This window comes from Argiope bruennichi, chromosome X1, assembly GCF_947563725.1.
Source record: "Argiope bruennichi chromosome X1, qqArgBrue1.1, whole genome shotgun sequence".
In the NCBI taxonomy this organism is placed as follows: domain Eukaryota; kingdom Metazoa; phylum Arthropoda; class Arachnida; order Araneae; family Araneidae; genus Argiope; species Argiope bruennichi.
In genome coordinates, this window is record NC_079162.1 from 55027627 (window position 1) to 55158480 (window position 130854).

The window sequence follows — 130854 nt, forward strand, 5'->3', positions numbered from 1 at the left end:
ATAAAAATGTAAGTTACGAGATCAAGATTCTTAAAAGAGCTCTGTGGTTTTTCTAAGAAAAATGTACTTGTGAATAAAGTGTGATATCGTAAGCAAGTATTCCATTATCTTCTACTAGATAACAACAGAAGCAACGAATGTAGCCACTGATCTATTAGCAGCATTTTATTCCTAGTTTTTAACATTTCCCCCTTATCTGTTGCTTCAGTTATGTTGAAATAACTCTTTAATAAAAAGAATCTTTAAAAACTTAGTTTATAGAAAGATTAATAGCGCATTTGGTATATAGAATAAATCACCATTAATACGACTTTCAAGGGTTTGATGTATAACGACCTATAAATAAAAAAAGATATATAATTGAAATTAAAAAAAATTCTTCATAATAAATTTAGTGCTTGCAACAAATTTACATCACTAAATAATGCCTTAGCTTTAAATCGAATCGGAATATGAAACTGGAATCAGAAAATTATTTCAAATTTACTGTTTCCCTGCAGAACATTTCAAGCCTTAGAATGTTTTTGTTTATGTATAAACGTGGCAGATAGAAGTAATTCAATCTCCAATTCACTTGTTCAAAAATGTAGTAGTATGATTAAACAATAAACGCAAAGGATAATACAGTATATATTCTCACCTTATTTATTACGTCACGTTATCTATTTTTAATGAATAATCTTATATAGAATCATAAACACTTATTGAAAATAACTATTATATACATTCTCACACATGAAAATAATACTCTCATATGTTTTATTTAGCTTTTAATTCAAAAAAGGGGCTAGAATTTAAGATTATTTCCCATTTTATTTCATTTCTTATTTTGCACATAAAAACGTATCGAAGCATTATGAAGATAGTATCGTACCAATTCTTAAGTTTGTATTATGTATCAGCATAAAATGAGAAACTAACTTTTCCTCTTCTTATCAAATTCATTATCACATTGAAAAAAAAAACTGTTCAGCTATAAATAGTTAATTTTTCTTGAAGACAGAAAAGATCCTTCAGCTGTGCGAAAAAAAAAAAGTTTTAAGAGGAAAGCACTTTGTTGCAAGTTTGACAGACGTTACAATACAAATATTAAATCATATATCATTATTTTTATCATCTTTACTTTCATCATATAAAATTAATTTACTAAAAAATATGAGAAATTATTATTAAATTGTTTAAAAGTGGTTATTGTGTTCTTCGTGAGTTGCATTTGAGTGACAGGTTTCATAATTATCTACCGTTGAAATTTCGCGTCTTCTGAATACGAGGGTATGATCGTGGCCATCTGATGCCACTTCCCTTGTAGGAACAGATTGTGAGTAACGCAACTCATCATCGCAAGTTATTGTGGTTCACACGTAACTAAATATTATAAATAATTATTAATGTTTTGTATTTGTTTAATTGTTATAATTGTTTATGTTTGTTTTTGAAGTAATTGCATCAAAAATATTTTATATATTATTTTTGTGTTAAATGAAACTATTTTTCTGCTGTTGCATCTGGCAACGAGATTCATATTGTAAAAATAAATAGAACGAGTGAGTTGCTCGCCGTTGCTTGGATTTGACGTAGTTTGTGTTTTTATTTTAATTTCTTTTAAATACTTTAAATCGTTGGTCGTAATATCCTAAAATAAGAAATGTTTATTTTATGTATCGAGCGTTTACAATCTGCAAATTAAAACGCAGAGTCATACGCCGATAAAGTGGTGACCCGGAAACAGAACTGCAATGGCGACCAGCGAAAAAGACGAACCGAAACTAAGTGCAGCGGATACAGCATCTAATGGTGAAGTAGCCAAGGTTAGTGTAAAAATTCCTCCATTTTGGACAGAAAAGCCAGAAATTTGGTTTTACCAAGTGGAGGCGCAATTTTCCATTAGTGGTATTAAATCAGAGGAAACAAAATTTCATTATCTAATTGCGCAGATGGAACCAAAATTTGTTGAAAATTTATGGGATATAGTCACTGATGCTAATGAAAATAAATATACCGCTGCGAAGGAGAGATTGCTGAATACCTTTAAAGAAAGTGAAAATCGACGTATTCAGCGTCTCGTGTCAGAAATGGAGTTAGGCGATTTACGGCCAACTCAACTACTTCAAAAAATGCGTAGTTTGGCGACAGATGGGATTTCGGATAATGTGTTGAAAACTCTATTTCTTCAAAAAATGCCGGATTCCATCCGAAATATCCTAATCGTCAGCAATGAAGATATCCGGAAACTTGCCGAAATGGCTGACCGTATTGTAGAAATGCATCCGAATCGGGAAATATATGCTACATCTAGAGATGATATGCAGCAGGATAGTGAAATAAATAGTTTACGTTCGCAGATTGTTTCTTTAGAGCGTAAAATCAACCGCTTACAACTTGAACGCAGTCGTTCAAGGAGCAGAGCTGCTAATCAAAACAATCGGGGGTGCAGCGCGTCTCGTAAACGATTTAATCCTGCTGGTAAGTACTGTTTTTATCATTATAAATTTGGAGCAAAATGTCATCCCGATAAATGCAAGAAACCTTGCGAGTGGAAAAATGCAAATTCGGAAAACTAGCATCAGCAGCAGACTTAACGGCGAGTTCTGCTGCGGAAGTAAATCAAGATTGCCGTAAATACCGTCTATTTGTCTTTGACAAAACAACGGGTTTGCGTTTTCTTGTGGACAGTGGAGCTGATGTTAGTATTATTCCCAATACCGCAAAAAAAAATTTCAACTAGTGACTATAAATTATATGCTGCAAATGGAACTGAAATTGAAACATATGGAACGAAAGTATTAACCCTTGATTTGGGATTACGTCGTGAATTCCAATGGTCTTTTGTCATAGCAAATATCAAACAGCCAATTTTAGGAGCAGATTTCCTAAATCGTTTCCATTTGTTAGTTGACGTTAAGAATAAAACATTAATTGATGGAATAACTAACCTCTATACTCAAGGTAAAGTTGCACCTGCCTTAAACGTCAGTGTAAATACAATGTACAGTGCCTGTAAATATTCAGATTTATTGTATTTGTACCCATCTATTACAAAACCTAATTTTTTTATTTCTGATGTAAAGCATACTGTAAAACACCACATAGAAACTAGGGGACCACCAGTGTACTCTAAAGCAAGGCGATTAGATCCAAAGAAATTAGAAACTGCCAAACAGGAATTTAAGTTTATGCTGGACAATAATATTATTCGTCCATCTAAATCAGAGTGGGCCAGTCCACTGCATATGGTCTCGAAGAAAGATGGATCTTTCCGACCATGCGGAGACTACAGAAGGTTGAATGACCAAACACTCCCAGATAGATATCCAATTCCTAGACTCGAAGATTTTCAGCACATTTTGCCAAACAAAGTCATATTTTCTAAAATTGACCTTTTCAAGGCCTATTTTCATATTCCTGTTGCAGATGAGGACAAGAAAAAAACAGCTATTATTACACCATTTGGACTTTACGAATTTAACAGAATGAGTTTTGGTTTGCGGAATGCTCCGGCAACATTCCAAAGATTTATTCACGAAGTATTTTGAAATTTAGACTTTGTGTTCCCTTATTTAGATGATGTATTGATTGCCTCTTCTAGTGCAGAAGAACATCGTTCACATCTCAAAATAGTTTTTCAACGCTTAAATGATTACGGGCTTCGCATAAATGTCAGCAAATCAGTTTTCGGAGTTGATTCACTAGAATTTTTGGGCTATAAAATTTCGGCTAAAGGATCAAGGCCTCTGCCTGAAAAAGTAAAGGCCATATTAGAGTATCCATTGCCAAATACCCTCCAAAAATTGCGTACATTTTTGGGTATGCTAAACTTCTATCGTCCATACATAAAAAATGCTGCGGAAACTCAAGCCCCTCTTCATGAATTTTTAAAAGGTGCCAAAAAGAAAGATCAGAGAAAAGTGCCTTTTAGTGAGGCAACCATAAAATTATTTGAAAAATGCAAAATGGATATATCAGAAGTTGCAATGTTGACATATCCAAATTCCGATTATCCTCTGTCTCTTCACACAGACGCATCGGATTTGGCTATAGGAGCAGTTTTGCAACAACACGAACCTGATGGGTTGAAACCTATCGCATTTTTTTCAAAAAAGTTAAATGAGGCACAAACCAATTATTCGACGTACGATCGTGAACCTTTGGCTATTTATTTGTCCGTAAAACATTTTAAGCATTATTTGGAAGGTAGAGATTTCCAAATCTTCACTGATCATAAACCTTTAGTTTTTGCTTTTAAGCAAAAGAACGACAAAGCGTCGCCAAGACAGTTGAGACATTTACAGTATATTTCTCAATTTACCACAAATATATGTCATGTAAATGGTCAGGAAAATATTGTCGCAGATACATTATCGAGAATTGCTAATGTTAACCTGCCATCTATAGACTATGATCAAATTGCTGATGCCCAAATTGATGATGACGAACTGAAACAACTGCGACTTTACAGTAAATCCTTGAAATTTAAGCAGTGTCAACTTCCATCCGGAAAATCTTTATGGTGCGCCACATCTACATCAAAGGTTAGACCTTTTATTCCAAAGCCTTTTCGCATGCGTATGTTTCAACAAATCCATTGTTTAGCTCACCCCGGAATTCGTACAACAGTTAAAGAAATGTCATCACGATTCATTTGGTCTTCACTGAAACAGGAAGTTCGTAACTGGACACGGGCATGTCTACATTGCCAAAAAAATAAAATTTCGCGGCATACAAAATCCGAATTTGGAACTTTTAAACCGCCAGATGATCGTTTTAGTGTAATTCATATTGATTTGATTGGGCCGTATTCTCCATCGGATGGATACATCTATTGTTTGACATGCATCGATAGACACACATCTTGGATGGAAGTGGTTCCTTTACGACAGATCACTGCTGAAGTTTTTGCACAAGCCTTTTACGAATGCTGGATAACACGATTTGGAGTACCTTCCCTCGTGGTTACGGATCGAGGAACTCAGTTTACTTCAGAATTATTCAGAAAATTAGCAATCATTTGTGGTGTAAAATTACGGCATACGACGTCTTATCATCCCCAAAGTAATGGAAAGATAGAACGCCTACATCGCACGCTAAAAGCAGCCATTAGATGCCACAACTGTATTCGATGGACTGAGTCGTTGCCTACGGTTCTCATGGGTTTACGAGCTTCTCTTCGAGACGATTGTAGTTTTACAATAGCCGAAATGGTATTTGGTAAATCTATCAAATTACCTGGTGAGTTTTTTGAAGATTCGAAAACTGTGTCCATTACAGATTCTTTTGTTGATAATCTGCGAAAACAGATGCAGTTAGTAAAACCAAGAATACCCAAGCAAAAATGTAAACAACACATTTTTGTTCCACAAGATTTAAATACAACTACTCACGTATTTCTTAGAATTGATCGCGTAAAAAAACCCTTAGAACCGCCATATGAGGGACCATTTTTAGTATTACAACGAACGCAAAAATTTTTCACGTTGTTAATCAAAGGTGAACATGTAAATATTTCTATTGATCGAATTAAACCAGCCTATAAGTTAACACATTTTGACACTTCTGATGCTCCATTGCCATCAACTGTTAACAGTCCTGCATCTTGTGAACCCAAAAGAAGTGACTCAACTGAAAGGATGCAACATAAGAGTGCATTAAGTGATTCAATAAAGGACGAGAAACTGCCTGCTTTAACCACACAAACACGTTGTGGAAGGAAAATAAAACGACCTGTGCGTTTTACAGACGATGCATAAAATGTTGTTCTAGTGCATTATATTCATATTAAATTTAAATGTCATTTTCATTTTTTTTTTCTAATTAGCGTAACTTCGTTACTGGTAAGGGAGTGATGTAGGAACAGATTGTGAGTAACGCAACTCATCATCGCAAGTTATTGTGGTTCACACGTAACTAAATATTATAAATAATTATTAATGTTTTGTATTTGTTTAATTGTTATAATTGTTCATGTTTGTTTTTGAAGTAATTGCATCAAAAATATTTTATATATTATTTTTGTGTTAAATGAAACTATTTTTCTGCTGTTGCATCTGGCAACGAGATTCATATTGTAAAAATAAATAGAACGAGTGAGTTGCTCGCCGTTGCTTGGATTTGACGTAGTTTTTGTTTTTATTTTAATTTCTTTTAAATACTTTAAATCGTTGGTCGTAATATCCTAAAATAAGAAATGTTTATTTTATGTATCGAGCGTTTACAATCTGCACATTAAAACGCAGAGTCATACGCCGATACCCTCCTTACAACGGAACTCCCACGGATGTACACATCTAAATAGATTATTCATATTATCCTTAACTTACGATTTCCTTATTTAACAGATTTCCTACCAAGACGAAACCAAGATGGCCTTCCGAAAGCATGTTTTTTTTTTCTTTTTCTTTTGCTGTTTCTTTTATTTCTGTCTGTCTGAAGGCGAAAGTGAAAGTAATGAAAACAGGATGAATGTTACGTTCGTTCGAAACTGATCTCATTGAGTGGCACGCTTTCTGCGCATATGGTTACGCTGCGCATTAGGCAGAGATATTCTAAAATTGCGTTAATACAGTGGTAGAAGTGGTAAGCATATTTTTTCAGGGTCGAGCACTATCAGAGAATTGAAGAGAAGATCAAAGCTCAGCTTTCGGTTTGATCTCATTTATTTGTTATAACCTGTTGGTGATGCTCAGGCGTTGAGTTCGATTTTAAAACCCATCAACAAAATACATAATTGAACATAAGGAGAAATAAAGAAATATTGATTTTTGAAAATTCGTTTTGATAGTAGATATGGGAGATTATAAATTACGAAAAATTATTGAAAAAAAGAAAATCGGAGAAGAGTTGACTAGCGAAGACATTGATTACTTCGTATTGGCAGTGACGAAGACTATTAAAAAAACATCAGACAACAATGAAGAAGAAATTGCTGATCGATGTCAAATAGGTAAGTTTAATTTTTTTTTTTTTTTTGCTTTAATAAGTGTAGTAAACGAGCAATTCAAAGGTCAGAAGAAAAGTCCTAATAATTTCTCACGTTTAAAGGGATAAATCAATACAGAAAACACGAGAGGAAAACTTTCTTAAGAATTATCTCTTGTTCTAAAAAACGAACAAAAAACACTGATAAAGAAGCACATATCAGTTAAAAGAAATAGGAATGATCTAGTCTGGCCAACATGCCGAGTTATCATACCAATAAAAAAAAAATACAATAACGTTCCGTGCTCACGTTTATTTACTGAACAGCTGTCTTTATCACCTGTCAAAGGTTTTCATTTAATTTCCGTATTTGAGTACCATCTTACGTGGAAATAAAATGAACGATGCAGACTGATGGAGAAAAGTATACTGCTTTATGAAAATAGAATGACTTGCATATAGCACAGAAAAATATCACTCCGGAATTTAAAAAACTATTATTAGTTTAAAAATAAAAATATGTGCATAATTTTTTTTTCTGTTTGGCTTACAGGAAAGGAAATTCGTGGGCGATGAATGAGTAAAAAAATTTCAAAATATTGCATCGAAATTCTGCTTTAGCATTTCGTCTTCCCTTTTTAAAGCAACAGAAAAATAAATTAAGAATCTATGAATGTCTTTTCTAATACTTAGGAATTTTAACATGTATATCTTATTCTTCAAGTACGAACAAACAACGATTCTTCATTTTTTCTTTTTTTATCTCAAAAAGAAAGAAACATCTTTACATGTTGTTTTTCTGATAGAAATACAAATAAATAAGTTGAAAGTCTACAAATTTAATGAAATATGATTAACATTTCTAATTGATTTAATTTCATTAAATTATTCTGATTATTTACATATTTAAATAATGATCGCATTTCTCATAACTTTGATCGGAAACTTATGTGCATTCAAAGCGTTAGATTTCGATAATTAATCCTTATAGAAAAAATTACACAAGCTTGCTAATGCAGAAGAATATATAATTTTCTTTAAAAGCCTTTCATTTCAGACCGATGTATTAAAAGTGAGAAGTTTGTATAAACAATTATATTAATAATAACTTTCAAACTTACGTGCAAGTTCATATCTCAGGTTATTAAAATACGTCACCTTAACGTTGGCCTTAATAAATTACCTCTCAATTTAATTTATTTTGCTTCATTTTTTCCCCATTTTTTTTAATAATCATGTTAGATGCCAATTGTTTTTGCTGCCTAGTTTTATGGGGTATTAAAATAAAAAATATATAATATTAAAAAAATAATTTATATTAAAATATTTAAAGTAACTGATTTTTATGTTTTGTGCTTTTTGTTCAGTTTTGTAAATATTATCCACTCTGTCATAAATTTTTCCACTATCAAATCAGATATTTAAATTTTATGCCAAAGTTTATTTCTTGAAATAAAAATATTTTTGTTGTAAGATATAGGTTTGATTTATTTGAATGTCTTTATTTGTAATTCGTAACATTTGGTTTAAATGAAAATATTACTGAAGCGTTTATGTTACCTAAAGAGTTAAAATTTTCACCACTGTAAGAAAAAAAAAAGCAGTATATTCATAAAATATAGCGTTTCAATCTTATAACAAAAAGTAGAAGATTTAAATTAATATTTTCATTTATTTAATCTATCTATATTAACTATATCAAAGTTAAAATTAATTTAATAAAAAATAAAGACATCTTTCCAATATTCCATTGTTCATTTTTGAACTCAATGTGGTATCATTTTTTCCATTTTATTTTTCTAGAAACAGATAGACAGACAACTTTATTTTTATAGAAATAGTTTGGGAGTGAACTATATACTATCAGTATTCACATCTTAAAGTTATTGCCAAATAGCAATATATAAATATATAATTGAATAAACGGTTGTTGTGTTGTAGAATAATAGTAACAGTCGTTGATAAAAAGCTATATTATTTATTTGAGGATTAAAAGTGAAACCTAAATCTAGTTCCAATATTATCGTCCGAGGCAGATATATAGGAGTAAACTGAGACACAGTTTCGCCGCTAAGATTATGTTGCAAAAAAAGACGGCGGGAGAACAAGTTTAGCAGTTCAGAAAGGTGATTCCCCGTTTTTGAGAAAGGGGATTCCCCGTTTTTGGGAGTGAAATTCTAGCCAAAACTAAAGAATTTTTGGACATCACTATAAGACAATTCATATATTCATTTTAAGACGGCTAATATATGCTGCTGTTATATTCCTACAAGTGTAGGAAACTCATGCGATTAAGAAATGTTTTTTAAATTGAATTTAAATAAGTAGGAGATAATTTTATTATCGTTGAAATTTTTAAAATATATATACATATAGTGGCTCAAACAATTGAGAATACACCTTACTTTTACCTGATCAATCCAGCTTTCACTATAAACAATACGTTACCGAGAAGCGCAATCATGTTTTTATTTTTACTCATAACAAATGGTTTAATTTAAAGTAAAAATAAAGAACAATAGACGAAAAACTTCTAAATTGAAAATTTTCAGAAGCATTTTAAATAAACATATTCATATTTTTGCTTCAAAAAATTGAGAATACACCAATGAAATTTTTATAATATCTCGCATGCAAAGAAAGTGTTAATATTTAGTTGCATGCCTTTTGGCTTTTATAATGAATGGCCTTTAAACGTCGTGTTACCAATTCGACCAACTTTTTGTTGTATCTGAAGACATTTTACCCCATTCTTCTTGCAAATCTTGTTTTAAATGGATTTTATTTCTAACTTTGTGTTTTTGGACCACTTTTACAATTGTTGCCTACAGATTTTCAATGACATTGATGTCGGAGGACAGTGGTGGTGTGTGTAACTGCTGTTACAATGAAAAAGGCACTACACTTTGACGTTACGTGCAGCGTGTTGGGGTCGTTGCTGAAGAATGAAATTTCCATCTAAACCCAAATTTTTAGCAATTTCCTTGATATTGCTGCGGAGTATAGCCAAGTAAACAATATGGTTCTTGCTTCCGAAACTTCTCAAATCATAGGCAGAATTGTAAGTGCTGAAACTGTGCGAAATGTAATTAGACAAGCTGGATATAAAAATCGAGTTATTAGAAAGAACCCGTTCATCAGCTTGCAAAATCAGATAAAGCGTTTGGAGTTTGCAAAAAATCATGAGTTGAAGATCAATAACTTTTGGAAGAAAGATATATTTAAGGAAGAAAATAAATTCAACATTTTTGGCAGTGACAACCGTCGCACCGTATGTAGAAAGCCCAATACTATTATGGATCCAAAAAATTTACGCCCTACAGTCAAACTTGGTGGTGACTCCGTCATGCTTTGGGGTTGTATGGCTTCATCAAGGGTAGGGAATTTAGTTTTGAAAGATGGCATAATGAACTATATGGTTTACTTGAATATATTCCGCAGCAATCTAAAGGAAAGTGCTAAAAATTTGGGTTTAGATGGACATTTCATTTTCCAACATGACAACAACCTCAAACACATGCACGTAACGCCAAAATGTGATGTCGTTTTCATTGCAAACAACAGTTACACACCACCACCACAGTGCCCCGATATCATTGTCATCGAAAATTTGTGGGTAACACTCGAAACAGCGGTCCAAAAACACAAAATTAGAAACGAAACCTATTTAAAACAAGTTTTTACAAGAAGAATGGGGTAAAATATCTTCAGATATCACAAAAAGGTGGTCGAATCGGCCAAAAGATATGCAACTAAATCTTGACACTTTTTTTATTTGCGAAATATTACAAAAATTTCATTGGTGTATTCTCAATTTTTTGAAACAAAAATCTATATATGTTTATTTAAAATGCTTCTGAAACTTTTCGCTTCAAAAGTTTTTCGTTAATTGTTCTTTATTTTTACTTTAAATTAAACCATGTGTTATGTGTAAAAATAAAAACATGTTTACACTTCTCGATAATGAGCTATTTATATTGAAAGTTGGATTTATCAAATAAAAGTAATGTGTACTCTCAATTGTTTGAGCCACTGTATATACATTTTCTTATTTGAAAATAAGAGTATTTGCATGAATACATGCAATGATTAGAAATTGAAAGTGGAGATAAATAATAATTACATATTTCCTTCATTTTGGTAGTATTTTTATTCTTGGTAACGATTATTTCCTTAGATAAATTGCGTTTAAAATGACCATACATAGCATACTATTCGACATTTTTGCATTAGGCCCGGTTGAAAATATAGATTAGAATTTATCTTGGTTTTCAATAAAATATTTCAAGTCATTCGTTTTTAATATATAAGTGAATTACTCGCATAAAAATATTAATAAAGAACCTTTTATATGAACCACTGCTATAAATAATAATCATATTTTGGTATTTTAGTGGCCGCTCATTTAATTTCATATTATTAATTTTTGTTACATGGAGGCTCATAGTATTATTAGTACGAATGCAAAGTGATCAAGTACTCCGAAAGAGCTCTATGCGTCCCTGGGATCCTTCGACCCATTTTATCCCGATCCCCTCCCCCTCAATAACTAGAACTTTTCAAATTCTGAAGTTCAGAGAATTAATACATTTCAGTATCAATTCTTAGATTTGAATTTCATCAAAAAGTTTTGGTAAATCCTAACCCAGGATCCAGATCAACACCTGGATGAACGTGGATCTACAGGATGGAGTAAACCAATTTGTTCTCTAAATTTTTTCCCCCAAAATGTGTTGTTTGTGGATCTCACTGAAAAAATGATTTGTCATATTTATTCAAAATCTGCTAAGAAATTACGAGTAGAACTATTTTGTTTCTTTGAGATTGAATTTATTTGCAAACTAATTAAGAAATATTTCCCCACAATCTTTTTTCTTTTCTGGAAAAATAGGAAGCATCATTTTAAACAATTTGAACTAGAAATAACTAAGAAAAAGTGTAATAATTCAGGATATTAAAAGGTACGTAAGTATATTTAGCACCTAAAATTTTCATTTATTAACTCATAAAATAGTTTTTATATATCTCTTCATTTGCCATTTTCTGTTGCAACAGAAAAAAAAACATTAAGTAAAAAGTGGAAGATTGAAAAATTTCCAAAACAACGGTAATAGCGAAATAAGATAAAAATTAGCCCATTGAATGATTGTTTTCTCTCAGCGAGACAGCATGAATATTTTGAACTTTCTGTTTCAGAATTTTTTTTGTTTTGTTTAAGGAGAGAAAAGAATCAACTTTATGTAATATAAACATCATTCAAACTGGTTCAATATAAACATCATTAAAAGTCAATATCTCGATCAGCATAACTAATCCTTTGTTAACAATCAAAAGGGCTTAAATAATAACTGCAGTTTGTTGACAACATTTTATATCAGCTAGCTACAGGGGGAGATAATCTCAAATTATTTTTATTATGTTGCGAAAGACGCAGATTCTTAACTAACCTGTAATTTCCAGAACTAACTAATTTATTAAAAGGTGTGATAAATATATCTAAACATTCTTTTCAGGTGCTATGCTTATGGCCATTTATCTCAAAGGCTTCAGTGACTTCGAAACAAATCAACTCACTCTAAAAATGCGTGACTCCGGGCATATGTTTCAGTGGCCAGATGAACTGAAAAATCGAATTGTTGACAAGCATAGTACCGGAGGAGTAGGTGACAAGATAAGTTTGATTTTAGTTCCTGCTCTTGCTGCGTGCGGATTACTGGTAAGCCATATCGCATTTTGACGATTGTGATAGGTATTAAGTGAATTTAAAGTTTGATAAATTTTATGGATAGTCTTGAATACAGGTATTGCTTTTCGGTAACTAAGTTATTACATGAATATTTAAGTGACATATACAGGACGTTTAAAAAAATGGAATAAGTTTTTATTTACATTAAATATTGCAAACAAATGTATATTTCCAATTATAAGTTTTAGAAAATAAAGTAGGCAATTGCATTAACACATTTAGGCTTCTGATGATTGTAAATAAAAAGTTTTAAAAAATTAAATTCATATATAGCTCTATAATGCAAAAGTGACAATTAATATATATATATATATATATATAATATAGATTCAGCAATTTTAGAACTCGTGTTGAATTAATTAATTAGAAAAAGAGCAATGGAATCAGGAAATAAGAAAATATTTTAGAATGAAGTTGATATAGGCTGAATTACAATAAAACTTTGGAAATTAATTAGGGTTTACTTTAGAATTTAAAATATCATTACACACGCACACATATACAGGGTAGCAAGAAATAAGTTACCACCCACTTCAGAGGACTCTAAAATGCGTTCTATTGGTCCAAATAAGATAAAATTTGAACTACAGATTATTCAGATAATGTGCTTTACATTTATTAATTTAAAAAAAATGTACAAAAATTCATCAATAGATGGCGTTGTAACACAAATGACATTTATTTGCATATATTAAAAATGTGAAACATAATTTTCGTTACAGTGCATGTCGATTACCATTTTTCTTTGGATAACAAGAAGGCAGATTCTGCACGAACATTAGTTTCTTTTCTGTTCGCCATGCCTACGTTGCAAGAAAAAGCACTACTGGTGAAACTGTTCTACCAGAACCACCAAAACACTGTTGCAGCTCTAAAAGAATTTCGTCGTATGAAGCAGATACGAAGAGGTCCAATGTCTCCAGGTGCCCTACGCAAGATGATGCAGAAATCTGGAAAAAAAACACACAAAAAACTGGGAAACTTGGCATTTTACCAGATAGAGGACGAAAAAAACTCCCGTCTTCCAGCGTCGAAAATGTTGCGACCGCACTCGTTGAATCCAGCAGTCAGTCGCCGCATAATAGTGTGAGTTTGTTGCCAGTTTTTTCCCGTGTTCTGGATATGCCGTATTCAACTGTACGAAAATTCTTAAGGCAGATTTTGCATTTTTATCCATACAAAATCAAGTCTGTGCACCTGTTGCAGGACGGGGACTTAGAGGACCGTAAAACTTTTGCACTTCAGTTCCTTGCTCGAATGGTGGTTGACACAACTTGGCCATGGAAAATTCTGTGGAGTGATGAGGCCTACTTTTGCCCAATGGTCCAGTTAACACTCACAACTGTCCATTCTGGGCAGAGAAAAACCCTCACGTTATCCTGGAACAACCCTTGCATCCTGAAAAAGTGACAATAGGTGTGGTTTCATAGTTACCTTTATCAATGGACCGTATTTCTATGAAGATATAACCTCAAATGGAATTAAAACCTATTCCGTCACCGGACAACGGTACCATGATATGCTGAGGGATTTTTTAATGCAGCGTGGATGCCTTCAAGACATCATTTTCATGCAGGATGGTGCACCATCTCATATTGATCGACGTGTAAAGCGATTGTTAATACAGCATTTCACAGAAGCACGAGTTATCAGCCGTCATTTTCCAACTGCATGGCCTTCTCGCTCGACGGACATCACCCCTTGCGACTTTTGGTTGTAGGGTTATTTGAAGGACAATATCTACCGATAAAGGTCATCATCTCTACAAGATCTGAATGTCAACATTCGACACCATATTCTTAATATTCTGACAGACTCACTTCGATCATCTATAGACAATATGGTTATCCGATTAGAGCATATTGTTGAAATTGAAGGAGGACATACTGAGCAATTTTAATTTTACTTTCTGTAACAATTATAAACCATATTAAATGGTTTTATGTGTATTATAACGCCACCTAAAGGTGAATTTTTGTACTAATTTTTTTAATTCAATAAATATAAAGTGCATGAATTCTTTGTACTAATTTTTTAATTTAATAAATGTAAAGCGCCTTATCTTAATAATCTATAGTTCAAATTTTATTCTCATTTGGATCAATAGAATGCATTTTAGAGCCCTCTGAAGTGAGTAATTTACTTCTTGCTAACCCTGCATATATATATATATATATATATATATATATATATATATATATATATATATATATATATATATATACATTCTCTTATGTCTACACAAAATTGCTTGCTTCTACTTACAAAATTTGCACTTTACTTAGATCACTTTTTCATGCCTTAGTTTGGTGTTTAAATGAGTCTTACGTTGTATATTTCAGGGATAATGCATATATTACAAGAGGAATCAGAAAAGGGAGGAATCAGAAAATAATAATGTAACTAACTATTACTAGAATAACTATTTTAAAGAATCATCGAATAATTCATTATTTGAAAGGTTTATAAAACTTGTTCAAAATAAATTTCTTCGATACCTATGCGAAGTTGCATTCTTGTAACTACATTTGAATATAGTGCAGTTACATTACGGATGCAGCATAAATCGTCAGCATTTCAAAATATTCCTTGTTATTGATATATGGCATTTTTTAAGAAAGCTTAATATCCTTTATACAATTGTGAACAAAGAATCCTATTTTCTTGTTTGGTAATTCCACCATTTTTCGCAAATACCATTTTTCAAGGTTTTTTTGCGTTCCTTCTTTATGAAGCCGAAGTTTCAACTTTCGACCAATGAAAATGAACAAAGGTATGCTGATTAGTTAATTTATTTCAAGTTGTGTTAATGGAACATACTTTTGGATAAATATTTTCATATGACACTTTTACTGTATTGAGACCGTATAAATTTTTTTCCATTTTTTATCATTAATTTCCACAGCAGATAATTATATATATATATATATATATATATATATATATATATATATATATATATATAACTGACCACCTTACTTAACAAAATTTTGCAAGTGGAAATATGCATCTGAGGGCAATATTTAGAAAGATAACCGCCTATTTCTCTCTTTTGAGACATTCTGTATATTTTTTTTACGATTAATTAGCTTCATTTTATAATCTGAGCATTCTTAAAATATTTTTTAAAAGAATGTTGCAGTTTTGCCTGAATAATATTTATGCAATTATTGCACTGAATTTTTTTCTCCATATTTTAGATTCCAATGATATCTGGGCGAAGTCTTGATCATACTGGAGGAACCTTAGACAAACTCGAAGCTATAAAAAATTTCTCATCCTCCCTTGAAGAAAAAGAAATTCAAGACTCGATTGCCTCGATTGGATGCTGCATAGCTGGTCAAACTGACAACTGTATACCTGCTGACAAAGTACTTTATGCATGCCGAGATATGACTTCAACTGTTGATTATCCTCCCCTTATTATTTGTAAGTTGATTAATGATAAACTTATGAATCCAAGCAAAGTTTTAAAGCTCATATCTATCTTTCTATATATAATATATATCTAAATCTATCTAATATCTAATATAATAAAGGGTGTCCCAAAATTAACACAAGATTTGAATTGCCACCATTCGTGCAATAAAGTGTTGACAATCCTATCAAAAACCATTTGACAGCTTATGCTTTAGGGTTAGTAAAAATGGAGCGTTATACGATAGAACAACGTGTGAATGCAAGATTTGAATTAAACAAAAAAGACATTTTTTTTTGTCTTTAAATAGTTATATTTTTAATGAATCGTAAAGTACACAGGATAGGGTTATGTATGGAATAACACAGAGGGCAAATGGTCTCCACGGCTTTGCTGTCACATACGCATTCTTTTGTCGAAATTTTCCATGGCCATTTTACATAAATTTGGCTGAATTTCGTTGATGCAGCGTTGAATTTTTTCCTTCAATGATTATGGGCTTGTTGGCATAGACATTTGACTTGAAATAACCCCATAAAAAGGAATCCAATAGTTTTAAATCACCCGATCTAAGGGTCCAATCTCAAATTTTCGAACTGTGGCCGCCAGACTTTCATTATTTCTGAAATATTGTTCACCAATGAAAACACATTGTTCTATCTTGTAACGCACCATTTTTACCAACCCTAAACTATCAGCTGTCAATTGGTTTTTTTAATAGGGTTGCAACATCTTTTTGCACGAATGGTGGCAAATTCAAACCTTGAGTTAATTTTGGGACACCCTTTACAAAGACTTTTTAAATGTTCTATAGTAAAATCCATTATGGGCAAGATATTTGTTCTATCCAAATTTCCAAAACTTGATCTCGTTTCAAACTCAAAATATTTTTGAGTAGCCGGCGAGATCCCCATTCGGATTTAACAGGCTGTCTTATTCAAAGATGTATAAGACTTATCAAACTAAAAAGTATTATAATTTTTATTTAATGGGGAAGATTTACGAAAAATCCATCATTAAAAATAATTACACTTTACTCCTGTTCCGGAATAAAGTATGTAAAGATTTGTCTCGTATCAGTCCAACCGAATACATGGCAATAAATATAAATGAATGCAAAACCTGTGCACCCAATTTAGCAAGTAATGCTATTTGTGTTAGCTGTTATGAGATGCTATGTGGAAATACGTGAGTTTATTGTTCAAATGATTTGAAATCATTTATTGGATATTTAAGTAAATTTATAATAAAAGCTGTATTTATTGAAAGTTGTAATAACCGTATGAATGAAACAATGTCAGTCACTTCTATTTTTATCATTTATAACTCCAATATATTGTAATATACTCATGTCCATAAATTAAGGATAATTCGGAGTCACACTAAAATCAAACTCTAAAATACATATATCACCCGTAAAATGACTACACACATCTTCAAAAATCATATGCAAATTGCAGGAAGCCACCAGATGACACCGATAGTACGTCTCAATGACGAGAGTGATGTATAAGGAATACAGGCAAAGAAGTAAAATTGTTCTCAAGCGCTTTATAAGCCTTTCAGTGTAATAACCGCAGTTATGACACAAAGGACGCATTTGGATTTTTTACGTGGTAGAATTATCGGCCGTCTGGAATATGGGCGTACCCAGCTGGAAGGATCCGGGGAACTTGGAATCGCCCAGAGTGTCATCTCCAGGCTTTGGCAACGATTCCAAGATGATGGTAATGTGAGTAGACGTTACAGCACAGGTCGCCCCCGAGTTACAACGCCAAATGAGGACCGGTATTTGGCAGTTACTGCCAAAAGAAACAGACGGAGCACAGCAATAGACCTGTCTCGTCAGCTCTCTTCAGCCACTGGTACGACAGTTTCAAGGCATACAGTGTACAGACGCTAAGGGCAGATTGGTCTATATGTTCATAGGCCTGTCAGATGTGTTCCACTTACTTCAACTCACTGTCGCCTGCGGATAGCCTGGAGTAGAGAGCATGCATTGTGGACACCGCAACAATGGGATTGTGTGATGTTTTCCGACAAGTCCAGATTTAGCTTGCAGTCTGATTCTCGCCGGACTTTCATATGGAGAGCGCCAGGTGCTCGTTGCCACCAAGAGAACATCATTGAACGACACCGTTACGGTGGTGCAGGCTTGCTCGTTTAGGGAGGAATTATTCTGGGTTCCAGAACTGACTTGAATGTTCAAATTGGAACCATGACAGGCCAAATCTATCGGGACGTCATTCTAAAACACCAAGTACGTTTGTTTCGGGGCGCCATGGCCGCAGAATTCGTGTTTTTGGATGACAATGCCCGTCCTCAATGTGAAAACATGGTAAACGAATGCCTTCGATAGGAGGATATCATCCTTATGGACTGTCCAGCATTCTCACCGAACTTGAATCCAGTAGAGCATGTGTGGGACATGATTGGCCGACGAGTTGCAGCCCGCCAACCACCTCCTACAAGTCTACCAGAACTTTGGAGAGCATTGCTTGATGAGTGGTGTAATATTTCCCAAGATCAGATCGATATTTTGATACTCCGCATGCCTAGGCGTTATACGGACTGTATTGCATCGTCTGGGAGACATATTATGTATTAACCATAATACCAACCTTATAATATTGGTTTCTGTAAATAGGGGTTTTTTTTTGTAATTTGCTCCAGGGAGAAAAAAACCCTTTTTTTATTAATGATATCAAACATATAGCATCTTTTTTGCTCTTTACCTTTTGTTTAATAAATAGGCTTTACAAATAAGTCATATTTGTTTTGCTTCTGACTCTTTCTTTTCCTGAACTTGCATTATCCTTAATTTATGGACATGAGTGTAATTACAATTCGCTAGATTATACATCTCGAAATACTACCTGTACTAGCTAGAAATCAACGTATCTCGTCTAAATTTAGTATTTAAAGCATACGAATAACAGATTTATTTTTCTGTGAATTTATCTCTCTTCACAAATTTATTCTGCAGAATACTCTTAAAAAAAATCTGATTTTTTAAAAAAGAATTTTAATTATTTAAAAATCTGTCCTTTACAATTTTTTTCAGTTCTAGGAAACGAGAAAAGGGATAAAATGTTTTTTTTTTGTTGTTTTAATAATATCTAAGTAAGAAACAATTAAAAGGAGCAATCGTTAAAATTATAAGGGATTCTTCATGTTACTAGAAAAGTTAACTAATAAAATTGTTTCAACTAAGACAATATAACTGATGAAATTTTCAAGAACAAATTCCGTTAATATTTAAAATAATAGCAGTCAAATCTGTGGATCGTCTCTGTTTATTTGATCTATAAGTAATAAGAACAGGAGCTAGATGTATCATTATAGTAAAAATTCATTTTATTTTGCTTGTAGGAAAACAACGGCATTCTATATTTTCTTCCACATCCTATTCAATTTATGGTTACTCAGCCATTTTATTATATAGGGCATATTCATTTGAATATTTTCGGTTATAAACTGAATAAATTCACCCACCTTGTCTTTTATATATTTTATTTGACAGTTAATAATACGCGTTAAGAATATAATTTTTACTTGTTTCGACACATAGAAATAACTAATTATTTAACATTATAGTGCTTTATTTTTTATACATTATTTGAAAGATATATGTTTTGTAAATAATTTATTTATTCAAACAAAGCCTCCATTGTATCTAAGAAGCTCAGTGAGAATCCGCAGGTCATTGTGTATGATGTGAAGTTTGGCAAAGGAGCAATCTTCAAGACAAAGGAAGATGCTTTAGAAACAGCAAAAGGATTAGTAAGAATCGTTTTTAAATTTCAATTTTAGTTATATTTACTTACTTATTCATTGAAATATTTTTCAGAAATTGCTAGAAAGAACAAATGAATGCTTTGACCTTTGAATAAATACTCGAATAAATAATATATAAAACAAATAAATACACACAGTGAGTAATATAAATACGGTAATAAATAATTAAAAAAATGGATAAATGCAAAAAGGTGAAAATATTTATATGCAAAAGTAGATTTTAAACAAAAAATCCTGCTTAATGTTTAGTAAATTGATCTTTTTTTAAAACTTTAAACTATAATATTTTTCGGAATTCAAGAAAAAGAATTAGAAAGCAATAATGGGATTTATTAAGTGCATTCACTGAATAATAATTAAAACAAAAAATACTCGTAATTATTAATAAATAACGCTAATGAATTGATTAAGAAAAGATTAAATGCAAATCGATAAAAATGTTTATATATAATGAAAATTTTAAGTGAAAAAATTCTGCTAAATACAATGATTTTTCTTAAAAAATTCACTGCTATTTCTCAGCATTTTTCATCAGTATTTTATTTTCATGACTGTGTCTAGTTTTGTTGTTGTATTAGTTCAGTCTTAACGTTTTATCCCTTTTCAGAAATTTGCAGTAAGCATTCTTTACCGAAAATAAGGTTTTTTGGAGTTTTCTTCGTATTATTTTCACTTAAATTAAAAAAAGAAGAAAACGATTCGTGAATCCTACCCTCAATCACCAGCATGCACGTGACTTTCATTAGATTTACGACTAACGATTTGACAACAGAAAAGAGACGACGTTGCTTTTGTAACTCATTACTTATATCAAACGGTATTTTTTTCTCTTGAATGAGCCTCGTACTTGTCAAAGAACAAAGTAAGTCATTTAATTGTAGTAAACTCACATATTTCTACTTTGGGAACAAATACATATGGTTACTGTATCTTTAAGAAAGAAGAAACTTTTAAAAAACGTACAAACCAATTTTAATATATATATTTATTTATTTATTGAAGCAAAAAAGGCTAGAAATAACTACTCAATTTAATCAAAATGATTCTAGTATGGTAGTCGAATAGGGAAAACCATGTACTTAAAAGTTTCAATGTAATTTTTAAATGTTATTCTGTCCTCTTTTAAGAGAAAATTAAACTCAAGCTTATCTCTTAAAACCTGTACTTTATTTGATTTGACCATCTGGTTATCAAATGAAGTAATCTTTACTATGGCTATTCTTTAGAATTGTATCGGATACACTTTTTTTTAATTTAATCAAGTTCACCGTTACTTCGCTACTTTAACAACAAATAACAGCAGTTGTATACTTCATAATAGTACAAAATACGGAAAATTAAACCAAGTATTCTGTAGCTAAGAAATGGTTTTCAAAACTTATGTTTAAAAACATCAAAATTAGTAATAAACCATTAAAAAATAGTTGCTAGTACAAAATTTCAATGTATTGTAAAATAAAACGTGATTTACAAAATAATATACAAACAATAATATACAAAATAGTATGACTGCATGAACTACAATTTGCAAAACAGTAACACTGCACGAACTACAATTTGAAAAACAGTATCACTGCATAATCTACAAATAGAAAAACAATTCTTGCATGAGAGTAATCTTTAATAGATTACTCCCATAGATTTCATAGGTTATAGATTTCATTAGGATGATTAAATAAAAAATCTGGAATTGTCAATACTTTACGAAATGACATTAAAACATACAAGAACTGCGACGTAAGTTTATTGGGAAAATTAGTGTCATGTCATGATGGTCAGATGTTTGACAGATTTTAGCAGCAATCTGAAACAACATATTTAGCATCCGGAATATTCAGATATGGGTGAGAGGGATGTAAATCGAGTGTTGATGCCAGATATTTACAAGAAAAGGTGGAACTAAAAACCTCAACAAGCCAAACTAGTTCTTGTTTTGTTACAGATACTGGAAAAAAGAAGGGTTAACCTTCCAAAAAGCCTAGTGCGAGGCAATTTGCAAATAGTTTGTAGCTCATCTTGCGTCACAATCATGCGAATTGGAAATATCAGCATGTCACCAGCTCACAGACAAATTCAGGCTTGGCTTATAAAGGGACTGCAGATGTTACTCGATTTAGAGAAACTGGAATCCATTATTATGCATTAAACATCTTCAAAACTTATACCTATTGCGATAACATCGGGTCGTATTTCATTATGTCTATGCACAGTCTCCATGCCTTCCCACGTGTAAAAGTGACCTGATATATATATGTGTTCCCGTATTCTAAAGAAATAGGTGATACCGGAAGAAAACACTTGCCCACACAAAACAAATCTCTTGAAATATAATTTTAATTGATGAGAGATTCAACACATGGACTGGCTTGTTTAATCTCTGACCTTGAACCCTAATAAGTATGCTTGATACTCTATGGTGAAGCGTGTTACTACTTTTATTCCTATTTCTGATACTTCAGTGAAGTTTACAGCGTCTTAGCAAAAGCAATGACTACAACTTTTTACAGACAACAAAATCGCAAACAGCTTTGACATATAGTGTACATGTTATATTACTATTCGAGGTGGTCACATTCCATATTGAAAATTCTTTTATTATCAAGCTGGCACACCCAAAGATATATCCCGCATACATAAAAGATATTTTCTAAAACAAGTTGTTTACCTAATAATTTGTTTTCATGTTGGTTCATGTCTTACTATATCTCAATTACCTTGAAGTCAACATATAGTTCTTTTTTAGTTATAGCAATTTCCTGTTTTTCTTAATTTTTGGAAACAAAGTAGTAGAAAATAATCTCAAAATGGTTAACTGAAATGAAAAGAGAAAATGTGTTAAAAATAGAAATTAATTAATTAATTTCATTTTTCCATTCTTTTAATGCGAAACACTTTTTTAGCTCTTCTCCTTTCACGTTTTCGTCCTCCTTTTAACAGCTCTTTTCATATTGCATATTCATATTTGTATAAAATAAGATAAAAAATTATTTAAATATTGTTAAAAGACCTGAGATGGCAGAAAAGGAACTGGAGGCATCATTTTTTCTATGAGTTATTTTTTGTATATTTTTTTTTCTAGGTAAAAGCATCAAGGCCTGTAAAAGCTGTTGCTCTATTAACATCTATGGAAGGCCCATTAGGTATGGGTATTGGAGACTCCCTGGAAGTTTTAGAAGCTGTCGATTGTTTAAAAGGAGGTGGGCCAAAAGATATAATTGAACTCGTGGAAGCCTTAGGTACGTTTATCCCATATTAAAAAATACAGTAAAACACCACTCATGCGTCTTTCAAGTGACTGACGTGAAATGATGTGCTATAAATGAAAAGACGTATAATCAAAATTTTTATAAATAGATAATCGTACATTTAATGCTACTAATGCAATTCATTTAAAAATAAATATTTTACAGTTTATAAAAAAAAACGATAGAGCTATTAGATTATTTCCTAATACTGAAAACAGTAACTAAAGTACTATACGTAAATATAAAAATAAAGTATTTATAAGGAAATATTTATCTTCAAACGGCAAATAATCTTATCTTTTGTACTAATTATATATTACTTATTTTATACAATTTAAATGCCTGTACATAAGAATTCAATAAAAAAAAAGCCATTATTCACCGTCGGAAGTGTGAGTATTAACACGTTAATAACCACAAAACAAAAAATTGTTTGAGCCTGCAGGGTTATCACTGTTGTTTTATATACAAAAACATAAAAATATTGACATAATAATTACTGACAGAGCTGTAGTTTTTTGGAAGTGAAGAAGCAAATGCGTCTCATACAGATTCTGAGATCAAAATAGTGAGGCAGACAGGGTGAGGCGTATATAATTCCAAACACGAATGTAAACAAAGTAAAATAGATTTTAAAATATGATTGAACTAAAAAGGATTAACCATGAATTTTTAAAAAAATATTCTAGGATTTATTTGATTAGGCAGCTTTTGATTTTTTTTATCTGAGTAAGAAGTACGAGGAATAAGAGGAAGATAAGAAGTTTTTATCAGAGTAATAAGTAAGAAAAACTATTACCTATCTCTTTTTAACGTTTTATTTTTATAGCACTTAAACGTTCCACATCGATGCTTGTCAGTTATGGCAGCCTTGTCTAAATTACTAACATTCAATTTCTATCTGTCATATATTATCGTGCTTTTCAAAAATTATTTGTATTATCCATGATTTTTTTTTCTTTTTGCTACTCAAAAGTTCATAGAAAGTGATGTAAATTAGTTCATTGATTTTTCATAGGTTCTTTTAATGGATATTTTAATATGTTATGTGAATATCCAATTTCACATTAAAACAGTACGTGCCCTTTTTAAAGGAAAGTTAAAACAAAACTTATTAGGTCTTAGATGTTCAAATCAGAAGAAGTATAGAATAGTTAATTCCCAACCACATGATATCAGTAAAAACACTTTTGGATTTTAAAAATCAATAGATTCCAAAAGAAAGAGGATGCAAGGCGTTAGGAAAAAGGATGCGACGTTATAGCACACTGTGATTACTAACAAGTCATTCCGGTCCTGTATTAATGTCTAAATAATTATCGTCGTGGCAGCGGGAGCGAGAAACTAAGGTTGGAGTCTTAAGGGCCATCATCGACCATGGCTGAATCCCTCTCGTAGAAAATACTTTCCATGATTGGAGTGGAGACAACTCGAATGCACAGCATTACTATGTAATGTTTGGAAGCTAGAACTACCCACTGGGCCGGCGGCTTCTCATCCATATATTGGTAGCGCTGCCCGGTCGAGGAGACATATAATAGTGATATTATGTGTAGCGTTTTCTTTTGGAATGGAGTGTTATTTTTATTCAACGTACAACTAATATTAGAAATAATATGTAGTGATTTCATCTGTTTTTATTTTGTTCTTTTTAATTGTTACTGCTTAATCTAATTATTCATGTATATTTAACGTGCCTTATTATTATGGGAAATTATAATACTGCTTTGTTCATGCACAAGTTGCTCGAATTATTTGACTTTGTATTTAATTCCTTAAATATCGATTCAGATGAGTTAGATTACAAAATTGCATTAAAAATGTAATAATTTCTAAAGAGCTGCTTTATTTAAATTTATAAAAAAGTATTTTTGTACAATTCCCATACATGTAAATTTCCATCGAATAAAAGGTTTCTTATAGATTTCTGAGATGATGTACAAAATTTCAATATTCTATCAAAATATTCCAGAAATATCAAAATACAAAAATTGTGATTTAGAACATCTTTTCGGTACCTCCGCAATAGTGAAACTCCTATTAGTAACTTAATTTTGGGGTTCATGCATCAATTATGAAAAGGAAGAATGATTATGTCTAGAAATAAAAATTCTGCTATAGTTAATAATTCAAACTGATATGCTGAAATCTATGTGCGGTTGTATTATCATTGAAGGGCAAAATGAGTCCTTCTAGATGTTTTAAGGTCGTAGAAACAATATCACGAATTAAAAAAATTCCGTCCCTTCCCATTCCTTTGAATGACGTAATGACTGAAGGCATAATTTGAAATCTGTTCAATTATATCAATGTTTTTTTTGAATAAATTAGAATCAAAATGAGGTCTACATTTATTTTATATTAACGAAATAACCATGATATAATATTTCAAAAAGTTACCCTTTTTAATTTTTTTATAACATTCACTTGACAAAATTGGCCCATTATAAACGTTTTCCTTTTCCTTTAACTATATCATTCAAAAAATACTGCATACTTGTATCTTTAAAATCGACTGATTTTACTTAATTTATGATCCTGGTCATTTTTAATTAAGTCCGAAAATTATCCGAAAAACTGGAAACAAAGGTAGTAGAGCACAAAACTGTAATTAATTTTTTTTAATAATGATCTAGTTGCAGCAAAAGAAAAAATTCTAATCCGCCAATTTTTTCTACAATACAATTCTTATACGATTAAGGGATCGTATAAAAATTTAAAATGTTTAACTTATAAAAAATTAATAGTTGGGTTGTTTCATTAAATTTCCTACCTTAATTTGGTCATTTTGTAAATTGCAGTGTATATATATATATATATATATATATATATATATATATATATATATATATAATAAGTAAAAAGATGAAACGTGCTCAATCTCTTTGAAACACCCTGTATATCCAGGGTCAATATTTAAAAAAATCAGACATGTGTTCAACCTGATTCAGATGTTTGGCACACAGATGAATGCTGTTTAATCTATGCTTTGTTATTTAAATTGGAAATATTTTTCATAAAGATCTGGAAAAGAAGATAATTTTAATACTTTTGAATGTCATTGCTGTTAACCCACAGATTGTTGTTGACCTACAGAGAACAATGAGGAATGTTTTTAAGTATATCTGCTATTGTGAATAAAATGTATATTTTAGCTAATTTTTCATCTCTATTTAAGGAACATGTGATATCTGATATAAAAGGTTCTTCATTACTTAAAATCACTTGTTAAATTTGCTTTCAGGAGGCGAACTTTTACGGCTTACCATTGGAGGTAACAGAGAAAAGATTTCTGAAAGTCTTAAAAATGGAACAGCTCTTCGGAAATTCCATGATATGGTAATTAATCAGCATGCAGATCCAGAAACAGCGAGAGAATTGTGCTATGGTGATGCAAACAAAGCTTTAAGGGGCGAAACGCCACATATAACTAATTTCATACACTCTGGCGAAAATGGTAAGCTAGGAGCAGAATTCGTATTAGTTATTGATTGGATTGTAGGTTAATGATGCTTTCAACATTTGTCATTATATGCGATATATATATATATATATATATATATATAACCAAATTAATAAAAATAAAAAGAAATAAAAATAGAATGAAAAAGTACAATCAAAAATAAAATAAGAAAATAAGAATCCGGCCTGAAGACTTTTTCAAGTGTCACCCTCAGGCAGGGATTCAAAACAAGAGATTTTTTCTGTGAGAGGTTGACTTTTTCTCCAACAATATTGACTCCTAGTAACCCGAAAATCCCCTGAAATTGAGGCCTAAGAGATGCACCATTTTTTACAGAAATAAAACACTAAATTACAAAAAATACATCTCCAATTTAAGCGAAAATAACAATAACATAATATAAATTATAAAAGAACACTCACAACTAATTATTCAAACAAAAAGGAAAGCCCATACCAGTAGCAGGTAAAACATCTACAAACAAAGTGTTCCATCGTGTTTCCCGCGGCTTATTCTGTTCCTGCTGCTTAGAAATGTCACGTCATTCAAAGTAATAAATAATTGGAGGGTCTCAACGCTATATTATAAACATAATTTTGCCGATGCATATCTGGAAAGAAGAAACTTTTGAAGTTAACTTCAATTTATTATGCAAGTAGTCATAATACGTACAGAGGAGAATCGACGATAAAAAGACGCCTATTTACATTGCGATAGACGATTAAAGTGACAGAAAATTTTCCCTTCAGTGGTTTTTTTAATTGAATCTGATAAGGACTTTTTTGCTTCGTGTCGATTTAGGTAAGGGAATCTTAGGTATCTTTGAAAAGTATGTGAGAGTTTTAGGGATTTTTATCCCTTTGTTCATAGCATGAGAACGACGGAGTCAGAAATTTTGTTAAGCGCATGTTACAAATAATTAAATAAAAAAGTGGGAATTGGATAACGAAATAAGAGAACATTTTAAAATGAAATTGACATAGGCTACTTCAAGAAAAAAATTAGAAAATTAACTAGAATCTAAATTAAATTAAGAAATACCATTGCTCGCGCGCGCACACACACACACACATATTATAACTGACATTAACTTTCTTATTTGTGTCATTGTTCTCTAGAAAAAAGTATGTTACTAGATATAAGGGTATCAGCTTCATTTCTGAGCCATTATGCCTTTAACTTCAGAATGGCAATTTGTTGTGGCCATTAAAGTAGTGCATAAATATAGGGAAGTGGCTATATGATTGGGACCGCTTATTGCTCTACCTTACGATTTAATTCGCATTTCGTTTTTATCTCGAAAACGTTGGAAGGTACAGAAAAAAATCATTGTTGTAAAAAGCCGAACACATAAAACGCACATTTGCTTGATTATGATTTCCAAAACTGTGCTGTAGATCTTAACATTTTGCAAATAGAATGTCAACTTTGAATTTCATCGTTAGATGATGGAATAAGAGGTCTCATCACGTAGTGCATAGACACTTTTTTAAATCTCAAGACCATTTTTAAGACTAAATTGGCTTTTATGGATCTCTTCAGGACTTTAATAAGTACCTTGTTTAGACGCGCATCAAGGAATTTTGCTTAATATTTTCATGCTATATTGAAAATAACGAATAACTATTAGGGTTAGTTAATCTATAATCAATGTTAGGTCCTACATATTTTTTTCTTTTTCAAAAATATTTACACTTTATCTAAATTGTAACTTTTTATAATGGGTTTTAATAAATTAAAGAAAAATTTGAGTAATTAAAATTTTCAGTATGAGCGGAGGATGCAAGAAAATCAGTCACTCTGCTCATTCACTTAAAATATTCTAGTAGTTATAACATTTCTGGAAAAAAATCTTATTTAAAATATATTTTTAAACAAAATGCACTAGTATTAATTTTGGAACTCATTTCCTTTATCGCGTCCATTTTTTTATTTATAATATGAACACAATTATACAGTTTTAATTTTCACCATTTCTTCATATTCATCTATAAAAGGGTTTTTGATATGAAAGAAAATTATATTTACTGCATAGCTATTAGGAAGGTATTAGAAAGGAATTAAAGAGAAAAAAAATTTATTTTTTTAGGTTTTATTGAAGACATTGATCCACTCGTCCTGGGAAAAGTGTGGAAAGAAGAATATAGCTATAGCAATCGCAACCCCAGGGTGGGGTTTCTTCTTAAGAAAAGTTTAGGGGATGAAATTAAACAAGGTAAGAAAATATTTTCAAGGGATAAATTAAAAGATTTTTAAAAATTTCGAAGATGTTCTTAACTAATCTGTTTATTTAAAATTTTAAAAAATAATGAAAGGTGCCTTGTTTTACCAGCTATTTCTTGATTTTGATCACATTATCTATTTTTGGTCTATTAATATTGCACATTGTGGATCCTCATTAAAAAATGTGTATCTTTCAAATTTCGATTAATGTTGCTATTAAGGGATTTATTCAAAAACGTATTCTCTTTGAGAGCTCACCTTATAATAATAATGCTTATCAAAATGAAACGTTATTGTTGCCACTTTCATTTCTATTCATACTGCAAAAGCCCACTGATGAAATAGGACGGTTAAGATGTCGGTTAATTTAGATTAGACGATCTTTATTGTTTAAAAAGATTGCAATTTTGGGGGGCTATCACAGCGAATGACCATATACAACGAGTAATCGCAGAAAATATACTTTACAACTGTATTTGCAATTTGTTCAACGGACACTTTACAATAAGTGTAATCTATTAAACTTTTTTTTTTCTTTTTATCGTATTTTACACTTCGAAAGTAAACACTCGAATGATGTATTGAAGCAGATATGCAGTGTGTCAAAAAATATCACAAAATAGTGTTGGGTAATTTTATGACATTTCTTATCTTTTAAATCATTTCATTCAATGTGCAATATATTGATGCATGTATGCATTTACGAACTGAATGGTCCACGAAATGCTCGTGAGCCGTTTGAAGAAATTATTTTTAGGACCGATCCAAAACATTCCACGAGAACGAGGCGAATAGAACGCGAGCCATTAATCGTCCCTTTTAATTTACCAAAGGTGGAGAGCCTTCGGAAGCCTTTGGTTTCCAGATTTAACTTTGCAGATTCGTATGAGGTTAACGGGAAACGGGAAACGGTAAACTACTCGCGAATACATCCACGCTTTCGCTACACGCGAAACATTTTAAGTTCGCCGAAAGACTGACAAGAACTTAGTTCACGACAAATCCTCCCCCCCCCCAGAAAAAAAACCTGTACACACTCAAGAATTGCTGCTTGTGAAGCTTGTATGCGCCTTCACAGAGAATCTTCGAGAAAAACTATTTTGCAAATAACTCCACATAATTATAAAATATTTCAAACAAGACAAAAATTAGGAAATATATGAAAATAACAATACTTTTACTGAAGCAGATGGCGTGCTGTGGAATATTTTTTTAATCTTTAACTGCATAATCGAGCAGACTAAAATGAAACTTGTTGAATAAGCTTTGTTACATAATTTTTATTGATTCCTAAAAGGAAATTTTGAGCCCACTTTATCAAATTAATTTCGTCGATTGTTAATGCAATCAATTTTTAATAATATGCATGATTCATCAGAACTTTAAAAAATTTGAATGATCTCCCTAATATATTTTCTTTTCTAATTACTATGTTTAATGTGATTCAATTTCCTGAATTCATTCTTATACTCTTTTTGAAGTCAATTTTTTCTTTCATACTCTGATGTACACGAGTTTTGAAATTTTGTACACCTACGAGTCCTCGATGCTAAGACACTATTTTATTATATAGAATTATATATATTTTGATTTCTTGTTTCTGACGCCATCAGGTAATGAATCCGAGAAAAACATTCAAATTCCATAACATTCAACATAATGACGAATCATAAATTAAAGACGAGAGAAAAAAAAAATCAACACAAAAAATTTCTTTTTAGTAGTACAGCAATAAATGACCTTCTGTTTTATTATGAAAATTATTTACAGGTGATGTCTGGATGGAATTTCACCACCAACGAGATGAAATAATGCCAGATCAGCGAACCCTATTAAGCAATGCCATAACAGTACGTTATGGCATTGCTCCTCAACGAGTACAAAGAAAACTGACTGACAAAATAATTTACATGAAAAATGACTCTCTAATGATTGAAGATTATTGAAATTCAAAATAGAATAGCGATTTTTGCTAATTTCCTAACTGAACAGTAATACGAAACGCTTTAATGTGAAATTCTGTCTTAATTTTGTTGAAAAATTGGATAATGTCTGAAGGCTTATTAACTATTAATAGTATAAATATTATGGTATAGGGATTGAAATCCTTATAAATGGATCTGTATGAGAAGTATTATGCTGACGATATACAGCAGATATTAATTTTCGCTTTTACACTGACTATGTATAAAAAACATTACATTTTTTTTTTGTTGTAATAAATTTTTCTTACTTTTTTTCAAAATGTCTTATGTATTCTCTTTTTTGCTTCATTTAATTCTAAAACATGAACAAATAATGCTATTATTCAGGGAAAAAAATCTAAATTCTACCCCTTTGTTTTTCATCAATTTTTATTGTTTCTGATAATTTTTCAAAATAATGATCTTAGAAATTTGGATTCATCAAAATATTAACTGATGAAAAATTAGAAAGACGTTAAAGGCCGGAAAATGACATATTTTAAGAAAATATATTTTTTAACTTCCTTCAGCTCATTTCAGAGAAATTCAATTAGAAAATCACTGAAATTTTGCAGTAACTTTGAAAAAAATTCTTATAAAAATTATATTAATATCATAAAATTCAAATTCAACCTCAAGAGCAGTGAATGAAGAGGTGTGTTACAATAGTTTATACAAAATTAATTTTTACATAAAAATTATACATAAAAGTACTTTAATTTTGAACAGTTCTGAGTACATCATATAGTATTATTACAAATGAATTGGATTAAAGTTTCTAAACTTAAAAATTTTATATTTTCTCTAAAAATCTCAAATAATTCTTCGGGTATTAAGAGGTGAAATTACAAGGATAGTATACACTCACACATTCAGAGAATTTTTGTGAACACGTTAAGGACGATGCATGTAATTCTCTTGATAAATTTTAATCACACAATTCTGTACCTAAATGCAAGCAGTCTCATCGGAACTTTACATAGTTTTCTGATTGTCAGCAGACGATTAAGATGATCTTTTGTTTTATATAATTTCACAGTCAGCACAGAGAATCACATAAAATTATAATTGTGCAGCTGATAAACAAAATTATTGATTGGCAGATTAGTAAGGCTCTTACTCCCCCCTCTCTCAGCACATACACACATAGCAAGACATATGCACCGGTAACGAAAAAACCGATAGCTTTCTAATTTCCCCACTTCTATTTCCATCCAGATTACCCATTTTGTAAGAACTTATCTATGATGTCAGATTTTAGCAGGCTAATAACTGATCCTGTAGTTAACACACCTTCGAGATCTAGATGTTAGCAATATACAAAATGATCAGTTGTTATCATGCCTTTGAAGTGATCCATTTATTAGCAAACTTGCAATTGGCCCAACTATTAATATACATTTGAAGTGATATAGTTATTATCAAGCTAACAACAGTTCCAGTTGTAAACACTCCTTCGAGGTGATGCAGTTATTAGCAAGGTAACAACTGATCGATCCAGTTGTTAAAACATCTTCTAGGCGATCTAGTTATTAGTAAGGTTACGACTGATCCAAATATTAGCATGGAAAGACTACTACAAAAGACAATAAATAACACTAGTAAGTACATTTTAAAAACTTTATTTGATATTTCTTCAAAACCTTAATCTTTCAAAATAGACCAGTATATATTTATCATGTGCTTTAAATAAGCTTTATTGTCACATTGCTTTCTTTAGAAACTTTTGGAAGAAAATGAAGCTACCACATTACAAAGGCAACTTATAAATGGACATGAACAATACATGTAGCTTATAATCGTTTGCTTTTTCATATCCTTATATTTTCATACAATATCGAGTTTCAGATCATATAATTTTAATCTACATTTTCTAATCAATGTAAAACTCACAATGAATAAACATGAAGATGATAAAATGCTATTCATGTACTTATAAATAATGTCAAGATTTTTTTTACAAAAACTGATAAACTGAAAGAATTTTTAAAACTAAGCAATAATTTTATTTATATATCCTTTTTCTTTGTCACACATAAATTATGAAAATAAAATTTTAAAAACTTAAATGCAGAAAGAAAAGGTTAATAATAATTATCATAGACAATAAAAATTAAATATGTTTTTTAAAAATTGGATAGAAATGAAATGTTTATTGGATAGAAATGAAATGACAAATTTATTTATAGTTCAACATTAAAGGACAGTCATGGCATAAAATAACGAATATATTAAAACATTATTAAAGATTACAGCAACAGTAAAAAAAAAAGCCTCATATATTGTGCATAAGTGAATTGTGCATTTTAGAAGTTAAAAACTAACTATATTAACACTAAAAAATAAAAAAGAAATCAACCTGACATAACTATTTTAAATTTAAATGCAAAGAAACTCGCAATCTTTTTCAGGGAGCATGTTTGGCAGAATTTTGATGGGGATGTTACATACAAAGAGTTTTCATTTATGTTTGATATACGACAGAAAACATTTATTTACAATAAATATTAAAAATCAGCAAATTAATAGATCAATAAATAACATTTCGTCTTATTTTATTGCAAGTAACAATAATTTTCATATTATCTGCCTATCATGCATACAAGTATTTGCATTAATTCAAACTGTACTGTTATTTACTACATGAATAAATATTTTATATGTTTTAAATACTGCAAATCGATCATTTTCTGATTCATAACGCTGAAAAAAATTGTAATATTTAAGATTAAATTATAATAAATATGATGCAGGACACCATTTTCTTCTAAATAAATTTATAGTGGAGAATTTTTGAAATTACTCTTATAATCCTGGAAAATCAATAAAAACCACTCAATATGAAAGCAAAGCATTGTGCACTGCGATGATACAATAATCTAAATTTCATCAAATTTTGTAATCAATCCATTTACATAACGAGAAGGAAATAAATTTATTGATTTTATGACAATCAAGAATGATAATCTTTTTATGGATCCATGGTATGGATCTTTATGGTATTTCAGACTCAAATCTCTTTATGGTTTATAACACTATAAAGAGATTTTGGGTTAAAGAAAATTAACCAGAATAATTCAAAAAGTAATTTTATGAAATACCAAACTTATTAGGATATGCTAAAAAATTTAGGAAAATTTTAGTTATGATGATATTTTCTTTTAAGAAATTCACTTTTCGCAAGCATGTATAACTGACAACAGATGGAGTATACAAAATGAATCGCAAAAATTGGATCATTTTCTGACTGAAAATCCTTCTTATATAATGAAGTGACAACAAATGTGCTTTACACACAAATATTTAACATCAGGGAAGAACTACTTAACATTAAATAACTATCAGGAATGGTATTAAAATGATCCGGAGGACCAAAATTAAATACAAACATAGTACCATTTTAGTTCTTTATATATTCATATAAATACTTTTTACATATTAATTTTCAAACAGATTTGGGTGACAACCAAATCACCTCACTTTCATAAATTTCATTTAAAGTATAAACAAGTTCTTTTGTTAAAAATACTGTATTTTAGAAATATTTAGATTACAATATTCAAAAGAAAATTAATTATCTTACTAAATTAATGAATAAAGTTCTGTATAATTTGCTTGAAATGATAAAATAAATTGATCTCAAAACTTGCTTAAGAAGATCAATGGTTTTCAATACTAGATAAAAATCTAAGTATAAATGCAAATTTTAAGAAATGCGGGTTTTAGAGTCAATCTTTGGATACACATTGGTTATAAAAGATTAAAATTTTGTTTAAATCATATTTAATTCTAGTGATATTTTTGTTCAAACTATCATAACTAAGCAGAGAAATTGAAATTTGTAAATTGGTAACATGCTATAAAGCTATTAATATTTAAATCCAGCGGAATTTTTTTCAAATTATAGAAATGAAAATTTGTGAAGTGATAATAAACTTTAAAAGAATCAAAGAAAAAGAAAGAATAACATAGAAATTGATTTTATTATCTAGAATTTTGGATATAAATTGATTTTTCAAAAATAATATTAACAAATCAATAACTAAGTGAAAATCTTAAGACATATTTTCAATTAGTAAGCAAAAAATGTTATTTATATTTTCGTGCCTTTTGAGAATCAACGTCATGAGATTTTCTTTGAAATGAAATATGGAACAAAGTTTTTATGTCTAGTAATTTAAAAAAACAACAACAACAAAGTTTTTATGTCTGGTAATTAAAAAACTCTTAAAAAATAGTATAATTCAAAAATATATTTCGTCTATCGTTTTCCTCAACAGCTGCTTTGCATTTTATGATTCACAGCAAAAAAATGCTACACTGCAACAGGTAATACAGCAATGCTAAATTTTAGACCTAAACCGTTTTTTGCAAAATGAATATTGCTTGTCAATATTGTAAACTTGATTCAAGAAAGGATTTACAAATTTAATCTATTCTTAAATCTAGTATTTCAAAAATTTTACTGAAGTATTGAAGTGTAGTAACATTAAATCTAATTTAATAATTGATACTTTAACAATAAAAATTCAAAATAAATTTGCATTTATATTTTAGTATGAAGTACCATTGAAAAAAGTGCAAGAAAATAAGGCGTGAGCACCAAGTATATAAGAAAATATTTCATGGATTCATCAATGATGCTTTTGAAATTGTTCATGAAAATAGAAAATGTATTTTTAACTTCACTTAAAAATTTTAAAGCTTTGACGAAAATAAATTAAAAACAGAATCACGTTAGCTTGCATGTTTAATTTATTCTTCTGCAAATCTCAACTTTGAATAAGAGACATTGTATCCTACCGATTTTAATTAATGTCAAACCCACCCATTCCCTGTCATAAGTAAAGATCTGTGCTTATTTGAAAAAGATGAAACACTGGTCCTGACAAAATTGCTGGTAGATTTTCGGTGACTTGATGCATGAGCCAAGGCAATACTGGAATTCGCTGCCAAAGCTTGCGTTCTGGCTTTCACTAAAGGTTGGTTACTGCAAGGACGTAAAATACCAATAGTTTTGTTCGTTTGGCCACTGTCGGAAAGATTCTTGGGAGAATCATTTTGCTTTCCAAAAAGGCGAACTACAATACTCTGAAAGTAGAAAAGAGCAATTTTTTTATGATGGTTCATATCAAACAAAAGAAGTACACACCGAAAAGGATATATTTTCAAAAATAAATACATAAAAATAAAGAAAAATCTTCTGAAATCAATCAATTCATTTTGCCAAAAATATGTATCGTATTCAATATATGAAAGAAAAAAATATTTAAAACACATAATTTGCAAAACAGTATTTCAAATCAGTTGACTGAACTCCCATTAGAAAATAAAAAGCATTTCTCTCACTAAACAGAATCCCACTTTACTACTGATAACAACAAACTGCCATTTTTTCCCTCTTTCATACATACATATATACATAATCAAATTTTTGGCAGTGAAGTCTTAGGCTGATAAAATTTATAAGAAGTTAGGACATTGCTTCATATGGATTGCATAAAATAAAGAAATTGAAGAAAAAAATTAATTAAGTCAGAATTTACACTTTTTTTTGGTAAAACTAATAAAACGAAACTTATTTTACGTATCTGACTCATTAAAACATTGACTGCCAACTACGAAATAATTCTTAGCTTCCATTTCCTAAAGTGTTTACTAATAATTTTAAATGCCATTTCTAGTCATGATAGTTTATTACATTTTTGACTATACGAAAAATATAACATTCATTGAATCAAATAGGCTTCCAGTACTGCAATTTGACTTGGCAGCAAAAATTACAATCAGTTACAAATACAATATTTTTTTATATATTTATCAGTACGGCAAAATTAAAAATAAAACTCACCATGCATATAACAATACTAAGTCCTAGAAGTACAGCAACCCACCAGTGCAGAAGAATCCATCGTTTTACAGACGCCATGCTTTCGTTAGACAAAAAAAGTTTTCGGAGTGTTGCTAAAGGACCAGATGGATCTACCTGAAAGTTCTACATTTGATTAAATGACAGAAAAAGATCCAGTAAGAGCATTTAAAAAAAAATAGTAGAACTTTTTTATTTAAAGGAAGTGATTTTTTTTATTTAAAGGAAGAATTAATGAAACTGTATTATTAAAAATAAAATAAAAACAAATATTGAATAACGTTTTACCAGTATTCACACTACTGACTAATAGTGAGCATGCCCATGATATTTAACAAAGGTTTCAACAAATAATTTTAGAGTATGTTGATAAACAGTAAAGAAATGCAACATGATGTCTTTTAAAACATTGAAACAACACATTTAAAACGTATTTGTAAAAACATGGCAATTTGAATAATAGTTTATTTTGATTTTTTTATCTTTTAATGATTGACTAAATTATAAAATATAAGAGTTAACATGTATATAAAAAGTTTATGTTTAGATAAATTATTTGATCAGTTTATTCATTAATTAAATTTAATCTTTAAAAGCTAATAGTAAAAAAAAATTATATAAAATGTTTCGATATAGACATTTTTATTCATTTTAAAACCGTTATTAATCTAATATTTTTAATATTTCTTGAAACTTTATTTTTAGTCTTGAGTACTTTAAATAAAGATTTAAAAGACTTCTCTCCTTTATACAAGAGAACAATAATTTAAATGACTCACTTCTCTGCATTTTTGGAAAACATCACAATAACCATTATAATTATCACATGGTGTTCCAGGTTTGGCATAAAGATCGGGAACATCATAAGGAGAAGAGTTCCATTCAAAAGAGGATCTAAAAATATTAATTACTGTAATAACTGCGTTTCTTAGTTTTTACATGCATGGATCTAACATTTGTCGGATGAAATCAATTTAAAATTGCCCCAAAATAAGCAGTATAACTTTTCTTATGATACATCAACATTTTTATAAGTAAAAAGTAATCAAATTTCGGGAAACTGGCTAAAGACATCGAAATAAATCATGATATTAATATACAAAGTGTTCAAGAATTCTTGGATACATAACAAAATTATGTAAAAGAATAATTAGTAATAATGTTGTTTCTTTGATGCTACGTATTACTAATACGGCCCATAAAGTCTTATTTCACAACATTGTTATTTCTCAGAATCCGACAGATGGAGCTACGAAAGGTTAGATGATGCTTTAATAAGAAAATTTCACTGGGTAGTCGTATCGTTTGATTTTCAAAATTAAATTCCTTTTAATTTTTTCATGTGGGGTTATCAAAAGAATGTGCATCAAATGCCTTGCAATAATTTGCAGGGCTTAAAGGAGCGTTCCATGGCTGCTATTCAATCTACAGCTCCTTACACACTTGCAAATACAAAGTGTGGAATTGAGACATATTACGCACAGTTAAAAAATATCACATTGAGATTTATCAGCCTTAACGTTTCTAGTGTAAGTAATGCCAGATATTCTATTTATATACATACATTCTATTATTTTATTTTAGATTATTTTGCAATATGCCCAAGATTCCTCGGACACCTTGCATAAAGTAAAAAAAGTTAATAAAAATTATCAATAGCTATACATATTTTGTGACAAAGAGGTCATTCCTCATTATGCATTTATCGTATGCTTTCACTTTAAAGTAATACACAAATACAAATAAGTAAATAAAACATTATGAATATGTTGTTTAAATACAAACAAGTAACATATCGAAATTATTTATACAATGAATATCTTTTGAAATATTGATTTTTTAAACGCTTTTCGATTTAAGAAAGAATTTTCATCTTGTGAATAATATAAAAAGCACATACATAAATATTTTAAATACTTGAAGCTTGTCTAGTACTACAAATTTGAAGCTTGCCTAATACTACAAGCATCTTGCTGAAAATATCCAAGTGAAATATCCCTCTCTGTTTATATTGTTAAATACGAGAAGCTATAGGATTTAAAAACAATATTAGCTAAATCGTGAACTCTTAAAATTTCCATTACTGTTTCCATGGTTGCACAAATCATCACAATGAAAAGACGAAATTCTGTTGTATGATGAATAAACGTACACCAGAAATTTACCTAGAAATTAAAGTGAAATGAGTTTATTTATTACATTAAAGAAATTAATATTTTTTTGTCTTATATTTTTATGCAGTTCATTTTCATTTTTTCTTCTCTTTCCTGAATATTTAGTTAAATAATTCACTTTGTCACGAAAAATTTAGCTCAAATAATCCTATAAAAGTGAAACAGAATAATTAAAAAAAATGAAGATAACTATAACTCAGCAAATACTTTTTGGGAATACATAATACGTTCATTCAAGTTTTAACTTTTGAGAATTCGTTACATTTTTTCGAAATGGAGGGATATTATTAATAGCATTTCTGTTTTTAAACAGTATTCAATCAATATTCACATCTAATGCACTATTAAAGAATATATAAATATATCAGAAACATCAATATAGAAAATATTTTGCATTGATATCATTAAAAAATTAGAATCTCATTTCATCCATTCGCTACAGAGTTGACCACACAAAAGACGAAACCTTGATTTTTTTATAAAATGAAAAAATTTGAATGAAAATGAAAATCTTTGATGAATTCAGGAAGGATATTTTAGAAAATTCATTTCTGAGATTCTACAGAAAATCAGAAAAAAAAAAAATATTTATTTCCTAGAGTTCCTACGGGCAAAAGACGTTTTTAAAATTATGGTAAATATACCAGTAGTATTTTTGTCTGGTAATAATAATCCTCGGTTTTCTTCCCTTTTTCACAAATATCCAGTGCCTATACTTAAATCTTCAAGGAAAGAAGCACCACAGATTTTAAGAGTCATTAAGGATTATTTTTGAATTATTTTTCTAAAACATGTACTCAAAAATGAAACTATCTTGCGATTTTCAGTGTTTACCGTAGAACATTGAGAACCGGGCTAGATTCATCTACAGGTCCATACAAGAAAGTTCAGTTTTTATATTATTATACATACGTAACCAGAAAGTGTGAAATCGATTATTTCATAGATTATAATCAATTTTTTTTCATGAAATAGCTAATTATTATAGGAAATAACTGAAAAAAATTTAAGGTGACTGTGTTACAAATATATGCAACTACAATGAAATATTCAGTATATATTAAAATAGAAATTACCTACACTAAAAAATAAAAAAATATTTTTACACCAGATAACACAGCATGCTGCACACTATTGAGCGATAGTAAATCTTTTTATCGAATATTCAATAATATTACACAATATTCGAATATTGTTTAAAATCAAACAATATTGTACAATACATGTGCTACTGGGCATCATAGGAAAATAATTTTTATTGCGAATGAGAATATAATTAATTCTTAATTTAATACTCATTCTTGAATTTGAATGCCAATATAACTCAATGAAGAAAAATTATAAAAGAAATAAATACTTTTGTTTGCTTATTTAGAAAGACGTTTTAATAAAATAAATATAAAGAACTTCTTACTTGCAACTGTAATCATCTCCTGGCAATTTACAACAAAGTTCACAAGCTTTAGTTGGAGGATCGTTAGGGCCGCGCCGACATTGGCAAGATTCTAAGCCATAAGCTACGCATATTGAACCTGTGCATTCCTACACAAAGAAAATTCCTTTAAAATTGCATATTTATGCAAAAGTAGAAGTCAAATATTGTAGGAAATTCAGTGATATTATAAAACAAGGGAATACATAAGTATACCAGTTTAATATATACATCAAATATAAAACTTATAGACAACACATTTATACTTACTCCCATGTAACACACAAATTCTTCATTACAAACTGTTTTATTTGGCTTGTTAGTTGAAGGAGGACATTGCGGACCTTTACCAGTACGAGATGTTAAGGATTATAAACAATTTCTATCCAGAAAAGCGATTATTTTAGGTTATAAAAATTTTAGTGATAGAGATAAAACTATGCAATCATTATTTGGGTGTCTGCAAGAGAAGATACATAAGGGAAGAAATTGTTCAAGAATAACTTTTCTTTCTTTTCTAAAAACAAAAACATCTTCAAATAGAGCACATTTGACAAAGCAAGCTTTCAGAATTAAAGTGCTAGTACAAGAGATATATAGCAATAATTTTAACTTTAATAACTGAACTAATATCCCGACTTTATAAAAGAATTTACTGATTTAATTGGAAACACACAAACAACAACAAAAAAATTGATTTGTTGAATTAGGTTATATTTTACCTTGGCAAAGTGAAAAGTACTAATTATCAATTAACAAATTACTTGAGGAAGAAAAAAAAAAAGAGTAAAAACGTTTGGTTATTTGAAATATTTTTCAAGAGACTAGGATAAATCATCTAATGAGATATTTTGAAGAATAAACCATTGTTTATCTTCGAATATTTAGAAAAAATATAACTGTTTAAAAGTATTAAAATCTTGCGAAAAATACAAAGAAAGGTTGTGAAATTTGACCAATTGCTAATTGAAATTTTTGATCAGCAATCTCACAGAATATTTAGAGTATTGAGATTGAAAAATGACATAAAACAAATTATGAAAATGAAGATATTAAAAATTAAGATCTAATATTGAATATTTTTCATGTAATATTTTATAAAATAATTCTAGATTTAATCAATAAATATGCAAAATAACTTTTATAATGTATAAAAAAGTAATATAATTAAGATTTCTTGAACATTAAAGGATATTCACAATAGCTTGGACTTCTGCAACCATTATCACCTCGGCATTCTTCTCCAACCTTGAGACTACAGTCTTGAGAGCAACACGGACCTTGACTAGGACTGAAAAAACAATGCAATCTTATCAATTTCTTAAAATGCATTGAGGAAAAAGAAATCTTAAATCTTCAGTGTAACATTCAGAGATCTCCTTTGTGTATTTTAAACCAGTGAATTGCTATAAAAACTAATGCAATACATTTTTCTTTTATTGTTTCTATTTTCGCTTCTTATAATTTTTAAAAAATTCAGTTTTCGATTAATAAAAGAAACAAAAATACACACACACACACAAATAACATGATTTCAAAATAATACACGATTATCAAAATCTTCAAGAATAACTTGAATACTCAGTTTAAAGGTTTGCATTTCAAGTTCAATTTTACCTGCAAATAACATTTGGCCTGAGCATACAAGGAGGTTCGTCTCGAGGAGGATTAGTTCTCATAGGAAAGCAACAGCTTTCTTCGCAATCTTCTTCCCATCCACAGTCACACTGCTCATTCTTTTCCACAACTCCATTACCACAAATGGAGTCCTGAATTTCTGGTAGAAAATGAAATTATATATGTTAATCTGTAAAATATATGTAAATGGATATATAAAAACATAATTTTTGAGCAGTTTTATGGAGGAAGAGAGAGAAGACACTTTCGAATTTTAAACTTCGCTTTGATCCATCCCGGGAGGTATAATTTATGTACAAGAAGTGCGGACAAAACTGGCGTCCGCTCACAAACAACACAAGAGCAGAAGAGAGCGAAAAAGGACAGAAATATTTATCCCGATGATTATATACTGTCAGATTCCGATAGTTTTTTTTTTTTTTTTTTACACATGTCGATTTAGGTATAGGGAAATACGTATCTTTTAAAAAGAATTTGTTTAGGTTTGCAGATTTTTATCCCTTCACTCGGAGTGTGGGAGCTTGTTGATTTCAGAGCTCGTGTTGATTTAATTAAACAGCTAAAGGTAGAATTGGATCAGGAAATAAGAGAACATTTTAGACTTAAGTTAACATGGGCTCAAAATAAAGCCATACTATTAAGTAAAACTTTGGAAATTAATTAGGGTTTAATTTAGATTTTAAAATATCATTACATATATATGTTTCTTTTATTTCTCAGCTTCCTAAAAGGTGTAAAGCATGACAGGAATCGGCGGGAATAGGGTGAGGTAAACTACAACCGTGGCTAATGTGCTTTATCAAGTGGGTCAAAACTGCGTTTGAAAAATTCTACTTTTTTTTTTTTCCAAGATAATCTTTAATTCTCTGCTCAGAATTATATGAATTGATCTTTGATAATCGTGGAGCTGGATTCACTTTTACTGAACTACCTTCGACATTTTAGAAATAATATGTTTTATGGAATAGCACGCGTTATTCTAATTCATAAGTTATTTTAAATTGAATTTTAAACATAATTTGTTTCACTACTTCTCAATTTTTTATACTTATTTTTTATACTGGCTCTAAATAAATGCCATAAAATTAAAATTTTTTTGATAAAAGAGTATAAGTAGTGGCGGAATGATGGTGAGGAGGTAAAGAAGATATACATAATCCTGCCGCCAGTTTTAAAGAACAAAACATTAGTGCCTTTGCATCACTTTTTAAATCAAAATGTGATGAGTGAGCGAAAAATAAAGTCATACTCAGGCGCTATTTGCACTTGCTACGCTACTGCTGATACCTGTGGCAAAAAAATAATGCTATTTCCGAGGGGTAACTTACCCTTGGTAAGTCACCGAATATATGTTCAATAGATCAGACAAAAGTAGATCTGTAAGTATTTTAAAAAATGGCTGTGACTTGCATTAAATGAGCATAATTAAAATATTTGAAACTTCATTTAAATTGAAATAAATATAACGTATCCTAAAGTAAGAGCAGTGAATTTCGGAATAAAAAAAAAAGGAATAGAGCGGGATTGCGAGGTTTGTTTGCCTTAGGGGAATATCTGATGTCTGAGCATTAGTCATCCCATTCATGTTTATCATTCATTCCCCATGAATGAAATAATCGAAATATTACCCATTTAAATGTTTGCTGAACAATGGAACAATTAAATGAATCTGGACAAGCTGAATTATTTGCCTTTCAAACTTTTATATTACTATATAACAAAACCCAAAAGCATAAAATTTTTACATAAAAAAATCATACTGAAGGAATTTTAATTGAACAGATATTTAAAAACAAGATCTGTTTCATAATCTTAAACTACTAACCTGTAAAGCAACCTTTAAGGCTCCTTGCTTTTGTATTTAAGACCGCATTAATACTACGTACACTGCACGGTGAAAATTTATTATTGTTTCTTTTGTCACCAGATGTTGCGCGAGCAAACATTATATAATTTCCATTATCACCTCCTGGTGTACAAACTACATCATCTTCAGGATCATGCTAAAAGGAAAGAAGAGGTAGAAAAAATCCTCAGTAATAATTTATTAATAATTTGCACAAATATTTTTAATTTATAAAAGAAAAGAGAAAAATTTCAGCAACAAATAAATACTCAGATTAAAAAAAAAATGAAAAAAATTTGCAATAAATGCATTGATTTAAAATAAATTAAAACTTTATAGTAGATGTACTACCAATGGAATGAAATTTTTTATTAGAATTTAAAATATTACATTCAAAAAATTAAATATATTATACTTTATATTAAATTAATATTATATTAATAACATATATTAAATATATATTATTATACCAAGCAAAAAAACATCGGTGAAAATAATAAATAAAATTTGAAGTATGAAATTTAAAAACAAGCATTTCAAGGGTTTAATTCTTAACAAAAACTTCATTATTTTTCATAAATGTTTTCAAGAAAAATAGCAATTTAGTGCTTTACTTTATGAAAATGCAAATGCACCTTCCAAAATGATATAGTTTGTAAAATGTTTAAAAATTTGATACTGAACAAAACTTACAGGGGATCCAAAATTATGTCCAATCTCATGAGCCAAAGTGACATGAGAAACAATTGGCGGAACGTACTTCCCATAATTAAGAAGAGTTACAATACCAGTATTTAGACTTTTTAAGCTACCTCTATAGTGCTGAAAAGAAAGAGAAATCGAACAAAATTACATTCTTAAATTACGAAATATCCGTTTAAATTACATAAATTATATATATATATATTCTAGAGTAAATCTTCGAACTTTAGTCCTAATAGAGTTATAGCCAAGATTCTCGAATATACTGGATCCATCATTTTTGATACGTAAAACATCTTCTTTAATAGGACATTTACTGCGTAGGGAAGTAATTTCAAAAATTCCTAACAATATATAATAAAAAAATATTAATAAACTGATTGCAAATGATCTTGTGAAACGCTACTAAGACTTAAAAGACTTTGCAAAGCGATATTAATTTGCACATGTTTATTCAATGAAATAAAAATTTATCGACCTGTATTCATAGATATTTTATATATAAATAATTCATTTGAAATATATTTATGTGTTATTACTATTCTAAAAATTATATTGCCCTACCACTTACAGTTGATGTAAAGAAAAATCATTATCAATATTAATTCAAAATATTAATTTTATAAATTATTAATTATTAATTTTTTTCTCATTCAAAATATTAATTTTATAAAAATAATTTAATTATTATCATCTTCATGCATTCCTCATATTTTAACTATACTAGCTTATGCATTGTGTTAAATAGTAAAAGTAAGTAATATCTTGCTGTACAAAATTTGTTTCAAAGCTCCGGAAATCATCTTTGCAGGAGGCCCCGCTGTTGTTTGGGCCATCCCTGTATGCACATTTAATATCCGAGGATAATTACTGCCAATTAAAGAAAAAGGAAATTTTACCACACACTAAAGATTTGTAAATATAAAAAAAATGCACAATGGGGAAACTTAAAATGACAAATTTTGCTTTGCTCGAAATTTTCTTTCTTCTCCTTATATAATATTAATATATTATTATTTGAATAAAATTTCAGATTCTTCAATTGAATACTGCAATAGGAATTTTATTTTAAGCTTAAAAAAAACTATAATATTCTATATATTGGATTGTTTTATATACGATAAACATAAATAATTCAATTTTTTATGTTAATTGTATCTAGTTTTATAATTTTTATCTTCTCCCAATAAAATAACATTAAATTAATAACTAAGAAAAATTCTGAATTATTTAGTTGAATACATTTCCGGGAATATAATTTTGAGCTAAAAATTAATAACGTTTTTTTTTTTTTTTTTTTTTTTTTTTTTTTTTGTATACTAAGCTTAAATTACATAAAATAAGCGTATGTTTTAATTTTTTTTCTTCAGCTCAATAAATTAGTTTTACATTAATATTTCAACAAAATTGCAAATCATTTATCTAAAACATAGTTCTAGGAGTTAGAATTAATAATTATAAACTTTGGCAAACTTCGACTGCAATAGAAAAGATAATTCAACGAAATATTTAAATGCATGATAAATTAGTTGAAGAATGAATAGTTGCACGCATACAAAACGAATAATTTATTGCAAAAATACTTTTGCGTGCAGTGTGTTTTATGCTATAGATTTGAACTCACGAGCTGCTAGAACGAGGCAGCATACACGAGCAAGTGCATAATCAGCCAGCCGCTACTGCGGAAATACGGTTACTAGTCAAATTAGTCTTTCCCAAATATTTGTTTTGAAAAGTTAATGGAAAGGAAAGATATGCAAAGTTCACATCATGAACAGCAGAATTCATAAGACTAAAAATTTTTATACCCTGCACAATGCTTAAAAAATTTTTTTTATCAGATAATCGGTGGCAAAAGCATAAAATCTTACAAACGAATTCAAAAAACCGAAAGTGAATGTCCTGATTTACTCCCTTCAGAAACCAACCACATATGATCGAAACTTAGAATGGCCAAGTCACGATTTTATGGATCGATAAAAGCCAGACATTATGACAAATCATTTCCCATTTGAACAAGGGTTTCAACTGAATAGTCTGTGCACGAAGCGTGCTACATTTATTGCACTTTCTCAGCTCTCGAGCTGTCAGTTTGTTAGAACCATACTTCCAGTGACATGAAATCACGTTCAAAGCTTCATTTAGGACATATAAAATTAAATAAAACCAAAATTCTAGAAATGGTACATCAAAGAGTTTATTCTGAGGTCTTTTTTTTTAAAAAAAATCATTGAACTTTTGAAAATATGTAATTCAAATGAAGAAATTATAAACGAGTTTTTCTACAAAGAAAATATTTTCAATCTGAAGTACCTCGAGTTAATTTCTTTGATCTAAAGAGCATTTAATTTGAATAAGAAAGTTGATGAATTATAATAAAACCTAATTTGTTTGATCAAAGACTTATTATTCCAGTAAGACGACGTTAATCAATAAAATAATTTCATTTTTAAAACTTAGGTTGATTGCTGTTTGAATCCAATAACATTATATTTAGGTTATTGGGTTTCAAAGAGTTTCGATTAAAACTGCATTAAAATTTCAGTAATGTCACAAATTATTGCTTAGCTTATAAATGTTATTTCTGGTAACGTACAGTACATTGTGATATCATAATTAATGAAATAAAGACGATATGAGGGATAAAATACGAGTATGCTTATTATTATTATTATTTTGTACCGAAATTCTGTAAACACTAACAGTAAAAATGCTTATAAGTAAATTTTTATTCGGAACTTTTTTCAACTTCGAGTATACATACGCGTAGTTAAAACAAGTAATGCAATTACTTTGTTATTGAATTTAAAGCTTACTACTTTTTATTGAAGCAACTGCAAATCTAGAAAGAAACAGAAGACATGGATTAGTCTCTGTTTGAGTAATGTATTCTGTGTTGAGTTCTGTTTGAGTAATGTACTGTCTATAATTAAAGTGCTCTTATTCAGAACTGACTACAGATGTTACCATTCAACAGAATAGTGGTACATCGTGGGTGACTGGGACTGGAAAAATATTCAACGAATAATAACAAATTCAAATATAGCCACCAGAGGGCGTATTATTGTTTAAGTCTTAGTGCACATGCAGTTTTTTTGAGACGTGGCTTTTGACAGTTGCTCTTCCAGTAGAAGAGGAATGATTTCTCCGCAAGTGCTCCAATGTTTTTCAGTTATTGCATGACATCGAAAATAACTTGTATTCATATTACCGATTTGCAAGGTAATACACTCTTTGGTGGCCATATCTAGAACTTTTTTTTAATTCGCAAAATGTTTTTCCCATTCCTGTATTAAGATATCTATAAAATTTCACACTTTTCTGATGAAAGATTTTACGCTGAGATGAATATAGTGAGACTAATTATATACAGGCTGTATTATAACATACAATATAGAATTTTTCCGATTCAAATGGCAACTGAATTTAGTGTGAAAATTCCAGATAAAATATGGCGAGACAAAACAACGAAAATTGAAACATAAGTATTACGGCTCAGTTTATTAATGACCTGTTAGTTATTCTGATAAATGAATTCATATTCATAAGACATATGTCAAATACGCTTTGACAATTTAATTTGGGATCTAATTCAAATTCTACTGGAAAGAAAATAACATGCTATTACATGACAGTATAAGACAACGAAAAGCCAAATATCTGATATGAGCAGCTATATTTGTCACGTGACATTATATATTATCAGCGTAGAACAGGAAAACATATGCAACTTTTGCCAGTATATGTGATAATTTTAAGTTGTTAGTTCAGCCTTTAAAAAAAGTTGACTATTTACTGATTTTAATATATTTGAGACGAAAAGTGATAGCGATTCTTCTAAAATTCAACACAGGATTTGTTTTTCTGAAAGAATTACAAGCTGCTATTTGTAAATTTATTTTGCTTTAGTTCTGCCACATCACACGATGGATTGACCGAGGTTTAATCATTGATAAAAAAGCGTATAACACCTTCAAACTTTGGATTTTTATAACAGCATTATAAAATTTTTGTCCTTTTTAAAATTGATTACGAAATCTAGTTCGTTTAGCAAAAAATAAGTATTTTTGATTAAGTTATGGAATTTAGAGAATAACTGGGTTTCCAAGTTATCCAATTTTTTTTGTGAACATGATTTTAAGCAAAAATATTTTACGTTATCTACTAAAAGATAATAAGGCGAACTATTCACCGATTCTTTTTCTCCATTCTCTGTTGTAAAGGGATTATAACTTTACATATGACAAAAATGTTTACTTTATAGTTTAGAATGCCTTTAAGCTCATAGAAACTATAATGGAATTTGGAAGGAAGATTATATGAATTCGGATTCTATCTTACTTGTAGTTAAACATTTGTTACTTTGCGATTTCCTGTATCGTTATTTACTTAGGTAAACAGGTTGTATTCTTTAAATAAATAAATCCTAAAATACCGGCTTAGAGAGAATTGACACTGTTTTATATCAGAATATAGCTTTGTAAAGATATGTACTTTGATTTTGAAAAAAATATTTAAAAATGAAAAATTATTATAAAAATGAAATCGCTTCTGGGTATACATATAATAGAAAATAATTATTTCTGATCCCTCCTTAATTCTTAGAATATTGAGGTTTAAGTTGTGCTCCAACGGCTAATGGATAAATCAAATTTCAATAATTCGGCATGCTTGACTAAAAAAATGTTCTCGCCCATGCTATTGAAACCATGAAGACAATAATATATACTACTGGATTCTGCTCTCATTGCAAAATTGATTTTACCATGACTACCGTTTAATGTTAAGAACCGTCATCGGAGATATCATTTAACTATGTTCCTCTTATCAGATTGCATATTGCCAAAGTACTAGGCATCCTGATTTTCTATTCGTATTTTTGTGTGTCATTTTTATTTTGTAAAGCTTTATTGGTTAAGAGTAAGAACAAATACAAAAGCCGAAAATTCAACAAAAATAAACATATCTTTAGCATGAGTTTCCTGTGTGCCTTAGCAAAGCTTTATAAATTACGTTAATTAAAATTTATTTAAATTCTTACTCCATTTTTCTCACAAACTCCTCCAGCATTCTTTAAATCTCCAGTCCATGCTAATCCTAGAGTACCGCCTTCAAAGTCCCGATAAGTAAACATGTAGGCTAAGCAGAATGCATCGTAATCTTCTTCTGAAAATAATTCCAAGAATTTCTCTACACCGTAATTTGCTGGAAATCTATACACAGGATCTTTCAGAGCATCTAATGTATGGACTTTGATTCGCTTGATGAGGAATGAAACATTGTCTGGACGTCCATCCTGGTCGAAATCTAGAAAGGACAGCAAAAAAAAAAAAAAAAAAAAAAAGTTTAATAGTAATTAATGAGAATGCTTGGCTATCTGATAATTTTTTTCCTTTTTAAAATAGAATTTTGGGCACTTGTTTATTCTACGAGACCCCATGATAAACGATAAAAAAATCACGCCAATCACCTTGACATTTAAGTATAATGGAACTTGACGATTTTCGAATGAAATGAAGATCGTCAAGTAAACAGGGAATACAACCATCTTAGGGAAATATTGACATTTCATGCATAATAGAAATTGGCTATTTTGGCGTAATCTAAAGACGCTAAGTAAATCCGGAAATGTACCCATCTTGGCATGGAGCTGGCGATTTTAGCATAATTTGAAAATCCTTAAGTAAACCAACCATCTTGGCGTAATCTAAAAATCGTTAAGTAAACCTGGAAATGCAACCACCTAGACGAATATTAGCAACCTAAGTATAATGGAACTTGGCGGAATCTGAAAATAGACAAGTTAACCGCGAGGCCATAAAAATAAGCAATTACCGAGGTTCGAGAATAAATATTATTCAGAAGATTGCACCGATTACAAGCGGCTTTCTTGTAAACAAATGAAAGGAAAAAACATTTTTTTTGAACGCAATGTAGAAAGAAACAGCAAGTATTGTTTCGGTAACATAATAATTACCTTAAGTGGATTTTCTTGGTTACATGGTCATCATCCGTCTATTTCATGTCAAATATAGTGATGCATTTATTGATGCACGTTCGATAGTCACACGCAGAAGAGGCATCAGAATTGAAAGTACGCATAGAGAAGACTTCACACGGTAGTAAAGTGGGCTGCTGCCCTTGTGACCAAAGGAAGTTATATAAGGAACTGATTGCTCACGCGCACAAACTTTCTTCTGAATTTTGTTCCAATTTTTTTTTTCTAAGTATCGTAATTTACAAGGAGGTTATATATACTTGTAAACAGTACAATTGTCTTGAATAAACCTGCACGTAGGGTTATCAGAAAGTATTTAGCATCTGTTATAATACAAGCCGAGCAAAGCTGCATCTTCTTAGCTGGAAAAGAATGTTCGATTGAATGTGACATAATTAGAATAGTTTTGCTAGCAACAAAAAGTTAATTCAGAAGAAAAAAAATTATAAATTAGAGGGAAAATGTATTGAGAAAATAAAAATGTTCGATTTGTGAAAAAGCATTTAGGATGAATCTCAAAAGTTGATGCATTTTATTTATAGAGAAAGCAAAATAAAAGGGGAAAAGCGGGGGGAGGGGTTGATGGGAGATAAATCTGAAGGAAGTATTAGGAATGCAATTTTTGAATTAAAGTTAAATTGTTTTCCATTGAGTCCTGATTTTATAAGAGTTGAACAGAAGATTCCCAACTCAAAAGTAGATGTGGAAAAAACACAAAAGGCAAAACATGCAAAGATTGACAAATTATGTAATGTATCTAGCATCAAGTTACACCTTATAACTATAACTATTAAAAGGATTTAATAAGTTTCTCTTTCCTTTATTTTTATATACCTCATAACTTTTCTAATTTGCCTTCCTATTTCTATGATACTGCCTGTTTGGTTACGATATCAAAACAATCATTACTAAGGTTTAATTATAAATAATACAATATTAAAATTTTATATAATCCTTGTCGGACCTATGATGACATTTGATATCAATGGGATAAATATTCTTTTTTCATGCATTCCCGCTTTTAATTTCTGGAAGGAATTTGATAGAGATTTAGCAAGCAACATGAAATCAATACAGATGAATAACTATAGAATATAATTAATAAGAAAATAATTAATCTGAAAGTAATTAAATTTCTAAGTTATCTTTTCAATTTTTAATTTTTTCAATAACAAATAATAATTTGATCTTTAAAGGATTAAATACTCTATTTTAGGTGTAAGCAAAAAATTAGTCAAGGAATATTGAAATATTATGGAATTATTTTACCATGAAATTTTTAATGTCAGAAAAGCATTGGCGAATTTAAAAAAAATCGGTATTTTATTTTCGGAACACTAGGTACAGTGAAAATAATCATGTTTAAATAGAATGTTTAATGGTTTTCATAAGAAACACAATTTCTCTTTACTGAGATTTTTTTTCAAATGATTTCCATACAATTATTACATACGTTACTGTTTTATGACGCTGTGAGATTACATGTGTAAATATTTGAAACTTTCATCGAATAAATATAAAAACTAATTTTGCGAAGCAACGTAGCACAGAAAATAAACAACTTAGTTCAAAATTGCGTTTTCTATCAGGTTGAAAAATTTTAAATTACATTCATTGCTTAAAAATAATATAATATGGCGCCCACAAAGATTTTATGATTAAAAAATGTTTAAATTGAGTTACGAAAAATTTCAATGAATAAATCAATGGCAAACATTGAATTAAAAAAAAACTGAAGCAAATGCTCAATAACAATTTTTTGAGGAGAGAAACAGGCAAAGTGTCTTTACCATTAAAAAGAATTTTAAATATCTGAATAACATTTAGAAATGTGCAAATATTATTCGCAATTAATAATCCTTTTAAATGGAAAGCAGAAAAAAAATATTCGTTTTAAAAACTTTTAAAACAAAAGAAGTTTTACAATGCAAATATTGATTTTATGCATATGAAAGTGATTGAAGCAATTATATTCAGACAAGTAGGGATAAAAATTGGAGGCTTCGCTATCTCCAATTAATGAGAGCAGATTATTTTCAAATAATAATATTTTTTTAACGTGAAACTTTATATAGAAACTCACAGTGAATAATAGCAATTATTTTCCAAATTCTTCGTTTTTTAAAAACTTGTTTAAGAGACTAATTGCATTTCTTTCCATTTGGGGGCTTTAATTTGTCAATGCCAGGGTGATTATATTAATTAATGTAGTTTCAAAAAAAATTCTACTGATTTTAATGTATAAACTATTTTTTTATCCATCAAACAAAAGCATTAATAAAGCCACAGGTATATAATTTTTATTATTTTGCATTTTTAATTATAATAGGGACAATATCGATTTGAAATTCTGAGTCATCAGTGATACACGACAGCTTCAAAAGTTCTCCAGGGCGAAAAGTCCTTCAGTATCATTCAGACGTAGAAAATATGCATATTGGTAGCATCCATAAAATTAAATAGATCAAAATAATTCAAAAATAAAGGCCATTTATAGTTTCTTGTAAAATTAAATTTCAAATTTGTCATTTTTTATAAAAATTTCTTTCTTACACCTAAATTATACTTGATTGATTCATATTTAATTATTTCTTTAAGTTCTTTAAAATTGTAAATTCTTTACAAAGGGAACATTCTTAGGGTCCAGGAATATTATTAGACACTTCTTGAGAATTCTAATAATTTTTTTTTCAAACGGTTTCTCAGTTTATTATTTAAAATCATGTAATTGGAGACATTTTCTTCAATATTTAATTCAGATAGTAAATTACTAGACAAAATACAACACACAAAAATTATTAAATTTCAAAGAGAAGAGAGCTTATCACAATTTTACCATAACAGAACAGCCTGATGTTTTCGTTCGTTAAAATTACCTCGAGAAAGTAAACAAAAATATTTAAAATTTTATGTGCCTTTAAAATCATGAATATTGTACGAAAATATGAAAATCGATGACTTCAAGAAACATCATTTTTGATATTATTTAATGCCAAATAAAAATACAAGTAAAACGGCAACATGTAATCGATAAAAATTCCCTTACAACATGGATGACATTTCTATGGAACTTATCTAACATCCATGATAATTTCACATTTGAAATTTCGAAAGTATAGCAGGACATATGAAGTATAAGCTAACAAGCTGATATCGAAAGAACCTCAGAAGCAATCAAAGTTTCTTCATCCAAAAAGGCAACTAAATTTTCTCTATAGCATTTCGGTACGATATTTATAACCAGCAACGACGCGCCGTCTGGCAAGAAGTAATAACAACTGTCTCCAAGTGTATTCTGAAAAGTATATCAAACATACAATCATCTACATTTTTTAAATTTGTATTTCTATACGCACCAAAGGGAGTTTTCCCTTTTAGGATCAAAACTATTGAGGTCATTATTGGTAAAGTATTTTGAAAGCGGCCTCAGAGGTTTGATTTTGAGGTGGCTATTCGCCAAAAAGGATATCGTTGGTAAAAAAAAAAAAAAAAAAAAAAAAAAAACCCGTAAATGATTGTGCAAAAGAAAAAAAAAAACCTTTTGTCTAAGAAAACAACGTCCTAGTATCCCAAGGAAGGTGGATATCGCCTAGCTGCTTGTTTTTTCAAATAAACTTCTGCGTACGTTTTATAAGGTTTCCACTCAAATTCTTTTGAATACTCTGTATAGATCAAATAAAAAAAAAATTCAGAATTAAAATGGTTTGCTTTTGATTGCTGCTCGTTTCAAAGAATAAATTCGCTTACAGTTTTTGTGATGAGTCCATACACTATGGTACATAGATGAAGATTTATTGAGTTAAGATAAGATTTATTGTAACACATCAGATTCAAGATGTATTTTTAGGTTTTCTCAACGCTCTAAAGAAGCTTACAGTTTCCCTCTACCTAAAAAGCAAACTGAAGTTTTCTCTTCATGATTTTTCTACATATTTCAACACCATGTGTTGAGCTTCATCATGTAAATAAAAGAAACGAGTAAGAATTTTGGATTTTTTTTTTTCCGTACATAGAATGTGTCCACAATTTCATACAGATTTACTATTATGGTGCTAACTACACAGATCTAGTATTAAAATCATATAATGATTGTCAGCTTACCGATTAATTTAATTAAATTTTGATTCTAGATGTGTAGCGCACCTGTTAGCGAACATGTTATATAGCATGCAGAGTTTTGAGTTATCGGTTTCATACATAGATAGATCGACAGAAAGATAATTAGTGGACGGATTACCATAATTTCCTGAGTATTATCCGCGGCGGCATATAATTCGCAGGTACAACATTTAGCCTGATAAAAAAATTTTCAGCAGATTATCCACGGATTATATGGCAGATTATTCGCGGCGGCAGATTATTAGCGACGATTTTCAAGCTTTTTTTTTTACAGATAATCCGCGGATTATACGCAGGAAATTACGGTATTTACAAACTTTAATATAGATCTAAAACTGTAGCGAGAATATCTTATGACGAATTTCACTTACTTAGCTAGATGCGTTTTTTGAACTATTGTGCTCAATATTCAGACTTCAATAAATATATTTCGACCAAAAATTTATTCATATCTACAATTTTGATGAAAAGACTACAAAACAACTTTCATTCATTTATATTTTTTTCTTGACCTGACAAAAGTAATTCCAAAAAAATTAATAAAATAACAAAAGAACCAAACTTTATTAAATTATTAAAAAGAGAATTTTTTTTTAATTTCTCCTTTAATCTGTAATTTATATTATAACAACTATAAAATTTTGATAGCAATTTTTTCTCATATTCAATAATAGGTTGTGCTACGAGTCTGGAGTCAAAATTAAATTTAATTAGTCGATAAACTGAAAATCAGGTTTTATAAATATCAAAACAGTGTGCTGTCATAAAGAATGGGTTTCACCTACAAATTTCACAAGTTTTCACCTACAGAATACACGAAGAATTTTGAAACTAGTTCCAGAAAATGAGTGAAAAATCGATTACAAAATACCATTTTTATAAACATGATTTTAAAAACAGTTAGATAAATGCATATAAAAACTATTTTTTCAATATCAGAAAGTCTAAAATATACAAATTCATCAGAATGCCAAGCTCCAGTTTTTTGAGATTACAGTATTTTTTTTTCATTTACTTATTTATTTCTTCATAAACTTCAATACAAAAAAGTAGCTCGAATTTGTATACAAACAAGTAAGAATCAGTTGGTCATTTGAAACGATTTTCTTTTACATAAAAGATTTTTAAATCCCTAAGATTTCATTACTTAATGAACTTGCAAACAAACAACTTTGCGGTATGTCTTTTTCCTTTTTTTATTGGAAAACTAATAACCAATGTGGGTAAAAGTAATAATTCAACTGAACGTGAATCATTCATAAATAAACAAAACTGTGTTTACCTTTTAAACTGCAAATGCACAGGCAGAAGTTCCTCGTTTAATGAAGGATAATGAACTAAACGAAATTCCTTGTTTACAATGAGAAACCTTCATGATTTAAAGAATATCATGCAACTTGTTTCTATAAAAATAAAAAAGCTTAACAAAAACAAAAGTGAAAGTAAAACAAAAGAAAAATAACAGTAAATAAAAATTAATCGGAAGTGCAATAATATTCATCGAATAATTCATTTTATTTTTATTGAATAAATATTACTGCATTCAAAATAATCAACAAGCAAACAAAAACTGAAAAAAAAATTTAAAACATAAATATATCATGCAGTTTAAATGTTAATAAATGAAACAACAGAAAAGGATAAATTTTATGATGTTTGCATAAAACAAATGATAGCGATAATTAAGAAAATATTTGTTTACAGTTTAAATAATTCCTTAAAATGGAACACAAAGAACTCTTTTGACGCAATTTTCATGAAGTTAAAAAAAAGTTTTTTTTTTTTTAATGAAAGAAGAATATGACAAGATTTATAGAAAAGGAATAATAAACAAAATTATCGTTTTATTTAACAAGCTAAACTTTTGAAATAATAAATAAATGAATTTTAAACATACATATACTCCTGAAGTCAACTGAAAATGATTAAAATTTTTATATTAACATTTGTTTTATAAATTAAAATTGCATGAACTGTATCTACTGTTTTACTTATGAATCACAAATTTATGTTACTTTCATAGTCTGGCTTGGATCTATGTGTTCAGTGAAGAAATCTTGTAAATATTTTTTGTCCAGCACAAAGTTTCAAATTAGCTGCATAGAAAAAATTCGAGCCTTCTATTAAACAATTTCGACTTCAATCATGTTGAAATTAGCATTTAACTCAATCTGACCTTTGAATCTTTTAATGCACAAATTCAGTCTCGAACCTTTTAGGAATTGCTGTTTTAATCTAATTATTTGAAATGTGTTGAGCTTTAGCATATAAACTTTCAATTTTTTTTTCTTTTTAACTATTTAAAAAATAATCGTGTCTGAAAAAGAAAGAATTACTTAAAAAGAATGATTAGATGATTCTGTCATGTTGATTCTTAAAAAAATCTTTCATTTGAAGAACAAGATTTTGTTTAACTTTCGTAAACTCGTATTCAAAAGAATCTTCAAAGAATTTAATATATTAACGATAGTATTTTAACACGCTCGTGGCTGATGACATTATAATAGCCAACCACATGCCTGGCACGAGATGTCCAGCAAGGGATTTTGTTGCAAAATATTTGCATAGACACATTCTGAATAAACTGGAATTTTTTATATTATTTTTAATTTTTAAAAAAAATGTTTAGGAATTTTAAGAAAACCACTGTTACTTAAAATTCTCATAGCATTCTTTACAGCACCTCACGATTTTACGATTTCGCTTTGACTTCTATATTTTGATCAAAATTACATTAAGTTCGTATACATTATTATGTTAAATTTTATTTTTAAATATACTTCATAATTCATTTAAACATTATTAAGATTTAACATTTTTTTAGCAATTTCATTAATGGATGGCATTTTTAAAAATTTAACTTTACTGTACTGTTATCGTGAGCATACAGCAGCGGAAGATTTCAGATCTCCAACATATTAGGAAATGACTGAAAACTCCATTACAACTTTCCACTTCTACAAATAAGAGAGAAGTTGTCTCTGCTTATAATAAATGTGTGCATGTGTGTTGCGATTCTACAGGTCATACCGTTTGACCTTAGAGCTATCAAATTTGCACTTTGAAGCGTTTTTTTTTTCTTAATGTTAACTAAAATTAAGATAATAGTTGATGTCTTTTCATGAAAACGGCTGAAAATATTCCTTCAGAAAAGTGCTTTGTACATAGTTTTAAAGAACAAAAAATTATTTTTTCAATGATACCAATTTATAGTTGGTGTAAAATTCTCTAGGCTAGATTTATTTAACTTTTAAACATATTTTTAAATATATTTCACAGCAATATTTCCAATGTGAATGAAACACAAATCGTTTATATTTGAATATGGAGAATCGTTGATATGTGAATATTTGATGAATCAAAACCATTGTTTCACCAACTATTTGAAAGCGTAATTTTTCTTCCAATGTTGTAAGCTAAAGAAGGACTCTTTTAATAGCTATGTAGTTTAGAAGATGAATAAAAAAGTGAAGATACTATACCACCAAATTTAAAAGATAGCCGAATCGGACATTTATGATTTTAATAATGCAATGGCGTCTTGGAACTGGTCTCCATTAGAAAAATTCCTACACGCAATAAACAGATCGTATGTAAGCCAATTAAAGTAACACGGCTTGATCATTGTTATCAAGTTTATTTGACAATTTGACGGAATTCTGGACATGGAATTACGTTTAAGCAATCTAACTAAAATTAAATATAACCAATATCTCCCGCGACCCCGCTAGTCTCCAAATATGACTAGTATTAAAGAAACATGTAAAATTTAAAACAATTTTAGGCGAATTAATTTAGAGAGGCTTTAGCTGAAAACGTACGGCAGGAACAAACATTTGAAAGAATCTCACATCTTCCAGTTAGAAACATATCACTACAACTAACCTAATTTTACAAACCTATTCTTGAAAGACAGTCGCATACACTGAATGATACGGCACAAATCGAATTACTGAAGGAAAGCATTTAGAAGAGTACAAAAATTTTGTTGGATTAAAGTATATATATTTGAAAATACTTACCAGTATTCTTATATATACCATTCACTTTTTGCACGTGGCGAGTCATAGTCTCTATACAGGCTTCTTCACTGCCCATTTTCTGGTAAAACAGATGATCAGCTTGCAAATAGAGCATACAAGTACTTTTCTGGGGATCGATGGCAACGTGTCGATCCGTTCGATCCTCGGTCCAATGAGTCCTTTGATTGGATCGAACCCCATACCGTTCCGAGTCGCCATAGCGTTCAACGTTCCGATAATGCAATGAATCTCCGTCTCTCCAATACAGAACTTCCTCGGAGGAATGCTTAGATGATGTGATGGATCTCGATTGGCGGACACGATGAAATTTATTCCTGCGATGAAAATAACGTTTTGTGAATTGTTTAAAAAATAACGGGTCATCTGAGGAACTCTGGTCCTTCAGGAGTGGATGTTTATTTACAGGCTGATGAGTTGCCTCAATAGCATGCTGGTGCGAAGATGGATGATTTTTATGTACAGATGAAAGTGATCTGTGGGTAATGTTTCCAAGAGGAAAATGGACGTCTGATAACCGATAGATGACAGAATGAAAAGGTTGATTTGATGTTGGAAAGTATCGCGATGATGGCTCAATAAAATACTGCTCGATTTTTGTCTTCACCACAGCATCCAACAATCCGTTTGATGTTATTACTCCCTCGACGGATGATTCTTCATCATCTGTAAAATTAATCATAAAATGCTTCAACAACAATGCAAAGTAAGATAATGCAAAGATGTAAACTAACAATAATTCTTTAAAAATATTGAGCTTGTCCATACATTTTATTAATCCCTGTTAACGAGATATGTAAACAATCGTTTCTTTATAAATAGGTTTTATTTTTCAATAATTATATTTTCAGACTTTAAGTCATCATCTGGTATTGCAAAATTTTTCATTAAATAGAAATTTTTGCTTGTAAATGTATAGAAATAAGAATAAGTTTTCGTTTGTTTGAAGAGAAATATCCCTGCTCTTATAACAAGAGGCCAAAATGGTTTAGTGGTGAATCTGATTTTAATGTGGTTTTTGATACCTGATTTCACTAAAAGTTTCGTCGTGTATGCAAACCTAGTGCAGATTAAATTGGAGATTGCGGGACAAATATCTTCCCACCGGCAAGGTGCGGAAACTTGGAGAGAGAATGCTGTTATTGTCTTCATCATCTGATCATGGTTTAAAATCATGAAATCTGTCCCAAAACAATAACTTTCATATTGCTTTCAAACGAAAGATTAATATAGTTGAATGCCAAATGAAGCCGGCATGTACGAAAGCTGTAAGCATCATAAAGGAAGATAGATAAGAAATTGAAGACTACTGGAAAAAGTGTCATGTGAATTTATCCAAGCGGAAAAATCAATCTTTTGCAAACTATTCCTCACTTTATTTATTTTTTTGTGAGATATCTTAATTCTTATTTTTAAAACTTTTTCACATGCACTTTAGTGCATTTGATGTGAGCAATGAACTAACGAAGATCTAAAATCATTAAGGCAAGAAAAAATTTATGGAAGAAGCGAGGGGGAAAATTACCTAAATTAATTTTACAAGTAATATTAATATAGTAACTGTAACATTAATCATAACGGATATAAAATGTAGAATGGCAGTTAAGAAAATGGCAATCAAATAAAACATTTGAAATGCATTAATTTTATGCAAAAATTTGATTTACATTATACCAAAATCGTCAACATTAAAAAAGGAATGGTTTCCTATAAATAACAAACGTTATATATTAGTTTGTTTAATAAATTATAATTAACTGCATCATAAGCAAAATATAAGAAAACTTAAGTTAAAAGAAGCATTCGATGTGAAAATTATAGCTCTATAAATGAGTAAAAATATTAATTGTAATCTATTTAACATTTTGCATTTAATAAAAGATAATTAAGATCCATGAAAGATATATAAATAAAATTGATATAAAAATAAGAGACAATACGAGCAAAAAAAAATTATAAAAAAAAAGCATTTCTTTTTCTTTTTTTTACAGTTAGGAAGATGATTCTTTAAATGAGAGTCGTGATCTTTGTGGTGGAACAGTGGAAACAATGTCATATGGCGTAGCAGATTTTCACATCTTCTAAACTCATAATAAATTTTGGTTAGAAAAAATGTTTTTTTTTTATATCTACAAGAAATATTATATATAAGCGAAGGAAATATTGCAATTATTAATTCCAATTTATACATGAGATTAGTAAGTTTCATATTAAATAACAAAGTAAATAACATATTGCAGATTCAGAAGAATATTCGAAAATAAAACTAAATACTAAAAAGGGAAATTTATGAGAAGCTTTAAAATGCTGCAACTGAAAAAGCTCTTCATGGCTGGCTGCTTTTCAAATTTTCTTCACAACATTTAAAGATATAGTTTATAGTTAGGTTTAGAAATCATACTTCGCCGCTTTTTCACACTTATTGACTTCAAAACAGTAACATTTCTTCTGACTGTATCGTTTTTCTGAGTTTTTAATTTTTTTTTTTTTTTTGCATATTGTTTTTTTTAAACAGAGAAAGATATTTCTGCACGAATTAAAATTAATTAATTAAACAGATTAGTGTTTTTATCCTTATTTTTTTCGTCCGATTTTTTTTTTATTTAGAAAAAATAACGAAATACATTTCTTGCATTTTGGTTACTTGTTAACCATGTGTTTCAAACAAAATGTATAATACGAATTTTTTTAAATGTATTTAGTAGCTGATGTTTTTTTTATTCTTTGCTTTCGTAGAACAAAAAGGAATTACACTTACTTCACTGAAATAAATAAAATTTAATGTCCAGTCATTATTATCGTCGGTAGTAAGTAGTCGGTAGTAAATAAAATTAATGGACAAATAGACAGGTTTCGAAAATACTTATATGAACAAAAAGATAGATTGAGGAATTTTTTAGCGTGAATTTTTATACACAGAGATTATTCATTTATAACTAACAACAATAAATTCCAGTGACAAATATAAAATGTAAATACTATAAATTTTATTCCTAACAACAAAGAAGCCAGAAATAAATAAAAATATTCAATACTCTTTCGGGAATGTTTTTCAAACATTTGCACATTTTTTTTTTTGGTTGTTGAATGTAATAAGTACATGAAATATTATCTTCTAGATCTTGATTTGGAAAAAAAGCGATACACCTATGCAGAAAAAGCAAGTATACACTAAGCATTTGTTATACATTTATAATTACAGAAGCAAAAGAAAAGCGAAGAAAGACTTATTTGCAGAATTTCGTTGATTCCCCATTTCATGTTTAGGGATACATATCCCCCTGAATAAAAATAAAATGCTTTTTTTTTAGTATACAGATAATATAGCTAACTTGAAACACATATCCAAAAAAGGTGGATTGCCGTATTCGTTTTGGTTGTTCGTTTAAAATATTTGTCTTGAAGGAAAGTTTCACTAAAGGTATTGAACTGTTTCATTAAAAATGAAAAAGGAAGAATTAAGAGTAAATAATAAAAAAAATGTGAAGGAAAGGTTACTGATATTAAAAGTGGATTCAAATGTATTTTTTTAAATTCATAGCAGCAAAATTACAGAAGTCATGCACATAAATATTTTTAAAAAAATGAACAATTATATGTGGTAGAGCTGATTAAATCTGTCCTAAATAAAACATTTATTTGGGATATAACTGGAGGTTCCAAATGAATGAATGATGTGCTCAAATATTTCAAAGATAGCTTCTAAACTGATACTTCTTGAAAGATAAAAATATTTTATTTTAGGAGAATGTATTATTTTCATTATTATAAGTTTACTTTTCTTAATCCTGGTTTAGTACATCATTTTGAATATTCTTGTTTTTGCAATCATTTTAGCTACAAAGCAGTTCATTAAAATTACATGTATCATTTGGCTATATCATGTATCAATCGCAAAATAATGTCTCATTTTCATTGATATGGATTTAATTTTCGATCACTTTTCTGAATGTTGGTTCAGTAGATCGTTTTGAATATCCTTGTTTTTGTAATCATTGTAAACATCCATTAAACTGTCATGTATCAAATGGCTTTCATTGTCTTGTAATGCTATCTTTGTATTAAAGCAATTACCGATGCTATCTTGGACTTTCGCGTTTTCAGTATTTTGAGATGTTTTATTTAGGAAGTTGAAGTCTCTTCAAATATATAACTTTACCAATATAAAAAAAAAATACATTATCAGTATCATAAAATATAAAGAATGATTATTCATTTGAAAATTTTATATCGTTATATAACTCAAACAAAAAATATGAGTAGTGAAAAAAGTAATTTAATTAACTACTACTGCACTTCATAATAGAATACAATCCTACACATTTAAAAGCACAGCAAAGTAACTGAATTTAAAATATCTCTTGTAGAAGCTATAAAAATTTCTCGATTGTCGGTTTAAAGACAAACGATATTATCATCAACAAATAATTTTTTGATAATATTTCTATTTTATTTGAAAAGCTAAAGCTCCTTTAATATCAAACGGATGAAATTTTACTGCTCTTATTATTTAAATTCTGTTTTTATGTTTTCAAATATTAAGCGGACGCGTTGCTTATGTAATTTCAAACTAACTCAGAAATTTTTTTTCATACAAATGATATTGATCAGTCATCACAACAGCATATAAAACGGGTATTGAAATCAAACGAATCTATGGGTATTGAAAACTACGAATATATGATTTCGCTATGAAATCACAGTGGCAAAAATGATCTTTCTTTTTATTCGTAAATTTTTAAGAAAAGTTCCCAATCTAGTCGCTTTAATTATCTAACCAGAATAACAGACATTATGACCACTGAAGTATATGGATATTCGAAGGATGTTACTGTTAGAGTGTTAACTTCATGATGATAAATATTGTTAATATAAAACTTGCTATTATCAATCATAAAGAATAAAAATCAAAATATTACCATCTAAATGTCCTTTTACAACTTTGGAAACATCATAATCAAATCTCCCTCTGCTTGAAGATTCGAATACTATATCAGGTGCAAATAAAGATGTTTCAGACTTCATTCTAAGCTTAAAAACCCTAAAAGGAAGACACATTAATTTTACCAAATAAGTCTTGCATTAAACACAATATGTGCATACAATTTTATTGAATACGATTAATGAAAAGACAAAGGCTCTTATTAGTAGACCTTTTAAATAGAAAACCAAGATATTTATTCGTTAAATAATAGATTTTTAAAAAGTTAAATGAACACTACTATGATGTCAAATTATGAAAATAATGATACGAATGCTATATCATGTGCAAATAAAAGGAAAGCACATTAATTTTTCGAAATAAATTTTACATTAAAAACAATATTTACATGCAGCTTCATTGAATAAAATTACTGAAAATGAAAGGGCTCTTATTAGAGTCCTTTAAAGATCAAGGTATTTATTCGTTAAATGACTTTTTTTCAGTGTTAATGGAACACCGCTATGAAATTAAATTATGAAAATAATACTGACATGAAAGCTATATCAGAAACCTTAAAAGGGAAATGCAGATTTATCCTTGAATTTATAAGGTAGGAGTGCACCCCAAATTCAATGTAAAAAAAAAAAAACTTGGCAAACCTGCCAATATATCTACCTATCCACACACACACGACAGAGACAGAGAGAGAGAGAAACCATGTATTTTTAAATAAAAGCAATTTAATTTATTTTTAATTCTCGTGTGATTCAGTTTTTTTAAATCTCCGATTGAATTAACTGAAATCCAAGTATGCAATAAATAATAGCTTTTACATTTCACCCTAATTGCCTGTCAAACTTTTGACATTTAAGAGTTAGATATATTTCAAACTCTTTTTTCCAAATAAATATTACATTGCAAACAAAATATTAAAAGAATTGTTACATTCAATTTGAGAACTGAAATAAATTTGCAGCTTTTCATTCTTTTTGACATCGCCTTTTTAAAACGAAACTCAAGATATCGATTCTCTAAATACTTAGGCTGTCGAAGAGTATTAATGAACTCCCACTATGAAATTACGTTATCAAGCTGACACCCATTCATTCTCCGTCATTAGCACGCACATTCATAAGGAGAGAACCCTTTCTGTAAAAGTTCTTTCTTCACGCGAAGCATTTGAATGCGGGGTAAGAAACCGCACTCTGTCATTAGCAGTCACGATTAGGAGAATCTGACTTCAGAATAACAATTCACAGCATTTGTTTATTTCTCCATAAGGGATAATGATAAGACAGGCTTTAGAAGAAATCTTTCATTACCAGTAATTCATGCAACTCATTTGTTCAATTTACTTTCCTAATTACAGTAAATGGAAATGTGTATCGATTTACAATAATTCTGAAAAAAGAAAGTGAAAAACACTAGAAATATAACAGGAAAATCGCGAATTTCAGCTTTCGAAAACTGTGAAAAGTTAGGAAAATTTCAATTTAGAATGAAGGGAGAAATTGCGAATAGTAGGAAAAAAAGGGATTTTGAATTATGAAAAATTATGAATAATAAATCAAATTGGTATTATGAATTATGGAAAATTGTAACGAGTTGAGAAAATTGAGATTCTGAATTCTGAAAAATATGGATGCAAAAATTGCGAATAGTTAGAAAAATGGAATTTCTGAATTGTGAAAAATTGTGAGACGTCAGAAAAATTTCGTTTCTAAATTCTGGAGAACTGTGATTCTGAATTCTAGAAAGCTCTGAATAATTATTAAAGTTATGATTTTGAAAAGTTGTGGTCCTAAATTCTAGGAAGTTGTTACTATGTATGAAAGTTTATTTCTATACATAAAATGAAAGAAATTTAAATGCACAAGAAACAAAAAAAAAAAAAAAAAATTCACACTGATTCGTGATAAACACTGAGCACACAGAATCACTTTTTATCCAAAGTGCTTTTTTTAAGAGAGGGAGGAAGCGCTGTTACAGTGAAATGTAAGACAATTTGCAGTGGCGCTTACCACTTGAATATGACATCCGTTGAACTAATGCAATGTATTATTCACCAACTCTACATATTACCAAAAAACCGAATAATTTTTAGATACGATTCTATAAATTTATAGCCAGAAGATTTTTTTGTACAATTAAGTTTTTTTATATACTACCAAGCGTGACGCATACTCTTAGAGAGAAAACCAGTTTAGAATATTTCAATCAGCAAGTTTTCTAAAATTTGTATCATTTGAAACAAGGGATTACCTAAGTTAGATAAAGAGAATTTGTAAATGTTCTAAAAAAATAGATGTTTAAGATTTTTTATTTCATTTTCTCGCGCATGAAATGTGTAAAGACAAAATTCTGCAATAATTGAAAAGTCCCTCACCTATAGTTTGATCTCCAAGTTCTTCCTGAATCTAATAATTTTTTTTAAAATTCTGTGTAGGTCGGTGAAAATGATTACTTACTTGTATCCAAATTTGAGTGGAATCTGTTTCTGAAATAGCCAGATGAATGAAATTAATTTTGGAACCAATACATCAGAGGATCGATCAACTGTTAATCTGTGTATTGGCGATTGTGCGATCTAGCCATATGAAGTTTCGTACGTGATCAACAACAAGTATAATTTGACCAGCATTGTAGATTTGTAATAAATTTATTTCCATAAATTCACAAAATTTGAAAATTTGTATCAAATTTTGAATGGAATCCGTTTATGGAAATAGCCATATAAATGAAAATAATTTTGAACCCAGAAGAACCACCAGCTGTCAATTCATCACAGCAACCACCAACTGTCAGTCTGTGTATATTGGCGATTGTGTGAACGCGATGAGTTATCCCCAGGAAATTTCATACGTGGTCTTGTAACAAGCACTGTCGATTTGCAATAAATTTCTTTCCTACAATCCACAATTAATTTTGAATGGAATCCGAGTTAATTTGACATCAACCTCTCGTATAGGGTGGACAGGCCACAAACGAATTGTCGGTTTAATTGGATGTAATTTGTTATGGATCTGCAGATCCCATGATTGCTGTCAGTTAGTAAAGAGCGAAAAAGTGAAGGACCTTTTGGCATCAGAATAGGCAAGTAAATGTGTTAGAAAGGTTAATGCAGATTTAGCAGCAAAATCTGCCCTTTCAATGCCGTAAATACCTACATGCCCCGGAACCAAGCAAAAAATGACTTTAAAACCTCTATTTTGTAGGATTCTCAATATGAATAAAATCTGGACAACAACTGGGTGCATCTGAATCTGATAATTAGGAAGTGTTTCAAAAGCACTCATACTGTAAGTATAAATGACGAAATTAAACTGAGTAGAAGAGGAGATTTTTTGTAGAGCACAGAAAATTGCTACTAACTCAGCCGTAAACACAGAGCTACTGTTGTGCAAACGATAGCTCAGTGTATCAGATGGAGTTATAATGGCACAACCAACGTGTCCATCTGATTTCGAGCCATCTGTAAAAACTGGTGTAAAAGAAGAATACTGACAGCAGTGCTGATGAAAAAGTTGCTGGAAATGTTGAAGGATTAGTTGAAGATTTATCGAATCCCCAAAGAGAGTTCAGAAAAGAAAATTGCGGGGTATCCCAAGAGGGAAAGGAATAAAAATCAAATGACTTAATGGCAACACTATAAAGGTCCGAACCATGTAGGAAACTTTTGACTCTCTCCCAAAAAGGAAGAAAATGGGAGGGTCGCGACTCGTAAATCCTTCGAAGAGAAACAGGAAGAACCATGTGACAAATAGGATGATTTGGGATAGATTTTGCGCGAAAATAAAGTAATGTAGACAATTTCTGACGCCGCAAATGAAGTGGCAACTGGTGACAAATAACATGTAAGCTCTCTATACTGGAGAGGTTCGAAATGCTCCGGAGCAGATCCGCAGAGCAGTGTGATGAATGGTGTCCAGTCGCCGTAAAACTGTAGGACGTGCGAAGCCATACACCATGCAGCCGTAATCAATACGGGACAAGATGACTACTTGGTAAATTTGGAGTAGGGAAGTTCGATCAGCACCCCATTATGTTTCGGAGAGCACTTTCAATATATTTAATGTTTTTTCACATTTCCTCCGCAAGTGTAAAATATGCGGAAGGAAGGTAAGCTTTCGATCGAATATCACTCCCTAAAACCGAATTTCATTCACCACAGGAATAAGTATGTTTCGAATGTAAATATTCGAATATGGATGAATGATTCTCTTCCGGCAGAAGTTAACACACCTACTCTTCTCGGGAGAGATTGCGTGCCCATTATTGTAACACCAAATTACCACTTTATTGACTGCATTTTGTAACTGCCACTCTATGAGATTCATATTGCTACCTTGGCATGAGATCTTCAGATCATCAACATAAAGAGTTCCATGAACAGATGATGGCAAAACAGATAAAATTTGACTCGGATGAATTATAAAAAGTGCGACACTGAGGACACTTCCCTGTGGAACACCCTTAGCTTGTATAAAATTATTTGAGTAATAATCACCAACACGAACACGAAAAGTACGAAGTGATAAAAAGTTTTGTAAAATATGGGCAAGTTTCCTCTAAAACCAAAAAAGTGTGGATAGTAAACCATAGCAACATGCACAGTCATGCGCTTTCTCTATGTCGAAAAATATGGAGACAAGGTGGTTCCTCCTAACAAATGTGTTGCGTTCCTGAGTTTCCAATAAAACGTTCCTGAGTTTCCGCAGAGGTTATCAAAAGTAGATCTACCTCTGCGGAAACCACTTTGCAAATGGGAGATGCATTCTTGTTTCTCCAATTCATACACAAGGCGAGCATTGACCATGCGCTCAAAGATCTTACAAAGACAATTTGTCAAAGCAATCGGTCTGTAATTCAGAGGGTTCGATGACTCTTTAGCGTGTTTTAAGATTGGAATCACAATAGCTTCACGCCATTGTGAAAGGTACATTTACTCAATATAAATTCTGTTAAATAACAGTAAAAGATTTGAAAAAGAAGTTCTATTCAAATGGCGAAGCATATTATATGTGATTCCATCTGGCTCGGGACTGGTATCAAGTGTCTTGGATAATGCTGCTTTCAATTCGTACATCCTAAATTCACAGTTGTATGAGTGAGTGCTTCGATCATTAAAACGCAAAGGCAACCGTTCCGCGGGATTCTTAAATGCCAGAAACTCAGGACTATAAGAATCTATTGCGGAAATTTGTGCGAATGCTTGTCCTAGAATATTAGCTTCGTCTAATGGGGCAGAGTGCATCTCACTTCCTATTTTTAATACGATGGACGATTCACTATAAATACCATTAGTGGCCTTTACTTTCCTCCATAAATGTTTACTAGATGTAGAGGATGTAATGGATGATACCAATTTTATCCACGATTCCCTTTGACTACGACGGCGAATGCGACGAGCTAACGTTTTGGCTCTTTTAAAAGTGACAAAGTTCTCAATAATTGGGTACCTTCGAAAGATGTTCCATAATTTTTTTCTACTGTTTGTGATTGTCACGGCAAAGCTTCATTCCACCATGGTCTGCAACATTTTTTGGGGCGAGGGGAGCTGCTTAGGATGGTGGTATTTACGGCATTTATTAGTGTATTAACTACAATTTGCATTGCTTCCGATATGTCTGATGTACTGACAATTGGCACATATCACTTAGGCTATGGTATGAATGCAACACAGTCTTCTCGCTGGAAAATGTAACGAGGAGGGGCATGCAGTCGCATTTCCTCTATCAGCATATGAGACGATAACTAGGAACAACTCAACAATTTCTCAACGAAAAATGTCATCAATGGCAAGAGTGCAGAAGTGCATATGGCCAGATCAAGACTATGGAAGGTACGTGTGGGTTCATGGAAGTAAGTCTTCTCTTCACTATTGAAGAAGCAGAGACAGTTATCAGAAATAAACTGCTCAATCTGCCACCCACGAGAAATTGTACTATCCGAACCCCACAACCTACTATGGCCGTTGAATCTGCCAAGCTGAATAAAAGGTGGAGGAAGCTGGTCCACTAAATTGTCAAGTTCTTGTTGAGGTATGATATCATTAGGCGGTAAATAAATACAGCAGACTGTGACCGACGTTCGTAGATGAACTTGTACAGCCACAGCCTGAAGAGAAGTACGCAAACTGAGAGGCGTGCTCGGATACAGATTGGATGTGAAGATGCAGACACCACCAAAACTGTGAGAAGCTGTGTCTGCATCTTTCCAAACACAGTTATATCCACGTAATTTAATGGTAATATTGGATGTCAAGAAAGTTTCTTGGACGCTAATACAAATGGGATGAAACTGGTTGATCATGGTCTTTAAATCAAAAAGTTTGGAACGAATGCCGCGACAATTCCAGGAGACGAAAGTACCCATTAAGAAAGAGATTTTGATGATGAAAGAGAACGTACATTTGTTGGAGTTGCAAGGTCTTCGCAACTCATAACAAGTGAATCTCCATCCTCAGATGGATGGAGCTTAAATCTGGGCTGGTTAGCATGTCACCAAAAATGGTGGTTAGATCCTTAAGAACAATATTCCGATTCGCTAATCCCAAAGCGACTGGGATTAAGATCCCTGGGAACCTCGGGTTTGGGACACCCGTACTCACCTAGAGTAGGTGAGCCCCTGAGGGGTGCGCAAAGCGAGTCTTATTCTATAGTATATGAGAAAGTCAAAGAGCGCACTGTCGCACACTGATACAGTTGACAGAAAAACAAAACACTTAAAATTTCAAATTATTCTAAAATTTAACTCTTATGGGGAGTCCTATTTAACTGCTATGTGCTCTGGAGAATATTCAAATTTGCCATCGACTTTTAACAACAGAAAAAAATCTGGGAAATCACAAATTTAAGGATACTTCTATTTTCTGAGATAATTTGAATATCTCGCTTAAAATCATAAATGCTTCATTAATTTATTAATCAAACTGTGAATATTAAATTGCATTTGTAGTATTAGCAAAAGATGTCAAATATTATACGATGAGCCTGCATAAGACAAATGCAAAGAAATTCGATGCATCGATTGTAACAAAAATAATCGTTACTGTTTGCTTAAATGTCTGAAAGTGATTTAAATCAAATAACACAGAAGATAATACAACTTATATCGAGGATAATCAATTTTTTTTCATTGCTTCACTTCTCAGAAATTACATTAAATTTTAATTATAATCATTTGGCGATTCTTTGGAAATCTATTCTGTTCTCTACTAAAAATTGGAAATGATTGTAAAACTAAATCAGCAGGACTGTTTTCCATTCGACTTTGTCGTATTCTAACACAATATGGCGCGTTTTGAACTTCATTTAATAGAAATGAAAACTGATTATAAGTCTCGGATATCTTCCTTTCCACATCGATTAAGTTCAAAATTCGATAACCATCTTCAATGTTGGTGGAAAGACCAGTTATCAAATTTCATTCGTCTAAGTAATTGTATTTTTGGATTATTATGTTCGCATATTCGGAAAATAATTACATCATCAGACGGTCTGTTTTTTTGAGGGACTTGGCCCAAACTTTGATACGGATTTACAACTGTGATGAGAAATTTATATGCTCAAATTCATCTATTTAGTCTTCTGTGTTTTTGAGCTATCGGCACATGAGAATAGGTGGAAAAAGAACAGAAGAAATAAAGAGATTCCATCCAACATTCGACAGAAATTTCAAAATTTTGCGAAGAGACTACGTACTAAATGTCTGCCTGCAGCTTGTTGCAATATTGAGTTATCGTGTTCACAGCACGCACAAAAAGACATCATTCCAACAATGTATTTTCCAACAATCCCGTTTCAGGGAGATCTAAAGCGGGGAGATTCATGAAAATTTCAAGGTTGAATATTTTGGGGTTTACAATACTTTCTTTTTGTATATTTCGTATAGTATAAAAGAAGTTAAAAGCCTCCACCTTGGGATGGAAAATTTTAATCTTAAAGTAAGTAAATAAAAAATTTAAACAAATTAAGATGACATGCAAGCAAAAAATACATTCCTGATATTTCATTAGTCAATCTTTCAATTTTGAAACGCTGGGAGAATTTATGATCTAAAACAATTCTTTTTTTGGATCAAGTATAACAAAATCCATACTAACTCGTCCTTCCAGTAAAAAAAGTAAGTCCAATTCAATTAGTATTAAATTAAATTACAAAAATGTTCTAAGTGCAATCACATGTTCTAACTAAATTTTAGGCAGACTAAAATTTTTTCGGTTCAGAAGTGCTCCAATGGCTTTTAAACGCTTCATTCAACTTCGTGTTTGAACGATCATTAAAGTAGACATTTATTAAAAGACTATTCTGATGTACTTAAGGCAAATACAAATCACATTATGAGTACTTAGTAAAAGCATTGCTCTTCGATAACATCTATATTCTTGAGAATAGTTCTTTTTCTTTTCATTTTGTGTATAATTTTATTACTTTAAATGAAAGCTTTTAGCGTGTAATGAGACTTCTGCAAATCATCAATAATTCGATCAAGAAAATGTCAAAAAAGAGCAGGCAAACCACTAATCAAGAAACATTTTAAAAGAATCACTTAAATTAATGGTTCGTAAAATTGTATACTTACCTATTATGCGCAATGAACTGTAACTTTATTTCCGACTTTGGAGAACGTTTAGTGCGGTAATTTTGTTCATTCAGTGATTTTTGGCTGTAAAATAAAGGCTCGAAGTGCAAAATAAATGGGTTTAATTCAAGCCCTGAAAGAAAAAGAAAGCATTTTTTTAAAAAAACATGATCAATTTAAAAGAAAGAAAATAACTACAATGAATAATTTGCTAAAGAAATCAATCCGTTCAAAGACAGTGCTCGTTATCCGAATGGTTCGTTGAACAACAATTGATTTACTACATATATTTATGGGAATTAATAAGCAAATTCTTTGAGACCCCAAAAAATGAATAAATAATACAATTTTTTTTTTTGAATTTTTTCGATGTAGTAATAGTAATTCGAATCGACACTGCATAAAAGAAAATATTCTTTTAAAAAAGTGGTTACTTTTAGAATCAGAAGAGCAAATGAAAAGAAAACTATAATTCATGATCGGTGAACGTTTCCTCAGAGAAATTCTCAGACTATTCTATAAACCACAATTGATTTACGAATTTATATATGGGAAACCTCATATGTGAATTCTGGAGACCCTAAAAATGAATAATTACAAGCCTTCTTTCAATGTAACAGTAATGCTAATTTTTGTTACTAAGGCAGTACATAAGAGCAAACATTCGTTTTAAAAGGTTACTCTCAGAATCAGAGCAACTAATGAAAATAACTATGGTGAGTGACTTGTTAATTAACGATACCTTTTCAAAGACAAAGCTAGCTACCCGAATTGTTCGTTAAACAATCATTGATTTACTGCTAACATTTATATGAATTTGATAAATGAACAAGGATATCCTAATAATCAACAAATTACAAAATCTTTCAAAGTTTACTTCCATGTATTAACATTAACGCAAATTTTTGTTAAAAAGATATTACTGGATAAGCATAAAGACTTTTCCAGATTAAAAACTTTACCAGGAAATTTTACATCATGGAAATGTAAAATTTTCATCACTGCATAGTTCTGTTTGTAAGTATTTTATTTTTCGTTGAATAACTGAAAAAAATTGATTCATAAACATAGGCGGTAAATCAGAATTTAATTTTAAATTAAAAGCTTCGACAAAGGCAACAGATTTTGGGTTTCCATGAAGTCCAATAGGCCATTTCTGTTAACTAGTTGAGATTAGAGGTTGTTATGGATGTTTGATACACCAAGTTGAGATATTAAAACATTGACAGTATAAAGCATGATGGGTTTGATTATACAGAACAAATGTTAATCCAGACTTGACGAAAACTGCTCACGACATTTTTCGGATTGCAAACAGACAACATATTGACATTCATGTAATGTCTTGAGATAATTGATCTCGCAAAGTTTAATAGCTTTTGTGCAATGTATTCTTTGTAATCAAGGAAAGGCTTTATGTCCAACCTAAATTTTCAATGTGAGTAGATAATGAATACTAATGTTGAAAGAAATCTATGATGTTAGTAAACAGGAATCGCACAAAAATGATGTTCGTTAATTTATCGCCAGTATGCATTTGGTTTCAATGGAAATTTAATAAAATAAAAAATTACAAAGTTTCTTTCTAAGTTCATTTACTTGTTATAAAAATAATGTCCATTTCTTACTTGGTTCCTGTGATGAACGCATTTTTCGACACTGCACAATTTTTAGGTTGTAGTTTTTAAATCAGCGAATCAAAAGAGCACTTACAAAAATATTTATAAAAAGAAAAAAAAAATGGCTCAGAGAATAGAGATCAATTATGCACTGCATTAACAGGTTACGTATGCTGTTGTCAGAATCCTGTCACAGAAGCCGTTCATTGATGAGCAAAAGTTAAAACTTGTCATTTTCGATTTCCATTTTTGTATATTAACCTAGCAACCCTTTTGTATCCCACTTTCATTTATTCATCTCTTCTGTAGTGGCACCAACAAATGATAGTAAAATGCAGATAACAAATTTTACACTTTTATTCTGCTACTTGTTATGTGGTATTAACTTAAGATGCGTTTATTGTCCGAAAGTAAAAATCTTTCGTGAAATAAATTGATATCCGATTATTTTTCGTTCATTAATTTGGTAACAAAATTTAGCATTCGAAAAGATTTACATGCTTCGTGACATATTAATGGTTACTATAAAAATTTTAAAAGATTTAAATATCACTTGCAATCTGTAGGCAATTTTTTGCTTTGAAAGCTTTTGAATTTTGTGATAAGTTTCAAATTTTTTTTTTTTAGCGCAAAGAAAAATTATTTCAAGGACAGACAATAGAAGGGTGTGACAAAGTTTTGCCTTCAGAACATTTTTACTTGGAATTCATTTTTCTCACCAGCCCAGATCATTTGAAAAAACAAAAAGAGTTTAACTTTTTTGCAGATAAAATAGAAAAGACGTCAGGTTATTTTAATATTATCCAAATTTATCAATTCCGAATCATTTAATTAATTTCATCCAGATAATACTTGGAAACATTGCTGTAACCAAACGCTTATATCTTCCGGATATAACAAATTTTCTTGACAGCACTCAAAAAGACAAGAAGATCGTAGTTACGATAGTAGGCAATAGATGGCAGCTATAGGCGGAAATTAATTATTAATTTGTTTAAAGTAATTAATAAGCATGCTCCTCTGCTCCTCTTTACTTGGGTTATTCTGCAGCAAAACTAATCTAACTAACAGCAAAAGTAATAATCCAATGTAGCAAAAATGCAATAAAAATTTGTTGGCAAGTTAATTCAGTTTATAAAGGGATACAAAAGGCGGATAGAAATTAGACCTTTTAAATTCGTCATTTTTTAACAAAATATTTATAATGGAAGTGAAAAAGGAAAAATATTTTAATTTGACTTATATTAAAATTTTATCTCAAGCGAATAATAATAAAAAAAGACGAAACGTTGTGCCTGAATACCGCGACAGTTCATTATACGAGTAAAAACTCTAATGAAAACGAGACACAAACACGACTGGCCAAGTTTAAAAAAAAAAAAAAATGTGCCATTTATTTTTGAAGACAAGAAGACTAATGTTGGTGAAAAGTAAAACCAATGTAAATTTTTGAAAATTTTTTTTTTGTTTATCTTAATGCCATCTCTTTACAAATATGGATAAGTTGCATACCACTGAATAAATGAAAAAGAAACCCATTTAAGGAGATAAAAGCAAATACATTGGAACTCAAATTTATAGAACTTCCATATATTGAACGTTTTCAGGAATCTTGGGTTTTAACAGAAAAATAGCTTCTGTTTATCGAAAAAATTTTAACATATCCGAAAACAACTGTCGCGTAAAAAGTTATGCATATATACATTTCATTAAAAATTTACCCATGGATTTCACTGATAAGAAGGAATATAAATTAAAAATTAAAAAAAAAAACTTTTATATATGTTATTCTTAGCTTTTGTTCTACGAATTCCTTTCCTAATTTAAAGTGAGATTTTACTTTAAATACAGTTTAACTTTCTTATATTGAGTAAGATCCTTAAAGGGAAAGTTAATTCCGGCTTAGTTAAAAATGTAGGAAGTAGGATGAAAAATAAAAATGAAGCAAAAAAAATAAAAAAAATATGGAATTTAGACAAGAATGGGATTAGAAAATTAAAAAATATATATCATTATCATTTGTACATTTTTTAGAATACATTTCTTTGACGTTTTATTTCTTTTAAATTTTCATATTTTTAACCATTTATGGCATTTTATTTCCTTTAACACAAAAATATGAATTTAAAAATTTCATTGTTTTTAAAATATTAATTATACATTGTAATTAACTCTAAAACATCAATTTGAAATTTTCACTAAACCTAAAATATTGACTATGCAGAGTTGTTTTTAGTAAGAAAATGATGAAGCTTTTATCATATGCATTTCTATATACCGAATTCCCCCCCCCCCAAGATCTTCTAAATCGGTATTCAGAAATTTGAATGTACATGGAATGTTTTCTAAAACCGAACTCCCTCTTTCTAAGCATCCACAATAACAAATTATTAGCACTTGAAGAAAATATACTTTTTCAACTAAAAGAACACTTTTAACCAGCCAGTTCTTTCGACCAAGAAACTGTTTCCTTAACCAACCACTAACTGATTATTTACTGATAATTTACGACACGTTCAAGTCAAGTTTTAGACCGAAAAGAAATGGCCAGGGTTTTTCTCTCAATGAATTGACAGAGAAGGAAAGGGAGGGAAGGGGAAAAAAGAGCTTTTCAGAGAAGCTTTAATTTCGACCTCCCCACGAGGTCCTGAGAGAAGAGCTTTTTCCATGCCAAGATCGATGCGATGGTCCTTAGGGCGCTGTCTTTGAAAAGCTTTTTCCATTAAGTAAATGCTGTTCTTGTCAGAGCTATTTATTTATGCTTCTTTTGCCAATGATAGCCTAACTCTAGAGCCAATCCACTAGATAAATGATCGAAGCACGGAATTAATGTTTACAACCACAAAGACTTTCGATGGAGCAAAGATTGCATATTCAACTGTTGCTTCCCTTAAGAAAATATGCTCTTAAAGGAAACAAAGGAAATTTATAGATACAATGTTGTTTTTCGAGGAACAATAAATAATTCCGTTTGATCTCGAAATTGCTTATTTATCTGAGTTTCAGAAGAAGCGAATGCGGAATTATTTGTTGACGTTTATTTGGGAGGAAAAATATATTTGAAACAGGGCAAATTATTGATTTAAAAAGAATGTTTTCATGTGATTTATTTTCTCAGTTTAAAGCGTGAAAAAATTCTTACAAACTAATTTATTAAAGTAGAAAAAAGGTACTTTGTGACATAATACCGAGATGTAATGAATACATTAATTTTAAAGTTTTTAAAAGCAAAAACTTTGTTTTTAATGCAGATTTCGTGTGTTCTCGTTTTTACTAATATGGTTAGGTACAGTAATGGTACAAATTAAGAGAATCGTTATTGGTATGTACTGTAAATGTGGATGAAATGTTATTTGCAAGTATTGTGCAATATATAACACCTTGAAATAGTCGTTAATGGTTACGAAAAATGCAGTATTTTCTTCTTGTTTTGGAAAAATTAGGAAAAATGAGACAGGTGGTATACATTGCTAAGCGACGACGTTATTTGTAGGTACTGTATCTGCGGATGAAACGTCATACAGATATTGTAGGTAATATAAAATAATTAGAGACATTTTACCCTCTGTTAGATTTAATACATCTTCAAAGGTGTAATTTTTAAATCTCTGGAGCGAATATTTATATTCTTTAATTTAAAGCATTTGTAAGCATGGGGAACGGAAAAGAAATTAGTTCAGAATTTATTTCAAATTTGTTTGGTAATAAACTGGGTTTTCAAAATGGAGAAAAAGAAATTACAATTTTGATGTTAAGACCGCATGCTAAATCTCAGTTATATAGCTTGTTACTGCATTTTCATACACACAACAGACAGATCAAGAAACAGTCCAGAATATATACATATAAAGACAGGGGGGATTTTGGTGTAAAGATTTTGGTGTATGGAACTTCATGCATTTAATTCATTACAATTTTGAGTTTTTGTTTTCACACAAAGACAATGGAGAGACAGACAGAGAATCATAGTTCTAAAAAGAGTTTCAATGGACTCGATGAGACCTAAAACTGGGAGATTTATCAAAATTTCTAAACCGAATTATTTCAAAATTACAAAAAAATTTTGTTATAAAGAGAAAGCAAAAATAAATCAAACGCCAAGTAAATACTAGTATCTTTAGGTTTAATACAACTATGGGTAAATTTTTCCAATAAACTACTTTTAAATCAGAAAAGCAAACAGAAATGGTCCCCCATTATTCTTTTGAAATGAATAATAAATATTAGTTTCATTATTTTTAATACTTTTCACAAGAATACACTAAATTACTGAATATTTGACACATTTGCATTCTTTCCTCATAGTTTAGTTTAGTTGTATTAACGTCCCGTTGTAAAGCAACACTAGGACTATTTTGGGACGGATCTCGCAATTCTGACCTGCGGTCAGATGACGAGAACGACACCCGAGCTGGCACCCCCCTTCATAGAAACACATTATAAAATGTTGCAAAATGAGCAGTGCAATGTGATATGTAAAAAAGACAACCACGTATAAAAAAATTATTAATAAGATTAATTATAATGAATGAAGAATGTTCAAATCTATCCAAGACGAAGACAGAAAATGAAGCTAATGTATTAATTGAGTATACTTTGTGTAAATTAAAGTCATCTACTTTCTTTTCATTTCTTCTATTTCAGAAAGACTGCAGCTATAGTCATAAAAGTGGTGTCAAAGTATAGTAAAATGGCTATGCTCGTCACGTTGAGGTAATTCATAGAGCAACCTGGCGACAAATTGCGTAGTTAACGTTCTTTTCTCGAAAACGTGCAAGGTAAAGAAAAAAAAAATTAAATTACAGAATTGTAGAGGGCAGTTGACTTAATACAAAGAATAAATACCTTGTGAAAATCAATGTTCAGAAAAGACCACTTAAAATGCATATTCGCTTGTTCGCGACTTCCGAGACTGTGACCCATAAAATGTAAAATAAAGACAGAAAAAAAAAAAACAACATTATTTTTTATTATTATTATTATTATTAACGCATGGTTCCAAGATTGCAGAGCACATTCACATAAGACTTCAAACGTAAAAAAAAATACCTGGGAAAGCATTTCCGCAACAAATAATTAAGTACGGTGGTTTCAACGAGTGGTCCCCGAAATCATCTGATCTGAATTCAATGAATTTTTTTCCTGTAGAAATGCCATTAACAGCAAGTATATAAGATCTCTCTGCCAACAATGAAGGACCTTCAACGACGTATTATAGGTTATGCTAGAATATCAACTGGCATGCTGGAAAAATGGTTTGCAAGGTGAAATTCCGACAAGGATCCAAATGTGTACTAAAGTTGATGGATAACAGTTTGAATACCAAAATAAGAATTATTGTGATAATTAGTTGTTTTTCTTAAAACATTTTATCAAATAACAGTGTTAGAAATAGTTAACAAATGGATGTGTGTTGTAAGCGTTCTGCTCTGAACATTAACAGCCACAATATGCTTCTCTGAACTAAATTGATGATTTTCAATTTTCAAAAACTTTCTGTTTCCATCTCTAACCATTTTCGAGGAAGGAACGCTAACTTTGTAGGCAGCTTTCAAGTGGAACAAGCGGAAGTTTTATCACGTAGCGCATAGTCACTTTACAATATTTAGACACCACTTTTATGCCTATAACTGCAACCATTCAGTTCGCGCATTAAAATTTAAAGGATGATCTGCGTATTATTTACACATTGATTTTCATACTGATATACAAAATGCAAGACTTTAACACTATACTACAAATTGTTAATATTTTTTGAAATTTTCCCGCTCATGTTCGCTTATTTTCCCTTTCTCTTGTTAAATAATTTAGCCATTCCTTCTCCAGTTTGGCCCTCAAACAGATCGAGAGAATCCAACTTGGTCATTAGCTAAAATCTTCAGTGTCGAGCGTCTTGACTGAATTAATTAACCAGTCGAGAGCAGAACTTTTAAAGTGTCGTCCTCAGATTTCCTTATTGATTGAAGATCTCCCTGCTCTCTTTTGGTGCTTGGGGAGATGAAGTGATCGTGTATAAATTCAATAGAGATCGCATTCATTGACTGCGCGTCGTCATGGTGACCCAAAAGTGCTTCATCCCCCACCACCCGTCCGCCCATCTTTGATAGGAGTAAGAATCTTATATTTTATAACAAGATGAAGGATCGTCGTATCCTCCTCTGTCTACGTCATTTTAGCCGCGAAAAAATATATTGCTTTTCATGCAAAGGCTTTAAAAAAAAAAAAAAACTTCCCTTTCTTCTATCTCGGAAGTGCGAGATCTTTGGTAAACCGGGAAAGCAACTATTCGTTAAAAATGCATTGAAGGGTCGTCGAGGATTTAAAAAGATAGGATTTGCTAAATGTAAATTTCGTTTTTTAAGTAACCAATTTAGAAAGTTTATTCTATTTCATGAGACTTACTATTTAGAATACAAGTTTCAGATTTTTCCACCGTTTAATTTTGTAATTATAACGACTCGTTTTAAAGAAACGCGCGGGCTATTTTGGGATGTTCCTGGTAATTTTAAACCAAATCTATTCATCACAAGAAAAATCCAAAAGTTCTTAGATTTTTTTGAAATAAAAAAATTCTAACGCTAAAGAAAAATAATCGAACTATAACCGACTGGGTTCACAATTTGATTGAATTGGTGAATAGTGTTTGCATTTGGGAAATGGATTTCTTACTAAAGGCTGACTAGGGTCCAAAATTTTATACTGATTAATAATTTTGGTGTAAAGACCACATACTAAATTTTATTCATTTCAGTCGTTAAGTTTTATACATTTAGGTATTTTTGTGTGATGCGTACACATACACGCGGGCAGATACACGCATACAGTCTACCGACGTCAGATTTTATTAAAAATTAGATGCAAATCTGCAATTTTGATATACATATCAAATATAATTACTTTGTCTCACTGTGCTGTTGAGATACAGTTCAAATATACACAGATGGACAGATAGATATTCCCAAAATGTATTTTTCAAACTCAAAGATATCTCAACGTAGAAATTCACTACAAACTCGAAATCGATTAAAATACTTTCGTAAACGAGAAAGTATTAAGATAAGAAGAGATAATAATAATAGATAGAAATGACAATAATAAAAAAATATGCAAGTCATTTCATGAAAATTCCTTCAATAGTTGATTTAGCACGAGACTGAAAGATTTCATTTGTGTGATCGAGTCCATATCTCTGTATGAATCGAAATGATGGAAAGTCCATTAACAGATACCATGTATTGCATTAAAAGAAGGTCTTATACGTAGTTTAGGATGGTGTTCATAATGCTTTTAGTGCTCTGAAGATTTGGTGGATATATGACACTATCTTTCATTATATCTTTATGAGAAGTAACTGCAGAGGAGATTTTCGTTATATCTATAAGGAATTTTATTATCTGTCTGGTCTTTATTCTGGACATTTACTAGACATTTTCATAGAAATTTACTAGTTTTATGATTGTAACGATGGAATTTCTCAAATGACTTTATACTCCATGATAGACCAGAGTTTTGAAATTTCTTACAACATTTTCAAAACGGAATTATCAGTTTTTCTGTAAATTTAATTAAAATTTGTTTTTGTAGTAGTAGTGTCACCTGGTACTGAATTTAATAAAACACTAATAACAAGATTTTTAAAAATAATTATAAAAATGCATTATAAATTTCAGTACTATTAAGAAAAAAAAACACAATTAAAAGGAAAAAACTTTTTTGTATGCTGATAAGAGTGTATTTTTAAAAACTGATTTTATTAAATTTATTGCCGAGAAATCAATCTTCTCACCAAGTAAATTGCATGTAATCAGAAAAATTTAGTGAAGTTAACATAAAAGATTAAACGAAAAAATATCATTGGAAATTGAATGTGCTTTCAGGACAATGGACATTGATTTTAATAACGAAAAATTCAGGTTAAAGGTTTCAATTTAATTAGGAATACCAAAGGAAAAAATTATTATTCATTCTTATTTTCTTTTTAAAAAACCATCGATAACATTTCTCTATAACTTTCCTCTTAAAATACAATTTATGTCAAGAGATGTTATTAAAACAGGATACAAATGCATTTACAAAAATCTTAAGTCACACGTGAAGAAGATATTGATAATCTCATGAGCCTTAGCCTGAGTATCGATTAAAAGAATTTTGAAAGCACATATTATTCATAAGAATATAAAGCTGAAAAAATAAATTAGAGTGTAGTGATTCAGATACTGAATTTCGATGCAGTTTTCGACTGCTGTATAGCAGTCGTAAATTGCTATACAGCTGTATATAATTGTGATTTTTAACTAATTATGGATGTGTAGTAATATTTATTTCTTATGTATTTTATATTTAAGTTGTCTCAAGAAAACAGCATGTGCCATTTTTGAAATAATACCAACATATCAAAAATATGATTTAGTATACATATGAAAGAAGATCAAAATATATATATAGAATCCATGAACACTTCTCATAAAAGCATCTAGAAATTTAAAATATGTACTTAATCTTGCTCTGCATTGGACAGTGATGGACACTAGATATTTAATTTGTTCGCAAATACAGTAACATTTAATTAATGAATTAGATTAAAATTACCAAAATGCCATTTTCAACTAACATGACTTTAAAAAAAATCAGGATATGTATTGGATAAAATTAAAGCATGCACTTAATAGCGTTGTGCATTGGACAATGAAATGCACTGGATATTTATATAAATCGCGAAGAAAATATTTAATTAGAGCTCAGATAAAATCACCAAAATATTATTTCCAAACATACATTGGTTTTAAGAAGCTTAAAATAGTTACTTGATGAATTTGAAACAAACGCTTAATCTTGTACTTTGGCCAGTGAAGTGCACTAACTGGTTACTTTGTTCGTGGAAACAATAAAGTTTAATTAATGAGTTTAGTTACCATTAAAAAACTATTATAAAACACCGTTACAAAATACTATTTCCAATTATATATGGCTTTAAAACGCTCAAGAAAATTACAGGGTAAATTTAAAATAGGCTCAAAATCTTGTGCATTAGGCAGTGAAACTCACTAACTATTTATTTTGTTCGTGAAGACAATAATGTTTAATTAATAAGATCAATTAAAATTACCAAAATATCTTTTCCAACCATACATTGCTTTAAAACGCTCAAGATAATTACAGGATAAATTTAAAACAGGTTCTTAATCTTGTTGTGCATCGGGCAGTGAAGTGCACAAGCTATTTACTTTGTTTGCGCAAACAATAATGTTTAATTAATGAGTTCAGTTAAAATAGCCAAAATACCATTTCTAACCATACATGGCTTTAAAAAGCTCAGAATAATTACTGGATAAATTTAATTCTCTCATGAACTCTGAATATAAAGTAGCACAGAATAACAGCAAATTATGACTTTCAAGTAAAAAAAAAAAAATCATAATTATTTATACTTTGCGAGTCATTAAAAGTGAGCATAAAAGAGGCAGCAGTTGGTGGCTATAACGAAAGAAAAGTTTAAAAAAAATTACCCATGAAATCACCTGGTGGAAAAAAAAAATCTGGACCATTATTCACCATCGTGGTAGTAAAATGTTTTAAAACTTTCTAGAGAAAAAGAGAAAAAGGCAGAGAAAAAAAAATTGTATACTGCTTTAATGAAGGAAAGCATAGAGGAAAAGGGGAGTCACCTTTGCGTTTATTAGAAAAGAATGTTAAGAAAATATTTAAAGCTCTCTCTTAAGACCCTTATTCTGATACAAAGTAATTAAAAGAGCTTGCGCTTCAAAAGAAATTGGAAGTGCTTTACTTATATGTAAAAGGTGTAATAAAAATCCTTTTAATTACGCTTGCTATAAAATTAGAAGCAATAAAAGCGGAGCAATTGCGAATGGCATACGGAACGTACATGAAATTTTGTTTATGCAGAGAATCCTTAAGCACAGAGGAATCTACGGAGAGGTAGGGAATGGAATTCGTTGATTAAGACTGTAGAATTTAAATGAGCTTGGTAGAGCTTTATTAACAGACAATAAAACCATCATAAGCCAAATCGTAAATTACTACATACTGATTTACGCAGGATCATTTCGACAATAAATGATTCTGTCAATTTAGAAATAATTAGGCATTCGTAAATCTGAAGAATCATATTTAAATCGCAAACTATCTAAATGCTGCAAATATTCATAAAATGGCTATGTTCTTTTAGAAGACATTGTACCATATTTTAATAACATTTGTTATTAAACTCAGATTAGGTGAATCAGAACCAATAGATTACGTGATTCAGAATAAGCTACGGAGAATTTCGAAAAAAGTTATGGGATAAAAGTGCATTTGATTTAAACCTAAATTAGAAATAACTATGTTTAATAGAGACTCCTACAGTAGCGAGCTCTAAATAATGTAAAATTGTATAACATATCCAAAACAGAAATGTGAGATAAACTGCGACTCGTCTCTTTACGCGAAAGAGCTAACTAACTTTGATATAGAAATATTCAATGATTAAGACTTAAAAGCTAAACATTTTAGAAACAGTATAATGAAATTTAATTATTTATAAAGTTTCAAAGTTAAAAAAAATTACAGGGCAAAAAAGCAAGTACAGTAGATTCCTGTCATACAGTTTCATAAACTGTTCTAATATTACGCAAAAGATAAATTTAGTATTTTCACGTCTTTCTTTTTTTTGTTTGTTTAGAAAAGCAAACGTGTACACTTGCTTTTTGTTTACATACAAATAATAAAACTGACTTAAAAAAGTAAGATCTCACAAGCAATATGTGTAGGTTACAATTTAAAAGCATACTTGAGCTTTAATAAATTCATCTGATAACGCATGATAATTCGATTTCAAACTACACGAAAAGTATCCGCAGCGTTGTTTGAGGGTTCACAGTATTTTATTTCTCATCCACTGAACGAAGAGCAATCAATACTATTGAAACGTCTTTATCTATTATATCCTCAATGACTTTATAGATATTGAATAAGAAAACCGCATTAAGAACATAAATTAATTCCCCAAGAGTCACTAGAGTATTACATTATTGTATTTTTTCAGTTATAAACTAAATCGATTAATACGAGTTTATTTTTAAAGTTTATACCTTTAAAAATACTATTATTGTTATAAATAAGTACCGTATTGTTATAGTTATAAACTAAAATTGTCATTTTTAGAATTTAAAAATTCGGAACAAATTATTGTGGAATCAACAGGCATTATAAATATTCTATTGATACATAGTTGATCAAAAATATAATATATTCCTAATACAGAATTTACTATCTAATTAGAAAACAGAGAAAACTGAATTATCAAGGTATTCAATAAAATATTACTGAATAAAGTATTTTATGTAAACGCTTGTTATATAAGCATGATAAAACTGTATTTTATATTTCAGCCAATAGAGTTTTGAGTACGGATATTAAATTCAGTTACAATCATAAATGAATAATATTTTAATGTCCACAGCTATTAGTTCAGCTGCATTTATTTCATTCATCTACTCGTTTAAAAATATGCCATAAACTATTCTATCGCAATAGTTTACGAGCAAACTGAAATGAAAAATTCAAAAGGAAAGGCGCTGACTTAAATTCAAAATTCTATACTAAGCTCTTTAAAAGAAGCGTTAATTGAAAAAAAAAAAAAAAAAAAAAAAAAAGGACGGAATTTGTTCGGTTTTATTTTTAACAAGATCTTTTTTCTTTTTGAAATCACCAAGATTTCTTGCGAGAGAAACACTCAGTTGCTGTTAGAATTCATTTCCTTTTTACAAGCCACAAGAAATCCAATCATTCATTCAACATGGAAGGGGGGGGGAGGGATAAGATGAAAGTCTATTCCTAAAGCATCAACCACCTTTTTTTTTTTTTTTTTTCCCCAACGACTGCACGGGGAAAAAAAACCACTTAATTTTCAACCCAAATCAGAAGTTTTCTTTTGCTTTTCAATCCAATTCCCTAAGGTATGAGACAGAATGAGAGAAGAGCAGAAACTGTCACAATTCGTTAGAGGGCCAAATCTGATCCGTTTTTTTTTTTTTTTTTTTTTTTTTTTCTATTCTTCAAAATTTAGAATCATAGAATTTTTTTCCATTTATTTATTTAATGCACTTCTTTGTGTAGGAAAATAAGAGCAAAACCTCAGCGCATTCCACTTTTTCCTTGCTCAGTCAGGTCAGAGCTCATTTATTTTTCAATACGTTTTCAAAATGTTGAATAAAATTATTCGTTTTGACAAAGTTTCTTTTAGTTTAGAAATACAGGAAATTATATATACCGCCCAGGAAAAGATTTTTAATTTATGAAAAGGCGACATGGAAACCTATTTCGAAAAACCTATTTTCATTACAGTACTAAACAACAACAACAACAACAACAACAAAAAACTGATCAAAAAATCATTTATATGGTTTTCCAGATTTTAAGTTCTGAAAAAAAAATTAAATGATGCATTATCATTAAGAAATTAAGTGTACTTAAAGAAATGGCTTATAAAAGAGCTTAAAATATATTGCGCTTATGAATGAATTCTAAAACCAGCAAAAGCAATCGCACACTTTCCAGAATTCAATTTGTTTTCATTTATAAGTCATTGACCCCGTTTGGGTGAACTTGATAATTTCGAATCATTGTTGGATACCATCTCATTTTCCAAATTCCCATGCCATCCCTGTCGAAAAATTGTCCGCATGCGCGCTCTGTGTTGGTCTGGTTTCTGTATTCTGGATTCCTATGGAAAAGTTGATAATAGCAAACTTTTTATTATTTATGCTTCTTAATTTTTTCATGCTTTTATTTTTTTATTTCTTTTAATAATAAAGTTTTTTACTGTTCATAGAAAGTTTTCCCTCTACAGGTTCTTATTATTATTGATATATTTATTGATTCGATATTTTCAATATTTTTTTTTCTCATTACCCGTTACCCTCCTCATATCAGCTCTCAAACTGAAATTCAGAAAATATGGTCATATTATTTTAGTAAATCATTAAGTTTTATTTGAATCACGAATAATTATTAATCAAGACTGTACTCTGAATTTCTTTACAAATTCATTTTATTAATTTCTTACGAGACAAAGAAACATTTATGTTTAACAACTATCATTATTATTTGCTCCATTACTCTCCAATTTTCGTAAAACCTTCTCAAACTGCAAAGCCAACTGATAAGGTATACACAAATCGGAGATTACAATTTCTTACTGAGAAAACCATTATTTTCTGAGCATTCTACTGAATTACAGAGAATAGAACTGATAGAAACAGACTCGAACTCCGATTAACTCAATGGCAAAATTTTGTTGGGTGATTATAAGAGTATGCTAGCATCTAAATCTGGGGGAGGGAATCTGTTTGCAATATTTATTACCCACAGCAATTGGCCATAACAGTAAATTAACTTCATCGATTCATTTTTTTTTAAAGCGGGAATGTTTTGCCTATGACTTTTTCAAGTAATTCAAGATGTTCTCGCAGTTATAATAAAAAAGTCGTAGATCGAAAACTACACCCAGCAAAATATACGAAATTAGCAATTTGTGCTCAGATACAACAATTTGAGAGCTGACATATTCACTTATGCAAGTTTTTTGAAACCATAAGATGCTTCGGCAAATTTAACATACGACATTTTGATATGATAACTATGATACGACGTATTTTGTGTTTAGCTTCGTGGAATAACTCAGCGAGTTGAGTATGTATTTTGGACTTCCCGTCGTTGACAGACTGGGTTAAAAATTTGGTATAGAAATACTATTTTTATGTCAAGAGCACATGTGATATATCTAGCAAGCTGCATTCTGAATTTCCGAATACTAATAATCGAATACTACTACTAATATTTTTTTTTCTCCAAAATTCGACACAGATATATAATTTCGGACTAACTATCGTATACAAAAATTCATGCCTCTAGCTTCCCGTGTTTCTTGAGTTTGTGAGGCTAATCTAAAACGTGAAGAGGCATCAAAATCTATAGATTAAATTTTTTTTTGTTATTGTTTACAATACCTTCGCTTTTTATACTTTATACACAAGAAAACAACGGGAATCCTAAAGAGCAAAACCTGATAAATTGTATTCATTTATCAAAACTCTTTAATACACGTTAAATCAATATTTGTTTTAAAAGACTTCACTCGGCAATAAGACGAATATAGGGATAAAAGCCCGAAATGGGCATATCTTCAAGCAACCTAAAAGCTACAATTACTAATCCCCAAAAGACGGAGATCGTTTAAAAGTCTATCATTAGCAAAAGTTGGGGAACAAGCGATATGAAAGATTCCTCATTTCAATCGATAACAACCGCAGAAGCGTTTTATTAATTTGTATGTTTCCGAGTCACTGAATCAGTTGGCTAATAAGACCCCATCGATGCTCTTTTGCCCATTCGTAAAATCCATTTCCTAGACAGCTGGAGTCAATAGCCTCCCTCTCCTCCGGCAAAAGCTATTCATTAAGAGACGCCCCCCTCCAAAACAGGGCAAAGAAAGTGAGGGGGGGGGACGAGTAAAAACTAGATTTACACGCGAAGTGAAACAGAGTCATTTTCTTCAGTGGTTCGTATCGGATATTGACAATGACTGCGGACAAACACTCATTACGTCATATAAAACACGCAGAGGGAGGGAGGAAGTTCCAGTACACGATTTCTCTGTATGCTGGTCATTGATTTATTGACGTCGGGGGTGAAAAAAAGAACTTTCTTTCCACAAATTACGTTGTTTAAACTGAAATAATAATCTTCGCTGGGGAGAATGAAAAGGGAATGATGAATAAATAAAGACTGTAAATAAATAAAAAAAAAAGGGGGACAAAAGTTTTTTTTTTCCTTTTGTGTAAAAAGAAATCATTGGTATCGAAATATCAGTACCGACGTTTTTAAACCAAGTTTTTCACCCAAACCGTGATAAAAAGAGAGAGAGAGAGAGGAAAAAAAAAACTTTATTTTCCGTTTTCTATAAAAAAAATTTTAGTTTCTGTGTTAAGCAAATATCCCTATTGCAACATGAACACAGAAGCTAATAGGAGCTAACATGTAATGATATATATTCTTTTTTAATTTCTCAATGTACAAATCAGAACTTAAGGTTTCGTCCCAATGTTAATGACAAAAGAAACGGTTTAAATACTTTGACATTACTCAAGAATACTTAGGGAAAAACAAATGTCTACTTAATTTTTCTCTCAAGAGAAAGAAAAAATTTCACCGAGTTTTTTTTCCCCTCCAAGTTTGAGTAACTTAATCAAGAGTAATGCTTCGATTCTGCGAGAAGACTTGTTCGAATACTGCTTGTTTTTTTCAATCGAAGGCACATTTTGTAAAAAAGAACTGGATAACATTAAATTAAGCTGCATTTCTGTCGAAAAAATTTGAGGAATTCTTTTCATTCGTCATGATTTTTTTCTTTTTCTTTCTGCTTCATGCAAATTCAGAGCATATCATCATGGTGCAACAAATTAGAACAAAAATGAAACATGGTGTTTTTTTTACTGCAAATACGCCTACATTTTCCTATTTATCAGCTTTTGAGAATAACAAATTTGTTGACTAAAATCTCCTGAACGCAAGCAATTCATTTAATGAAATGTGAAAATATTGTTTCTAAAACCTGAAGCAATCGCGTTAGAGACCAACGAATTATTTGATTCGGTCTGATTTGGCTTATTTTTATGGCACAAGGGCAAGAATAAGTTATATTGCACCAAAATCAATCTTGCGATAAAATGTGATTAGTTTAAAAGTGCACCGACATCGTTAAAATTTAAATTTTGATTATCAGGCGAATATCCTTTAAAAATGCAAGCATGTCTGAATGAAGACTGTCTCTTAAAGTTTGATTAAGCTTACAGTATCGCTCTAAAGCAAGTAAGCCGTTGAATATTTAAAAATCAGTAATTAATTTTAATTTTGTAATTAAAATACAGTTGTATTATTGCACATAGGAACCATGCGGTAAAATAAAAAAATTTACTTATTTTATTAAGAATGATTTTTCTTAAGTCTTTAAAAAAATAATATACTTATTTATATGAGAATCTTAAAAAAACAGACAGTTCCATTTTCCACAGTTAATAAATAGCTTTTCCACAACTGGTTTCCATATTTCCAATATATTTGTAATATTCTATTGGCTTAAAATGCATCAACTACACATATAAACACGGAAGTAACAACAACCCTCCATTACCATTCATTTTTTTTTGGTTTTATTTATTTATTTAGTTTTTGTTTTATTTACCTCTTTTTTATCTTTCAGCATTCGCTTCGTAATATAAAAATCTTCAAAATTACATGAATTAGAAAATTACATTCAAAAATTTTCCGGTAAGAAAGTTTCAATACAAATTACAAACTAAAAATGCATTTCAGCTTAAATACACCAAAATGAATAAACACTTAAGATAGGCAAATTATTTAATGATGTACTTGAAAATAATGCTTCGACTCATAACATGCCATCAAAAGATGAAGTTGAAGTTGAAGTGGATTCATCAGTTAATTTGACTTTCAATAATTTATTAGTTTCACATTTGATGAAAAATGATTTCAAATCTTAGACTTGTGAGATCTTGGGTACGTGAGTTTCAGTGATGACAATAAGTGTAATATTAATAGCCTACGTTGAATTCTAACACATCTTTTTAAATTTTATTTATAAATTCTTATTATTTGGTGGGTGATTGTAACTGAAAACCAAGAGTTTCGAGAGTTTTTAGATTAATTAAAAAATTCTGTGAATATTAAAAGTACGCTGGTAGTTTTTGAAGAAATAGAAAAAAGGGTTTTCCATGGAGAAAATGTACTGTCCTTTTTTCCAAACATGGCAACTCTTTATATTTTGCGCATGTTGCGCATGAGAGGGTTGAGTTCAACAAAACAGGGGCGAAAAGTAGGAAAACAGGCATGTGTAACAAGGAACTCCGATAACGTCTATTCCTTACTTAATTCATGTCACCTCTCTATGGAACAAAATCCTCTATTGGTGAAAATATATAAAGTTCGGGCTACTATATAAAACATGTCTACATGAATATGGTCACCGGTTGTGCTGATAACTTATCTTAATGAATGCCTTATAAGTCAAAGAAAACAACTCATAAAGTATAATTTCGATGCTCCTATGCTGTAAAGATTTAATACATTTTCATTGAATATTTACTGGTATTAATTTTATAAAATGCAACATTTCCCACTGCATTAACCGTGCTTTTAATCAAGAGACAGATTGCATTCCTAATAACGTTATATTATTATAAATCATGCTATTTGTTAATTTCATACATTTATTCTACTATGACTTAGCAGGTAAAAGACAGCACAGAATTGCATTTGTTTTCACTAGAAATCGAATGCAATTCTGTGCTTTCCAAGCAATGGTTTAGAAAATTAAATTTCAGTGACGTAATAAATTTTAAGAATGATTGTAATTCAGGTGGTGTCGTATATCTAGAGGAAATTAGATTATCCACTCGGTTGTCGCCCTCGTCAAGCAATGGGCGACATTTGAGAAATTATACTCAAAATTAGGGACTTTCGCTCCTGATAAATGATAGCGTTGACTCAAGTTGAAGGATAAATGGTTATTCAGTACAAACAACTAGTGAAGGAGATGGATATTAATTTAATGATGCTTTCCAAAGGGTTTTATCTTGGATTTTCATCATTAAGTACACAGATAAAAATATTCGATCATAAATATGCAATGAAAAATCTAAACATCTTACGGCATAACTGTTTTGGTGGGGGGAAAAAACAATCCTCTAATGTTGTTTTCGCAATGTTGATTATAGCTTCATAAACAGTCTCTCGTGCAACGAAATGCAATCGTTCCGATTTTGGATAGCAAATTACATACATTGAGGCCCAAACTCAATCAATCTGAAATCCATAAAATGGCGCTACGCTTGAAATTACATTACTATGTTCATTTTACTATGTTACAAGAATTCTTTTATTTTAAATTTTATATAATTATGAATATTATATTTGAAACCTTTTTCTTTATACCTTCATCGCACTGACAAAATAATGCAGTAATTTACTGCACAAAAGTTGTCAAATAAATGCAATATATATAATGTTATATATTTTAAAGATGGGTTTGTCTATTTATAACTATTTTTGTTGGAGAAGAGCACAGTGAGAAAATAAAGTATTTATTTATAAATACCCAAACACATAAACTATTTAGAAACACATAAATATATAATAAGAATATGTCTGGCTTACAGGTTATTTCACAATTATAATAATATTTTTTTCTGTTCTAAAGACAACATAAATATTTCAAAAAAGTAGGTACTCCTAAATTTAAAAAGCCTTCCAAATAATAAGCCACTCTGATAATTTGTTAAAGGATTCTTTTTATTTAATGCATTAAAATAAGTATTCCAGTTATTGATAACATACAATAGTTAAAATATTTTCTGACCAATAATAAAAGGAATGTTTATTCATATCACTCGGGAAGTTTCACGAACATAAATCTAAAAATACAATGCACTCCCTTTTAATCAATTAAATATATAAACGGAAACCAATTTAGACTAAAAAGAAGATAAAGTTGTGCGACACAGGAAGCAAACATTATATTGCATTCCATTTATATTTAAAACATATTTACAAAATATTAAGATAATTTAATTTTGTGAGCTTTAATTTTTAATATCTGGTTGAGCAATGGTGAATGTAAAAAAAGTTTTGCTCAAAACTATTAAAAAATACTAAATTATTTGCAATGTTCATTGCACTTACCTAGGACTGTGCATTTGCATATTTTCCCCCTTTATTTAACACTTATGTTCATTTTGTATAGTATACCATACATACAACTTTATAAAAATATACTACCACTATAAAATAATTTTTAACTTAATTATTTTAATAATAATTAATTATATTATTATAATTACTATTAATAATTAATTATTATTATAATTAATAATTTTGCTTTTCTTCAAAAAAGCAATCTTGCCACGATAAGGGTTAATAACCTGGTGAAAAGAAATATAGATAAAATTTGACATATGATTTTTTACAATTTTAGGTAAGATTCAAATTTCATATTAAAGCCACCAACTGGTTAACTTTTAATCGATGTATCTACCTTCGTATATACGAACGAATTAAAAACTAAGATTTGTACCAATGAAATATGTTATGTGATTTTACACCAAAATTCTAAATATGTATTAAATTTTAGTTACAATCTTTTAAACGGAAAATATACAAAATATATACTTTATTTTCATCACTCTTATACGAAATTTAATATAAAATGCGTCATGTCGAGGAAGGGGAAACAATAGCATTGATTATAATAGAGTATCATTCTTAAGTGTTAGAGCAATGAGATAGCTGAAACAATTTATTTCACTAAAACGGCTATCGTATGGTTACACTCTCTGGATTTTGACGTTGAAGGCCTGCAAAATAAAGGCCTGAATTCACACACGATCTCATTGCTTGTAGGTCTGATGCCGATAAATCTAGTTCAATGGGTCACAATAGGTGTCGATTTCACCCATGATCTGCCACGTATTCGGATCTGATGAACGATAAATATATCGTAGTGGGTCTTAATTCCATCACTGATCCATCTTGTATGAAGTCAGTTAACTTATCTCCGTGAGTAAAAAAATCCCGAATCTAACCATGAATGTAGATCTAACGGCCAATAAATCTATCTTCGTGGGCCAAAGTAGATACTGATTCCACCCATAATCTGCCGTGTCTGTAGATGCGAAACTAGATAAATTTATTTCCATGGGTGAAGGAACGTTCCAGATTTCATCTATGTATGTGGATTGATGTCGGATAAATCTACCTTCGTGGGTCATATTACTTTCTAATTTCATATATGATTCCCCGTGTATATGGATCTGATGCACGATACATTTACTTTAGAGGACCAAGCCTGCTAGTGTTGGTGTGCCGTTGAAGTTTGGAAGCAGAATGCCAACTAGGGTGTCATTGCCTTGATAATCTGAAATGGACCAACTTTAGTCCAAAACAACCCTTTTTTTAACTTCAAACCAGAGAGTTAGTCTAACTAAAAGAAATTAATATCACTACATCTTCTTTTCCGGAAATAAACAAGTGCAAAAGCACCGAAAAAATGCAGATACAAACTTCAAGAAAATATTATAGATCGCAAAATCTATCCGATCTATAAAGAGCGAAAAGGAACTTTAAAAAAAGTCAGTAAAGGAAAAACTGTATTTACCCTGAAAACTCAGAGTCAAAAATGTTTGCAGAAACAACCTATGCCATTTTTCAAGCCCTTTGTCCTACTTCTTAGGTTTTCATAATACTCGCTCCTATACCCATGCTACGATCCAATAAAGAAAAACCCTGTCAGCTCTGCAGATGCCGTTGGTCTCAGTTATATTTCATGATGACACCATCCCGAAACGCAAACATTCTTCGCTGAAAAACGAATTTTTAGATAACGAAAGCGACTGAAAGATCACTTTTTTTTTTTTTTTCCTCCTTCCAGAAGTTTTCGTAAGAGAAATTTGAAAGGATATAAATATTTCTCCATCTTTTCTGTACGTAAAAGCACTCATTATTTTTACTGTACTTCGAAGAGATTTAAAAAAATAAAGCTGTTTAGGAGAGAGAATGCTTAAGGCGGAATGGCTTTAACTCTCTGCACCGTAAATGCGAAATGTTGCTACTAAAAAGATTAACAAATGCTATGATGGGAGAAAAAAACATTTTTGAAATAGAAATGCTCTTTTTTATTTAAAGAATCCAATCGAAAATGCGCAGAAAGGATTTTTTTTAATGGGTATAAAAAATTGTTTGAAAACGTAAAGATAAATAGATCTCGAGCTAAAATTTAAAGGAGAAATAGATGAGAAAATAAAGTGAATTTCGCTCGACTCGTTTTTAAGAATTTAATCTCTAAAAAAAGATACACATTTTTTCATAAAAAGTGCAATATTTTTAATTTATCTTCAACTAGAATGAAGTATCGATGGGATTTAAATTATCACAAGGGCTGTTTGTCGATGTGATTTGAAATAAAAAGGAATTCAGAAGGAAAACTAAAAAACAGAAGATTACTTTAACTCTTATTTTAAAAAATATGACAGGTGATCATAAATTTAAAATCTTTCTTTAAATCTTTACTTTTGAATTGATTTCTAATAATGCCTTTTTTTTTCTGTTTCCATTAAAATACTATCCATATACATCGTTCCTTTTTACTCGAAATGAAGAAAAACTCACGTACAGCAGAGATAAATTATAATTGTCAATATAAATAAAATATCAAATCATTTTATTTGAATTAGTAATAATAACTCAGCATATCATTTAACTTTTAACTGCACGTACACTTACGCTGCGTTTCCATGTCAAGTCCTTTTTCCCTCCTGCATATTATACAATAGATCCCAAAATTAAATTTGACATATAACAAGTGAATATATATTCAATCCAATATATACATTTCGCTTTCATTTTAAAGTATAGCATATGAGGTTGGCTGGTTGACGAGTAATGTTTTATGTCCTAAGAGTCAAATTTGGCCATACTGTACCAAATATACGATTTATTATGTATGAAGACTTTTATTGACGACAAATATTTTGTGAAATATTACTGAATAAAATATTAATTTATATAATTCTCAAATGATTTATCACAAGGATAAAAATAAATTTAACCAGGATATTCCCTGCTAAAATTCTTTGCAAATTATTCCTTGAAATTAATGTCTATATTTCGAAACATTGCAACATAATTTTATAAGATTACAATTCAAAAATAAGATTGAGTCGATTAATTTTGGGGCCATGGAAATTTTGATTACCATATATGGTTTTATATGATTCTTCGCCGCTAGTAACAAAAAGATTAAATTATTTCATTAAAAATTTTTAACAACTTGAAAACCAGTTCTCTTTATTTATTAACCCCCCCCCAAAAAAAAAAATGTTTTACTTTCTTAAATTATTTTATTGTTTATAAGTAAATCCACTTTAATTTTTTTTTCCGATTGAGTTAAGACCAGATATGCAAAAAATTTTAAGAAATATCAATAAAAAAACCTTTCTACAAAATATAATATGCAATTCAATATATAATTTGCATATGTGTCCCAAAAATATGATATTAAAATAAATTAAGATACAAGTTTATACTTAACTTATATAATAAATTTAAAAAAATTATTAAATTTTAGTTCATTTAAAATTAGTTATACTCTAAGGGCCAATTCTGTTATTTACATAGATATCCGACCTTCAATCGTTCGTTACGAGTGTCAGAAACAATATTTTTTAACCACCAATGTTATATGATATAACGGTAAACATTATATATGCATTCCCAAAGCAGCTGTCTGTCGTGGTCGTAATTCCCACAATTCTGTCCAGCGATATAATCAACGGGTTAATTGACACCAATGTAAACGGGTAATTCAATTAATAAACAAGCTATGAGAAAGTAGGATGCGAAGTAGTTTCGAAAAAATAGAGAAGCCATATATTTCACCATATAGATTTAATTATTAAAAATATTCATTATCGTTGACAACATCAATATGTTTTTGTTTATTCTCGAGATAGTAGTCTCCATGTTTGACACACAAGCGCTTTTTCTTACCTTATGGTACGCGTAGTCTTCACAAATTATTCTATGTAAGTCAGTTCTCAGGGAAAGAGGAAGGTTGTAGTGCTATTGACAGAGATAGCGAATCAACGTTGTTAATTTATTCGCAAAATAAATCTGAACAATGAGATTTTTTAAATTACATCTGAAATAAACATATTGTCAGCCAATGAGTTAAAATGTATACCTGAATTGTTGTCAGTAGCCTTATAATGTTGTCAGAAAATGCATCCGTTAATGATATTTGTTTAGGAGATAACTTATCTATCTATACACTTATAATAAAGCTCAATGTGTGTGTGTGTGTGTGTGTTGGCGCTCTACAGGCCAGGTCATTTGACATACAGCTATCAAATTTGGTACATGTATACCTTAGAGGTCGGGAATGTGCACCTGGGGTCCCTTTTTTTGAAATTTTAATTAGAATTTTAATTATTAATTAAAAACTAACTTTCCCGCCAAAAAAATCTTCCATTTTCCCCACCGCCAACTTTTCCGCCAAAAAAATCTTCCATTTTCGCCACCGCCAAAAGAGTAAGGCTTCCGGATTTTTTTTCTCCCAACAGTAATGAGGCTAGGGTTAGTATTTTTCGGCGGATTATTTCAAACGATTCTGTTTATTTTCTTAATGTTCGATGCATTTAAAATTAAACATTGTTAATTAATCGATCCTTCAGATTCATTCTGAAGAACTTTTGAATAAAAATAAAACAGAATAAAGGAAATTAAAAATTTCTAATCCGCATAGCGTTACCCCAACTGGCGTAGAAAAAAAATCACGTATTTGCGTTACGTAACTGGCGTTGAAAATTCACGCATGCGCTTTGTGTTCTGAATTCCGCATTGTGTTGACGAATTATTATCAACCGATGCGGACTGGATTTAAATTTTTTTTAGGTTCGTTGCATGTTTTTGTAATTAAAATGTATTTATGTTAGTTATATATTTTTTGTATATGCTTATAGTTTTAAGTGCATCGTTTTTTAAGTAGTTTTTTTAAAACCTGTTTTAAACCGTCTATTTTAAACGATTCGTTTCATTTTCTTAGTGTTTGATGCATTAAAAAGTAAACATTGTTAATGAATCGATCTGCTCATGATGAATCTAAGAAAATTTTGCTGACAAATTCTTGAGATAATACGTAAATTGAAAAGGATATTCTTTAGTGCCCATAAAGTTTAAACGCTGAGTGACTCTATTTTCATTAATCAGATTATAAAAAAATTCTTTGTTTCAGTAAAAAATATTATTATATTAATTGCAGATTAATTCTTTCCACTTTAATTTAAAACATAAATTCTACGGGTGCTAACAGAAAATTAGAGAGATACATATTACGTTATGACTGAAGGCCTTTATAATATTATGAGTGAATTATATGACTATCAAAATTTGAAGTTTTAAAATATTTTGATGAAGAAGCTATTAAAGTAGGAATTGCATAAAATATTTAAATATAAAAATTTTAACGAGCATTAAGATTGGCGAACCGGTTGGTCTACAAATTCTTGAGATATTACATAAATTAAGAAAGATATTTTTTAGTTCCCATAAGGTTTAAATGCTCAGTGACTCTGTTTTCGTTAACCATGTTATTAAAAAAATTAACATTTATTGACGAACACGAACACACTGATATTCACCGTTACTCTAATTAGATATTATAAAATCTGAATAGATAAACATAAACGTGTAAACAGCTGTGCGCCGGTTTCTATGGCAACACAGCTGGAAAGGGAAAAGAAGTTTCCGAAGAAAATTCACGCATGCGCATTGTTCTGATTGTTGTCATGACAACCACTTTCAACAGACGATTTAAATTATTTTTAGGTGAGTTACATGCTTTTGTAAGTAAATTGTATTTATGTTAGTTATATATTTTTTGTATATGCTTATAGTTTTAAGTACATCGTTTTTTAAGTAGTTTTTTTAAACCTGTTTTAGACCGATTATTTTAAACGATTCATTTTATTTTATTAGTGTTTAATGCATTTAAAATGAAACATTGTTCATTAATCGATCTGTTCATGATGAATCTGCGAAAATTTTGTTGACAAATTCTTGAGATATTACATAAATTAAGAAAGATATTCTTTAGTGCCCATAAAGTTTAAACGCTCAGTGACTCTATTATCAGTAATCATATTATTAAAAAAATGCTTTGTTTCAGTAAAAAATATTATTATATTAATTGCAGATGAATCATTTACACTTTAATTTAAAGCATAAATTCTACGAGGGGTAACAGAAAATTAGAGATATACATATCACGTTATGACTGAAGGCCTTTATAATATTATGAGTGAATTATATGACTATCAAAATTTGAAGTTTTAAAATATTTTGCTGAAGAATCTATTAAAGTTGGAATTGCATAAAATATTTAATTTTTAAAATTTTAACGAACATTAAGATTGGCGAACCGGCTGGTCGCCAAAGGCGGCTAGTACTTATAATAAAGCTCAATGTGTGTGTGTGTGTGTGTGTGTGTGTGTGTGTTGACGCTCTACAGGACAGGTCATTTGACATAAAGCTACCAAATTTGGTACATGTATACCTTAGAGGTCGGGAATGTGCACCTGGGGTCCCTTTTTTTGAAATTTTAATTAGAATTTTAATTATTAATTAAAAACTAACTTTCCCGCCAAAAAAATCTTCCATTTTCCCCATCGCCAAATTTTCCGCCAAAATAATCTTCCATTTTCCCCACCGCCAAATGAGTAAGGCTCAGTTGTTTTTTTCTCCCAACAGTAATGAGGCTAGGGTTAATATTTTTCGGCGGATTATTTCAAACGATTCTGTTTATTTTCTTAATGTTTGATGCATTTAAAATTAAACATTGTTAATTAATCCATGTTTCATATTCATTCTGAAGTACTTTTGAATTAAAATAACACAGAATAAAGGAAATTAAAAATGTATAATCTGCATAGCGTTACCCCAACTGGCGTAGAAAAATTCACGCATTTGCGTTACCTAACTGGCGAAGAAAAATTCACGCATGCGCATTGTTCTGATTGTTGTTATGACAACCACTATCAACGGATGATTTAAATTATTTTTAAGTTAGTTGCATGCTTTTGTAAGTAAATTGTATTTATGTTCGTTATATATTTTTTTGTATATGCTTATAGTTTTAAGTACATCGTTTTTAAGTAGTTTTTTTAAACCTGTTTTCGACCGATTATTTTAAACGATTCATTTTATTTTCTTAGTGTTTGATGCATTTAAAATTAAACATTGTTAATGAATCGATCTGTTCATGATGAATCTGAGAAAGTTTTGTTGACAAATTCTTGAGATATTACATAAATTAAGAAAGATATTCTTTAGTGCCCATAAAGTTTAAACGCTCAGTGACTCTATTATCAGTAATCATATTATTAAAAAAAATGCTTTGTTTCAGTAAAAAATATTATTATATTAATTGCAGATTAATCATTTACACTTTAATTTAAAGCATAATTTCTACGAGGGGTAACAGAAAATTAGAGAGATACATATCACGTTATGACTGAAGGTCTTTATAATATTATGAGTGAATTATATGACTATCAAAATTTGAAGTTTTAAAATATTTTGCTTAAGAATCTATTAAAGTTGGAATTGCATAAAATATTTAATTATTAAAATTTTAACAAACATTAAGATTGGCGAACCGGCTGGTCGCCAAAGGCGGCTAGTACTTATATAAAGCTCAATGTGTGTGTGTGTGTGTGTGTGTGTGTGTGTGTGTGTGTGTGTGTGTGTGTGTGTGTGTGTGTGTGTGTGTGTGTGTATGTATTGGCGCTCTACAGGCCAGACTGTTTGACCTACAGCTACCAAAATTGGTACATGTATACCTTGGAGGTCGGGAATGTGCACCTGGGGTCCCTTTTTTGATTTTTTAATTAGAATTTTAATTATTAATTAAAAACTAACTTTCCCGCCAAAAAAATCTTCATTCCCCTACCGCCAAATGAGTAAGGCTTCAGATTTTCCCCCCACGCTAATGAGGATAGGCTTAACATTTTTTGACTGATTATTTCAAACGAGTCTGTTTATTTTCTTAATGTTTGATGCATTTAAAATTAAACATTGTTAATTAATCGATCTTTCAGATTCATACTTTAGAATTAAACAGAATAAAGGAAATTAAAAATTTCTAATCTGCATAGCGTTACCCCAACTGGCGTAGAAAAATTCACGCATTTGCGTTACCATAACTGGCGTTGAAAATTCACGCATGCGCTTTGTGTTCTGATTGTTAACAACTATTTTCGACGGATGCGCACTTGATTTAAATTATTTTTAGGTTAGTTGTATGCTTTTGTAATTAAATTGTATTTATGTTAGTTATATATTTTTTGTATATGCTTATAGTTTTAAGTATATCGTTTTTTAAGTAGTTTTTTTAAAATCTGTTTTTGACCGATTATTTTAAATGATTCTGTTTATTTTCTTAGTGTTTGTTGCATTTGAAATTAAACACTGTTAATTAATCGATCTGCCCATGGTGAATCTGAGAAAATTTTGTTGACAAATTCTTGAGATATTACATAAATTAAGAAAGATATTCTTCAGTGCCCATAAGGTTTAAATGCTCAGTGGCTCTGTTTTCAGTAATCACATTATAAAAAAAATGCTTTGTTTCAGTTAAAAAAAAAGTATTGTATTAATTGTAGATACATCATTTCCACTTTAATTTAAAGCATAAATTCTACGGGAGCTAACAGAAAATAAGAGAGATACATTACATTATGACTGAAGGCCTTTATAATATTATGAGTGAATTATATGACTATCAAAATTTGAAGTCTTGAAATATTTTGATGAAGAAGCTATTAAAGTAGGAATTACATAAAATATTTAATTACTAAAATTTTAACCAGCATTAAGATTAGCGAACCGGCTGGTCGCCAAAGGCGGCTAATCTAAAATAAATTTATAGACAGATTTTCTGAGGCATAACGATCGGGACGCAAAAGAAACATAAATGCACCGGACATCATTTTAAAGATGCGCCAAAAAATTAGTGCTTTTATATTACTTTTTAAAGTAAAATATCACAAAGTGATGAAAGAATAATGCTACGCTCCAGGCGCCATTTAGTCTTTCTAAACCACTGATGACGGAGGCAAAAATTCATACTATGCATCGGGTTCTTGCTCTGCCACTGCAAATTTTATCAGTAAAACTGAATTTTCAAGAACAGAGATTCTACGGAGATTTTATTTCAAGCGACATACTTCAAATTGTTTGGGAAACTTAATAATAAAAAGAAAATGCTATCCTACACTGAGTACTGGGAACAACATAAACTGAATACAAAAAAAGCTTTCGGCAATAAATAAGACAATTATAAATTTATTTAAAGATTTAAATTTGAATTTTCATTCTATTCTAAGAGACAATTTTAGAATAGTAAGCAAATCCCCTTTATTATTGAAATGATCGAAATCAAAATATTCATCTTTCGAGAGAAAAACAATTAACCTCATTATCTGCGTTTCTCTGCTCCTTTCATTTTTTAAATGAGGTTTCTGCCCGAATAATAATGAACCCTTATGGAAATGCGGATTCTTAGAAACTTGAAGAATTCATATAAAAAAAGGGAAAAAAAGGGAGAAAAGAAAAATCACAATGTCTTTAAATGAGTGAAACAATTAATTCTTTCTCACTTTCCGTTTTTTTAATCATCCGCATATCCAATGCATTAAAAGGTGACCATTTCATTTCACTGATTTTTCTGAGCGATTAATTTTATTGTCACTTAAATGGATTCTCAACTGTCTAGCACTGAATCCTTGAACAGTGCCTGTCATCGTGACTTTTTCTTTGGCAATCTATCAATGTCTGACATTTAGCCCCTCCTTCCTGATTTCAGTACACTATCAATGATCTGTTCTCCACCCTAATCTATTATACAGCGAGGCTGAAGATTTTGTAGACCATGTATACCAATCAATCCACATATATTTTGTAACGTTTGGGCAACTTTTGATACTGTAATACAAATCGAAGCAGACAGGACTATTATAAAGATTCGATTTATCTAAAAAATTAGAATTAAAATAATATGAGTAAAAATCGAGAACAAAGTTTTGTGCTAAAAATGGCTATCAAAATTCGTTTTTAATAATTGAGAGCTTTAATAAACAATTAATATTTTAATTAATAAAGCAAAAATAATTAAAAATTTAATTATTTTTGAAAGATAATTTCATTAAATAAGAATGTAACATTAATAAAAAATAGAAGAAACACTTCAAATATCTTAATTGTCCAACAAAGCTAGAGGATAAACAGTAATCCTCTAATTCAGATCTAACATTTCAAAAAAATTTTAATTAGAAGGAAAAGGGATTTTTTTTGTTTTAGAAAGTGTAATCAGAGGCTTAGAGTAAATTAGAGGCCTTAAAAACTATCCCCATACGATCATTGGAGACTCAAGGTAAAAATGTATTTAGAGAACAAAAACAGTACAAAACTTTTTGAACAATTTTTAGTTTTGTCCTCTAATTAAAGAAAATAAATTCGAATAAAAAACATTCCATTCACGAAGTTCCATTATATCAGATACATCTATGCAATGATGCAAACACAATTATATAAATAGAAAATATTAGATTTGACATTTAATTAACAAACAAAAGGCTCAGGATAGTAAATCTGTAATAAACATGCCGATTAAGAATAAAGAGTATCTAATCAATGCAAAAATAATCCTTTATTTACAAAACACGAAAAAAAAATGATGAATAATAAACTTTAAATTACTCTGTTTATAATATCGCAGTTAGGAAATTTTGTAATAAATTTAAAGTATTTTGAAAGTTAATGATATTAAGTCAACATGCAATTTTGTCTACAATAATTTTGATGAATTACTTTGTATTTACTTGAAGAGAAGGATTCCTTAACATCCTACAGTTAATAACTCTACTTATACTAACAATTAGATTTCGTTCTTTGATAACAAATAGAATAGAACAGTTAGATAAAAAGGAATCCTCCGCTTTTAAGTAAAAAAATAGACCAATAAAAGAAGAATCATAATAATTTTTTTAAGAATCATAATCATTTTTATCATCGTTTTGACATTAAGTCTACGTTACATAAGCGACAAACATCATTTCTTACTTTGAAAAGATTATCAGGATTAGATACTATAAGTTTTTCCTAAGCATGGAGTTCTATCAATCATTGTCATGTATGCGGGAGAAGGCGCACATTAAATCTAGAATATTTATAAAATAGAAGTCATTTGACATTGAGCACGCGGGTGCATCACCCTCTTTGAAACAATTTTTCGGTAATTATTTTATTTTTAAAAAAGTGCAATTTTTTGTTATTTTTGAAAAATGTTTTAAGAAATACATTTGAAAAATCAGTGCACTCAACCACAGTTTACTAAATTTTTCAACCCGGAAACCATTGAGAGAAAAACCTTTTTTTTAACCCCAAAGTTTAAAAAATAATACGATGATTAAATATTAACTCTCATTTCGAAAAGTAATAAAATGTATAATTATACATATGCGAGTATAAGGATTCCTGGATTCATTTTAGGGCTTAGGAAGTTAAAAAAATTGTTAAAAATTTATTATAGCTTCTAAAATTTAATGTGAGAATTTTTACTATCATACGGTTATTATAATAATAATTATATGACAAGAATGTGAGAATGATGCATGTTTCAACAAGGAGAATCCAACTTGACATAGGAATGCAAATAGCTAATAAATGTTAAATAAAAGGAAATTTGAGATAAATATTTACTCGGCGAGTTTTACTGATATATAAGTCGATAAGTTTCACCATTCATTTTACAAATATTGAAAAATCTGAAACAAGAAGGTAATATGAAATTTTCCCCGATTCCACATAGGGTCATGACCTACAGTTTAAGAAACTTGGTGCAAGAGAAACAGGTGACAAAAATCTGGAATATTCGCAAAAGAATGACTTCAGTGCTAAGTAATGAATTAAGTTTGTCAAAAATTAAGCTTTTGCGTGTATATTAACATATTAAAGTTTTTTACAATTTAGCAGAGCCTAATTCTAAATTACAACTTTCATATTCTAACTAAATAGCTTTTAAAAATAAAAAGAATAATAACTCCGTTGAAAATAAAATAAACATATAATGATGCTTACTATATATTATTCAATACTTGGGTGTGGTTATGTTATCTGTTAAACAAGTTTGTTAGAAATTAATCTACTATTTAGTTTATGCATGAAATGTAACTTATTACAGCAATTTCAGAATTACAAAAGCTTATTTTTTAATTATTGTTTTCATATCTAATTGTTATAACATATATAACTGTTTCATATCTAACAGCGTTCAAGGATACAAAAAATTCCAACTCTGATTAAAGTAAAAACATATCAAGATGCTTATAATACTGTCTTTGAATAAGTTTGTATAATTTACCAATTACAAATGTATGCAAAACATAAAAAAATTCGCCTATTACAAATTTATGCAGAATTTAAATAAATACGGAAGTTGCAAATTTATGCAAAACCCAAACAAATGCACAAATCATAAATTTATGCAAAACCTAAACAAATGCACAAATCATAAATTTATGCAAAACCTAAACAAATGGCTGTAACATCTTAGCACATAATGATAGGAAGATACATTTTAGATGCAATTCAGAAGATAGTCGAACGTTTTATTTGTGCTATAATTGTGCGATGTAATTCCTCTTGGTAACACTTGCAGCATCCGTGTGATCAACGATACACACTGTGAAGAATGCTTGAAGTCATTGATGCGCATTTGATACTCGTATGCGTAACATGAAAAGACTGTCTTCTGAAATTGCTTCTCGAATCTTTATTTCTTTAAAAATAAGCCATAATTCCCCAATAATATAGTCTTTATGCGTGCAACGATGAACGAATTGAAGATACACTTAAAGAATGCTACCCTAGAAATGCTGCCAGTGTAACAAAAGATGAAGCGTAATAATTGCTTAACAAATCACAGGGCGATTATAACATACACAAGTAAAATAAAAACTTCCGTCTGCACTGTGTTCAAATTTTTTCGTCCTATCATAGTTTAAGAGGCAATTACGGCCATTTGTAGTCGGAACAATTGTTTTGAATATTCCTACATAGGAGAATATATTATATAGAATACAATTAAAAATACATGTGTCACAATATAGGTTTTTTCCTTGCTCGAAGCATACATGATTCCTAGGACACCTACTAAATAGGAGCCACTTAGTACGTGAAAGTTAAAAGAATGGAATGACAACTCAGGTATAGTCTTCATCATTTAACCGTGACTTAAAGAAAATCGATCATTAATAGTCGATCACTGCCATGGATCGAGTAATAAATGATTAAGTGAGTGAGCTCTATCAGTAAAAATATACAATGTTTCATTCTTTTTTCGTCCATTAAATGGCGACGACATAAAAGAAATTCCCATTTATTTTTCATTTACAAACCGTCTTTCGATTGCTATTGCATTTCAAAATAAACTTGTAAAAATGAAATTAAGTAAATTAATATGCATAGAAAGAGAGATTATCCATAGATTTTGCATTACAGTTCAATATTTTTGGGAAAAAATTTGCAAGGATAATTTGATTTTAAGTAATGCTGAAATTCAAACAAAATAAATTTAATTAAAAATGTTTAAAAGAGAAGGACACTCTTATTAGTGCACTAAACAGAAAACTTTATTTTAATCATTTTTTTTTTAAATATTTTGAAGTGGATTGTTTCTGAAACTCATTACCAAATAGTGCAACTGATATGAAATAAAATAATAACTTAAGATTTGAAAACATTAAAAAGAATATTCTCATGAGTGAATATACAAAGAATTTTCGCTTAAATATATAGTATAAACAAAAAGTATAAATTTCATTCCTGAAATACATCAGGAAAGAAGTGAAAAATCGATAATAAAATTTCATCTTTACAAGCATGAGACATGTCCAGATAAATAATAATGCTCAATGTATTAAAAGAAAATCTCACCAAATCAGAGCTCAGCATTAATGTATTATTAGAACAAAATTTTACGAACACAACATTAAATGATTTTATTAAGTCTTTAAAGAAAAAGTTATCGGGATCGATATAGTGTAATAAAAAACTCTTTAGAAAGTCGTTCAAGAGATAGTTCCAAAACGACGTATTAACGATGATGTTCTGACGAATCATATTTCAAAACGATAACTTGTTTTACTGTTGCTATGCAATATAACGGCCGAAGCCTACTTTTGAATAAGATGTCATAATTATTTTAACCCATTATTAAACATATAAAATCAAAAAATATTACAATATTTAAAATTTGTTCAAATATTTCAAATATTTGAACATTTTAAACGATTAAAAATAATGATTTGCTATTAGTGATTAATGTCCATTGTCTATCCTTAACTGTAACCACTGATGACCCTCACCTTGAAAGAGGCCAATAAATCATTCTAAACTTCGCTGTTAACAGAGATCAACGGCATTTTAGCACTATCAAAGGACAAGATACGGTAATTATTCATTCACAGATGGGTCGAAAAATATACATCCGAATCCTTGAGTTGTATGTTATAACATCCCCTATTCTTTCTGTCAATCGGTTAATTATTCTATATAAAGCAGAGAAGACCCCAAGTCGCCTAATACAAGAATTTGTCTTTGGTCCAACTTTGTTGCGTATAAGGGAAGAGAGGATAAAATAGAAATGAAAAAGACTGATGGTTGATAATTCAACTTAGGTAAAGCTTTATCAGAAATTTGCGACGTTTAAAAATTTTTTCAATGATTAGGAATGAATCTGAACTAAGTCAAAACGACTCATTTAAAGAGGACGTGTGACAGATTTTATTATTGATCAATTCTTATTTATTTCTTAAATACCTGATTTTTTTAAAAATTGATATAAAAATATTTCTTGAATAAATCATACGAAAAATAGTTTTAAAAATCATTGTTTTAAATGCAGTTTACGGCTAAGAAACAGCTCATTGTCACACTGAGTTTTAATTCGCCATAAAAATAATTTGAACAGTGATAAATGTAGACTAAAATGCCTTAATTTACAAATAGGAATTTTTAATTCAACATTGCAAAATAAAATATGGTATTCTCAGATCTGCAAGCAAAACATAAAGGACATGCGATCACAAAATAAAAAAAATATCAATTTATAATTATTTTTTCTTCATCAGCACTCGTACAACCATGTGCATGTTGTAAATTAATTACATATTCAGTATGTATCCTATTAGCAATAACAGGTATAAGAGTTTTAATATTATTCCCATAATATTTTAAAAGATAAAACTGGTTATGTTGTTTAAAGGCAACACTGGGCATTTAAGTATAAAAAAAAATTGATGAAATATGCATGTAAAATCCAATTTGAAACATGCCATATATATGGAGTGATAAAGTATTAAGACATATTTACGAAATATAACGTAGGCATAAATTACCTTCATTGATCCCAAACAACAGCTTATGGATACATACATGATTTTTATTCGAATTTATGGATGATTCATAGGCAGACAGGATGGATGATCCATTAGTAGCAGATGTCTGTATTGCAAAAGAAGAAATGTTGGAGCACCTTTCCAGTGTCATCATCAGTCAGCTCATCAGATAGCACTAGACCATTAAGAAGGGCTCAGACAAAGATAAAGGATACTTCCAAAGACGGTAAGAAGGACGCTCAACAAGTGAGAAAGAACTTCAATCAATCGATACGAAGGATTAACGTTGATCACCAGAAAGGATAGCTTACTCTTTCACTGGGACTTTCTTGCGAAGGTTGCCTTTACGAAAAGATGTTATTTAACCTTGCAATTATATGTCTAGCAACTTAACGCGGGTTTAAAGTTAGGCCATTTTCTGCACCATGCAGAGCTCTCATAGTATATATAAAGCATAGTATTATCGAAGTGTTGTTAATAAATACTAATTCATTTTGTTTTAAAAACAGTTGAACGAATTTGCTTTAAAAGTCACGCGTTGTGGTAACACGCTTTATAGAAAATAACGTAATGCGGGATATTTATTTACAGCGGATTCCTATAAAGTGTTATTTTTTAACCACGTGATATATGAATCTATTGCTTGTCTTGCAAGACGGATCAGGGAAAGGCTAACAAACACTGATTGTTATTACTACAGAATGATGTTTGTCAACTTTACAGTATGTTTTTTTTGTTTTTTTTTAGTTCTGCTGGTCTGTGGTAGCCAAATAGTGTGCTTCAAACTTACAAACGGGGACTTTCAGCTTTGAAACCAGTTTTCACTAAAAGATTTATCTTGTAAGAAGGCCTACAGCACATTAAATATGACGTTGAAGATTAAAGGTTCTTTTGCTGGCGTGGTGTGGTGTGGAAGTTCAGGGAGAGGATGCTGCATCATTTTGTTGTACTTTTAATCTAGTAACGACTCAAAATTATGAGACCTGTCCCAAAATAGTGTCTGCGTTGCTTTAGAGTGAAACGTCAATATAATTAAATAAGCAAACTAACTACGCTAATATAATTAACCCTTTGCACGCGGAAAAGTAATTCGATGCATAATTATTCACTTAATGTAAGGGCTTGTTTATTGCTTCAAAACATAATTGTTTTAAGTTGAATTTCCCCGAAAAATGAATCTACGTCTTTTTACCATTCTGTAGGTATTTTTAACAATCAAAATTGAAAAATAAATAAATAAAGCGTCAAAATGATGCACCGTCTTGAATGGTGCCCAAGAGGCACCATTCAAGACAAGCGCAAAGGTTTAAACTAAATAGCTATATAAAACCTAAAAATTTTGGAAAATACAATTGGAGGAATATTGAAATCTTTCAAGGCACCCATTATGGAATTTGCTAGAATAAACCCTCATTCACTAAGTTACGAAAACAAATTTAGATCAGATACGTATCTCTAACTGGCCTTTCTTTCACTAAACAGTTTCTGAGAAGAGGGAACTTTCATTTTCAGTTGTCAACCTCTATCAGCATTTATCCGATCCGAAATCTGCCTTTTATTTTATAAAAATGTCCCTGATAGATTAAAAAAAAAGTCTATCGCATCGATGCTTTTTCCCCTCTTGAAATGAAGTTGGAGGGCTAATAATTTCATAGTAATGAAAATGTATACCCAAGACTAAGTCATCCCAAAAGGCTTTTTTCCGAAATGCCTTCCCTCTGATTGGATTCTTCCATGCCCATTTCTTTCTAGTTCCATGCTATTAGAGGAATCCATTTAACGAAATTTCGCGTATGAAGAAAAACAAATTACGAATTCCTTTCGGTTGAAGATCTCTTTTAAAGAAGACAGATCGCTTTCGAAAATAAGCTGGAAGTCTGTTTTTCAGTTTCGCTTTCGCCTAACTTAATTTCAGGCTCTTCTGCACTAAGCCAAGCCGCCTGTAGAAGGGTTCCATTGCATTTTTTGCAGGAAGGAAGTTGGACGAAACAAAGATTAATGCTCCCACTATCGACCGAAATACCGCATTTTGGTTTCAAACCCTTTCCTGTGCTATTACGATGATATTTATAAATATCGCAAAAATATTGGGGAGCTGCAGCCGTTGCTATCCCATCTTTGGGGTAAAATAGGAAGACATATGAATGATGATGCTATCTGTTTTGAAAAATTGAAGTTTTTGGCTTATATATCACTATTCTATTTTCATATCCGAGTGAATTATTTATATTTTTTACAACACTTCTATATTTGAAATCTAATAAAAATTGGTAATAATGCCAGTATTTAAAAATTTCGGAACATTTTTTTTTATTGCAATATTTGCTTTTAAGTCAAAAGAAAATATGTAATAATGTTGGTATTTAAAATAAAAAGCGCCTGCATTTCTACATTTAGCATATAAATTAATACATTGTAGACCGCTTACAAGTTAACGAGAGTTTTTATAATTCACTATCGTTCTCAACTGCAAAATCATAGACGGTGACATGATATAACTTTTGTATCAAATTGCCGTTAAATAATGCGTTAAGTATGAAAACGGTAAATGGTAAATAAATTAAGAGTCTCAGTACATTACTTAAATCAGAAATTTCAGTACTGATAGAAGAATTTAAAAAAAAATTGAGTCAGAGGGAAAAAAATCATGAAACTTTCAATTCTAAAATTTAATTTCTAAACATCACTTCTGAGATTTCGACAATATCGAATTCAAAGTTCATATTTTTATAAGCTAGGGTATATTGTTAAAAAGGTCTGTATAAAATTAGGTGTAAGAAATATTTCAAATTTTAGTTCCTTAGTGATTAAATGGTACCTACAATCTACAATAGGTTGCTGTCTAGTAATTATAGACGATTCATCACTTATAGAGTATAACTGCCTCACGATAAAGAATTTTAAAAAAAATCCGACTAATTTTTTTTAACCGCTTAATGACTTTGCAGTCAGAATTGTGTTGCTCCATACTTCTCCCACTCCTCCTTCTCCATAGAAATGATCCGAATTCCACAGCACAATCATTTTTATGGAGCCCAAAGCCCTTTTTCACTTTATAAAAAATGGTCTGCTCCATCGTGGTTTTTTATATTTTTTTCGATAATCTCTGTATTATGTTTTTCTTAATAATAATTGAGAGAACAAAACGCTAAAGATGGTTAACCTTGTTTTTACCTTCTTTTTTTTTTTTTAATTTTCATAGAGAGCCACGGAAAAATACCTTATTAATTTCTGTGAATCTTGAACGGTGATAAAATTTAAATGTATTTATTTTCAACCTCTAAATTTCGACTGCTTTTTTAACCTAAACTTGTGACCTCATTTGCATCGTTTCCATCCTCTTTCACATTAATAGCTCCAATCAGTATTTATATCCGTTCACTGCTGTTTGTAACGATGGGAGGAGTTTTAAAATATCCTCGCCCCTTTTATCTGCACCATTATCAGATGCTCAAATCCCAACTTTTGTTTTGGCGTCAAGCAATTCAGCGACGTTTTTTCAATGTTTAAAATGACCGATTTATCAGTGTGCAAATAAATCTTAACATAAATAAACAGTATTTATGCTGATTCATTATCTCCCTTTACTGACCAAATTGCAGGTTATATTGCTAATATTTCCCTTCGGCATTTTTTTAAAAATTTTGTATTACACTTTTTTTTTTTTAAAGATCACAATTTGTTTCAATCCTATTTCAGGAACTTAGTGGATAGAGAAGATCTCATTGCAAGGAAACAAAACTTTTAATTTTATTATATATTTTTATCTAAAGGAAAATACGAAAAATATTATTATTATTATTTCTAAAGCGCTCTGTCAGTGTAATAAGAGACTTTCCAAAACAACTTTCGTTAGTTAATCTGTGACTATTAGTTCTGAGATATCACTAACGGGGCAATATTCTGTCTAGACGGACACATCTTCTAAATTATGAGAAAAGGGCGAAAGGGCGTAGGATTATATGGAAACGGCGGAAAAGGAAGATTAGGAGAAGACGGATAAAATCTATTTTCGGCATATATTCGGGCAAAAAACTTTTTTCGACTTCTTGTTTTGTTGATATTTTTTTAAGGTCTTGATTGTGTATAATGCAATACAATTTTGACGTAAGTGTCAGCAAATAGTTATCAATAAAACGAATTCATTTCAAAATTAAAATAGTGCTACGTTAAATTTAAATCGTATTAGTCTAAATAAAACATTTCCTTTATTGCTCCTTTAAGGTTACAGTTCTACCAACCAAAAGAGCTAAACTTCCCAATTTACAGTCCCTTCAGTTAAACCGAGACTAAAACGAAGGTTTTAAATGGATATAACTTTCGGAAAATGATTTAATAACTTTTCTCTGCATAACTCACTGTTCATTTTCAGCAAACTGATAATATTTTTTCATCTTTTACCGTTTCTACTTCACTTTAGTTCTATAAATATGCTCTTCCTTTATTTTCTTATCTTGTATCTAAATGTGTTTAACCGAAAATATTTTTTGCATATTAAATGGCATTTTAACGATACTTATATACTGATATACAAAAGATTACTCCACAAAATATTAGGGACAAAAATTCATTCGAAACAATAGCTATTGAACATAATCAGAGAGTTCTTAACATTTATTTAAAAAAATTACAATCTCAGACATCTCCGAATGAAATGTTATAGCAATATTTTCTAGTCCTTACCCTTAAACATTTCATGAGAATTTTGGATTTAAATGAGTGAATTTCTTAAGTTTAAAAACTAGCATTTATTTAAAATATTAATTAATGATTTCTTAAATTTATTTTATTCCATATGTCCCTTAAGGAAGATGGGTATTCTGTTTTAAAGAATTACAATTTACATATTAAGAAATACATTGCAAAAAAAAAAAATGCATATTTCGTGGACAGTACCGTATTTCGTATACTAGCTGCCATTTTTATGTGTTCGTGTAGCAGTTACGAAATTATGTGTTTAGTTAAATTTAGAAAAATTGCTTAGTATAGAATTCGTATAGTAAAATCTAGAATAACCTTTACAAACATTTCTGATGGATGGAAAAATATGAATGAAGGTCTGTTTTATAAAGATGAATGGTTCGATTGCGGAGCTTCAACCTTTCAAAAGCCTACAAACGTGAAGGTTGAGTAATTTGATATTTTTATATTCAATGAACTCTCTTGCTTTTATTAGTGTTAATTTCATTGTCTTCTTTCTATAATCATCAAAATAACGCTTTCTTCAAGGGTAATATGAAATAGAGTCAACTCTTTTTTGCAAACCCTATTAGTACAAAATATCCAACAATATTAGTACAATATCGCACCGCATTCAGAGTACTGGAAACATTTTGGTGACATCGTATAAAATCTTGAAATAACAGGAGATCCTGGGACCAAAGAATTGCTGAGGCCGATTCCAAGGAGGATTCTCAATGTGTATAGCCTTGGTGCACATTAAATTCGTGGAGGATTAAACATTCTCTTATTAGTGAGGCAAGGAAGATTGGAGAGGTAATGCCTGTTCAGTTGTATTCCTAATTGTCTGATACAAAATAACTAGAAAATGATTTCTTAATATTGTATTATATTGCTTGAAGACGGAAAGCTAATCTAGCTAAACTTCGTTAATCATGAAAAACGACAAAGCGTGCTTAATAATAGATGCAAATTTAACTCTTTTTAGCTACGTGAATTGTAAGTGCTTCGAAGCTTCATCAAATATCAATAGATATAATTTAAAGAAATAGAAACTGTAGCATTTCATTTTTTTCGATTCATACAGGCGTAATTTAAAAAAAAATTAACTTAGGGGTTATCAAATTAATTATTTGGAACGTCATTCGAAACTTTTTCAATAAATATTTTTATTCGTTATAAAACACCCTATCTCCGCCCGTTCATCTGCAGCGGTTCAACCACTATAGTAGCCGTACTGAAACGATGTTCCAAGAGTATTATATTAAAGATGGGTAAATTATGAAATGAATAGCATAAAAGACAAACTTACGAGGTATTTAAAGTTAGCCCATACCATTAGTTGTATTAAAAGGGAACTAATTGCCCCCCCTTTTTTTTATGGTATATTCACTTGTTATTGAAGGATTTATAAATCACATATCAATAAGTATGATCTTTTCTACATATACAGTGCGTAAGATATTTTCCTTTATAGGTATATATGATATCTTCCTAACTAGGCGGTACCTATGTTGGCGGTTGCTTACTAAAAAGTGAATAAGGCTATTACTCTACCGGTTCAAACACTTCTATTTCGAATATTTTTTGTGCATTCAGCTTGTGTTAAACGATTCAACAGAAATACATTTCACAAAAAAAAAAAAACAATGATCTTATAGCGCTTTGCCACTGTTTACGTTATTTAAAAATTCTGCTCCATTACAGAGACCACGACCAGAGAAAATTCTGCTCCATTACTGCTTACAGAGACCACGACCGTACTCAAGAAATTTACACTGAAAATAATCCAACCATTATCACAATTGAGACATTCGATAATGGGAAAAAAAATCAATTCAAAACAAACGAATATGACATTTTGAAATCCTTTTTTAAAAATAAGTATACCATAAAATATATAAACTAAGTTCTTCAGTTTTATAATGTAACGTAAAATAGGAGAGGGGAGACAAACCCTTTTTTGTATCTGGAAAGATGCACTCAAATAAAGAAGAAAAAAATATTAGGAAACTTTCCGTAAGGTTTGGGTAAGTAAACCCTGGCGAACATCTTATGCAAAGTTCTGCACTATGTAAATTGATTTTTCAAATTATATAATGAATAACTCGATGAAAAATTAGACCCACCTCCGATTAGCCGGAAAATTTCATATAGAATTATATGAAAATTTCCATGATGTTTAAATAAATCCTGACAAGGATCTTAAAATATGAAAACCTTAACTTTATTCGAAATAACAGTTTTTCATTTATTAATTATTTTATTGTTTTTGGAGATAGAATGCTATAGCATAAAGTCAATGTAATCGAAAAAATGCATATATTTTTATTAAAATTTACAAAACATGCGCTATAATTTCAAAAACTTGCTAATACTATAATTTTTAAACTTGCGAAAAAATTGAAGGACTTTATTATTTCTCTCAACATTATTTAAATTGCGGTGCTTTAAAACTAATATAAGTAAATAAAATTAATTACAAGAGACGTTAAATAATAGTAAAAATACTTTTTTTTATATTTTAAAGATTAAATCTTAAATGTTTACATATCATTTATTGCCAAATAATAAATAGGACATCTGTTTCAAAAAGTTTCATGTAACATTCAAGTATATCTTTTTTTTAATAGTAACATTTTCTAATAACGATAATTAGAATATTACACAAGGTTTTGTTATCTGTTGAGGACACAATGAAAACAAAAGAATAGTTAATGATACAATCTGATGAATAAAACAGTAATATAGCCAAAGAAAATGAATATCATAAAATGGATTTTAGTGTTTTTAATAAAATTAATAAGAATGTTGGACTGAATAAATTAATCGAAAATGAAATTTTTTAAAATATGAAAATTTGCGATAATTAAAACATTTTTATACAAAAAATGTAAATATTAATTCATTGTGTCAAATATTCATCACTACTGATGTAAAAAGTTTTGAAAGCTTAATAAGAAAATGAAACTTGCAATTTAAATGCGATATATATTCAGTTTTTAATAAAGATATTTATTAAAAATTACTTCTTGTAAATAAAACATCTAAAATTCAATTAAATATAGCAAAATTCATGTATTTATTTCTGTAAAATTAAGCTGAATGTAAAATTCACATTATATATATGATAAATTTTTAATACTCAAGAAATATATTTCAGGAAAATATAAAATAATTTATTCAACAATAACAGAGTAAATCATCTTTAATTACCTGGTTTGACACCTTGACAGACCGTTACGAGGATGGTTAGAAGCACAAGAGGAACGTAGAGCCACGGCCCCGTGTTCAACATTGTTCTTTCTCAGCTGTTGGGATGTCAACACTACAGCTGAGGCGATTTCACCGTCACAGCTGTCAGTAGCCAACTATCCATAATAAACAGTCGTTCATGAACGAGAAGTCAAACTCATCCTGATTCAACATCCGAAACAAGTTTTTATAGTCACCGCTTGTCCATAGAGAGACCGCGAGCGAAAACGTACACAAACACAGTCAGCTGGGAAAGTAATTCCAGGAAGTACGTAATCATGCCTTACTTCCCAGGTGTAAATAAGCCAATCGAACGGAATCGATTCAGCTCACAGAATTCCCGCCACAAATGAAAAAACGTTAAGATGTTGAGGGAAAAAAAATTTACAGTATCTGTCTAGCAGTCTATTCCACTAACAATTTCTTCAATGGAATTCTCAAGAAAATATTTCCTTGAGTGAGTTGTCACTATATCTAAGCAACATAGGACAATAGAGGGCTTTGGATGATAAATATTGAAGAATGAAAACAAAAATTGGAATACCTGGAAGGTAAGAAGAAACATCAGTCACGAGTTCTGACTCACTCCTTTTCGAGAAATCATTGTTTTCATTCATTTCGCCGAAACGATGTTTCTCCTAGTGGCCGCTTCACCACTAGCTGCAATTCACAGAATCGGCGGATCGCAACAACATTTGTCAACGATTTAACAACATCCCTTTCATTCTAAATGAATGGTATCGCCCATTCACACGAATTTCGGTTTCTAGGTGAATCGCGTTTTAGGAAGTGGATTGTTCAAGGAATTCTCAGATTGATTAATGATCTTCGATTTCGAGGCTTTCGTTTCCTGGAATGATAGCGACGGAATGGCTCGTGGTTGATATACAACACGGGAAGGGAGGCTGCGCGGCTATAATAATAGCGAAACTCTCTGTGGAAGTGGGTTGGTGGAACAGCAGCGACAAGTTCATTGTCGTGCCGCTTTGTTTACATTTCGGATCAATTTATACACAATTTAAAATCAAACTTTCATTAAAAATTAAAAAAGGTACCTGAATGAATAATCTATAAGCTTTTTTATATCTCGTTGCAAATTTTTTTTGGAAATAATTTAAAATTTAATTTTTCTGTCAAAAAAGTGAATTTACTTTTCTAGAATTTCTTTTATTACATATTATTTTGGGTTCCATTAATTTTTTATCAGAAATTGATAATAACATTCCTGTATTTTAATTATTTACCTTCAATTAGGTTAGAATTATACAATAACGTTTTTTTAATAAATTGGATTTCACAAATAGGATGTCTACATAAATGGTAAAGATACTTTCGTTGAACAATCTTGTGGCGCCATCTATAGTGTAATATCATAAACAGTCCGAAGAAATTGCTTGAATTGCATATCAGGCAGGATCTCCACCGAGGTAAAGCGGGGGTTCGCATTGACTTAGTAACACCTGTTGTTAAGGCGATGGTTTATTGATTTTAAATTATAGTTTCCAAGAGAAGTCCTTAGTGATGACGGGTACAGGCGAGCTAGCCCGTCATCGCTGCAGGGTAGATGAAACTGGTGGGTTGAAGTTAACCGGTTTGAAATATAACTTTTAATCTGGACTGTAATCCGGATTTCATTCAATATTTTTACATTTAAGTAAAAGAATTCACCGATATTTTTCAAAGATATGTTATTATATATACCACCTTTTCTAAGTGTACAGAGAATGAAGAAATAAGGAATCTCAGATACGAGCTAACATTATAAGAGTAATAAAACAAATAAATAATGACATATTTTACATATTTTTCTAAAAGCGAACGAACGATAAAACATAATTTAACTATTATGAACATTCATCAAATTATTTTCACAATTTAAATATTAAGTGATTCATGAATATTCCCCCAACATAAATTAAACTTGATACTCATCTATAAATAATCTTGTAAAATATTACTTTGAATGAAACTCATCCAAAAAGACAATTTTAAAATAAAAATAATTAAAAGTGTATTCAGATTAGCGATGTATACTTCTTGAATCATTAACTCTTTCTTTATTAAAATTTGGTATGTAAGATTTTATGGGATACGCCACTAAATGGAAGTCTAGATCAACTCATAAAAGGTATGGCATTCAGTTTAAAACTTACGGCATCATAAGAATCAAATATAAGACTTTTTCGCTTTTACTGATTTTACCTGATCGGGGGAGGGGGGGTTATTCCCCCCCCCCCCGAGTTAGGAAGAAATGGGAGGGTGTCGAACTAAGAGAGTGAGTGTTCTTTCACACTTAACCTTCTGCTAAACGGCAGGTGATCTTTTGCTTTTCACATAACCATCTGTGCGACTGAAAATCGGTTTATGTTTTGTCGTCCCGGTTGAAACAGATAGGTGTGAGTGAGGCTTGAGGGATAAGCAGGGACGGCTGCTATATTTAGCATTAAAAGGAATGAATTCACCAGACTTTACAATTTTTTTAATAGAATTAGAAAATAACTTTTATCCGTGACAAAAAGAAAGATTGGTATATTATATAATTTTAATTAAAATCCAGAAGACTTTTCACGTCGATTTGATAAATTATGCTTCCATTTTTAACGAGGCAAAAACTTATAATTTTTATAAAGAACCTCACTCAAAATTATTTTTATCGTATATCTGTACGTAACCGAATTTTTCTTCAAAGAAAGAAGGAAAGAAACAAGAAATGAGAGGAAAAAGAGGAGTTGTAAAGGAGAGGAAACAGAAGTTGGATACGTAGAATAGAATTCTTTGAGGAATAGAAGTTATGAGTTCTTAAGATAGTTTATAATCTGAACTATTTTAAAAAAGAGGAAAGATATTTCAGATCACACAATTTGATTACTTTCGAATCATAAGTGCCAGATGTCAATGTTTATTTTTGAGAGTTAATGTTTGAGAGTAACGAAACGCTTTTATTAGACATTTATTAATGTTTCAATCTTCATTTCCGCCTTAAACAATTTCTATCATTTTACATCCAAATCACAAGATGATTTTAATATTCGCCCATTCAACGCAAAGCATGCATTTTTTTATTTCAGTTTCAAGTCATAAGGAGATAATCAATATCCATCAAGGTTTTACAACAAATTATGAAAACAACACAGCACTTTGCAGCAAACTTAACTATTGCTATACAATGGCTCTGAATAATAGAAATGAAAATAAATAATAAGATTTGTATACTTACAAATAAATGGCTCTTTTTAGATTGAGTCAACTTTTGTAAGAAAATTTTATTTGATAATATTTTATTAACAACTTCACAAATGGACATGGGATGCGATTATAATCAGTTACTGAGCTTTCTGAAAAGACAACATGCATTTAAAATTTTGTCTGTGAAACCTTATCAAGGTAGATTTGAAAAAAATGCCAGACATATGATTTATGATTAATAACTTTCAAATTTACATAATAAAAGGGTTCTCTATTTCAGATTTTGTTATTTTTTTTTCAAAGATCTAGTACTACATAAGTATTTTAAAAATAATTTTTGCCTGAACGAAAATAAGATATTTGCCTAAACTCGTATCATTCTATAAGTTAGGAGTTTTTGTTAAAAGTATCAAATCATTTCACTTCAAATGACACTACTGCAGTGATTATCTGGATTCCGAATCCATATGTTACAAAAAGTAGAAATTTTCGGATCCAAGTAGAAAAGTCTGAATTTAGTTTGTAGAAAGTAAAAATAATGAATCTAATTAAAGCAGAAAATACAGAATCTAAAAAGAAGACAAATTATTTGTCTACACTGATATAAATTAATAGTAGATTTTATCAAAAGATAAATGCTTGGCTTGGCGCAGATTTTCATTTTGAAGAACATTAAAGTGACTGTTTGGATTCCAAATTCAGCTCTAGTCTTTTAATGCATCTTTCCAAATTTGTTATAATATAAATGGAAATATTTAAATTACATTCTGATCATAATATCTCAGAATAATAGCATTAAAACGGATAGCTTGTATTTTAATCATTTTTGCGGAAGGATTAATCAGCAGAAAATTAGGATTTTAATAAATCTGCAAAAATGTTCTCCCCTTTATTTTCTCATATTCTTCCATGGTGTGATTTTCATTTTGTGTTTAGCTTCGTTGTATTATGAAATAATAATTATAATCAAGTATGCATTTTGAATCTCTTCCCATTAACGGTAATTTGATACAAAATCTACAATTTTGATGTTAAGGCTATGTACCAAATTTTATTTATCTAATTTATTGCGTTTTAAAATTGTCGTGTTCATATATGCACGAATGTACAGATTGAAAGACAATCAACTAATTGACAGAATTGGTTCAATATTTGATAAAGATCTATAATTTTGATGATAAACTATATGCCAAATTTCATCCATGTAACTAGCTGCATTTTTGAGATACCGTTCTCACATGCATATGAATAAATAATTAAACATTTGGCTTTTCGGCTTTCGGCTTTTGGCTTAAAAATACACATATTCCCGATCTCTTTGCGTTTTAATTATTGTTTCCTTACAGACTTAATCCCAAATATATGCTGACTCAGAAAGCTTTACAAAAGAAGATATTCATCTAGATCTCAAAGTTGAAATTTTCGATGATTATAATACTTTCACTTTGACATTTCATGCTTGGAAAATCGAAAATAATAGTATAATTTAATAGTGCCATTTTCCTTGCATTAATTCGTTTTGTATGAAAAATATGCTAATTTTTTTTTCCACTTCCATGCTATTTAAGTCGATCAAAAGAATCAATCGAGGCAGGAAAAAAAACGAGTGGAAATATTTCTTTTACTTATTTCTCTTTCTTTCTTCCTTACTTTTTTTTGTGCGGTTGCTCAGCGACTTGTGTGTTTCTGACACATAGCTGAATGAATTGTGACATTTCCCTTAAATGGAATACAACAAGCATTCCTGTAGAGAAAGTTTTAAAAATTGTCTCTGTCAGTTATTTATAACGTTTGAATCTTGGATTAAAAAATGAAGATTTTGTGATCTTTGGGATGGTTAAGATCTCATTTAGTTGCGTAAGGATTAAAAATTTATACTTTATTATTAGGGAAAAGTCAGGTAGGACGGGAGTCTAATATTGTAAGTAGTTATAAAATCAACATTTACCCTTAATTTTGAAGCTATAATTCATTGTGCAGTAATTATGCTTATAAATATGTAAAATTGAAGTTATTTTCTATTTTTGTTAATTAAAAATTAGTCACATGTTTTTTCCGTTGAAAAATAAAACTTTATCATGCTCTATCGGGTGAGGTAAAGTGGACTAATCTTCTAACAACGACGGACTGATTTCTTATTTTTGGTTTTTTTTTTATACGCATTATTTAAATTAAGCCCATCACTTACACTTTTAGCACTGAATCAAATCCTCAGTAGACTATCAGAGTAATCACAGTAAATACAGCCGTCATCATCCCCCTCTAAATTTCTTCAAACTTAACTCCGGAGGCATTAGCATTTTCATCGATTTTGGATCCCACCTTCCCCTACCAGTTTTCCTTGTATATCCGTTATCCATTTTTCTATATCCATTAATCTGAAAAGGGGGGCGGGAGATTTATCAAGGTGGGGAGAAGAAGGATTATTGTCCCACAAAATATCCTCCTCTTGTCCCACCCACACAATAATGGAGTGGGGGTGGGGATTAATGCTCTTTGTTGGTTGAGTCTACCTATAAAATATATAAATTAATCACTAAGGACCACAATTTTTATTAGAATATGTGAAGTTATAATTAGATACGTATAAGTTGCTTATTTCAGCTCGAAGCTGAAACGATGCAAATAATATGTTCGAAAGAAACTGCATTACTGCTTCGAAAAGAGAAAGGATTCAATAGAAATAGCTGTTACTTAGATAATGACTTCTTTACCACTAGTGCAAGCATTGTCAGTTTGATTGCATCTCAGAGTCAATCAGTAGCTAAGCTACCTCGTCTTGTTCCACTCTTTCCAACAGTTTTGTATTTAATCTCGAATGGCTAGATTTTCTGAGTTTCAATCTGAAATAAAAGATATTTGGTGGAATGGCAGAAGGAATTCAAAAGAATTGCTTTCAAAACAATAAAAAAAGTAATTTATTATTGGTGAAAAAGTAAAAGATAAAAGAAGCGGGAAAAAAGCTAACAATATGCTTTACAATTACTTTTATGACTTTTTTCGTCAGATTAGGTAATCCTTATTGGTTATATTGGGTATAATATATTCTACATACAATAGAAGCTGAGAAGACGAATTCTTGAGAAATTTTTTTAAATATGCTTTTTAAATTTTTCTAACATTCTTTTAATATTCTCAGTTGATATATTTGTTAAAATTGAGAAAATATGGGACAAACAGTCAACAAAAAACCGGAACTGTACCAGTTAATCCACAGCATCTATTTACGTCATTCCAAACTCATAAAGGTAATTATATTCTATGCAGTGCAAAAGTTGTAAAGGACAATTATTCAAGAGCTAACGTTTTAAAAATTAAATCAAAATAATCTTTATTTAATCCTTTTGTAGTATCTATTTATATTTCAATAAAAATCTTTTTTGATCTTCGATCGTTTTTGCCTAGAAATAATTATGAAATAGCATGTTATGAATAGAGAAAGTCTGGTTACTTTAATTTAACATAATCACATGCTCTGGATGTGATTATATTTTATAGTTACCCGAATCAATTGACATCAAATCAGCCAAGTAAGGAATTCAGTTTTTAATATCGAAATTTTCAGTTTATACATAAATTTATTTTTTCTGATTCAATATACTAGAATTAGGAGCACGTAATTTACATAATTGGAATAGAATTATTTGAGAATACTATTTAAATTTGTTACTAAGACGTATTTTTTGCAAGGCAATAACCACAAATCTTTATGCGTTATGAATTACCAAACAAATACCATAACACCTTGCCTCTGGATATGACTTTATTTTTTAGCTGCACAAATCAAGTAAAATCATATAAATCAAGCAATACGTTCAATATTCGGTGCTCAGTTTTTTATTTATATTTTAATTTTCTGTACGTTTCAGCATATTAGAGTTTGTGACGTACATTGCGCAATTAGAATCGAATTATTTCTGAAATCTATTAGAATTTATAACAGATAGACTCTTTTACATGAAAGTAGCCATAAAACTCTATGTGCTATATAAAGTTCAGATATTCATGAAAGAGTTTTCAATGCTTTAGCTCTTAAAAAAATTGAAACTATGGTGGATCCATTCAGGTAAACGATAACTTAAAAAGTTTTTTCCATGTCTACAGCTCAAGTTGATGAAATATCCAATTAATAATTAACATTATATCAGCATCAGCTAACCATAACGCATTCAAAATTACAAGGTAAGTATCAAGATAACCCTCTTTCTACTTCAAAAAGGAAGTAACTCTCCTTCTCCTTCTACTTCTCCTTCTTTTATTAAATTAAATTATTTTAAATATAACAATTTTAATAGTGTTTCAATATGCCAAGAATAATGTTATTTTAGTCCAATAAAAATATGCCTAGATTAAATGCTTTTTATTTATATTAGAATATATATTTTCTTCATTTATAATTAATTAATTAATTATTAATTAATAATAATTAATTAAGTGCTTCAACAAATAAAGTAATTTAGACTGAAAACTAATTTTTTAGCGTAAAAACATCCGCATAATTCATTGTAAACATTGTTTAAAACTACAAATATGAATCCTTTCAATGATTTTCTATATATCCATGATGTTATTAAAAGCCTTTAAAGTATGTTAAATTTTCCAAATTAAAATCAAATATATCAGTATATTTCTCTTGAGCGATTTTACATCTCCTACATTACATTATATCCATCATTACTCACTCTTATATAATCCGTTAAAAAAGAATGCAAATGCTACTTTTTAATTAGGAGCTAATTATCGCAAATCAGAAACATACCTACGAATAGAAATTGCTATTATTTAAAGCCATTGTTTTGATAGCGATTCTTTCACAAAAAATTTCTCAAGTGATATTAATTTTTGTTTGTTTAAACTTTATCACGACAATTATTTTTTGAAGATAATGATGCCTTCAAAATCAATATCCAATTTATTGTTTTCCAAATACTATAAAAATAATTATGATGAAAGATTTTTGTTTTATGTCAGCCAATTAAGTTTGTCATGATGTTTGATTATTTTTTTTAACTTGAACAACAGAAAAAAAAGATAGTGAATGTCAAATAATCGATCTTTGTAAATCTGTTTTATATATCGAGAATACAGAATAGAACTTTTGTTCATATAAATTTCATTTATAGTAAGAATATAAGTATAAAGAATTTTCGTTAATCTTACTTTTTTTGCTTATCTTATCTTAATGTTCGTTCCAAAAGCGAACATGAAAACAAAAATGAATAATTCTAGATTCGTATTCGAACATATATTTTGGATAATTTCTTTCGATACATATATTTTTAAGGACAGTTAAAAGGTCCAGTGTTAAATGAACAAATCAATTAATAAAATGTAAAAAGCAGAGGAAAAAGTTATAAAAATAATTAATTTCTATATTTTATATAGTGAAATGGCCTACTAGAAATTTTTAATATATTTATGATTGTTTTGTGGCAAATAACATAAAATTTCGTATCCAGAGAATTATCAGTGCGAGAAATCGTTTAAAAAGAAAGGGTAATTTTTCTTCTTTTACACGTAACAAACGTTTTAACGTAGGAAACGAAAAAAATCAGGGTTTACCTTGGAAAATTTAAATAAATATACAAAGACAGACCTCTACGCTTATATAATTTACATGTATTTGAAGAAGGTACATTACAAAAATTAAATGACACCTTTTGCTTCTTTTTAACATTTTTAGAATGCTAATAATAAGAAGTATTCGGTTATTTTTGTTTTTCGTCGGTTTATACTATTACAATCTATCAATATACCTACCTGGGGCGCTGCTGTCGGGTAAATTTACTGTGATGCAAACCCTTAACATTCTTCTTTAAGTTCCATTTATGAGTGAGAATTGAGAAGGAATAAATTCAGTTTATTCCCAAATTAATTTGTGTAAACGATCTAAACATCTAGTGAGGCCACATAAGAAAAGCAGTATTTTTTTAACAAGTATTGCCTACATTACAGAACGACTTCTTTAAGAGAAACAAATTTCTTCCATAGAGATTGAATAAAAATACAAAAACTAGAAAATTAATTTTTTTAGTGTGTACAAAATTATCGGTGTATTGCAAGGCATATTGTTTTTATTAAAATGTATATTATTTTACGTAATGTATGCACCCCTACAAAGATCGAGGAAATGCTTGTTTTTCGAAGCTCATATGAAGGGAAAAAATGGTATAAAAAGCAACAAGGATGGTATATATGAAAAATTTAGTTACCTTCATTAAAAGGAATGAATAAAAATGACGTAAAAAATATCACGATTTTTTTATTAAAATTGGACAGTACGTCAATTATGTCCCTGATTTTCACGTTAAGTCCATACTGATTAAAATGTGTGCGCTTCTAAATAGTGTTTGTTGGTCCTTGATTATGATCGCAAAAATGTGGTTGTTAACTTCTAAAAAATATTTTTTTTTTCTGATTCATTAAGGTGGAGGCTAGTCAGTAGGACGATAGAAATGAATTTTCACATGTTGATACTATAAGACGTCTCGAAAACTCTCGTAGTGTAGTCCACCAATTTTGAAACCAATTTCAGCACTCAGAAACTTTTCCACGGTAAAAATTCTACTTGATGGTCAATATCTCCTTCCTTCATTCTGAAGTAGGAGGTACACAACTGCACCTCACCTTATTTTTGGTCATATTTCAGCATTAGAAAAAAGAATATCTTCCATTATAATGTGAAAAAGTCTTCTTAATAGAGGTAAGTATGAATGATTATTTATGTGTTTCTTCTTACCAAACAACAGAAATATGTTTCGATTCGAAAATGTGATTTGGCAGAGAAAAGTGGATGTCAGTATTCTTTACAGATGAAATCAGGTATAATTCAGAAAATGATTCCGGACATTTGATTTGGAAAGAATAGATGGTTAAGAACAACCAGCCTCACAATATAGAGACAATAATAGAGTAGATGGTATAATGTTTTACCCTGGAATCTCTTTGGGTTGATTTCCATTTACTCCATAGAAAAATTCTGAATACAGCGAGATATCGAGTTGATATTCTTGATAATATGTAAGATGTCTTCATACTAATGGATATCTTTCCACGCTGTCATTGTTTCCAAAATATCAATCGTATCAAGCAACTATGAGATAATATAGGGAGGCAGTAGCTCATCAAAGTTATCCTTCTACAACTATAAATGAAGAAGGATTGTTCCGGATATGGTCTTTCCCCATTCAGGTAAAAAAGCAAAATAACTTCAAAGATAGAAAGGGGATATAGTGAGAGAAAGCGAACATACCTCTGGCTGAAGGCCATTTATTCAGCCCTTTCTGGAACAGCATTAATTTTTACTTATATTTTAATTATTCCTTTCTGAAAAAGTGTTACTTATGTTTAAATTACTCCTTTGGAAGAGCATCCAAAAACGTATTGTGGTTGGATTTCGCTTCCCTGGTGGGTAAAGTAATGGTGTGGGGATGGTCACCTACCAATGCGGGTCATTAAGTTTACCTTGCATGCTACGGCAGGGTGGGGATAGCTCTTTTGGGATTGAAGGTTTGCTTTATTTACACAGCTGAAAATTTTATTCATAAATGAATAAGAAATAACTCATCCTAATTCAAGCGTTTATATTAATTTTTTATAAGTTGGGACTAGAAAATTGGTTTTTTCTTAGATTTTACACATGACTGTATATTATTCTTCAATGTAAATGAAGTATTCAATAGAAAAGGGGTTAAGCTTTCAACAAAGTAAGAAGCATGCTGATAAGTAGTTGTGTATCATAGCATCTTCTAGAAGGCATATGATTTCACATCTGCGCCTTACAGCGAAAATTGTGGCCTGTTTCTGCTGAACGTGGTGATATTTATGCACTTACATTTCAATTAAAAATGTATGTATTTTTGTCTTCTGTCCTTTATATTCTTCGTAAATATTTTAAGATCACCCCAATATATTTAACTGAAAAATATAAATAAATTTAGACCTTTTTATGAATTACAAAAAAGGGATTAGAAAAAGATATTCAGACGACATTTCAAACCAAAGGTAATTTCAGGTATACAACTTTCAACGTATTAACGAGGAACAAAGCTAGCGTTATATGTTAGGACGCGTTCCTGTGCAAAATAAATTAGATAAAATTATTACTTCTGTTATGATATCACAGTAAATGATAAACGTGTTATGAAAAAATCCATCCAAAGCAGGTAATTTTCCAAAGGAAACGAGGACATATAATATAGACGAATGATAGAGGGATTATTATTTTCCCAAGAAGAAACTATTGAATTACCATTTTCTAAACGAGAAGAGAAGACCTAGCTTAAATGTATAGTTTGTGATTTTTCATTATGAAAGGCAAATTAAGTCATCTAAACTATGATTTTTTAAAGACTGAAATGCATCCTTTCCTTTCTCGTTTTACTGGAATGCAAGCTTTATAAACACTGCAGACGAAAATTGCGTATTTATTTTCTATTATTTTCCTAAGATAAATTTTTCTAGAAACGAAAAAGAGTCAGATTATTTTCTGAGAATCGAACACTGCTCGAATCTCCATTTATTAAAAGAAGCTTCATTAAAAGAACTTTCAATTTTATTGCTGTTCAACTTGGTCATTTTACACATGTTTGAACGCATATATTTTTAAAAATTAAAGTAAAACTTATATAAAGAGCGTAATTTTAGCATAAAAGTATGAGTTTACTCGCGAAGTGCAATTAAATTTAAGCGAAAGATAATTTTCTGTAAGATTTTGCTTCTCATTTGAAACATCATCTATCATTTAAAATTAGATATAACGCATTTATTTCGGTATGTTTGTTGAATTATGCACTGTTTTATATTTGTGAAATTATTTTCATCCTGCTTGGAGGAAGATAAAACTTTCAGATTTTAAAAGTTCAAAATGTATTATTACATAATTACTTGATGGATCAACGCGTGCTGGCCTGAAAGCAAGAGCCTTGCCAATTTAAATTAGAGATCCAAAGCATACTTTCTAGAACGGAAAGCTTAAGATAATAGCTAGAAGATAGATAACATATGTAATTATAGTTGACATGCGGGCATGACTAGACCGAAGCAATGAGCAGATTTCATCGCTATCATAAATCGCATGAGATAAACGATATTTCCCAATATGGTGTGATTTTATTAATTATTTATTGTAATTATATAGCGTCAATCCCTTCTCAGAATACTGACTAAGCGAAATGAATCTGAATAAAAATAATTTTCAATTTATTTACAAATAATTTGCATTCCATTTAATAAAAATACTTTGCTCTAAATCTCCATGTAATATTATATATATATATATATATATATATATATATATATATATATATATATATATATATATATATATATATATATATATATATATATATATATATATATATATATATATATATATAGTGAATAATGTTGGAATTTCCACCATCAAAACATTTCACTTGAGTAAAGTGGGAAATTTCCAGTGTTTCCTGATCTTAATCATTCTTTGTTTCAATACGAAAAATATTAAGGCGCCAAAGTGACCTAGGTTAGAGATACAAGGCCGAAGAGTTCCAAGTTCGAAACCCGATTCAACAAAAACATCCATTATGCTTGTGAGTCTGGTTCACCCTAAATTTGATGTTGTGGGGTTAACGGTCAACACTGGTGTGGCGTGGAAGCTTGGAAAAGAGGATGCTAGCTCAGGGTTGTTCCAGGTCATCGTTCAAAATTACGAAGTCCGCCAAAAAACAACCCTCTTGAGGCTTTTGAAGGGGGTATTAAGATAATTAAATTAAACTTACGAGCAGCCAGCTGATTTTTAAAATTTTAGTTTTATATATTCTCTATATTGTTATTAATTTATTGATAGATATTTAGTTTTACTGATTGATTATAAAATTCTTTAATCTTTTACAAAAGAATAAAAAGCACCAGAACCTTTTGTGTTGTTAATTAAGTAGTTTGCTGTTTAAGCTCAGAATTTCAATGCTGAGGCCTAATGTTATAGAATGTTTTAAATAAAATAACTTTTTCTATTTCTGATATATTAGTTGAAGATTTTAGAATTTAAATATGCAAAAAGAATTTTAGCTTTTCGTATTTCAGTTTTTTATCTACAAAATTATTAATATGGTTTTAGAAAACAAAAAGAGATTTGGAACTGTGCAAGATATAAACCACAAGTACAATAAATTATAAGCATAGCAAAGGAAGAATACTGCAATACATTAAAGCAACAAGATGGAATTAAACTTTCTTCAAGTCTCACAATATCTAGGACTATAAATAAGCAAATACACGGTTTGAAAAATTACGTAAAAAATGTATGAAAGAACGAAAGGCCTTCATTTCATTTTGGTTTTTCCAAATTACAGTGTTTAACGGTTTTCGCATTTCTGAATAACAACACCAAGAAAAGAAGCAGCAACAGAGGCGTGTCGTTCAACTTGAAGAGAAACCATAACAACATGCCAAATGTGTTTCATTGACTAGATGAGTCTCTACAGCTGTGCAAATGCTTGAATTTTGTACTTCAGGAACACGAAAAAGAAATCGCAATACTTCCATCACCCTACAGCCCAGACCATTCACACTGCAATTTCTAGATGCTCCCAGTTTTATAAAGAGTAATATGCACTCTACATTTTTCAGTTAATGTTGAAAATACCGCTGAGGAAATATGAATTTAAAATCATATGGAATTCAGATTTGATTAAATTAATCGATTGATTGATAATTAAGCTAAATCAACGTATCACCATCTAAGCGCCAGTAAGCGTAGAAAACGTCAAAACTCTAACAAATCAGGAAATCTGAGAGCAAATGTTCATCTTTTTAAACATGGAACAACTCAAATTAAATAAAAATTTCTAAAAAAGTGTTTTTTCCTAGAATGTATGAAAGATTTTCACTAAATTGTGTAAATTCATATTGACATTATTTCACATCACAGATTAAACTTTTTTCTTTAAACAAAGAAACTTAAAAAATTCTTTCAAATATCAATAGAACGTTTACTCGTAAATAATGTAAGATATGTATAAAAATAATTTTAAGCTGTCTTTTATTTGCTATTGCAACACTTTTCAAACCAGAAAATTTCCAAGACTTTTGTAATGAAAATTCTAAATTAATAAGAAGTAGAAATTTATTTATTCATGATGCAGAAGTAGTAAGTTTTTTTTGTGTGTGTGTGTCTGAAAAAAATTATTAATTTTTCCACTATAAAACATGATTCATTAAAATAAATATTAAAAGTGAATGAAAAATGCGAGAAGAATTTTTTAAAATTTTCATCCGGACGAGATGCATTGGAGACATCGCATGGCGCACATGATGTTTACGTCAGAGATTCCTCAGGATAATGAGTGCTACAAAATTAAATCTCCTACAATTGAAAAAAATATTTCTCATATTTACGCATGCCTTTTTAGAAACTTTTAATTTATTACCATCTTTGTTACGTTTTATGACTTATTTTATGTTTGCATAGACGGAATTTTATAATTTTTTTTCATTCGATTTCTTATATGCAAGAGTATTGAAATTTTGCATGAAATTTCTCGACGATTATAAGCCATTTTATATTTTTATAATGATCAATTAATTGATCAATATAATTTCATTTTGATTCTATACCCATGGCATCGTGTAGTTGTAAATATGAGAATAAATTAAAAGATTCCACAATACACATAATAATGAATCATAAATTAGAGTTTAAAATACAGAAAACAATTTTGAAACTTCTATTTTTATTTATCATCAATAATAAGCATTCTTATAAAATAACTAAAATTAAATTTATGTCTGTTCCCAATCCAAATTTTCCATTTTCCTTTTAATATCAGTATGCCCTAATCTATATAGAAAAAAAATTTACGAAGTGCGAGTTCCGTAATTTACAAACAAAATCACTCGAAAGAGGCTATTTTAAATCCCTTAAATTTTTCCTTTTACTTGGAGTGGGAATTAG

General features: G+C 30.0%; 2 protein-coding genes across 2 annotated transcripts; one reads left to right on the plus strand and one right to left on the minus strand.

Moving 5' to 3' along the window:
- Positions 1-6074: 6074 nt before the first annotated feature.
- LOC129958226 (thymidine phosphorylase-like) lies at positions 6075-31002 on the plus strand. Its single transcript, XM_056070513.1, has 8 exons — positions 6075-6937; positions 12426-12628; positions 15859-16087; positions 19741-19859; positions 22954-23110; positions 26364-26576; positions 28672-28797; positions 30576-31002. The coding sequence occupies exons 1-8, from the start codon at positions 6781-6783 to the stop codon at positions 30749-30751; spliced, it is 1380 nt and encodes a 459-aa protein (XP_055926488.1). The 5' UTR covers positions 6075-6780; the 3' UTR covers positions 30752-31002.
- Positions 31003-34877: 3875 nt separating this feature from the next.
- On the minus strand, positions 34878-116607 carry LOC129958943 (disintegrin and metalloproteinase domain-containing protein 10-like). The gene is made up of 14 exons (XM_056071693.1): positions 115695-116607; positions 72095-72227; positions 63507-63628; positions 58570-59253; positions 49472-49737; positions 44422-44550; positions 43708-43885; positions 41862-42021; positions 41440-41535; positions 40515-40596; positions 40227-40354; positions 37418-37532; positions 36621-36755; positions 34878-35860 (listed from the first exon to the last, which is right to left on the minus strand). The coding sequence occupies exons 1-14, from the start codon at positions 115774-115776 to the stop codon at positions 35588-35590; spliced, it is 2583 nt and encodes an 860-aa protein (XP_055927668.1). The 5' UTR covers positions 115777-116607; the 3' UTR covers positions 34878-35587.
- Positions 116608-130854: the final 14247 nt, after the last annotated feature.

Bases quoted from the DNA above. Each gene is read 5' to 3' on its own strand.
- LOC129958226 (XM_056070513.1), top strand. From the start codon at position 6,781: ATGGGAGATTATAAATTACGAAAAATTATTGAAAAAAAGAAAATCGGA. The intron at 12,629-15,858 runs GTAAGCCATATC...TCCATATTTTAG, and splicing joins TTGCTGCGTGCGGATTACTG to ATTCCAATGATATCTGGGCG. The intron at 23,111-26,363 runs GTACGTTTATCC...ATTTGCTTTCAG, and splicing joins TGAACTCGTGGAAGCCTTAG to GAGGCGAACTTTTACGGCTT.
- LOC129958943 (XM_056071693.1), bottom strand. From the start codon at position 115,776: ATGTTGAACACGGGGCCGTGGCTCTACGTTCCTCTTGTGCTTCTAACC. The intron at 49,738-58,569 runs GTAAGTATTTTC...TGTCCTTTCTAG, and splicing joins TGGTATATATAAGAATACTG to ATTTCGACCAGGATGGACGT. The intron at 40,597-41,439 runs ATATCCTTTAAT...AACATCTCGTAC, and splicing joins AGAAGTCCAAGCTATTGTGA to TGGTAAAGGTCCGCAATGTC.